The 144,179-nt window shown below is 39.1% G+C and overlaps 2 protein-coding genes across 2 annotated transcripts; both read left to right on the top strand.

The window, feature by feature from the left end:
- The first annotated feature begins 1,135 nt into the window (after window positions 1–1,135).
- Window positions 1,136–1,801, top strand: LOC309855143 (large ribosomal subunit protein uL6). The gene has a single exon (XM_082715132.1). It carries the CDS (start codon window positions 1,179–1,181, stop codon window positions 1,755–1,757), a length of 579 nt encoding a protein of 192 aa, XP_082571258.1. The 5' UTR covers window positions 1,136–1,178; the 3' UTR covers window positions 1,758–1,801.
- A 27,178-nt stretch (window positions 1,802–28,979) lies between these two features.
- Window positions 28,980–90,160, top strand: LOC309855167 (arylamine N-acetyltransferase 1). Its single transcript, XM_082715213.1, has 3 exons — window positions 28,980–29,052; window positions 87,500–89,698; window positions 89,742–90,160. Exon 2 carries the CDS (start codon window positions 87,506–87,508, stop codon window positions 88,376–88,378), a length of 873 nt encoding a protein of 290 aa, XP_082571339.1. The 5' UTR covers window positions 28,980–29,052; window positions 87,500–87,505; the 3' UTR covers window positions 88,379–89,698; window positions 89,742–90,160.
- Window positions 90,161–144,179: the final 54,019 nt, after the last annotated feature.

Below are 144,179 nucleotides of genomic sequence, written 5' to 3' on the forward strand. Positions count from 1 at the left end.
TCCATCAGAATCCTAGAGGAGAACATAGGCAGTAACCTCTTCGATATCAGCCACAACTTCTTTCATGATATGTCTCCAAAGGCAAAGGGAAAAAAAGCAAAAATGAATTTTGGGGACTTCATCAAGATCAAAAGCTTCTGCACAGCAAAGGAAACAGTCAACAAAACAAAGAGGCAACTCACGGAATGGGAGAAGATATTCGCAAATGGTAGTACAGACAAAAGGCTAATATCCAGGATCTATAAAGAACTTCTCAAACTCAACACACACAAAACAGACAATTATATCAAAAAATGGGCAGAAGACTTGAAGACACTTCTCCAATGAATACATACAAATGGCTATCAGGCACATGAAAAAATGTTCATCATCACTAGCCGTCAGAGAGATTCAAATTAAAACCACATTGAGATACCACCTTACACCAGTTAGAATGGCCAAAATTAGCAAGAAAGGAAACAACATGTGTTGGAGAGGATGTGGAGAAAGGGGAACCCTCTTACACTGTTGGTGGGAATGCAAGTTGGTGCAGCCACTTTGGAGAACAGTGTGGAGATTCCTTAAGAAATTAAAAATAGAGCCTCCTTATGACCATGCAATTGCACTACTGGGTACTTACCCCAAAGATACAGATGTAGGGAAAAGAAGGCCATCTGTACCCCAATGTTCATAGCAGCAATGGGCACGTTCACCAAACTGTGGAAAGATCAAGATGTCCTTCAACAGACAAATGGATAAGGAAGATGTGATCCATATACACTATGGAGAATTATGCCTCCATCAGAAACGATGAATACCCAACTTTGTAACAACATGGACATGACTGGAAGAGATCATACTGAGTGAAATAAGTCAATCAGAGAGAGTCAATTATCATATGTTTTCACTAATTTGTGGAACATAAGAAATAACACAGAGGACATGGGGAGATGGAGAGGAGAAGAGAGTTGGGGGAAATTGGAGGAGGAGATGAACCATGAGACACTATGGACTCTGAAAAGTAATCTGAGGGTTTTGAAGGAGTGGGGGATGGGAGGTTGGGTGAACCTGGTGGTGGGTATTTGGAAGGGCACGTATTGCATGGAACACTGGGTCTGGGACATAAACAATGAGTTCTGGTACACTGAAAAGAAATTTAAAAATTAAAAAATTAGCTCTTTGCCGCATCTACTGCGAGGATGAAGACCATTCTCAGCAATCAGACGGTCGACATCCCGGAGAATGTCGACATCACCCTGAAGGGACGCACGGTGATCGTGAAGGGCCCCAGAGGAACCCTGCGAAGGGACTTCAACCACATCAACGTAGAACTCAGTCTTCTTGGAAAGAAAAAGAAGAGGCTCCGAGTTGACAAATGGTGGGGGAACAGAAAAGAGCTGGCTACGGTTCGCACCATCTGTAGTCACGTGCAGAACATGATCAAGGGCGTTACACTGGGCTTCCGATACAAGATGAGGTCTGTGTATGCTCACTTCCCCATCAACGTTGTTATTCAGGAGAATGGTTCTCTTGTTGAAATCCGAAATTTCTTGGGTGAAAAATATATCCGCAGGGTTCGGATGAGGCCAGGTGTTGCTTGTTCTGTATCTCAAGCCCAAAAAGATGAGTTAATTCTTGAAGGAAATGACATTGAACTTGTATCGAACTCAGCTGCTTTGATTCAGCAAGCCACAACTGTTAAAAACAAGGATATCAGAAAATTTTTGGATGGTATCTATGTTTCTGAAAAAGGAACAGTTCAGCAGGCTGATGAATAAGATCTGAGTTGTCCATCTGCAGAAACAGCGAGAAGCCGGATGATTTTTCAGACTTATTTGTGATATTTTAAAGATGCAATAAAAGCTTTACTGATTAAAAAAAAAAAATTAAAAAATTGAAAAGTAAAATTTGGATTAAAAAAAAGAAACTATCGGCCTTTGTAATGGGGGAGTATTAGTTGGACATCAGGTGTTCCCAAGTATTCCTGATCCAGTAACTCCCCAGGCCTACCTACATATCCTGTAGGAAGTGGGCTATGCTAAGGTGTTCCGACTCCTGTGGAGCTCCCAGAGGTTTGGGACAGAGATCTCAGAACAGACTGTGATCTCACAAGAGTTGTCCACAAGATTATGTGTGATATGGCAAATGGAAAAATGGACTTGTATCTTGGAGGGTGCAAGACACAAGCACACTGACATCCTCAAGTGTCTGAACATTGGAAGCACCCATGTAGCCTGCTTGTGTTCAGATGAGTCAGGTCCTGTAAACATTGCTTTTTCCAGTCCTTCTGTTCTATCACCTCTAATTTAATGTGAATAATAAACCACGAGGACCAATCATCACTATTTTAGTTCCCTGTTATTATCTCACACCACTCAGGATACAGAAAGGCCAGATATAGCAGAGAGATACCTTGGGACTGTCTGCTGGTCGCATCTAAAGTCTTTGTGAAACAACAGATACTTCCAGCAGATCCCAAACAGGAACATTGCAGATCTGACCACTGGACAGTGTTGAATTTGGCCAGGCTCTGCATTTCCCCCAAATCAGGGTGCCATGAGATTTGGCTAGAAATCTCATGAGATTTGTCCATAGATCTCATGAATTTGGCCCCAAATCACCTGAACCATGGTCTGAGACATTGGGAGGTTAGACCATAGATCTCACAAGATTTGAGTCTAGATTTTGTGAGCCCTGGAAAAGGAAAGAGGTGGTTTATTGTTGGTAGAGGCAAGACACTAAAGACTGTCCTGAAGTGTCAAAAGTTTGGGAAGGCTCCCAAAGAGGCATATTGTGTGTTCAGGTGAGCCAGCTCCCCTGCACATTGCATCTTCCTGCACTTAGTGTCCTTCTATTCCATTATGTTCACTTTTTTTGTGAGAGAGGAACCGCAAGGTCAATTCAGCCCTATTTCAGTCCCTGTTGTTAGCTTCACATCATCCAGGACACGATAAGAGGTGTGACATGACTGAGACACTCTGTGTCTTTATGCTGGTGGTGTGTGAGGCCGTTTGTTTTATGACAGGTTCCCAGATGTCCCAAATCCAGGCATATCCCAGGCATATCCTTACTTAAATTATGCAAGGGAGGGGAGGCTCTGAAGTGCCTACTCCTGCTAAGTTTCCTTGACATTTGTCTTGATGTGATATCAGAATTGGCCATAGATTTCATGAGATTTGGCCCAGGTACTCATGAGACTTGTGGCTGAAATCTTGTGATGTTTGTAGTGAGATCCTGCAAGACTCGCAACAAGATTTCGTTAGCTCCCATGCACATTGTTTCTTCCTTCTCCTGCTCTCCTGTTTCTGCCACCTCAAATTTACTGTGAAAAAAAAAATCATTCATCCTGAATTCAGTGTTGTCTTGTTGCCCACACTTTACCCAGGATGCTGAAACACTAGGGATATAGGAGTGAGACTCCTTGTGCCTTTGTGCAAGTCATATCTGGAAGTGTTTGTGAGATCACAAATATTTGTGGCTGTGCCCACACTGCAATGTGCCATGCCTATCTAATTCAGCAGTACAAGAGAGGCTCTGGCAGGGAGTTCCAGGTCTTCCTGAGGGCCCAGGAGTTTTTATCTTGCTGACTATATCTTGCTGACTGGGTCAGAGATCTCATGAAATTTGGACTGATATCATACAAGACTATCCCACGATCATGTGAGATTTGTCAGAGGGAAGAGGTGGTTTGTTGCTGCCAGGGGTGAATCTCAAACAAACTGTCTCAATTTGTCAAAAGCCTGGGAAAGCACCCTGTGTGTTCAGATGAGTCTTCCTGTGTGTTCAGATGAGCCAGCTCCCAGGCGTGTTGCCTCTTCCTGCACCTATTGCTCTCCTGTGTCTATCATCTTTAACACAATGTCAATAAGAGACCTGGAGGCCCATTAATCTCATGTTTATGGGCCCATTTTGCCCCATATCACAATGGCATCTGGAGGCATCTGTGGAAAGCAAGGTGTTCCCAGGTATCCCCAATCCAGGAAAGTCTGAGCTCTACCTGCTGTGCTGCACAGGAGTCAAATTTAGAGAATTCTCTCCCCTGCCAGGTCCCTGTGATATTTCTCCCCAGATTTCAGGAGATTTGCACTGACCTCTCATGAGGTTTTTGGCAGTTTCAAGAATGGCCTTTGATCTCAAGAGATTTGTCCAGAGATATCAGGAGATGTGATCCAGGCTTTCAGGAGAGGTAGCCTGAAATTCACAAGATTTGCTCCAAGATTATTATTAGGGCACTTTTTTTTTTTTTTTTTTTTTTTTTTTTTTTTTTTGGTGGTGGTGGTGTGAGACACACATACTCTAAACATGTTAAAAGCTGGGGAAATCTCCCAAGGAACCTCCCTATGTATTCAGTTGGCCAGTTCCAGGACATGCTGCTTCTTTTCTTCTCCTCCTGCCCTCCTGTATCTATCACCTCCAATTTCATATGAAGAAGAGGCCATAGGGCCCATTCATCCTGAAAACAGATCTACCTTTTTATCTCCCAACCCCCTTCACACAGGATGCTGAAACATAAGGATATAGTGTCTTCATGCAGGTCGTATCTGGGAACATTTGTGAAACTGCAAATATTGGCAGTTGTGCCCAATCTTTGATGTGCCATTCTTATCCAGGTAAGCAGTACAAAGGAGACTTCTGGGGAGGGCCAAGTCCTCCTGAGGGTCCAGGAGCTTTGGCCAGAGATCTTGCAAGTTTTGGCCCTAGATCTCACTGACTGAGCCTGAGATCTCATGAGATTTGGGTGAGTTCTCCCAAGATTTGAACTGAGATCATGAGATATTTGTCCCAAGATCACAAAAGATATGGCAGAGGGAAGAGGTGACAAGTTTTCAGCAAACTGTCTTGGACTGTCAAAAGCCTCAGAAAGCACCCGAGGAGAGTTCCTGTGTGTTCAGATAAACCAGATCCCATACTTGTTGCTTCTTCCTGCACCTACCACCCTCCTGCATTTATCACCTCTAATGTAGTACAAATAAGGCACATGGAGGTCCATTCATTCCTTCTTCTGTTATTACTTCCACATCACATGAGATCTGGGGATATTTCTACAGTGTCGGGTGTTTCCAGGTATCCTCAACCCAGGAATGTCCCAAAATGACCTAATAGGCTGCACAGGAGTTGAGGCCAAGGAGTTCCCTCATCTATCAAGTTCTGTTGCGATTTCTTCCCAGGTGTCATATGATTTGGTCATAGATCTTGAGAGATCTGGCCTGAACTCTGGGGATTATGACATATTTCTGAAGAGTGGCCATTCATCTCATGGATTTTTCCAGAGATCGTGTAAGATTTGGTCCAAGGTCTCACCAGAGGTAGCCTGAAATTCACAAGATTTTCCCCCAAGATTACATGAGTTCTGGCTAAAGGTAAGAGGGGGATTCTCTCTCTCTCTCTCTCTCTCTCTCTCTCTCTGGTGGGACAAGGGGTGAGATGAGACCCACACAGAGAGCCTTAACATGTTGAAAGCCTAGGAAAACCCCCAGGGATGCTCCCTTTGTGCTCAGATGTCCAGCTCTGGGGCTTATTGCTTCTTCCTTATAATTCTTTCTATTTCTATCATCTCCAATTTAGTGTGAATAAGAGGGCACAGGGGCCATTCATCCTGTTTTAGTGCTATGCAGGTACCCCCCACTTCACCCAGGATGCTGAAACACCAGGGATATAGGGCTGAGACCTCTAGTGTCTTCATGCAGGTCGCTTCTGGGAGAATTTATGAAACCACAAATATTGGCAGTTGTGCCCAATCCTGGAATGTACCATCCCTACCCACTTCACTAGGACAAAGTAGGCTGGGCAAAGGAGTGTCAGGTCCTTCCAAGGGGCTGGGAGGTTTGGTCAGAGATCTCATGAGTTTTTGCCCTCTTGCTGGCTGGGCCCAAGATCTCATAAAGTTTGTATGGGATTTCCTGAGATATAGACTTAGATCATACAAGATTTCCCCCAAGATCATGAAAGATCTGGCAGCTTGTTTCTTTAGATGCTGAGTCTCAAACCAATGGTCCTGAATAGCCAAAAGCCTTGGAAAGCACACAGGGAGATATCTGTGTGTTCAGATGAGCCAGCTCACATTCTGTTGCCCTCCTGTGCCTATCACCTCTAATTACACCTCTAATATAGTTAATGTAGTGTCAGTAATGAACTTGGATGCCCATTTATCCCTCTTTCATGGGTCCATTTTTACCCCCACATCATATTGGCAGGAGCATTTGTGGAATGCCAGGTGTTCTCAGGTATCCTCAATCCAGTAATTTCCTAGTACTAGTTATTATCTGCACAGGAATTGTGGCTGGGTGTTCCCTCCCATGCTGAGTTCCCTGAGATTTCTTGCCATCTCTTGCAAGATAGCTCTCACAAGATTTTACCTGATTTCTCAGGAGATTTTTGCCAAGATCCAAAGAGTAGCCTCTGACCCTATGACATCTGTGAAGAGATCACATGAAATTTGGTCCATGTTTCCCCAGAGGTATTCTGAGAATTCACAACATTTGTTCCAAGATTACATGAAATCTGACAAAGGTGAGAGGTGGCTTATCTTTTTTTGGTGGGTGGTGAGCAAGACACACACAGAGAGCCTTATCATGTTGAAAGACTTGGAAAGCTCCCAGGAAGCCTATCTGTTTTCTCAGAGTCAAGCTCTGGGGCTCACTGCTTCTTTCCTTCTCTTGCCTTCCTGTTTTTATTACCTCCAGTTTAGTATTAATAAGACACTACAGAACACAATTATCCTGAATTTAGGGCTTCCTTGTTACCCCAACTAAACAGAGGATACGGAAACACCAGAGATATAGGAGTGAGACCTCTTGGATCTTTGTATAGATTGCATCTGGGAGAATTTGTGAAATAGCAAATATTGGTAGTTGTGCCCAATCCTGGGATGTGTGTCATCCCTGCCCACTTAATTAGCATAACTGAGGCTCAGCTAGGGAATGCCAGGTCCTCCTGGGGGCCCAGATGTTTATAGTCAAAAGCCTGGAACACCCAGGGAGCCTTTCTATGTGCTAAGATGAGTGAGTTCCTATCCTTTTGTCTCTTCCTGACCATTCTGCCCTCCTGTGTCTATCACCTTCAAGGTAGTATCCATAAGGGACCTGGAGGACCATTCATCCCTTTTTCAATGCTCCGTTTTGATCCCCAGTCACCCAGGATGATGAAGGTGGTGGAGATACAATGGAAACAACTTGTGTCTTTGTGATGCTGGCATCTATGGGCTATTGTGGCATTACAGGTGCTCCAGGGGTCCTCAATCAAGGCATGTTCCAGTGCTATGTATGATGCTTCACAGGAATCACGGCTAGGGAGCTCCCAGCTGTGTCACACTCCAGTGAGATTTCTCCCCAGGTCTCAAAGATAGCCAGAGATGTCTCAAGATGTGGCCTGACCTCTCAGTAGGTTTTGGCTAAGTTCCAAGGAGTGGCTTTTGAATTCCCAAGTTTTGTCCAGAGATCTTGTGAGATAAGGGTCAAAGTTTTGCAAGAGGTTGCCTGGGAATTCATTAAATTTGCCCCAAGATTACATGATATCTGACTATAGCAAGAGGTGACTTATTTGGGGGGTGGAGTGGAGACACACACAGTTAGTCTTAACCCTCAAAAGCCTGGGAAATGACCCAGGAGCCTACTGTGTGTTCAGATGTCCAGCTCTAGCCACCTTGCTTCTTTCTTTTCCTCCTGCCCCCAATTTCTAGCACATCTACAAAAATTTAGTGTGCTGTTGAAAGATGGATCATAAGCAGTCTTGCTTCACTGAGATAAGTAGATAAGTATATTGCACTGAGATAAGTATATTCATTATTCTTTCACATATACATTTGAAAAAACTGCTATTGAGGGGGAGAATGAACCATGAGACACTGTGGACACTGAGAAACAAACAGGATTTTGGAAGGGAGCAGGTGGGGGATGGGTGAGCTTGGTGGTTGGTATTAAGGAAGTAGGTGTTGCATGGAGCACTGGGTGTGGTGCATAAACAATGAATCTTGGAACACTGAAAAAATAAAATTAAATTAAAAAATAAAGAAGTTGCTGTACCAATGTTAAAGAGATTACTGTCTATGTTCTCCTCTAGGATTCTGACAGATTCCTACCTCACATTGAGGTCTTTTATCCATTTCAAGTTTATCTATGTGTATGGTGTAAGAGAATGGTCGAGTTTCATTTTTCTACACATAGCTATCCTATTTTCCTAGCACTTATTGAAGAAACTGTCTTTTTCCGACTGTATATTTTTTCCTGCTTTGTCGAAGATGATTTGACCATAGAGTTGAGGGTCCATATCTGGGCTCTCTACTCTGTTCCATTGGTCGATGTGTCTGTTTTTGTGTCAGTACCAGGCTATCTTGGTGATGACAGCTTTGTAGTAAAGCTTAAAATCAGGCAACATGATGACCCCAGTTTTGTTTTTATTTTTCAACATTTCCTTAGCAATCCAGGCTCTCTTCAGATTTCATACAAATTTTAGGATTGTTTCCTCCAGCTCTTTGAAAAATGCCAGTGGAATTTTGGTTGAAACGGCATTGAAAGTATAGATTGCTCTAGGCAGTATAGACATTTTAACAATGTTTATTTTTCTGATCCATGAGCATGGAATGGTCTTCCATCTTTTTGGGTCTTCTTTAATTTCCTTCATGAGTGATCTATAGTTCCTTGAATGCAGATCCTTTACCTCTTTGGTTAGGTTTATTCCCAGGTATCTATGGTTCTTAGTGCTATAGTAAATGGAATCAATTCTCTAATTTCTCTTTCTGTATTGTCATTGTTAGTGTATAATAAAGCAACTGATTTCTGTGCATTGATTTTTTTATCCTACCACATTACTGAATTGCTGTATGAATTCTAGTAGTTTGGGGGTGGAATCTTTTGGGTTTTCCATATAAAGTATCAGGTCATATGTGAAGAGAGAGAGTTTGATTTCTTCTTTACCAATTTGAATACATTTTATTTCTCTTTGTTGTCTGATTGCTGTTGCTAGGACTTCTAATACTATGTTGAACAAGAGTGGTGAGAGTGGACATCCTTGTCATGTTCTTGATCTCAAAGGGAAAGCTGTCAGCTTTTCCCCTTTGAGAATGATATTTGCTGTGGGTTTTTCATTGATAGATTTTATGAAGCTGAGGAATATTCCCTCTATCCCTATACTTTGAAGAGTTTTAATCAGGAATGGATGCTGTATCTTGTCAAATGTTTTTTCTGATGGAGGCATAATACTCCATAGTGTATATGGACCACATTTTCCTTATCCATTCATCCGTTGAAGAGCATCTTGGTTCTTTCTATAGTTTGGCGACCGTGGCCATTGCTGCTATAAACATTGGGGTACAGATGGCCCTTCTTTTCCCTACATCTGTATCTTCGGGGTAAATACCCAGGAGTACAATTGCAGGGTCATAGTTAAGTTCTATTTTTAATTTCTTGAGGAATCTCCACACTGTTCTCCAAAGTGGCTACACCAACTTGCATTCCCACCAACAGTGTTAGAGGGTTCCCCTTTCTCCACATCCCCTCCAACACATGTTGTTTCCTGTCTTGTTAATTTTGGTCATTCTAACTGCTGAGTGAAATAAATCAAGCAGAGAGAGTCTATTATCATATGGTTTCACTTATTTGTGGAGCATAACAAATAGCATGGAGGACATGGGGAGTTAGAGAGGAGAAGGGAGTTGGGGTAAATTGGAAGGGGAGGTGAATCATGAGAGACTATAGAATCTGAAAAACAATCTGAGGGGTTTGAAGTGGCTGGGGGGTGGGAGGTTAGGGGTACCAGGTGGTGGGTATTATAGAGGGCACGGATTGCATGGAGCACTGGGTGTGGTGAAAAAATAATGAATACTGTTATGCTGAAAATAAATTAATTAATTTTAAAAATGGTTTTTCTGTATCAGTTGAGAAGACCATGTGGTTCTTCTCTCTTCTCTTATTGATTTGTTCTATCACATTGATTGATTTGCGAATGTTGAACACCCTTGCAACCCAGGGATGAATCCCACCTGGTCATGGTGGATAACCTTTTTAATATACTGTTGGATCATATTAGATAGGATCTTATTGAGAATCTTAGCATCCATATTCATCAGGGATATTGATCTGAAATTCTCCTTTTTGGTGCGGTCATTGCCTGGTTTGGGGACCAGGGTAATGCTGGCTTCATAAAAAGAGTCTGGAAGTTTTCCTTCTGCTCAAATGTTTTGGAACAGCTTCCAGAGAATAGGTATTATTTCTTCTTTGAAAGTTTGGTAGAATCCCCCAGGGAATCCATCAGGTCCTGGGCTCTTGTTTTTTGGGAGGTTTTTGATCACTCCTTCACTCTTGTTACTAGATATTAGTCTCTTCAGGTTGTCAATTTCTTCCTGATGCAGTCTTGGAAGTTTCCAGAAATGCATCCAGGAATGCATAATTTCTGATGTTTTTTTTTCTATTTACTTGGTGTTATTCAGGATCTCTCCCTTTTGATTCATAATTTAATTAATTTGGGCCTTCTCTCTTTTCTTTTGCATTAGTTTGGCCAATGGCTTATCGATCTTATTGATTCTTTCAAAAAACCAGCTTCTAGTTTTGTTGATGTGTTCTACTAATGCTTTTGATCTTGATGAAGTCCCAAAGGTTCATTTTCGCTTTTGTTTTCTTTGCCTTTGGAGACATATCTTAAAAGAAGCTGTTGTGGCTGATGTCGAAGATGTTACTGCCTATGTTCTCCTCTAGGATTCTGATGGATTCCTGCCTCATGTTGAGGTCTTTTATCCATTTCAAGTTTATCTTTGTGTATGGTGTAAGAGAATGATCAAGTTTCATTCTTCTACACATAGCTGTCCAATTTTCCCAGCACCATTTATTGAAGAGACTATCTTTTTTCCACTGATTTTTTTTTCCTGCTTTGTTGAGGAATATTTGGCCATAGAGCTGCAGGTCCATATCTGGACTCTCTACTCTGTTCCATCTGTTTTTATGTCAGTATCATGCTCTCTTGGTGATCACAGCTTTGTAGTAAAGCTTGAAATCAGGCAACGTGATGCCTCCAGTTTAGTTTTTCTTTTTCAACATTTCCTTAGAAATTTGGGGTCTTTTCTGGTTCCATACAAATGAAATAAAATGATTTAAGACAAAACAAAACAAAACAAAACTTGAAATGAATTAAAAATTTAAACATAAGACCTGAAAGTATAAAACTCAGAAAAACTAACAGGAAAATGTTCACTAACATAGGTCTTGACAACTATTCTTTAGATATGACACCAAAAGCACAAACAGCAAAAGTAAAAATTTATAAGTAGGACTACATCAAACCAAAAAGTTTCTGCAAGGAAGAAACAATAAAGAAAATATAATCTAATAAGTGAGAGAAAATATTTATTCATGGAACAAGCTGTGAATACCTAAAATATGTAAACAACTCATATGACTTAACTTTCAAACAATATGATTGAGGAGGGTCAAGATGGAGGAGAAGAGACCCTGTTTCAACTGGTCACCTAAACTGAGCTAAATATCTGTTAGAACACTCTGAACCCCCAGGAACTAAGTCTGAAATGTAAGATTATAAACTTGTGGATCTCTACAGGGGCAGAAACATCAGTGGAAAGGTAAAGTAGAGTGGGAATGCTTGGACTGATATCAGAGGATAGATAGAAGGGAGAGGGAGCCACCAGAATTGGCCCATTGAAAATTAATACCCTAATTTGAAACAATATGATTGAAAATATGGGTAAAATAACTAAATAGACATTTTTCCAAAGAACATCTGAAAGGCTCACAGGTACATGGAGATACTCAATGTCATTAATCATCAGAAAAATGCAAATCTAAACCACAATGAGATATCAACTCACTTATTTAAGTTAGAATGACTATCAATAAGACAAGAAAGAAATAGTGTGAGGATACAGAGAAAAGGGAATGCTTGTGCAGCACTGCTGGGAGTAATAATTGGGTCAGCCACTATGGAAAGCAGTGTGAATATTTCTCAGTAAACTCAAAAGAGAACTACCATTTGATCCAACAATTCCTCTTCTGGGTGTATATTCAAAGGAAAGGAAAACAGGATATTAAATAGACATCTGCACTCTCATATTTATTGTAGCATTATTCACAATAGTCATGATATGGATACAACCTAAGTACCTATCAAAATATGATGGATAAAGAAGATGTGATTAGATATGTAATGACATGTTATTCAGCCACATAAAAAGACATTTTGTCACTTACAACAACATAGATGAACCTTGAGAACATTGTGTTAAATGAGATAAGTCATGCAGAGATAGTCAAATATTGTACAGTGTCACTTATAGGTGAAATCCAAGAAAGACTAAACAAACAAACAATACTGAGAGTAGAATGGTTGTTACCAGGGACTGGATGTGTGGTAATTGGGAGATGTTTGTCCAAAGTATATAGTTGAAGTTAGAAAATGAATAAATTCTGGGAATCTAATGTACAACATTGTGCTTACAGTCAATAATACTGAATTACATAATCAAAACTACTAAGAGAGTAGATCTTTAATGTTTTGATCACATAAAAGCTAATAATGTGATGTGATGAAGGTGTAAACTTAGTTATGATAGTAATAATATTGCAATATATAAATGTATCAAGTCAACAGATTGTATTCCTTAAACTTACACTATAGCTCTACACCGTTTATATATCAATTCTTTTTTAAAAGTTGGGTTAGTGCAATAGTATAGCATAGCACAGTGCAATGGTGACCTGCAGACTCCAGAGACAGACTGCCTTGGTTCAAATTTAACTCTTCCACTTAACAGATTTTATACAAGTTACTTATTCTCTGAGATTCCTTCGCATGCTTGAGAAGGAGCAAGTAATAGCATACCATGAGAATGATATGAGATTGAAATGAGTCAATATATGTTAAATTTTTCAAACACCAATTGAGAACATAGCAAGTACTTAATGAAATCTACTTGTTAGAGAACACCATCTATGTGGTACCTTTTAATACGCCATGGCTCCATTTACTTATTAAAATTTGGCTAACCTAACTAATAACAAAGAATTTTTTTTCTAAGGAGGAAATTAGGAAAAAATTAGATGGATGTGGCTCAGCAACTGGAAATCTCATCACCTTGATAAGCTGACATAGTGTGATGGCCTGGGCTTGAAGGCATTGGTTGGTTAGTGGAAGAGAAGGGAATAAGAACTCATAATACAAGACCCAAAGGGAGCTTTAGAATTCAGTATGGCCTTCTCTAAAACTTGTTTTCCTCAATAATCCAAAAGGACTGTGGTCTTTTTCTAGCAGGTGAACTGAAAAAAGAGACTGCTGGGAACTTAAAGAAATGTTCTAAAGAAAAATAACATTTAGGAATTTTAGACATATCTTGTCTCTAAAGAAAACCTCTTTTATATATAAAAAAAGTCTTTTTCCAAAGCATGATTTCCATTGAAATAGCATGAACATTAAAGAGAACATAATCTTCTGGGTAAAAATATGCCTTTTCCTAACATTTTTCTTTTTTGGAACAGAGTGGGAAGTTCTGTTCTGAAATAAAAACTAAAAAGGAGAACATATCTGTTTCCCTTCTCAAACACACAAACCTACCAAAACAGGTACAATTACAATATACCTTATTTTACTACAGTCTCTTGACTTGGTAGAAATATTAAAAAGTATTAGACCAAAAAAGAAAGGAATAAAACTGCATCCTATTACCTTAAAATTTGGCATGGTGATGTCAGATGTCACTTATAAAATTTATAGTGAAGGAATCAATGGCTTACTTTAATATTCCCCCTTTAAGTTATCATGTCTCTCAGCTATGTATTTAATATTTCCAACCATGAGGGGAGTATGTGCCTGTGCATCTGTGTGTATCATTTATTTTGTCTGCATCCACCAAGTCTGTTTAGAATTACAACCTACAATGCAAGGAGCAAATTCTGCTCTCAATAATTTGCAACAGTGTTATGGTAAGGTATAACTCACCATAATTTGGCTATTGCAATTACTGTGACTATACATAGAGCAGTACATGTATTCCTTTGAATTAATGTTTTTGTATTTTGGAGGTAAATACCCAGTAGTGTAGTTACTGGATTGTAGGACAGTTCTATTTTTAAGTTTTTGAGAAACCTCCACACTGTTATCCGGAGTGACTGGCCCAGTTTGCATTCCCACCAGCAGTGCATGAAGGTTTGTTTTTCTCCACAGATTCACCAACCCTTGTTTCTTCTGTTGTTGATTTAAGCCATTCTGACAAGTTTGGACAAGAATCTTATTATAGTTTTAATTTTCATTTTCTTGATGGTGAATGATATTGAACATCTTTTCATGTAGAAATATCTGTTCATTTCTCCTGCCCATCCTTAAAATTTTATTGTTTTTTTAGGTGTTGAATTGTATAAGTTCCTCATATAATTTGAACACTAGCCATTTATTGCATATATCAATTGCTAATATCCTCTTCCATTCAGTGGGTTGCCTTTTATATTTGTTGATTGCTTTCTTTACCATGCAGAGTTTTCTTATTTTGATGTGGTGTCAATACTTTATATTTGCTTTTATTTTCCCTGCCTCAGGAGGCATACCTAGAAAATATTGTTAAGACCAATGTCAGAGAAAATACTGCTTTTATGATCTTCTAGGTTTTTTATGATTTTAGATCTCACATCATATCTTTAATCAATTTTGAATTTGTTATTGTGTATGGTGTAAGAAAGTGGTCAAGTCTCATTCTTTTGAGGGTCACTGTCCAGTTTTCCCAATAACATTGGATTTACCCAGTGGGTATTCTTTTCTGTTTTGTTGAAGATTAATAAACATATAATTGTGGACTTAGTTCTGGGTTTCTTATTCTATTCCATTGGTCTACGTGTCTATTTCTGTTCCATTTCTACTCTATTTTGATAACTATAATCCGTAGTATAACTTGGAGTCTGGAATTGTGTTTTGCTTTTGTTTTGTTTTGTTTTCAAGATTTCTTTGGCTCTTTGGGGTTCTTCATGGTTCAGTACAAATTTAGAATGGTTTATTCCAGTTCTGTGAAAAATGCTTTTAGTATTTTGATAGGGATTACATTAAATGCATAGAGTGCTCTGAATAGAATGGATATTTTTAACAATATTTGTTATTCAAATCCATGAACATGGAATGTCTTTCCATTTCATTCTGTTGTGTTCAGTTTATTCTCTGTTTTTAATCCTATTTTACTTTTCCTTCCTTTCCCTTATGTCCATCAGTTTTGTTTCTTAAATTTCATGTATATGTGAAATAATATAGTTGTCTTTCTCTGACTGATTTATTTTGATTAGCATAATGCACTCTAGTTCTATCCACATTGTGGATAGATAGGCAAAACTTCATTTTTTTATGTCAGAGTAATATTTCATTGTATAGATATAGCACATCTTCTTTATCCACTCAGCTACTGTGGATAGTGTTGCCATAAACACTGGGGTCAGTGTGCCCCTTTGAATCACTTTTTTCTGTATCCTTTGGATAAATACTTAATAGTGCAATTGCTGAGACATATAAGAGACTCTTTTTTTTAAAAGATTTTTTAAAATTTATTTTCAGCACAACAGTATTCATTATTTTTTCACCACACCCAGTGCTCCATGCAGTCCGTGCGCTCTATAATACCCACCACCTGGTACGCCAACCTCCCACCTCCCGCCCCTTCAAACCCCTCAGATTGTTCTTCAGAATCCATAGTCTCTCATGATTCACCTCCCTTCCAAATTCCCCTGATTCCCTTCTCCTCTCTAACTCCCCATGTCCTCCATGTTATTTGTTATGCTCCACAAATAAGTAAAACCATATGATAATTGACTCTCTCTGCTTGACTTATTTCACTCAGCATAATCTCTCTTAACTACACAGAACAAACTGAGGGTTGCTGGAGGGGAGGGAAGAGAAGGGATGGGGTAATTGGGTAATGGACATTAAGGAGGTGACATGACATAATGAGCATTGGGTGTTACATGCAACTGATGAATCACTAAATTATACCCCACTTTATGTTAACAAACTTGAAATTAAATAAAACAAAAAATTTTTTAAAGAATATAGACATTTTAACAATGTTTATTCCTCTGATCCAAGAGCATGGAATGGTCTTCCATCTTGTGTCTTCTTCAATTTCTTTCATGAGTGTTCTGTAGTTCCTCGAGTACAGATTCTTAGCCTCTTTGGTTGGGTTTATCCCTAGGTATCTTATGGTTTGGGGTGCAATTGTAAATGGGATTGACTCCTTAATTTCTCTTTCTTCTGTCTTGTTGTTGGCGTAGAGAAATGCAACTGATTTCTGTGCATTGATTTTATATCCTGACACTTTACTGAATTCCTGCACAAGTTCTTGCAGTTTTGGAGTGGAGTCTTTTGAATTTTCCACATAGAGTATCATATCATATATGAAGAGTGATAGTTTGACTTCTTCTTTGCTGAGTTGGATGCCTTTAATTTCCTTTTGTTGTCTGATTGCTGAGGCTAGGACTTCTAGTACTATGTTGAATAGCAGTGGTGATAACAGACATCCCTGCCGTGTTCCTGACCGTAGTGGAAAAGCTTTCAGTTTTTCTCCATTGAGAATGATATTTGCAGTGGGTTTTTCATAAATGGCTTTGATAATATTGAGGTACGTGCCCTCTATCCCTACACTTTGAAGGGTTTTGATCAGGAAGGGATGCTGTACTTTGTCAAATGCTTTTTCAGCATCTATTGAGAGTATCATATGGTTCTTGTTCTTTCTTTTATTGATGTGATGTATCACATTGATTGATTTGCGGATGTTGAACCAACCTTGAAGCCCTGGAATAAATCCCACTTGGTCGTGGTAAATAATCCTTTTAATATACTGTTGAATCCTATTGGCTAGTATTTTGGTGAGAATTTTCGCATCTTTGTTCATCAAGGATATTGGTCTAGAGCTCTCTTTTTTGATGGGATCCTTGTCTGGTTTTGGGATCAAGGTGATGCTGGCCTCATAAAATGAGTTGGGAAGTTTTCCTTCCATTTCTATCTTTTGGAACAGTTTTAGGAGAATAGGAATTAGTTCTTCTTTAAATGTTTGGTAGAATTCCCCCGGGAAGCCGTCTGGCCCTGGGCTTTTGTTTTTTTTTTTTTGGAGATTTTTAATGACTGCTTCAATCTCCTTACTGGTTATGGGTCTGTTCAGGCTTTCTATTTCTTCCTGGTTCAGTTGTGGTAGTTTATATGTTTCTAGGAATGCATCCATTTCCTACAGATTGTCAAATTTGTTGGTGTAGAGTTGCTCATAGTATGTTCTTATAATAGTTTGTATTTCTTTGTTGTTAGTTGTGATCTCTCCTCTTTCATTCATGATTTTATTTATTTGGGTCCTTTCTCTTTTCTTTTTGATAAGTCGGGCCAGGGGTTTATCAATTTTATTAATTCTTTCAAAGAACCAGCTCCTAGTTTCGTTGATTTGTTCTATTGTTTTTTTGGTTTCTATTTCATTGATTTCTGCTCTGATCTTTATGATTTCTCTTCTCCTGCTGGGTTCAGGATTTCTTTCTTGTTCTTTCTCCAGCTCCTTTAGGTGTAGGGTTAGGTTGTGTACCTGTGACCTTTCTTGTTTCTTTTTTGTTTTTTTTTTTTTTTGAAGATTATTTATTTATTTATTTGACAGACACAGAATACAAGTAAGCAGAGAGGCTGGCAGAGAAAGAGGAGGAAGCAGGCTCCAAGCTGAGCAGAGAGCCCGATGTGGAGCTCGATCTCAAGATCTGGGATCATGACCTGAGCTGAAGGCAGGGGCTTTAACCCACTGAGCCACCCAGGTGCCCCCCTTTCTTGTTTCTTGAGAAAGGCTTGTACCGCTATATATTTTCCTCTCAGGACTGCCTATGTTGTGTCCCACAGATTTTAAACCGTTGGATTTTCATTATCATTTGTTTCCATGATTTTTTTCAATTCTTCTTTAATTTCCCGGTTGACCCATTTATTCTTTATAGGATGCTGTTTAGTCTCCATGTATTTGGGTTCTTTCCAAACTTCCTCTTGTGGTTGAGTTCTAGCTTCAGAGCATTGTGGCCTGAAAATATGCAGGGAATGATCCCAATCTTTTGATACCGGTTGAGTCCTGATTTAGGACCAAGGATGTGATCTATTCTGGAGAATATTCCATGTGCACTAGAGAAGAATGTGTATTCTGTTGCTTTGGGATGAAATGTTCTGAATCTATCTGTGATGTCCATCTGGTCCAGTGTGTTGTTTAAGGCCTTTATTTCCTTGTTGATCTTTTGCTTGGATGATCAGTAGGGGAGTGTTAAAGTCCCCTACTATTATTGTATTATTGTTGATGTGTTTCTTTGATTTTGTTATTAATTGGTTTATATACTTTGCGCTCCCACGTTGGGGGCATAGACATTTAAAATTGTTAGATCTTCTTGTTGGATAGACACTTTAAGTATGATATAGTGTCCTTCCTCATCTCTTATTATAGTCTTTGGCTTAAAATCTAATTGATCTGATATAAGGATTGCCACTCCTGCTTTCTTCTGATGTCCATTAGCATGGTAAATTCTTTTCCACCCCGTCACTTTAAATCTGGAGGTGTTTTCGGGATTAAAATGAGTTTCTTGCAGGCATAATATAGATGGGTTTTGTTTTTTTATCCATTCTGATACCCTGTGTCTTTTGATTGGGGGCATTTAGCCCATTAACATTCAGGGTAACTATTGAGAGATATGAATTTAGTGCCATTGTATTCCCTGTAAGGTGACTATTACTGTATATTGTCTCTGTTCCTTTCTGATCTACCACTTGTAGGCTTTCTCTTTGCTTAGAGGAGCCCTTTCAATATTTCCTGTAGAGCTGGTTTGGTATTTGCAAATTCTTTCAGTTTTTGTTTGTCCTGGAAGCTTTTAATCTCTCCTTCTATTTTCAATGATAGCTTAGCTGGATATAGTATTCTTGGCTGCATGTTTTTCTCGTTTAGTGCTCTGAATATATCATGCCAGCTCTTTCTGGCCTGCCAGGTCTCTGTGGATAAGTCAGCTGTCAATCTAATATTTTTACCATTGTATGTTGCAGACTTCTTTTCCCGGGCTGCTTTCAGGATTTTCTCTTTGTCACTAAGACTTGTAAATATTACTATTAGGTGACAGGGTGTGGACCTATTCTTATTGATTTTGAGGGGCATTCTCTGAACTTGTTCTCTTTGCCATATTGGGGAAATTCTCCCCAATAATTCTCTCCAGTATACCTTCTGCACCCTCTCTCTTTCTTCTTCTTCTGGAATCCCAATTATTCTAATGTTGTTTCATCTTATGGTGTTACTTATCTCTCGAATTCTCCCTTTGTGGTCCAGTAGCTGTTTGTCCCTCTTTGCTCAGGTTCTTTATTCTCTGTCATTTGGTCTTCTATATCACTAATTCTTTCTTCTGCCTCATTTATCCTAGCAGTGAGAGCCTCCATTTTTGATTGCACCTCATTAATAGCTTTTTTAATTTCAACTTGGTTAGATTTTAGTTCTTTTATTTCTTCAGAAAGGACTTTTATATTTCCCGAGAGGGTTTCTCTAATATCTTCCATGCTTTTTTCAAGCCCGGCTAGAACCTTGAGAATCGTTATTCTAAACTCTAGATCTGACATATTACCAATGTCTGTATTGATTAGGTCCCTGGCCTTTGGTACTGCCTCTTGTTCTTCTTTTTTTTTTTTTTTTTTTTTTGTGGTGTGTTTTCCTGCTTTGTCATTTTGTCTAGATAAGAGTATATGAAGGAGCAAGTAAAATACTAAAGGGATGGCAACAACCCCAGGAAAATATGCTTTAACCCAATCAGAAGAGATCCCAAATCATGAGTGTTGAGAAAGGGGATAAAAAGAGGTTTAAAAAGAGGTTTAGAAAGAAAGAAAAAGAAAAGAATTAAAAAAAGAAAATGAATAAAGAAAAGTATAAAAAAGAAAAAATATATATATTAGATAAACTAGTTAAACGTTAAAAAAGAAAAGGGTAAAAGCTTAAAAAAATTTAGCAGAAGAAGAGAAAAAAATGAAAAAGAAAAAAATATTAAATTAAAAAAACTGAAAAATCACAGGGAGAAAGCCATGAGTTCCATGCTTTGCTTTCTCCTCCTCTTGAATTCTGCTGCTCTCCTTGGTATTGAAACTGCACTCCTTGGTAGGTGAACTTGTTCTTGGCTGGATTTCTTGATGATCTTCTGGGGGAGGGGCCTGTTGTAGTGATTCTCAAGTGTCTTTGCCCCAGGTGGAATTGCACCGCCCTTACCAGGGGCCGGGCTGAGTAATCAGCTTGGGTTTGCTTTCAGGAGCTTTTGTTCCCTGAGTGCTTTCCGTAGAGTTCCGGAGGACAGGAATACAAATGGTGGCCTCCTGGTCTCTGGCCTGGAGGAGCCAAGAGCCTGGGGCCCCACTCCTCAGTGCGCCCTCAGAGAACAGATTCCAGTAGCGCCCATCTGCCTGACCTCCGCCAAGCTCCGAGCTCACCGAGCCTGCGACCAGTTTAAGGTAACCCCAAGATGTGAGCTTACTGTCGGCTCTGTCTCTGTAGCTGGCTTCCCCATTCCAATACCCACAAGCTCTGCCACACCTTCTGTGACCCTGCGGGACCTGAGGCCACACTGACCCCGCGTGCACTTCACCCCAGTTTAGCCTCTGGAGCGATGTCCCTCAGTGGAACAGACTTTTAGAAGTCCTGATTTTGTGTTCCATTGCTCCGCCGCTTGCCGGGACCCGGCCCCTCCCCCCGGAGTCTATCTTCCCTTCGCTTTGGATTCACTTCTCTGCCAGTCCTACCTTTCAGAATGTGCTTGTTTTTCTGTTTCTAGAATTGCTGTTCTTCTTCTCTTCGATCTGCCAATGGATTTGCAGGTGTTTGCAGTCTTTAGATAAGCTATCTAGCTGATTTCCTGCTAGCTGAAGTAGTCTCAGCCTGCTAATTCTCCACCATCTTGACCCCTTCCCTTTATGTATTTTCATTGTTAGTGTATAATAAAGCCACTGATTTCTGTACATTGACTTTGTATCCTGCCACGTTACTGAATTGCTGTATGAGTTCTAGTAGTTTGGGGGTGGAGTCTTTTGGGTTTTCCATATAAAGAATCATGTCATCTGTGAAGAGAGAGATTTTGACTTCTTCATTGCCAGTTTGGATACCTTTTATTTCTCTTTGTTGTCTGATTGTTGTTGCTGGGACTTCGTTGAACAAGAGTGGTGAGAGTGGACATTCTTGTCATGTTCTTGATCTCAAAGGGAAAGCTGTCAGCTTTTCCCCTTTGAGAATGATATTTGCTGTGGTTTTTTCATAGATAGATTTTATGAAGCTGAGGAATATTCCCTCTATCCCTATACTTTAAGGCATTTTAATCATGAACTAATAATTGATTTTGTTAAATGCTTTTTCTGCATCAATTGAGAGTACCATGTGGCTCTTCCCTCTTCTCTTATTGATTTGTTCTATCACATTGATTGATTTGTGAATGTTGAATTACCCTTGCAACCTAGGCATGAATCCCACCTGGTCATGGTAGATAACCTTTTAATATACTGTTGGATCATATTATATAGGATCTTATTGAGAATCTTAGCATCCATATTCATCAGGGATATTGGTCTGAAGTTCTCCTTTTTGGTGAGGTCATTGCCTGGTTTGGGGACCAGAGTAATTCTGGCTTTATAAAAAGAGTCTGGAAATTTTCCTTCTGCATCAATGTTTTGAAACAGCTTCAGGAGAATAGGTATTATTTCTTCTTTGAAAGTTTGGGAGAATTCCCCAGGGAATCCATCAGGTCCTGGGCTCTTGTTTTTTTAGGGGAGAGGTTTTTGATCACTGCTTCAATCTCATTACTAGATACTGGTCTAATCATGTTGTCAGTTTCTTCCTGATTCAGTTTTGGAAGTTTATAGGTTTCCAAGAATGCATCCATTTCTTCCAGGTTGCTTAACGTATTGGCGTATAGCTGTTGATAATTTCTGGTGACTTTTTCCATTTCTTTGGTGTTAGTCATGATCCCTCCCTGTTCGTTCATCATTTATTAATTGGGGTCCTCTCTCTTTTTTTTTTGGGTTAGTTTGGCCAGTGTTTTATAGATCTTAAAATTCTTTTGAAGAACCAGCTTCCAGTTTCATTGATGTGTTCTACAATATCTCTAGTTTCTATCTCATTGATCTATGCTCTAATCTTGATAATTTCCCTTCTTATGCACAAGGTTGACTTAATTTGTTGTTGATTCTCCAGTTCTTCAAAGTATAAAGAGAGTTGGTGTATTCTTGATTTTTCGAATTTTTTTAAAGATTTTATTTATTTGCCAGAGATAGAGAGAGAGTACACACAAGCAGGCAGAGAGGCAGGCAGAGGCAGTGATGAGAGAAGCAGGCTCCCCACTGAGCAAGGAGCCCGATGTGGGACTCGATCCCAGGACCCTGGAATCATGCTAGGATAGCTATGTATTTCCCTCTTAGGACCGCCTTTGCTGTATCCAATTGGTTTTGGACCAAAGTGTCTTCATTCTCATTGGTTTCCATGAATTGTTTAAGCTCTTCTTTGATTTCCTAGTTGATCCAAACATTCTTGAGCATTATGGTCTTTAGCTTCCAAGTGTTTGAATTCCTTCCAAACTTTTTCTTGTGGTTGAGTTCCACTTGCAAAGCACTGTAGTCTAATAATATGCAGGGAATAATCTCAATGTTTTGGTGTTGGTTGAGCCCTGATTTGTGACCCAGTATGTGATCTATTCTGGAGAAAGTTACATGCACGCTTGAGAAGAATGAGTATTCTGCTGTTTTACTGTGGAATGTTCTGTATATATCTAGGAAGTCCATGTGGTCAAGTGTATTATTCACTGCTCTTGTTTCTTTTTTGATTTTCTGCTTATATGACCAGTCTATGACCAGGCTGAAAGTGGCCTGTTAAGATCCCCTACAATTAATGCATTCATATCAATATGACTCTTTATTTTGATTAACAGTTGGCTTATGTAATTGGCTGCTACCATGTTGGGGGCATAAAAATTTAAAATTGTTAGATCTTCTTGGTGGATAGACCCTTTAAGAATGATGCAGTGTCCTTCTGTATCTCTCACTACAGTCTTTAGCTTAAAATCCAATTTGTCTTTTTTTTTAATATTTTATTTATTTATTTGACAGAGAGAAATTACAAGTACACTGAGAGGCAGGCAGAGAGAGAGAGAGAAGGAAGCAGGCTCCCTGCTGAGCAGAGAGCCCCATGCGGGACTCAATCCCAGGACCCTGAGATCCTGACCTGAGCCGAAGGCAGCTGCTTAATCCACTGAGCCACCCAGGCGCCCCCCAATTTATCTTGTATGAGAATCACTACCCAGCTTTCTTTTGAGGCCCATTGGTATGAAAGATGGTTCTCCATCACTTCACTCTATGTCTGGATGCATCTTTAGGTTCAAAATATGTCTCTTGTAGACATCATATGGATGAATCCTATCATTTTATTCAATCTACAACCCTGTGCCAGTTTATGGGAACATTTAAGCCATTCATGTTGAGTGATTATTGAAAGATAAGTTTTTATTGACATCATGTTGCTTGTGAAGTCCTTGTTTCTACACTAGATTGTCTCTCTTAATTTCCTTTATATGTCACTCTTGGATTCTTTCTTCTTTTATAGAACCTCCGACCTTAATGTTTCTTGTTGTGCAGGCCTGGTGGTTACATACTCTTTTAAACCTTGTCTTGGAAGCTCTTTATCTCTCCCTCCATTCTGAATGTTATCCTTGCTGGATAAAATATTATTGACTGCATGTTCTTCTCATTTGGTGCCCTGAATATGTCTTGCCAGCCCTTTCTGGCTTGTCATCTTTCTGTGTAGAGGTCTGATGCTATTCTTTTTTTTTTTTTAATAAGATTATTTATTTATTTATTTATTTGACAGAAAAAGATCACAAGTAGGCCAAGAGGCAGGCAGAGAGAGAGGAAGAAGCAGGCTCCTTGCCAAGCAGAGAGCCCAATGAGGGACTCAATCCCAGGACCCTGAGATCAGGACCTGAGCTGAAGGCAGAGGCTTAACTCACTGAGCCACCAGGCGCCCCTAAGTCTTATGTTATTCTGATGGCCCTCCCTTTGTACATAAGGATTCTCTTCTCCCTAGCTGCTCTTAAGACATCTCTGGATATATGACTTGTGAATTTCACAATTAAGTGTCTGGAGGTCTTTCTATCCTCATTGAGAAAGAGAATAAAAAGAAAAAAAAAACAGCCAAAATGAGCCTGACAGGTAAGGTTTATAAAGTACATAGACAAAAACGAACCAATAAAAAGACTGACAAAAGTATGGGCGCTTGGGTGCCTCAGTGGGTTCAGTCTTGGCCTTCAGCTCAGGTTATAGTCTCAGGGTCCTGGGATAGAGGCCTGCATAGAGCTCTCTGCTCAGTGGGGACCTGCTTCTCCCACTTTTTCCTGCCTCTCTGCTTACTTGTGATCTCTCTCTATGTCAAATAAATAAATAAAATATTTTTTTAAAGAAAGACTGACAAAAGCAAAAGAAGAGAAAAAGGGAAAAGAAAAGAAAAGCCCAGCCAAAGAATAAGATTTATATAGTACAAAAACAAAGACAAATACACAGAAACACTAACAGAAGAATAAGATGGGAAGGTAGTTAGAAACGCTCCATGTGGGTGAGGAAGTTTATTTCAGTTCTTCCTTTTTATATCTTGTTATCTCTGTCAAAGGACTCAACTTTCCAGAGAAATTAATACTGGTTTATATATAGGAGCAGTATTGAAAAGGGAAAAAGGATTACCTTGAAGCTTATATCTGTATCTATTAAAAAGAAAAAGAAACACAAGTATATGTATGAAAAAAAGTTCAAGTTAAAAAGTTATTATGTCATATGTTGTATTAAACATCTATTTGTAATGGGAAGTAGGATAAAAAAAGAAAAGAAGAATTATTGTGAGAACAATTTTTTTAAAAGTTGTATCTATGAAATATATAGGTTTGGGGGCAATACCGGGAGATTAATATATTGTTTTCCCCTGATGTTGGGGTTTTACAGTTTTATGGGGCTCTTGTGGTTATTGTACTCTTCTTCTTTTGGTTTGCCTCTGGGCAAGGGGCCTGCCACATTGTTTTTCAGTTAATCTTGCTTGGACTGCATTGCCCTGGCCCCTATTAAGGGGTTTGGCTCTGTAGAAACCGGTTTTTCAGGCTTTTGTTCTCTGGAGGTTTTTGTTCTTTGGTAGTTTTTGCAGCTTTTTGGAGGGTTAACGCAAAGTTAACTGTCTGCACCCGGAGCCCTGCCTCAGAGAGAAACCTCAGTCTGCTCCTCTCTGTATGGTCCAGAACACACAAACTCCCCCTCTACAAACTCCACTGAACACTGCAACCTCCCTCAGATGGTGTGCATTCCCAGTCACAGTCTCAATGGTCACCCATGGACTCCACTTTTCTCTGTAACCCTGTGCCACTAAAACCCTGAGTAACATTCATTGGGGCAAGACAATCCTGGTGGCTGCCATTGCCGGGACTGCTTTCTGGAGACCACACCCATGCCAGGTGCATTCGTTCAGTCCTGGCAGTGGCACAGGTTGTGGAAGGCTGCAAGTATAGGCACTGAAGGAGCAGGAGGCTGGCTGAGGACAAAGCAAAAGCTGGCGCCTTGCACCCCCCCCTTCACCCGCTCCCCACCATATGTGTAGCGTTCCTCAGGCACCCCTGACTGCCATAAAACGATAGTTAACTTGCAGAGATCACAGTCCTCAATCAATCAGCTCAGCCCCACCTGAAACTTGTTTGTATCTGTCTATAAAAATCCTGCACCGACCCAGCTCCGGACCTCTCGGCGTTATCGGCAACAAGCGCTGCAGAGGTCCAGGTTCGAACCTGCAATAAACGACCCTTGCTGATTGGCTTTGACTCACGTCTCTGGTGGTCTTTTAAGGTGGGGGTAATATTCAATTGGCATTTCAGGCACCTTGGGCAAGAGCCGGCACTGGGCACTCTCAGGTGCAGACAGGGGTGTGTGGCCCCAGTGGTGGTGCAAACAACAGAAAGCCATGATCTCAGGGACCACTGCCAGGAGCCCCCACCAGGCTCTCTCATGCATGGATGGGTGCTGAGTGTGACCACCATGGGACCGTGGGCTTAGGTCCGTGCTTGTGGCCACCCAATTCCACAACTTCCCCTTAAGATCCTATATTCTTTTTGAGAACTTTTTAAAATCTTTTTTTTTTTAGATTTTATTTATTTATTTGACAGACAGAGATCACAAGTAGGCAGAGAGGCAGGCAGAGAGGGAGGAGGAAGCAGGCTCCCCATGGAGCAGAGAGCCCAATGCGGGGATTGATCCCAGAACCCTGGGATCATGATCTGAGCAGAAGGCAGAGGCTTTAACCCACTGAGCCACCCAGGTGCTCCCCTTTTTGAGAACTTTTAACCAGACTCCAAGTTAATGCTGGTCCCCAAGCCCAGGACACTTTCATATTGGGGTACTACTTTCCAATGGGTTGCTTCTGGTGGCTCCCTCTGCCTTCTCTTTGTCCTCTGATATGGGTCTGAGTGCTCCCACTTCCCTTTACCTCTTCACTGATGATCTCCTGCCCCCCCCCAGAGATTCAGAAGTGTATAATCTAATATCTCAAACTTATTTCATGGGTGCTCGTGATGAGGGAGCACGAGGCTGGCTGAAGACAAAGCAAAAGCTGGCACCTTGTACCCCCCCCCCATCCGCTTCCCCTCTGTCATTTGTGTAGCATCCCTCAGGCAGCCCTGACTGCCACAAACAATAAGCAAATAGTTAACTTGCAGGGCTCACAATCCTGCTAGACAGGAGACTCCCTAGGCTTACAAACGGTCCTAAATCTCACTAACAAAGACGATTGATAGCAGAATTGTGACACCCCCACCAAAAAGTCTCCCAATGATCTTAATGTTAATGGCTGGTCTAAAGACAACATTGATCCAGCAGTAAGGGCAAGGCCTCCGGCAGGCCTGGAACATCCTGGCACCTTGTAGGCCCTCTTTAGCATATGAAAACTCCACTGAAACCTCCCTTCCCCTCACCTTCCCCCAACCGCAGGGTACCTAACCTGCTGTCCCTCACAACCCGGGGCAGCCGCAGCTCTTCCTGCCCACGGATCCTATCCCCGTGCTTTAATAAACCACCATTTTGCACCAAAGACATCTCAAGAATTCTTTCTTGGTCATCGGCTCCGGACCTCAGCCCACCGAACCTCACCTAGGTTCTAGAACTTCATCACTCAGAGTGTTCTGATAGATATTTAGCTCAATTCAGGGTGTAAAGTTTTGCAGGTGAGGTAAACACAACACCAGATGAGGCAGGCACAAGGCAAGATTTATTAAAGGCACTCTCTGGTGAAATTTCAGGGCTCAGAAGAAGGGGAGCCAGGAAAGTCTCACCAGGGGGGTGGGTACCCTCAGGTGAGGTTCCCCAACTCTGGAAAGCAGACTCAGGGAAGTAGCACTGGGAGGGAGTTGGCAGGGGTCTTTTTTTGGGCCAAGGTAGGGCATGGGCTCACATCCATATATGGTAGTGTGTTTGGTGATCAGAGGGTATGAGGTGGGGGGTCCTGATACTTCTGTTTCCTGCATAGGTACCAGGTTACCTATAGAGATGTGACCTGGGCCTTTTGGTGGGAGAGTCAAGGGTTAAGAAAAGGGGGGCGGAGGAGGCTGGAAGACAGCCCCCAGCGGTCATTTCTATTGTTCCTCCTGCACTCCTGGAGCCCGCTGACCCAACACAGGGGACTGGTTGAAACAGGGTTTCCTTCTTCTCCATCATCTTGCCTCTCCTTTCCCATTAATGTAAATTTAAAACACAAGCAGAAAAGAAACCACATTACATATATCACATTCATACACATATGTGGACACATTTCAGAAACACAATACAGTGCCTTGAGCTGCAGTTGAAATGCCAATAGAGTATTACCCCCACCTTAAAAGACCACCAGAGACGTGAGTCAAAGCCAGTCAGCAAGGGTCGTTTATTGCAGGTTCGAACCTGGACCTCTGCGCCGCTCGTTGCCGATAACGCCAAGAGGTCTGGAGCTGGGTCGGTGCAGGATTTTTATAGACAGATACAAACAAGTTTCGGGTGGGGCTGAGCTGATTGGTTGATAGTTTGAACAGGCATACTTGGCGTCAGTGGATTGGGTCAGGGGACCCGCGTGCGAAAGAAGACAAAGCAATCTTACAGAAGCAGAACTGGCCGGTTAGCCCACGCATGCAAAAAAAGCACTATCAGGATATTGAAGGCCTGGTTACTATCAAGTAAAGACAATTGGAGTCTCCTGGTGGAATGTTACATTCCTGCTATCAAGCATCCTTGTTAATGAGATTTAGGTTTAGAAGAAATTTAACTTTATTTACTTTTCCTTCTACCTCTGCCTCCTTCGGTTTTTCATGGAGGGGAGGGTGACATTAGGGCTATTGATAAGGTAACTTCTTTGTTGTAAATCTCAAGGACATTTGCAAACCAAGGGAGACTCCTACCTTGCAGGACTATGATCTCTGCAAGTTAACTATTTATCGTTTTATGGCAGTCAGGGGTGCCTGAGGAATGCTACACATATGGAGGGGAGCGGGTGAAGGTGGGGGTGCAAGGCACCAGCTTTTGCTTTGTCCTCAGCCAGCCTCCTGCTCCTTCACAGTGAGTAATGAGACTGAAAGATGGGGGATAAAGAAATATAGAAACTGAGGGGCCTCACAGAACTTGATGAAAAAAGGTGTCATAAACTGAGGAGAGTGGTTTAAAATTTTCATCTTCTGCCTCCTCTCGGTTAATAGATCAGTTTTTTCTGGACCCCATCAAAACTCTCACCTCCCACATTACACATAGGACATCTGGTTTTGGGCTTCATAAGAGCAGAAACTCTGTCAAGTACAACCTTACAGACTGTGGCTAAAGTTCATCAGATAATACAGCTCCCCACTCTTTTCCAATAAATGGATTTGAATAAGCGGCACACAAACACAATGTAAGGCCCCAAACTACATTTCCCAGAGATCTCTAGGGGACTTTAACTCAATTCTGGGGGCGGAGCATTTTAGAAAACCAGGAAGGGCTTTCCTGACTACTTCCTGTACTGGTGCTGGAAGTGGTAAGACTGCAGTCAGCCTGGTTCCTTGTTATTAGTCCTAGTGGAGATCGGTAAGTGACTTGTTTATGTTTTGAAATTGGGGTTTAATCCTGTCTTAAATGTGAGTCTAGAGGACTAGACATGATATTCTCCTGAATTTCAGGTCCTATGGTGGTTCAGAAAGTTTGGTTAACACATACTTTGAATCCTTATGCTATACCTACTATATAGCCTATAAAATAACAGACACTTGATTTAAACTGTCTTGGTTATAGGGGTTATAGTCACAGCCACATGACAAACTAGCTGTGAGGACGTGGGCAGGTCAGTTGGTACATGAGTAAAATGGAGATAACGAGAGTTTACTTAGGATTGTTGTGTGGATTAAAGAAGTGTATAAAAACGAATATGTATAGTGACTGCTCAGGGATTTCTCTCTTGGATAATTGAAAGAGTGATGTCCACCTCCTCTGTTTGCAACTTGCTCTGTCCCAAAGAGCTCAGCCCTAGTAAGCAGCAAATTCATATTTCCTGCTCCTCCTGCATTAGCTGGTCACAAATTCTCTAATAATCCCAAATGTCCAGGGAGGCTAGGTTGCATTGTCTGCAATGTTTAAGGGGATTCCTGAAGAAAGGTCCATCTTGTTGGAAAGATTGGAGGGGAGGTTCTCAGGAGCCATAATGACAGGAATAACCTTCACTGTTGGCACTGAGCACAGAGGTACAGAATTCCTTCAGAGAGAGGAACCTGATGAAGCAGACAGCCCCAGGAGGAAGGGGCCCATTGAGCTATCTACTCTGGACATTGCTTCCAGACTTTGGCATGATTTCCACAACATATCTGTTGGCTCTTTTTAAATAAACTTCTCTTTCCCTTCACAAGGCCCTCGTTTTAGTTTCTCAATCACAAAACAGCTGGCCTTCTCACACTCCAAAAGAAATTAACCGTCAACTATAGGCTGTATTCTATACAGAGACTTATTTTGTTTGCCCTTTGTAAGTTTAAAAAGTTCAGATCCAACTTTAAAAATAGGCAAATTTTACCTTCAAGTCTGAATTTCTCCTCCTGAGGAGGGCAAAACAAACAAACAAACCACCACCACAACAAAAAAAAACCTCTCAGAACTTCCTACTTCCTGGAGCTCATTCCAACTGTATTTGACTGTACCAATTGTTTTTCCTGTATGAGGATTTCCAGTGACAGATCAACGATGGTCTGTAGGAATGGCTTGCCTGGCAACTTCTTGTTTTCCATCTGGAACATTGCTGTGCTGGCCACTTGCCCATGGGAGTGGGCTGGGCTGTAGTGTTCTTGTAGTGGTCTTCAGAGCCAAAGCAGAATGGATAGGATGGGAAAAGAAAAGAAAAGCATATAGAAAGAAAAATCATTCAAGAGCACTCCCTAAAATTCTAGTATTCAACTCAGCAATTCTATTCCTGGGTACATATTCAAAAGAATTGAAAGCAGATACTGAAAAATGTACTTGAGCACAAATACATACAGGAATAATCTGAGGAACAGTGTGGCAAGAGTTGTTGTCTGAGATTATGTAGCTCATATGGGAAAGAGTGAGAATTCTGTCTCTGCACAATAATTTTCAAATTTTATTGTACTTTGAATTTACCTGGAGGCTTTTTATTTAATTTTTTAAATTTTCTCTTTTACTGAGTAAATTGACATACAATTTTATATTAGTTTCAGGTGTACAACACAGTGATTCAAAATTTATATGTACATTGTGAAATGATCACCAAGATAAACCCAGCTGCTATATGTCACCATACAAAATTGTTACATATATTATCTATATTCCCTGTCCTGTACATTGTAATATTCCACTGTATAAATTTAAATTTATTTGATCCATTTATCTACTAATGGAAAGTTAGATTGCTTCTATATTTTGGCTATTATAAATAACTCTGCAATTAACTTCAATAAATTTTGCATTAATGTTTTCATTTTCTTCACATAAATACCCAGAAATGGAATTGCTGGATTGCATTGCAATTCTATTATTAATTTTTTTGAAGAACTACTATACTGTACCAAAAGTGCACAAGGGTCTCTATGCTTCACATCTTAATCTATGCTTGCTTTCTTTTTTTTAAAGTAAGCTCTATGCCCAATGTGCAGCTTGAACACATGACTCCAAGATCAAGAGTCACATGTTCTACTGACTGAGACAGCCATGTGCCCCAACACTTGCTATTTCTTGCCCCCCCCCCATTTTTTTTTTTATACTAGCTATTCTGACAGGTGTGAGGTGATATCTCATTGTGGTTTTGATTTGTATTTCCCTGATGAATAGTGATGTTAAGCATCTTTTCATGTGTCTGTTGACCATCTGTGTGTCTTTGTAAACATATCTATTCAGAGCCTCTGCCTATTTTTTAATTGGGTTGTTTGTTCATTTGTATTTGATGGTGAGCTTGTGAGTTCTTTATGTATTATATATATTAACCCCTTAGTAGCTATATCATTTGCAAATATCTTCTCTTATTCAGTAGGTTGACTTAATTTTGTTGATAGCATTCTTTGCTGTTAAAAAATTTTGGCTGGGATGCCTGGGTGGCTCAGTTGGTTAAGCTGCTGCCTTCAGCTCAGGTCATGATCCCAGGGTGCTGAGATTGAGTCTCCCATCGAGCTCCTTGCTCAGCAGAGAGCCTGCTTCTCTTGCTGCCTCTACCTGCGACTCTGCCTGTTTGTGTGTACTCCCTGTCTCTCTGACAAATAAATAAAATCTAAGAAAAAAAATTTTTTTGGCTGATGTAGTCTCATTTGTTTATTTTTGCTTTTGTTGCCAATGCCTGAAGAAACAGATTAAAAAAAATATTGTGCAAACCAATGGCTAAGAACTGATTATGAATGTTTTCTTACAGTAGTTTTATGGTTTGGGGTCCCACATTTAAGTCCATTTTAAGATGATTTTTATGTATATTATAAGAAAGTGGTCCAGTATCATTCTTTTGCATGTGGCTATTATAAATAATTCTGCAGTAAACATAAACATGTATGTATCTTTTCTTTTTTTTTCTTTGCATATGACAATATGCTTTTTATTTTTTCAGCATAACAGTATTCATTATTTTTGCACCACACCCAGTGCTCCATGCAATCTGTGCCCTCTATAATACCCACCACCTGGTACCCCAACCTCCCATCCCCCGCCCATTCAAAACGCTGGTTGTTTCAATTAGTGTTTTTGTATTCTTTGGGTAAATACTGAGTAGTGGAATTACTGGATCCCATCATAATTCTATTTTAAATTTTTTGAGACACCTCGAATCCTCATTGTTTTCCACAGTGGCTATTCTAGCTTACTTTCTGACCAACAGTGCAAGAGGGTTCTTTTTCTCCACATCCTTGGTAACTCTCATTATTTCTTTTATTTTTTATTTTAGCCATTCTAACAGGTGTGAGGTAATATCTCATTGCTGTTTTGATCTACACTTCCCTGATACTAGTGATGTTGAGTGTTTTTCATGTGTCTGTTGGGCATCTTTATGTCTTCTTTGGAAACATGTCTATTTAGGTCCTATGTCTACTTTTTAACTGGATATTTTTTTATTTGTTTTTGATAATGAGCCTGTGAGTTCTTTACATATTTTGTACACTAACCCGTATCAGTTACTGATGTCCAAGAGCTGACTGAATTTCCATAGATTTATTATATTAATTTTGTATAGTACAACCCTACTTAATTCATTTATTAATTCTAATAGGGGTTTATTTGGTGGAGTCTGTAGAGTTTTGTGTATAAATATCATGTTTTCTGCAAATAGTAACATTTTATTCGTTATTTCCACTTAGATTCCTTTTTTCATTTATTTTTCTTCTCTGACACTATTGCTAGAACTTACAATGCTATGTTGAATTAAAGTGGCAACTGTGGGTCTTTCATAGATAGATTTTATGAAGTTCAGGAATGTTCCCTCCATCCCTATACTTTCTATGAAAGACCCACAGCAAATATCATCCTCAATGGGAAAAAGCTTGCAAACTTCCCGTTGAGATCAGGAACACGACAAGGATGCCCACTCTCACCACTCTTGTTCAACATAGTATTAGAAGTCCTAGCAACAGCAATCAGACAACAAAGAGAAATAAAATGTATCCAAAATTGGTAATGAAGAAGTCAAACTCTCCCTCTTCGCAAATGACATGATTCTTTATATGGAAAACCCAAAAGACTCCACCCCCAAACTACTAGAACTCATACAACAATTCAGCAATGTGGCAGGATACAAAGTCAATGTACAGAAATCAGTGGCTTTCTTATACACTAACAATGAAAATACAGAAATGGAAATTAGAAAATCGATTCCATTTACTATAGCACCAAGAACCATAAGATACCTGGGAATAAACCTAACCAAAGAGGTAAAGGATCTGTACTCGAGGAACTACAGAACACTCATGAAAGAAATTGAAGAAGACACAAGAAGATGGAAGACCATTCCATGCTCTTGGATCAGAGGAATAAACATTGTTAAAATGTCTATACTGCCTAGAGCAATCTATACTTCTAATGCTATTCCAATAAAATTTCACCGGTATTCTATTTGCTGGAGCAAATAATCCAAAAATTTGTATGGAATCAGAAGAGACCCCAAATCGCTAAGGAAATGTTGAAAAACAAAAATAAAATGGGGGGCATCACGTTACCTGATTTCAAGCTTTACTACAAAGCTGTGATAACCAAGACAGCATGGTACTGGCATAAAAACAGACACATAGACCGGTGGAACAGAGTAGAGAGCCCAGATATGAACCCTCAACTCTATGGTCAAATAATCTTCGACAAAACAGGAAAAAATATACAGCAGAAAAAAGACAGTCTCTTCAATAAATGGTGCTGGGAAAACTGGGCAGCTATATGTGGAAGAATGAAACTCGACCATTCTCTTACACCGCACACAAAGATAAACTCAAAATGGATAAAAGACCTCAATGTGAGACAGGAATCCATCAGAATCCTAGAGGAGAACATAGGCAGTAATCTCTTCGATATCAGCCACAGCAACTTCTTTCAAGATAGATCTCCAAAGGTAAAGGAAACAAAAGTGAAAATGAACTTTTGGGACTTCATCAAAATCAAAAGCTTCTGCACAGCAAAGGAAACAGTCAAGAAAACAAAAAGGCAACCCACAGAATTGGAGAAGATATTTGCAAATGACAGAACAGACAAAAGGTTGATATCCAGGATCTATAATGAACTCCTCAAACTCAACACACACAAAACTGACAATCATATCAAAAAATAGGCAGAAGATATGGACAGACACTTCTCCAATGAAGACAAACAAATGGCTATCAGGCATATGAAGAAATGTTCATCATCACTAGCCATCAGGGAGATTCAAATTAAAACCATATTGAGATATCACCTTACACCAGTCAGAGTGGCCAAAATTAGCAAGACAGGAAACAACATTTGTTGGAGGGGATGTGTAGAAAGGGGAACCCTCTTACACTGTTGGTGGGAATGCAAGTTGGTGCAGCCTCTTTGGAGAACAGTGTGGAGATTCCTCAAGAAATTAAAAATAGAACTTCCCTGTGACCCTGCAATTGCACTCCTGGGTATTTACCCCAAAGATACAGATGTAGTGAAAAGAAGGGCCATCTGTACCCCAGATGGCGACCAATGGCCACGGTCGCCAAACTGTGGAAAGAACCAAGATGCCCTTCAATGGACAAATGGATAAGAAAGATGTGGAGTATTGTGCCTCCATCAGATAGGACGAATACCTAACTTTTGTAGCAACATGGATGGGACTGGAAGAGATTATACTGAGTGAAATAAGTCAAGCAGAGTCAATTATCATATGGTTTCACTTTTTTGTGGAGCATAACAAATAGCACAGAGGACATGGGGAGATAGAGAGGAGAAAGGAGTTGGGGAAATTGAAAGGGGAGGTGAACCATGAGAGAATATGGACTCTGAAAAACAATCTGAGGGTTTTGAAGGGGCGGGGGTGGGAGGTTGGGGTACCAGGTGGTGGGTATTATAGAGGGCACGGATTCCATGGAGCACTGGGTGTGGTGCAAAAATAATGAGTACTGTTATGCTGAAAATAAAAAATAAATTTAAAAAAATGCTAAAAAAAAAAAATAAAGTGGCAACTGTGGGCATCCTTGTCTTACTCCTGATCTTAGAGGAAAAGCTTTCATCTTTTCCCCATGGAGTATGATGTTAGCTGTTGCTTGGTCATACATGTTCTATATTATGTTGAGATACGTTCCTTCTATACTCAGGTTGTTGAGAGTTTTTGTCATAAATGACAGTTGAATTTTATCAAATGCTTTTTTCTGTATCTATTAAGATGAAAATGTGGTTTTTATCCTTTTTGTTAATATGGTGCATTACTATGACTCATTTGTGAATGTTGAACAATCCTTTCATCTCTGGAATAAATCCCAGTCGATCATGGTTATGATCCTTTGAATGTATAATTGAGTTTGTTTTGCTGATAGTTTTTGAGGATTTTTGCATTTTCATTCATCAGGAATACTGGCCTATAGTTTTCTGTTTTTTGTGGTGTCTTTCTCTGGTTTTGGGATCAGGGTAATATTGGTGTTCTTTAATGATTTTGGAAGCATTCCTCTTCATTCTTTTGGAATATTTCCACCAGGATAGGTATTAACCTTTCTTTATTTTCTTATATATATTTTTGTAAGCATTGTCTATTATTGTGGGGAACAGAATCAATAAAAAAAGATATTATAAATTTCCCTTGACTAAAATAAAACAGACAAAAAAATTAATCATAATTTAGGATTAGAAGATCTCATTGTATTTCATAAAAAGAAAGAAAATCAGTAAAAATTAAGCTTTCTTAGATAAAACCAATTAAAGATTAATAAAATTGTTTTCAAGAGAAATATTTTTGTGAATGTTTTTACTCATAGGAAATTTAGGGTCTCACCTTCAATCCTACATCAAAACAAATTTCTTTTTTGACATTAATTTTTTTTATTAAGTTCAATTAGCCAACATATAACACATCATTAGTTTTTGATGTAATGTTCAGTGCTTCATCAGTTCTGCATAACACTCAGTGCTCACTCTATCACATGCCTTTTTTAATACCCATCACCCTGTTATCCCATCTACCCCCCTCCCGCTGAAACCCTCTTCTTTAAATATTTGGTAGCATTTATCTTTGAAGCCATCTGGTCCTGAACTCCTGTTTATTTGGAGTTTTTTTTTTTTTATTATTCAATTTTATTGATAGTAATATGTCTACTCAGATTTTCCATTTCAGCTGACTCAGTCCTGGAAGAGAGTGTGTTTCTAGGAATTCATCCATTTCTTCTAGCTTGTCCCACTGGTTGGCAGGCAATTGCTCAAAGTAGTCTCTTATTACCCTTTGTTTATTTATCCATTGTAACTTCTCTCCCATTTCTGATTTTACTTATTTGGGCTCTCTCTCTCTCTCTCTCTTTTTTTTTTTTTATTAAATCTGGATAAATGTTTGTAATTTTGTTTATCTTTTCAGTAAAACAACTCCTACTTTCACTGATTTTTAAAGGAATTTTTTAGTCTCTATTTTATTTATTTTCTTGCTAATTTTTATTTCCTTCCTTATACTAACTTTGGACTTTGTCCTTTTTCTAGTTCCTTCAGTTGTAAGGTTGATTGTTTATTTGAGGTTTTTTTTTTTTTTTTTTTTTTTTTTTTAAATCTCGGGATAGGCCTATATTGCAGTAAACTTCCCTAATAGAACTGTTTTTGTTGCATCTCAGAGGTTTTGCAATATTTTGTTTCCATTTTCATTTGTCTTGAGTTTTAATATGATTTCTTCTTTCTTTCTTTCTTTTTTTTTTTTTTTTGTGGACCCATATTGTTTAACCTCACGTTTGCATTTTTTTTTTCAAGGTTTCTTCTTGTAATTGATTTCAAGTTTCAAACTCTTGTGGTCAGGAAAGATAGTTGATATGACTTCAGTCTTCTTAAACTTACTGAGAGTTATTTGCAGCCTAAAATGCAATCTGTCCTTGTGAATGTTCTTTGTGCACTTGAAAAATATGTATTCTGCTGTTTTTGATGGAATATTCTATCTGTATCTAAGTGCTCCAGCTAATATGTCATTTAAGGCCGAAGTTTCCTTATTGATTTTCTCTCTAGATGGTTGATTCATTGATGTTAGTGAAATGTTTAAAATCTCCTGTTATTATTGCATGACTGTCAGTTCCTCACTTCATGTCTGTCAGTATTGTTTTATGTAGTTAGGTGCTTCTAAGTCCAGTGTGTAGATACTCATTTTATAGCCTCTTGTTGTATCGATCCCTTTATCATTATGTAATGCACTTTTTTGGTCTCATTACACTCTTTTAAGATCTACTTTTTCTGATACAATTATTGGTAGCCCAATTTCCTTTTTATTTCCCTTTACATGTAATATCATTTTATGTCCCATTACTTTTAGACTTTTTTGTTCTTTTTAAAGATTTATTTATTCATTTTAGAGAGAGGAAAAGAAAGCAGGGGGGAGGGACAAGGTGTGGGGAGAGTCTTAAGCTGATTCTATGGGGAGCCAGAGCCTAATGTGGGGCTAGATCTCACTGCCTTGAGAACGTGACATGAACTGGAACCAAGAGTTGGGTGCTTAACTGACTGTGCCCACCAAGGTGCCCCATAATTTTGTGTGTTTTTTTCTAAGAATTTTTTCTTTTTTTTTTTTTTTAATCATATTCAGTTAGCCAACATTAGCATCATTAGTTGTTTTTTTTTTAAGATTTTATTTATTTATTTGACAGAGAGATCACAAGTAGGCAGAGAGGCAGACAGAGAGAGGGAGAAGCAGCCTTCCCTGCTGAGCAGAGAGCCCGATGTGGGGCTCGATCCCAGGACCCTGGGATCATGACCTGAGCTGAAGGCAGAGTCTTTAACCCACTGAGCCACCCAGGCGCCCCAGCATCATTAGTTTTTGATGTAGTGTTCACTGGTTTATTAGTTCCATATAACACTCAGTGCTCATCACATGTCATCATGCGTTGACATGCCCTCCTTAATACCCATAACCTGGTTACCCAATCCTCCCATGCCCGTCCCCTCTGAAACCCTCAGTTTGTTTCCTGGAGTCCATAGTCTCTCACAGTTTGTCTCCCTCTCTGATTCACCCAGCCACCTTCTGTTTTCCCTCCCTTCCCCTATGGTCAATTGAAACCATATGATAAATGTCTTTCTCTGATTGACTTATTTCACTTGGCAGAATCCCCTCCAGTTACATCCATGTCGATGGAAATGGTGGGTACTTATCCTTTCTGGTGACTGAGAAATATTCCACTGTATATATGTAACACATCTTCTTTATCCATCCATCTGTTGAAGGGCATCTCGGCTCCTTCCACAGTTTGGCTATGGTGGAATTACTGCTGGTGGAATTACTTCCACAGTTTGGCTATGGTGGAATAATGCATATTGGGGCTCATCTGCCCCTTCTTTTTACTACATCTGTATCGGGGATAAATACCCAGTAGTGCAATTGCTAGGTCATAGGGAACTCTATTTTTAATTTTTTTGAGGAATCTCCATACTGTTTTCCACAGTGGCTGTATCAGCTTGGATTCCCACCTACAATGTAAGGAGGGTGTCCCTTTCTTCTCATCCTGGCCAACATTTGTTGATTCCTGCCTTATTGATTTTAGCCATTCTACCTGGCATAAGGTGATATTTCATTGTGGTTTTGATTTGTATTTCCCTGATGGCTAATGATGATGATCATTTTTTCATGTGTCTGTTAGTCATTTGTATGTCTTCTTTGGAGAAGTGTCTGTTCACATCTTCTGCCCATTTCTTAACTGGATTATTTGTTTTTTGGGGTGTTGAATATGAAAAGTTCTTTATAGATCTTGAATACCAACCCTTATCTGTAATGTTATTTGCAAATGTCTTCTCCCATTCCGTGGGTTGCCTCTTAGTTTTGTTCACTGCTTCCTTTGCTGTGCAGAAGCTTTTTTGCTTGTTGAAATCCCAAAAGTTCATTTTTGCTTTTACTTCCCTTGTCTTGAAAGAAGTTGCTGTGGCTGATATTGAAGAGGTTACTGTCTATGTTCTCCTCTAGGATTATGATGGAGTCCTGTCTCACTTTGAGGTCTTTAATCCATTTTGAGTTTATCTTTGTGTATGGTATAAGAGAGTAGTCTAGTTCTATTCTTCTGCATGTGGCCATCCAATTTTCCTATCACCATTTATGGAAGAGATTGTTTTTTCCATTGGATGTTCTTTTCTGCTTTGTTGACAGTTAGTTGACCAGACAGTTGAGGATCCATTTCTAGGTTCTCTACTCTGTTCCATTGGTCTATGTGTCTTTTTTCATGCCAGTACCATGCTGTCTTGGTGATCATAGCTTTGTAATAAAGCTTGAAATCAAGCAACGTGATTCCCCCAGCTTTGTTTTTCTTTTTCAACATTCCCCGGGCAATTAGGGTTCTTTCTGGTTCCATACACATTTTAGGATTGTTTCAGCTCATTGAAAAATATCAGTGGTATTTTAATAGGAATGGCATTGAAAGTGTAAATTGTCCTGGAGAGCATCGACATTTTAACAATGTTTATTCTTCTGATCCATGAGCATGGAATGTTTTTCCATCTTTTTGTGTCTTCCTCAATATCTTTCATAAGGGTTCTGTAGTTTCTAGATCCTTTAGCTGTTTTGTTAGGTTTATTCCTAGGGAATCTTATGGTTTCGGTGCTGTTGTAGATGTAATTGATCCTTAATTTCTCTTTCTACAGCTTAATTCTTGCTATAAAAAAAAAAAGCAATTGATTTCTGTGCATTGGTTCTGTATCCTGTCACATTACTGAATTGCTGAGTTCTAGTAGTTTGGGGGTGGAGTCCTTTGGGTTTTCCACATAAAGTATCATTTCATCTGAAGAGAGAGAGTTTGATTTCTTCTTTGCCAATTTGAATACATTTTATTTCTTTTTGTTGTCTGATATCTGTTTCTAGGACTTCCAATACTATGTTGAACAATAGTGCTGAGAGTGGGCCTCCCTGTCATGGTCTTGACCTTAAGGAAAAAGCTTTCAGCTTTTCTGCATTGAGAATGATATTCACTGTGGGCTTTTCTTAGATAGCTTTTATGATATTAAATAATGTTCCCTCTATCTCTATACTCTGAAGATGTTTACTCAGGAAGGGATGTGGTATTTTGTCAAATGTTTTTTCTGGATCAATTGAGAGGATCATATGGTTCTTGTCTTTTATTAATGTGATCTTTCATGTTGATTGATTTGTGAATGTTGAACTATGCTTGCTTGCCAAGAATAAATCCCACCTAGTCATGTTGGATAACCCTTTTAATGTACTATTGGATTTTATTGGCTAGGGTCTTGGTGAGTGTTTTGGCACCTGTTTTCATCAGGGTTATTTTTCTGCAATTCTCCTTTTTGATGGGTCTTTGTTTTGAGATCAGGGTAATGCTGGCCTCATAGATACTGGAAATTTCCCTTCTGTTTCTATTTTTTGAAGCAGCTTCAGTAGAATAGGTATTATTTCTTCTTTAAATGTTTGGTAGAATTCTACTGGGAAGCCATCTGGTCCCAGACTCGTTTTTTGAAGGCTTTTAATTACTGCTTCAATTTCATTACTGGTTATTGTTCTATATAGATTGTGTGTTTCTTCCCATTTCAATCTTCATAGTTTCCAAGAAGGTATCCATTTCTTCCAGGCTGCTTAATTTGTTGACATATAGTTGCTGGCAATAATTTCTAAGAATTGTTTCTATGTTCTTGGTGTTAGTTGAGATCTCAACCCTTTCATTCATGATTTTATTAATTTGGGGTTTAGTTTTCTTTTCTTTTGGGTAAGTCTGGCCAGAGGTTTATTATCTTATAAATTCTTTCAAAGAACCAGCTTCTAGTTTCTTTGAGCTGTTCTACTATTTTTCTGCTCTAATCTTTGTTATTTCTCCTCTCCTGCTTCGTTAAGGCTTTATTTGCTGTTCTTCCTCTAGGTCCTTTTTAAAAAAATTTTTTTTTAAGATTTTATTTATTTATTTGACAAACAGAGATCACAAGTAGGCAGAAAGGAAGGCAGAGAGAGAGAGAGAGAGGAGGAAGCAGGCTCCCCGCTGAGCACAGAGCCTGATGTGAGGCTTGATCCCAGGACCTGAGATCATGACCCGAGCAGAAGGAAGAGGCCTTAACCCACCGAGCCACCCAGGCGCCCCTGCTGTTCTTCCTCTAGGTCCTTTAAGTATAAGGTTAGGTTGTGCATTTCGGATTTTTCTAGTTCTAGCCTCTAGAGAGGCTTGGATGGCTAAATATTTCCCCCTTAGGACTGCCTTTGCAGTATCCTTGGGTTTTGGACTGATGTGTTTTCATTCTCATTGGTTTCCATTAGTTAAGTTCTTCTTTGATTTTCTGGTTGACCCAATCATTCTTTAGAAGGATGGTTTTTAATTTCCAATGTTTGAATTCCTTCCATTTTGTTATTCTTGTGACTGAGTTCCAGTTTATAACAATTTTGTCTGATAACATCCAGGGAATAGTCTCAATCTTTTGATATCAGTTGACACCTGATTTGTGACCCCTTATGTGATCTATTCTGGAGAAAGTACTTTATGCACTTGAGAAGAATGATTGTTCTGTTGTTTTAGGGTAGAATATTTTGTACATATTTGTGACGTCCATCTGGTCCAACGTATCATCAAAGCTCTTGTTTCTTTATTGATCTGCTTAGATGATCTGTCCATTTTTGTGAGTGGAGTGTTGAGGTCTTCTACTCTTAATATATTATTATTAATATGATCCTTTATTTTGGTTAACAGCTGGCTTATGTAGTTGGCTGTTCCCATGTTGGGGGTACAGATATTTAAAATTGTTAGATTTACTTGTGGGATAGGCCCTATAAATATGATCTCTCTTACTGCAGTCGTCGGTTTAAAATCTAATTTGTCTGATATGAGAATTGCTACCCCAGCTTTCTTTTGAGGTCTGTTGGCATTAAAAATTGTGCACCATCCCTTCACTTTCAGTTTGGATGTACTTTTAGGTTCAAAATGAGTCCCTAATAGACAGCATATGGGTGGATCCTGTCTTTTTATCCAATCTGCAACCTTGTGCCATTTCATGGGAGCTCTTAGGCCATTCATATTGACGGTAACTATTAAAGATATGAATTTAGCGCCATCATATTGCCTGTAAGGTCCCTGTTTCCATAGGTGATCTCTGTAAATTTCTGGTTTATGTCACTGTTGGGATCTTTCTTCTTTTATAGAATCCCTCTTAATATTTCTTGCAGGGTTGGCTTGGTGGTCATATATTCTTTCAGTTTCTGCCAGTCCTGGAAGCTCTTTGTCTCTCTGTCCATTCTGAAAGATAGCCTTGCTGAATAAAGTATTCTTGACTGCATGTTCTTCTCGTTTAGTACCCTGAAAATGTCTTGCCAGCCCTTTCTGGCTTGCTGTGTCTCTACGGACAGGTCTGAGGTTTCTCTGATGTTTCTCCTAGTGTATGTGAGAAACCTCTTTCCCATAGCTGCTCTCAGGACAGCTTTCTTGGTTCCAAGATTTGCAAGTTTTATTATTATATGCTGGGATGTTGGTCTATTTTTATTGATATTGGGAGGAGTCCTCTCTGCCTCATAGACAGGAATGCTGTTTCCTTTCCCAGATTAGGAAAGTTCTCAACTATGATTTGCTCAAATATACCCTCTAGTCCTCTCTCTCTCTCTCTCGTCACCCCCTTGAGATCCCAGTAATTCTGACATTGGAGTGTTTCATTGCATCATTGATCTCTCTAAGTCTGATCTCAAGGGCTTATAGCTGTTTATCCCTATCATCCTCAGCTTTCTTCTTTTCTATCAGCTTATCTTCTAAGTAAATTCATTCTTCTGCCTCATTTACCCTTGCTGTTAGCATATCCAGTTTAGACTGTATCTCATTCATAGCATTTTTAAGTTTGGCATGATTAGATCTCACTTATGCCCTTAGAGATTCTATATTGTCACTAATAGTTTTCTCAAGCCTAGCTGTTGATGTCATATTGCTACCCTGAAATCTATCTCTGACATCTTTCTTATATCCATATCATTAAGTCTGTGGCAGAGGCCACTGTCTCTGGTTCTTTTCTTTGTTGATAGTTCCTCCTAGTCATTCTTTTGAGGGATGTTTGAAGGAATTGTACAGCATCCAAAATATCAACCATGACCCAAGCAAGATGCAGCCTAGGAAAATTCGGAGTGGTCAGAAGCCATATCTGAAGAAACAAAGCCAAATGAAACAAAAGAACATAATTTATAAAATGTAAAACAATTTGAAAAAATTAAAATTTAAAAAAAGGGAGTGAGAGGAAGAGGAGCTATAATTTCTCAGTGTGGATAATGTGGGGTGTTTCAGTTGTTTTAGGTGTCTTTTATTCTGTTTGTTAGAGGACACTATTTCCCAAAGTTCCAGGGAAATGAAAACTTGTATATATATAAAGGTAATGTTGATTAGGAAAAAAAGGACTACATTGAAGCATATACCTATTAAAAATATAGGTGTAAAGTTATAAAAGTTAAAAAGTTACAAGTATAAGTTAAAAAGTTACTATGAAATATACATTAATATATTAAACTTCTAGTTGAAATGAGAGAAAGGTAAAAAGAAAAAACAGAGAAGAACCATAAGACAAAGAATAAAAAGAAAATGACAGTTGTAGCTGAAAAATAAACAAGCTGTGAGACCATGCGAGCTCAATATACTATTTTCTCCTGGTGTTGGGATTTTACAGTTTTATGGGGACCATAGGGTTGTCTTTCTTTTGTTCTTCCAAATTGTTTTCTGGAGGAGGGTCCTGCCACACTGTCGTACTGTGGTACTGTGACAATGCCCAAGCAGAGTTACCCTGCCCCCTGTGGGGGAGGGGATGGTCTCCATGGAAACCAGTTTTTTTGAGCTTTTGTTCTCTGATGGGTTTTTGTGCCTCTTTTGAGGATTAGAGCAAAAAATGGCTGGAACAAAATCTCTATCCCAGAAAAGAGAAATCTCAGTCTGTTCCCTTCAATAAACCCTCCAGGACACAGTCTCCTTTTCTGTAAAGGAGAAAACCACCATCTCCCAAAATGTGCACCCACAAGCCACAGAAACTCTCTCAGAGGTCATCCCAGACCCAGGTATGTCCCTGCCCTTTGTGCTTCTAAAACCACAAGAAGCCACAGATCCTGGATCCTGTCTGAGCAATGCTCTAAAGTTTTTCCCAGCTGCTACTGTTCTGTGAATTTTTGCCTGGTTCCCAGTGCAGGACGCTTTTGCTTTCCAGTGTTACATCACATTCCAGGAGCCAGCTTATGGAGGCTCACTCCTCCTTGTTTATCTTCAGATATCTCCCTGCAGATTCACAAATCTGCCCTTTCTACCTCATGACAGCTGGTGTTTTTCTGCTTGTAAAGATCCAGATGTATATTCTTACAACTCAGGCTGATTTCATGGGTGTTCAGAATGGTTTGATTTATCCAGCTAAATTGAGGGGAACAATTGAAATGGGGTCCCCTACTCCTCCACCATCTTCTTTTAAGTATGTTTTCACATTTTTATAGCAAAGAGAGTCTCTTCTATGAAGTATGTATATGTGTCTTGTTATTTTTATTCATATAGCCATCCTGAGTATTTTGAATTTTTTTTTAAAGATTTTATTTATTTATTTGACAGAGAGAAATCACAAGTAGATGGAGAGGCAGAGAGAGAGAGAGGGAAGCAGGCTCCCTGCTGAGCAAAGAGCCCGATACGGGACTCGATCCCAGGACCCTGAGATCATGACCCGAGCCGAAGGCAGCGGCTTAACCCACTGAGCCACCCAGGCGCCCCTGAGTATTTTGAATGAACATTTCCTTCACTTACATTTAAAATAGTTATTGATAAGTATGTACTTATTGCCATTTTATTGATTGTTTTCTGGTTGTTTTTATAGTACTTTGTTCTTTTTTTCTTCTCTTGGTCTCTTCTCTTCTAGTTGCTGGCTTTCCCCAGTACCATGTTTGCCTTTATTTCTCTATTGTGTATCTTATTTATTTATTTACTTATTTATTGTTTCAGCGTAACAGTATTCATTGTTTTTGCACCACACTCAGTGCTCCATGCAATCCGTGCCCTCTCCAATACCCACCACCTGGTTCCCCCAACCTTCCATTCCCTGCCCCTTCAAAACCCTCAGATTGTTTTTCAGAGTCCATAGTCTCTCATGGTTCACCTCCCCTTCCAATTTCCCTCAGCTCCCTTCTCTTCTCCATCTCCCCTTGTCCTCCATGTTATTTGTTATGCTCCACAAATAAGTGAAACCATGTGATAATTGACTCTCTCTGCTTGACTTATTTCACTCAGTATAATCTCTTTGAGTCCCGTCCATGTTGCTACAAAAGTTGGGTATTCATCATTTCTGATGGATGCATAATACTCCATAGTGTATATGGACGACATCTTCCTTATCCATTCGTCCATTGAAGGGCATCTTGGTTCTTTCCACAGTTTGGCGACCGTAGCCTTTGCTGCTATAAACATTGGGGTACAGATGGCCCTTCTTTTCACTACATCTGTATCTTCAGGGTAAATACCCAGTAGTACAATTGCAGAGTCATAGGGAAGCTCTATTTTTAATATCTTGAGGAATTGCCACACTGTTCTCCAAAGTGGCTACACCAACTTACATTCCCACCAACAGTGTAAGAGGATTCCCCTTTCTCCACAACCTCTACAACACATGTTATTTCCTGTCTTGCTAATTTTGGCCATCCTAACTGGTGTGAGGTGGTATCTCGATGCAGTTTTAAATTGAATCTCCCTGATAGCTAATGATGATGAACATTCTTCATGTGTCTGATAGCCATTTGTATGTCTTCATTGGAGAAGTGTCTGTTCATATCTTCTGTCCATTTTTTTTAGATGATTGTCAGTTTTGTGTGTGTCGTGTTTGAGGAGTTCATTATAGATCCTGGATATCAACCTTTTGTCTGTACTGTCATTTGCAAATATCTTCTCCTGTTCCGTGGGTTGCCTCTTTGTTTCCTTGACTGTTTCCTTTGCTGTGCAGAAGCTTTTGATCTTGATGAAGTCCCAAAAGTTAATTTTCGCTTTTTTTTTTTTTTTTTTTTGCCTTCAAAGACATATCTTGAAAGAAGTTGCTGTGGCTGATATCGAGGTTACTACCTATGTTCTCCTCTAGGATTCTGATGGATTCCTGTCTCACATTGAGGTCTTTTATCCATTTTGAGTTTATCTTGTGTATGGGGTAAGAGAATGGTCGAGTTTCATTCTTCTGCATATAACTGTCCAGTTTTCCCGGTACCATTTATTGAAGAGACTGTCTTTTTTCCGCTGTATATTTTTTCCTCTTTGTCGAAGATTATTTGACCATAGAGTTGAGGGTTCATATCTGGGCTCTCTACTCTGTTCCACTGGTCTATGTGTCTGTTTTTGTGCCAGTACCAGGCTCTCTTGGTGATCACAGCTTTGTAGTAAAGCTTGAAATCAGGTAACATATTTTTGGTTTTCAACGTTTCCTTAGCGATTCGGGGTCTCTTCTGATTCCATACAAATTTTTGGATTATTTGCTCCAGCTCTTTGAAGAATACTGGTGGAATTTTGATCGGAATGGCATTAAAAGTATAGATTGCTCTAGGCAGTATAGACATTTTAACAATGTTTATTCTTCCGATCCAAGAGCATGGTATGGTCTTCCATCTTTTTGTGTCTTTTCCTCAATTTCTTTCATGAGTGTTCTGTAGTTCCTCGAATACAGTTCCTTTACCTCTTTGGTTAGGTTTATTCCCAGGTATCTTATGGTTCTTGGTGCTATAGTAAATGGAATTGATTCTCTTTCTTTCTGTATTTTTTTCCTTTCTGTATTTTCATTGTTAGTGTATAAGAAAGCAACTGATTTCTGTATATTGACTTTGTATCCTGCCACATTACTGAATTGCTGTATGAGTTCTAGTAGTTTGGGGGTGGAGTCTTTTGGGTTTTCCATATAAAGAATCATGTCATCTGTGAAGAGAGAGAGTTTGACTTCTTCATTGCCAATTTGGATCCCTTTTATTTCTCTTTGTTGTCTGATTGCTGTTGCTAGGACTTCTAATACTATGTTGAACTAGAGGGTGAGAGTGGGCATCCTTGTCGTGTTCCTAATCTCAATGGGAAGTTTGCAAGCTTTTTCCCATTGAGGATGATATTTGCTGTGGGTCTTTCATCAATAGATTTGATGAAGTTCAGGAATATTCCCTCTATCCCTATACTTTAAAGCGTTTTAATCAGGAACGGATGCTGGATTTTGTTAAATGCTTTTTCTGCATCCATTGAGAAGACCATGTGGTTCTTCTCTCTTCTCTTATTGATTTGTTCTATCACACTGATTGATTTGCAAATGTTGAACCATCCTTGTAGCCTAGGGATAAATCCCACCTCGTCATGGTGGATAATCTTTTTAATGTGATGTTGGATCCTGTTTGCTACGATCTTGTTGAGAATATTAGCATCCATATTCATCAGTGATATTGGTCTGAAATTTTCCTATTTGGTAGGGTCTTTGCCTGGTTTGGAGATCAGGGTAATACTGACTTCATAGAAATTTCTGGAAGTTTTCCTTCTGCTTCAATTTTTTGAAACAACTTCAGGAGAATAGGTGTTATTTCTTCTTTGAAAGTTTGGTAGAATTCCCCAGGAAATCCGTCAGGTTCTGTGCCCCAGTATTTTGAGAGGTTTTTGATCACTGCTTTAATCTCATTACTAGATATCAGTCTATTCAGGTTGTCAATTTCTTTCTGGTTCAGTTTTGGGAGTTTATAGGTTTCCAGGAATGCGTCCATTTCATCTAGGTTGCTTAGCTTATTGGCATATAACTGTTGATAATAATTTCTGGTGATTGTTTCTACTTCCTTGGTGTTAGTTGTGATCTCTCCCTTTTCATTCATAATTTTATTAATTTGGGCTTTCTCTTTTCTTTTGGATAAGTGTGGCCAATTGTTTATAGATCTTATTGATTCTTTCAAAAAACCAACTTCTAGTTTCATTAATACGTTCTACTGTATCTCTGGTTTCTATGTCATTAATCTCTGTTCTAATCTCGATTATTTCCCTTCTTATTTGTGGAGTTGGTTTGATTTGTTTTTGATTCTCCAGTTCTTTAAGGTGTAGAGACAGCTGGTGTATTCTGGATTTTTCAGGTTTTTTGAGGGATGCTTGGATGGCTATGTATTTTCCCTTTAGGACGGCCTTTGCTGTATCCCATAGTTTTTGGACCGAAGTGTCTTTATTCTCATTGGTTTCCATGAATTGTTTCAGTTCTTCTTTGATCTCCTGGTTGATCCAAGCATTCTTAAGCAAGGTGGTCTTTAGCTTCCAGGTGTTTGAGTTCCTTCAGAACTTTTCCTTGTGATTGAGCTCGTTTCAAAGCACTGTGATCTGAGAATGTGCAGGGAATAATCTCAGTCTTTTGGTATCAGTTGAGTCCTGATTTGTGAACCCGTATGTGGTTTATTCTGGAGAAGGTTCCATGTGCACTTGAGAAGAATGAGTATTCTGTTGTTTCAGGGTGGAATGTTCTGCATATATTTTTGAGGTCCATCTGGTCCAATGTGTCATTCCATGCTCTTGTTTCTTTATTGGTTTTCTGCTTCGATGATCTGTCTATTTCTGAGAGAGGCGTGTTAAGTTCTCCTACTATTAATGTATTCATATCAATATGACTCTTTATCTTGATTAACAGTTTTCTTATGTAATTGGCTGCTCCCATATTGGGGGCATAGATATTTATAATTGTTAGATCATCTTGGTGGATAGTCCCTTTAAGAATGATGTAGTGTCCTTCTGGATCTCTGACCACAGTCTTTAGTTTAAAATCTAATTTATCTGATATGAGAATTGCTTCCCTGGCCTTCTTTTGAGGCCCATTGGCATGAAAGATGCTTCTCCATCCCTTCACTTTTGGTCTGGGTGTATCTTTAGGTTCAAAATGGGTCTGTTGCAGACAGCATATGGATGGGTCCTGTCGTTTTATCCAATCTGCAACCCTGTGTCATTTTATGGGCACATTTAGGCCATTCACATTGAAAGTGATTATTGATAGATATGTTTTTATTGACATTGTATTACCTTTGAAATCTTTCTTTCTGTAGGTTGTCTCTATATTTCTGTTCAATGCTATTCTTAGGATTTTTCCTCTTATATAGTACCCCCCTTAATATTTCCTACAGTGTTGGCTTGTTGGACTTGAGAAGAATGAGTGGCTTGGTGGTTGCATAGTCTTTTAAGCCTTGCTGGTCTTGGAAACTCTTTATCTCTCCATCCATTTTGAATGTCAGCCTTGCTGTATAAAGTATTCTTGACTCTATGTTCTTCTCATTTAGTGCCCTGAATATATCTTGCCAGCCCTTTCTGGCTTGCCAGGTCTCTGTGGACAGGTCTGATGTTATTCTGATGGGCTTTCTTCTGTAAGTAAGGAGCCTCTTTGTCCTAGTGGCTTTCAGCAAATTATATCTACAATTATGATTCCACAATTTGACTATCAGGTGCCTTGATGTTTTTCTGGAATCTATAATCTTGGGTGGAGAGCGTTCAGCCTCTAGTACTTGAACGCTGGTTCCATTCACGAGATTGGGAAAATTTTCATGAAGAACTTGTTCCACTATATCTTCTAGACTTCTTTCTTTCTCCTCCCCTTCAGGGATTCTAATAATTTGGACATTGGAATGTTTCATGGCATCATTTATTTCCCTGATTCTGTTTTTGTGGCTTCTAAGCTGTTTGTTCCAGGCTTCCTCCTGATCCTTTCTCTCTATCTGTTTGTCCTCCAGGTCACTAATTCTATCTTCTGTATCAGTTACCCTAGCTTTTAGAGAATTTAGATTAGATTAGAACTCATTGAGAGCATTGTGACGCTCATCCCTGGTAGCTTTCAGCTCTGTCCTATCATTGTGAACATCATCCCTGGTCGCTTTCAGTTTGGCCCTAATCAATTCCGTTTGGTCATCCATGGCTTTCTCCAACCTAGCTATTGCTTGGATAATTGTTAGCCTGAATTCTCTTTCCGACATGTTGTCTATGTTGATAGCCATTAGCTCTGTTGCAGAAGGTCCATCCTCTGTATTTTTCTTCTGTTGGGCATTCCTCCTCCTAGCCATTTTGGTGAGAGATGACTGAACAGATGTAGCTGGATGTGTCAACTGTGGTGCAGTCAATGTGCACCCTGGAATGCTTCTGAGCAATCAGGGTTCCCCACCCAAATGAGAGAAAAAAGAAAAGGAAAAAAAAAAAAAAAGAAAGAGAGAGAGAGAGACAGGAAAAAAAGGGAAGATAAAAGAGAAGGTTCAGCCCAAATGGGCCCCATGGTAAGATTGATGAAGTATACAAACAAAAACAGTCAAACAAAAAGACTGATGAAAGGGGCGCCTGGGTGTCTCAGTGGTTGGGCCGCTGCCTTCGGCTCAGGTCATGATCTCAGGGTCCTGGGATCGAGTCCCGCGTCGGGCTCTCTGCTCGGCAGGGAGCCTGCTTCCTCCTCTCTCTCTCTGCCTGCCTCTCTGCCTACTTGTGATTTCTCTCTGTCAAATAAATAAATAAAATCTTTAAAAAAAAAAAAAAGACTGATGAAAGTATATGAAAGTATATATGTATATATATACATATATATATATGTATATATATATATACAAATGAAGAACCTCATCAAAAAGAACCCCAAGTATGAGAGTTATATACTATCAGGACAAAAACAAAAATACAGAAACACTGGTGGAAGAAAAAGATGGGAGAGTGGTAATAAATTCTCAGTGTGGGCGAGGAAGTTTGTTTTGATTCTTCCTGGATGTATCTTGATATCTTTGTTAAAGGACTCAACTTTCCTAAGATAAAGGGGGATTAAAAATTGGTTTACCTATAGGGGTAGCATTGCCTGGGGAAAGGTGATTACCTTGAAGCTTAACTCTATATGAATATTAGAAAATAAAAATTAAAAAGGAATAAGCTAGACTAAACTAAACTAAAATTTAGAAAAAAAAATAGAAATGTAAAAGAAAACCACAGGTGTATGTATCAAAAAGTTCAGGTTAGAAGGTTATTATGGAATTCGATGTACTGGACATCTCACTGTTATGGTAAATAGGTTAAAAAATTTATCTATTTAAAAAAAAATATGAACCAGAATAGTGGGAACGAGTTAAAAATAAAAGTTGTCCTATGAAGTAGTGGTGGTTGTTCTCTTGTAGTTTTTTTTTCTTTTTCTTTTTCTTTCCTGGTTGGTTTTCTGGGGGAAGGGCCTGCCACGTAGGTTTTCAGTCAATGATGTTCCCTGAGTTACGTCATCCCGCCCCCCTCAAGGGGGTGGGCTCTGAGGAAACCGGTTTTTTCAGGCTTTTGTTCTCTGGAGGTTTTTATGTTTGTTCACTTTTTTTTTTTTCTCTCGCCTTGACTGCTTTTGATGGTTTCTGTAGGTTTAGAGAAAAGAAAACTGCACCCTGACCTCCCTCTCAGAAAGAAGCCTCAGTCTGGTCCCCTGTGGGAGTTGCAGAATCCATATAAATTCCCCCTTGGCCACTAGCAGTGCAAGTTCCAAGTCACGGTCACTGGGGGCGCAGGATCTTCTGCTTGTACCCAAAACCATGGCAGTGGCGGCTGTCTGGGCAGCTCCAGACCACCAGAGATGTTCCAAGCAGTAATTCGCACACTGAGATTTTCCCGCTGGCCTGGCCTGGGAGTGCCTGGTCTTTCCGGTCTAAGAGCACCGGGCTTGCACGCACCTCTCTCAGGGGAGGACTGTGAGTTGTGCGTGCATTTCAGGCTCTGAGAGCAGGGCGCAGGTCCAAGAGCACAAGGCCTGGCCTTCACGCACCTCTCTCAGGGGAGGGTGAACGGTGCACGCATCTCAGGCTCTGTAGCACAGCTCAGCATTCTGCCATCTGGCGAGGCTCCCAGCCCCTCACAGGAGCCGGACCCCATGTGTTCTCAGGCATGCTGGCGGCTCAGGGACCAACACCTGGTTTCTCCACCACACTCTCTCTGGCTCAGCGCCAGGGGAGGTTGTCCTGGGTCTGGGGACTTAAGCCCCTGTCCCTAGCTGCCCCGATTCCCAAAATTCCCCCCCCCCCCGCTGCAATCCTTTGCTCTTTCTGAGTTCTTTCAACCAGTCTCCAAGTTAATGCTGGTCCCCAGATGCAGGGCACTCTCCTATTAGGGGTATTACTTTCCAATCGGTCGCATCTGGTGGCTCCCTCCCCTTTTTGTTTATCTTCTGATATCAGTCCGACTCCGCTTTACCTGCCCACTGGCTTCTTCTGCCCCTGTAGTGATCCAGACATGTAAAATTCTGATCTTGGGCTGATTTCATGGGTGATCAGATTTCTTTGGTAGGTAATCAGCTCACTTTAGGGTACAGGTTGAAAAGGCGCCTCCTCCTACTTCCCCGCCATCCTGTCTCCCCCAATCATTTCAAGCGCTGGAGGAGGCACAGGAATTGCCAGCCAGAAGGAACTTCTGAGAGCCTTGGTCGGAGGACAAGGCTCTCTTTTGTGTATCTTTTATAGATATTTGGTTTTGTGGTTACCATGAGGTTTATATGTATTTATATAACAGACTATTTTAAATTTTAAATTGATGGTTGCTTAAGTTCAACTGCATCCTAAAAGTACATTTTACTACCACTGAAAGGGTCTGTGGACAAAAGGACAAGACTGATACAAAGCGAAGGTCAAGCAAAGCTTTATCTTGTGCCAAGCATCGAGAATCAAACTGACCGGACAGGGCCATCTCTTGCAAAGAGGCGACCCCTCCCAGCCTCACAGACTAACTTTTATAGAGCAAAGGCCATGTGGTTGAGCCTGGCCACACACAGGTGGCCAACTGAATTACAATTCACCCTATAGTAGTTATTTGAATTAGCCTATCACTCTGGTCAGAATTGGAGCCCAAAAGGCAGGGCCCACATTCTTGGGTGGTTAGAGAGGTGCTTTCCTGATTGGATGTCTCCACCTAGCTTGGCTCATCCTTGGTGGGTAGGGAGGTGATACGTGCACTTTCACTGATTGAACATTTCCACCTGGCCGGACACGTCCTTGTATCTAGGCTCCGTTATTTTTGCCCAGCCTGACATGTCCTGGTATCTGTGCTCCATTATTGGGGCTATTTGACTGTATTTCACCAGTTCTGTTTCTAAGTGCTTTCCTCTTGGGGGGAAGGGTCAATCTAAGTTTACTGCATAAAAAACAAAATGGCTCGCTCTGGCTAAGCAGGCCCTTACACCACCTACATTTTATGTTTTTAATATCATATTCTACATGTTATTATTTTGTTGTTATTATTATTAATTTTATTGTTTTGTTTTACTAATTATTACAGCTCTAGATTATTTTATTTTGTCTTTTAGATTACATGCTAGCAATGTACATGACTGGTCCATTAACTTTACTATATATTTATCTTTAGCAGGGAATTTTTTTTTCTTTCATGATTTTTTTTTTTAATTTATGTATGACATTTTCTTTTTTTCTTAACATTGCTCGTAAGGTTTGTTTGGTATTGAGCTCCTTTAGCTTTTGCTTGTCTGGGTAATCTTTCTTTCTTTTTCCTGGTTGGTAATTTCTTGTCTCTCCTTTAATTCAAAGTGATAACTTTGCCAAGCAGAGTATTATTGCTTGTAAGTTTTGCTGGTCAGCCCTTTGAATATATTGTATAGTTCCCTCTGGCCTGCATTTTCCACTGAAAAATCAGCTAATATTCTTATGGAGTTTTCCCTTGTACATAGCTAGTTATTTTTCTCTTCCTGCTTTTAAGATTCTCTCTTTAACTGTTGACATTTTGGTTATTAATGTATCTTGATAAATATCCCATTGTGTCATCTCACTTTGGACTCTACAATTCCTGGACCTGGAAGTCTGTTTCCTTTGCCATGTTAGGGAAGTTTATAGCCATTATTTTTTTCAAATATGATTTCTGTCCCTTTTTTTTTTTTTTCTATTCTCCTTTTGGAACATTTGTAATGTGTATATTCACATGCTTGATTTTGTTCTAGAGTATAAAATACCCTTGTTTTTTGTTCCTTTTTCTTTTTGCTATTCCAGTTGTGTGATTTCCACTAAACCACATTTTCTTTACCCATTCATCTGCCAATGGACATCTGGACTCTTTCCATAGTTTAACTACTATGGACATTGCTGTTATAAACATGGGGATGCATGTGCCCCTTTGAATCACTATGTTTGTATCCTTTGGAAAAATACCTATTAATGTAATTGCTGGATGGGGCAGATCTACTTTTAGTTTTTTGAGGAATCTCCATCTTGTTTTCCAGAGTGAGTACACAAGTTTGCATTCCCACCAACAGTGTAAGAGGGCTCCCCTTTCACAAAATCCTCACCAACATGTGTTGCTTCCTGACTTGTTTATTTTAGTCATTCTCATTGGTGCAAGGTGGTATTTCATTATGGTTTTTATTTATATTTCCTTATGCCAAATGATGTTGAGCAATTTTTCATGTGTCTGTATGTCTTATTTGTTCTAATATCTGTTTATGTCTTCTTCCCATTTCTTGACCAGATTATTTGTTTTTTTGGATGTTGAGTTAGAGGAGTTCTTTATATATTTTGGATACCAGCCCTTTATCTGTAATGTCATTTGCAAGTATCTTATTCCATTGTGTAGATTGCCTTTTAGTTTTGTTGATTGTTTCCTTTGCTGTGCAATACCTTTTTATCTCAATGAAGTCCCAATAGGTCATTTTTGCTTTTGTTTCCCTTGTCTTTGGAGAACTGTCTAGCAAGAAGTTGTTGTGGCCAAGGTCAAAGATGCTGTGTTCTCCTCTAAGTTTTGATGGTTTCCCATGTCACATTTAGGTCTCTAATCCATTTTGAGTTTATTTTTGTATATGGTGTAAGAAAGTGGTCTAGTTTCATTTTGTGCATGTGGCTTCCAATTTTCCCAACACCATTTGTTGAAGAAATTTCCCTTATTCCATTGGATAGTCTTTCTATACAATCTGTACCATACTAACACAGATTACAAGCAGTATGTTTGTAATCATACTGTTTTGATGATTACAGCTTTGTAATAGAGCTTGAAATCTGAAGTTGTGATGTCACCAGTTTTGGTTTTCTTTTTCAACATTCCTTTGGCTATTCAGGTTCTTTTCTGGTTCCATAAATATTTTAGGATTGTTTGTCCCACCTCTATAAAAAATGCTGACAGTTTTGATAGGAATTACATTGAGTGTGTAGATTGCTTTGGGTAACATAGATATTTTAACGATATTTTTTCCTCTTATCCATGAGCATGGAATGTTTTTCCACTCCTTTGTGTCTTCCTTAATTTCCTTCATAACTTTTATATAGTTTTCAGAACACAGATATCTTACCTCTTTGGCTGGGTATATTCCTAGATATCTTAAGTTTTTTGGAGCAACTGTAAATGGGATCAATTCCTTGACTTTTCTTTCTTCTACCTCATTTGTAATAAATAGAGGTACTACTGATTTCTGTGCATTGATTTTTTTTTTATCCTGCAAATTTGCTGATTTCCTTTATCAGTTCTAGAAATTTTTTGGTATTTTGGGAGGGGAGATTCTAAATAGAGTATTATGTCATCTAGCAAGAGTGAAAATATGACTTCTTCTTTGCCAGTTTGGATGTCTTTTATTTCTTTTTGTTTGATTGCTGAGGCTAGGACCTCTAGTACTACCTTTAACAACAATAGTGAGAGTGGACATCCCTGTCAGGTTCCTGAACTTAGGGGAAATCTTTCAGCTTTTCCCTGATTAAGATAATGTTCACTATGGGTTTTCATATACAGCTTTTATGATATTGAGGTATCTTCCTGCTATCCCTACCTTGCAGAGAGTTTTCATAAAGAAAGGATGGTGTATATTGTCAAATACTTTTTCTGCATCCATTGAGAAGACTGTAAGTTTCTTGTCCTTTCTTTTATTAATGTGGTGTATCACATTGATTGATTTGCACATGTTGAACCAGACTTGCACCATGACGAAATGAAATTTATTTTTGGTCATGGTGAATAATCCTTTTAATGCACTATTGGATACAATTAGCTAGTATCTTGGTGAGAATTTTTGCATCCATACTCATCAAAGATATTGGTCTGTGACTTTCCTTTTTAGTGGGGTCTTTGTCTGGCATTGAGAGCAAGACAGTACTGGCCACATTGAATTTGGAAGTTGTCCTTTATTAATGTTTTTTGAAGGAGGTTTAGAAGAAAAAGTATTAATTCTTCTTTAAATGTTTGGGAAAATTCCCCTAGGAAGCCATCTGGCACTGGACTTTTGTTTGTTGGGAGATTTTTGATTACTGCTTCAATTTCTTTGCAGGTTATAGGTCTTTCTACATTTCTGTTTCTTCTGGTTTCAGTTTCAGTAGTTTATATATTTCTAGGAAGGCATCCAGTTATTCCAATTGCCTAATAAGTTGGCATAAAATTGTTTATAATATACTCAAAATGGTTTGTATTTCTGTAGTATTTGGTTCTGATCTTTTCTCTTTCATTTATTTGGGTCCTTTCTCTTTTCTTTTGATCAGTCTGTTTAGAGGTTTATTGATTTTAATTGATAGTTTCAAAGAACTAGATCCTACTTTTGTTGATCTGGGTTACTGTTTTTTTTTTTTTTAATTTCTATATCATTGATTTCTACTCTAATCTTTATTAATCTCTCTTCTCCTGCTGAGTTTAAGCTTTATTTACTGTTCTTTTTCCAGCTCTTTAAGAGTAAGTTTAGGCTATATATTTGAGAATTTTATTGTTTTTGGAGAAAGCCCAGTATTGTATATACTTCCCTCTTAGGATCCTCTTTGCTGAATCCCAAAGGTTAAAAACTGTTGTGTTTTCATTTTCATTTGCTTCCATGAAAATTTTTAAATTCTTCTTTAATTTCCTGGTTGACCCATTCAATCTTTAGTTCCAGCTGCTCTTTTTTTGTTTTTATTTCTTTTCAGGGTTCCAGAATTCATTGTTTATGCACCACATTCAGTGCTCCATGCAATATGTGCCCTCCATAATACCCACCACCAGGCTCACAGAACCCCCCACTGCCTCCCCACCAAAACCCTCAGAGTCCAGTCTCTCATGGTTCATCTCCCCTTCCAATTTCTGCCAACTCACTTCTCTCCATCTCCCCATGTCCTCTGTGTTATTCCTTAGGCTCTGTAAGTAAGTGAAACCACATGATAATTGACTCTCTCCACTTGACTGATTTCACTCAGCACAATCTCCTCTAGTCCCATCCATGTTGATACAAAAGTTGGGAATTCAGCCTTTCTGATGGAGCATAATATTCCATTGTATATATGGACCATATCTTCTTTATCCATTCATCTGTTGAAGGGCATCTTGGCTCTCTCCACAGTTTAGCGATTTTAGCCATTGCTTCTATGAACATTGGGGTATAGTTGGCCCTTCTTTTCACTACATCGGTATCGTTGGGGTAAAAAACCAGTAGTGCAACTGCAGAGTCATAGGGTAGCCTATTTCTTAATTTTTTAAGGAATCTCCACACTGTATTCCAAAGAAGCTGCACCAACTCACATACATTCCCACCAACAGTGTTAGAGGGTTCCCCTTTCTCCACATCCTTTCCAACACATGTTGTTTACTGTCTTGTTAATTTTGGCCATCTCACATCTCAATCTCAAAGTGGTTTTGATTTGAATCTCCCTGATGGCTAATGATGATGAACATTTTTTCAGGTGTCTGTTAACCATTTGTATGTCTTCACTAGAGAATTGTCTGTTAATATCTTCTGCCCATTTTTTTGATGGGGTTATCTGTTTTGTGTGTGTTGAGTTTGAGAAGTTCTTTATAGATCTTGGATATCAGCCTTTTGTCTTTATTGTCATTTGCTAATATCTTCTCCCAATCCATGGGTTGCTTCTTTGTTTCATTGACTGCTTCCTTTGCTGTGCAGAAACTTTTGATCTTGATGAAGTCCCAAAAGTTCATTTTCACTTTTGTTTCATTTGCTTTTGGAGACATATCTTGAAAGAAGTTGCTGTGGCTGATGTTGAAGAGCTTACTGCCTATATGTTCCTCTCAGATTCTGATGGATTCCTGCCTCACCTTGAGGTCTTTCATTCATTTCGAGTTTATCTTTGTATATGGTGTAAGAGAGTGGGCAAGTTTCATTTTTCTACACATAGCTGTCCTATTTTCCCAGCATGATTTATTGAAAGACTGTCTTCTTTCCACTGTATATTTTATTCCTTCTTTGTCAAAGATTATTTGACCATAGAATTGAGGGTCCATATCTGGTCTCTCTACTTTGTTCCACTGGTCTATGTGTCTGTTTTTGTGCCAGTACCATGCTGTCTTGGTTATCACAGCTTTGTAGTAAAGCTTAAAATCAGACAATGTGATTCCCCCAGTTTTTTTTTCTTTTTCTATATTTCCTTAGCAACTTGGAGTCTTTTCTGGTTCCATATAAATTTTAGGATTGTTTGTTCCAGCACTTTGAAAAATGCTGGTGGAATTATGATCAGAATGGCATTGAAAGGATAGATTGCTCTAGGCAGTATAGACATTTTAACAATGTTCATTTTTCTGATCCATGAGTATGGAATGGTCTTCCATCTTTTTGTGTCTTCTTCAATTTCTTTCATGAGTGTTCTGTAGTCCCTCGAGTACAGATCCTTTTACCTCTTTGGTTAGGTTTAATCCCAGGTATATTATGGCTCTTGGAGCTATAGCAAATGGAATCAATTCTCTAATTTCCCTTTCTACTGTTCCATTGTTAGTGTATAAGAAAGCCACTGGTTTCTGTGCATTGATTTTGTATCCTGCCACATTATTGAATTGTGTATGATTTCTAGTAGTTTAGGGGTGGAGTCTTTTGGTTTTTCCACATAAAGTATCATGTCATCTGGGAAGAAGGAGAGTTTGACTTCTTCTTTGTGAATTTGATACCTTTTATTTCTCTTTGTTGTCTGATTGCTGTTGCTAGGACTTCTAGTACTATGTTGAACAACAGTGGTGAGAGTGGACACTGTTGTTGTGTTCCTAACCTCAAGGGGAAGGCTGTCAGCTATTCCCCATTGAGAAGGATATTCACTGTGGGTTTCTCATAGATTTTATGAAGTTGCGGCATGTTCCCTCTATCCCTATACTTTGAAGCATTTTAATGAGGAACAGATGCTGTATCCTGTCAGATGCTTTTTCTGCATCAATTGAGATGACTATTTGGTTCTTCTCTCTTCTCTTATTGATTTGTTTTGTCAGTTTGATGATTTGGGAATATTGAACAACACTTGCATCCCAGGGATAATTCCCACCTGGTCATGGTAGATAGACAGTTGGATCCTATTAGCTAGGATCTCTTTGAGTATCTTAACATTCATATTCATCATGGATATTATTCTGAAATTCTCCTTTTTGAGGGAGTCTTTGCCTGATTTGGGGATCAAGGTAATTCTGGCTTCATAGAAAGTGTCTGGAAGTTTTTCTTCTGTTTCTATTTTTTGACACAGCTTGAGGAGAATAGATATTATTTCTTCTTTAAATGTTCGGTCTAATTGCCAAGGAATCAGTCAGGTCCTGGACTCTTGTGTTTTGGGAGATTTTTGTCACTGCTTCAGTCTCGTTACTAGATATTGGTTTATTCAGGTTGTCAATTTCTTCCTCTTTGGAAGTTTATGGGTTTCCAGGAATGTATTCATTTCTTCCAGGTTTCTTAACTTAATGACATATAACTGTTGATAGTAATTTCTGATGATTGTTTCTATTTCCCTGGTGTTAGTCATGATCTCTCCCTTTTCATTTATAACTTTTAATTTGAGTCCCCTCTCTTTCCTTTTTGAATTAGTCTGGCCAGGGGTTTATCAATCTTATTGATTATTTCAAAATACCAGTTTCCAGTTTCTTTGATGTGTTCTACTGTGTCTCTACTTTCTAACTCAATGGTTTCTGCTCTAATCTTGATTATTTCCCTTCTTGTGCATGGGGTTGGTTTCATTTGTTGTTGATTTTCCAGTTTTTTTTCTTTTTTTTTTTTAAGATTTTATTTGACAGAAAGAGATCACGAGTAGGCAGAGAGGCAAGCAGAGAGAGAGAGAGGAGGAAGCAGGCTCCATGTCTAGCAGACAGCCCGATGTGGGACTCGATCCCAGGACCCTGAGATCATGACCTGAGCTGAAGGCAGAGGCTTAACCCACTGAGCCACCCAGGCAGCCCCGATTTTCCAGTTCTTTAAGGTGTAAAGAGAGTTGGTGTATTTGGGTTTTTTCAATTTTTTTTTTTTTTTTTTAGCAACGCTTGGATGGCTATGTATTTCCCCCTTAGTACTGCCATTGCTGTATCCCAAATATTTTGGACTGATGTGTCTTCATTCTCATTGGTTTCCATGAATTATTTAAGTTCTTCTTCGATTTCCTGGTTGGTCCAAACACTCTTGAGCAGAATAGTCTTTAGCTTCCAAGTGTTTGAATTTCTTCCAAACTTTTTCTTTCAGTTGAGTTTCAGTTGTAAAAGCATTGTGGTCTGGGAATACACAGAGAATAATCTGAAATTTTTGACATCAGTTGAGCCCTGATTTGTGACCCAGTGTGTGTTCTATTCTGGAGAAGGTCCATCTATGCTTGAGTAGAATGAATATTCTGTTGTTTTAGGGTGGAATGTTCTGTAGATATCTGTGAGGTCCATGTGGTTGAGTGTGTCACTCACTGCTCTTGTTTCTTTGTTGATTTTCTACTTGGACGATCTGTCTGTTACTGAGAGTGGCATGTTACGATCCCCTATGATTAATGTATTCATATCAATATGACTCTTTTGTTTAACAGTTGGGTTATGTAGTTGGCTGCTCTAGAAAAACCCAATATGGGAGTATAAATATTTCCAATTGTTAGATCTTCTTGGTGAATAGTTCCTTAATGAATGATATATTGTCCTTCTGTATCTGTGACCAGTCTTTAACTTAAAGTCCAATTTATCTGATATGAGAATTGCTACCCCAGCTTTTTTTTTTTTTTTTTTTTGAGGCCTTTTGGCATGAAAGATGCTTCTCCATCCTTCACTTTCAGTCTGGATATATCTTTAGGTTCCAAATATGTCTCTTGTAGACAGCATATGGATGGGTCCCATTGTTTTAATCAGTCTGCAACCCTGTCCTATTTTATGCATTTAGGTCATTCACACTCAGAGTGATTATTGAAAAATACATTTTTCTGGACATCATGTTGCCTGTGAAGTCCTTGTTTCTATAGTTTGTCTCTGTAAATTTCTGTCCTATGTCACTCTTGGGTTCTTTCTTCTTTTATAGAGCCCCCCCCCTTAGGATTTCTTGTAGTGCCAGCGTGGTGGTCACATACTCTTTTAAACCTTGCTGGTCTTGGAAGCTCTTTATCTCTCCATCCATTTTGAATGTCAACCTTGCTGGATAAAGTATTCTTGGATGCATGTTCTTCTCATTTAGTGCCCTGAATATGTCTTGCCAGCCCTTTCTGGCTTGCCAGGTTTTTGTGGACAGGTCTATATTATTCTTATGGGCCATCCTATGTACATAAGGAATCTCTTACCCCTAGCTGCCCTTAATACCTCCTGTGTGAAATCATGATTTTTGATTTCACAGTTAAGTGTCTGGAGGTCTTTCTAGACTCGTTGATCCTTTCTGTCTCTAGGACACAAACACTTGTTCCATTCCCCAGAATAGGGATATTTTCATCCAGGATAATAATCAACATTATCTTCTCGTCTTCTCTCTCTCTCCCCTCCCCCAGTGATCCCAATAATTCTGACATATGAATGTTTCATGGGGTCATTTATTTCCTTAATTCTGTTTTAATGAGTTCTAAGCTGTTTGTTCCAGGCCTCCTCCTGATCCTTCTTTTCTATTGGTTTGTGTTTCAAATCACTAATTCAATGTTCTGCCCCATTTACCCTAGCTGTTAGGGTACTTAGATTAGATTGGATCTCATTGATAGTATTTTTAACTTCTGCCAGATCAGCTCTCACTTCTGCCCTTAGAGACTCTATGTTGCCACTAATGATCTTCTCCAACCTAGCGATTGCATGGATAATTGTTACCCTGAATTCCCTTTCCAACATATTGTTTATGTCCATATCCAATAATTCTGTGGTAAAGGTCACAATATCTGACTTTTTATTCTGTTAAGTGTTCCTCCTCCTAGTCATTTTTAGTGTGAGGTGTTTGAGGGGATGCATAGCTGAATATATCAACCATGATCCAGTCAAGGTACACTTTGGAAAGTTTCAGAGCAATCATAAATCACCATGAAAAAGAAAGAATTTTTAAAAAAGAGAAAAAAAGAAAAAAAAAGAAATACCCAGCCAAAATGAGCCCCAAAGGTAAGATTTATAAAGTACATAGACAAAAATGAACAAACAAAAGGACTGACAAACTAAAAGAAAAGAAAAGAAAACCCTAGCCAAAATGAACCCCAAGAACAAGATTTATATAGTACAAAAACAAAAACAAAAAAAAATGCACATACACAGAAACACTGACCAAGAAGCAAGATGGGAAGGTGATTACAAACCCTTGATGTGGGCAAGGAAGTTTATTTCCGTTCTTCCTGGGTATCTTGTTATCTTTGCCAAAGAACTCAACTTTCCAGAGATACAAGGAAATTAAAACTGGTTTATATATAGGGGTAGTATTGAATAGGGAAAAAGGATTACTTTGAAGCTTATATCTATATATAATTTTTAAAAAGAAGAAGAAAAAGAAACAAGTATATGTATGAAAAAAGTTCAAGTTAGAAAATTATTATGGAATATGATGTATTAAACATCTAATTGTAAAGGTAAGTAGGTTAAAAAAATAAAAGAACAAGAATCTTGAGAACGAATTTTTTAAAAAAAGAAAAGAAAAGTTGTATCTATGATGTATATAGGTTTGGGGGAAATACCAGGAGATTAATATATTGTTTTTCTTGATGTCAGGGTTTTACAGTTTTGATATGGGGACCCTGTGGTTATTGTCCTCTTGTTCTTTTGGCTTGTCTTCTGGGGAGGGACCTGCCACATTGTTTTTCCATCAGTTTTGCTTGAGCTGATCCTTCTGCCCCCTATCAAGGGGCCGTGCTTTTGGGAAACTGGTTTTTCAGGCTTTTGTTCTCTGAGGTTTTTGTTCTTTGGTGCATTTTGCAGCTTTCCAGAGGGTTAGTGCAAAATAAACTATCCTCACCCAGACCTCCCCCTCAAAGAGAAGCCTCAGTCTGCTGCCCTCTGGGTGGTCCAGAACAGACAGACTCACCCTCTGCAAATTCCACTGAACACATCAAACTCCCACAGGTGGTGGGCACCCCCAGCCACCATCTCAGTGGTTGCCTGATGCCCCCACTTGGTTTTGCACCCCCATGCCCCTGGAACCATGAGGAATACTGGTATGGGTGAGCCTGATCCCCATGGCTGCTGTTGCCAGACTACTGTCTTCAGCCCACTCCCACACTGGGGATGTTCAGACCTGGTGGCTGTGCAGGTTGTAGAAGGCTGCAGGCCCAACCTCTGGTTGGAGCCCATGCTGGGGTCTCTCAGGAATGGGTGTGCACTGACTGTGACCTCCCTGCACCCTTGGGGTTAGGTCCATGCCTATTGTCATCTGATTCCACCAATTGTCACTTAAGATCCTTTGTTCTTCTTGAGTGCTTTTAACCAGATTCCAAGTTAATGCTGGTCCCTAAGCACAGGGCACTTACACATTGGGGTATTACTTTCCAATGGGTTGCTTCTGCTGACTCCCTCTTCTTTCTGTTTATTCTCTGATACAAGTCCAAGTGCATCCCCTCCATTGTACCTCTCCACTGATGTTCTGCCCCCACAGAGATCCAGAAGTGTATAATCTTACATCTCAGGCTGACTTCATGGCTGTTCAGAGTGTTCTGGTAGATATTTAGTTCAATTCAGGGGACTGGTAGAAAGAGGGACTCCTACTTCTCTGCCACCTTGCCCTTCCTCCCCTAGTGTTTTGATATAACATTCAATGCTTCATTAGTTGTGTATAACACCCAGTGCTCATTACACTGCTTGGTGATGGGCAATAAAGAGGACACATGATGCCTCCGGGATTTGTATGCCTGTTTCCTTCTCTAGTTTAAGGAGATTCTCAGCTATAATTTGTTCAAATAAACCTTCTATCCATCTCTTCCTCTCTTCATCTTCTGGGTCGCCTAATAATCGAACACTATTTTGCTTTAAGGAATCACTGAGTCCTATTAGTTTCCCTTAGTTATCTGGTATTTGTATTTCTCTCCTCTTATCAGCTTCCATGTCATCCATCATTTTTTTTTAATATTACTGACTCTTCTGCCTTGTTTATACTTGTTTTTAGAGCCTCCATTTGGGACTGCATCTTGATAATAACATTTTTAATTTTTGCCTAAGTAGATTTTAGTTCTTTTATTTCCATGGTAAAGGGTGTCCTAGGGACTTCTTATGCTCTTTTCAAGCCCAGATTTTATCCTTATAAACTGTGTGGCATTCCTTTGGAGTAAATTTCTCCATATCTTCATTTTTGTTTAGAAAATAGTAGAAGAAGGAGAAAAAAAGAATAACCACAATAATAACAGAAATAAAAACAAAGAAAAAATGTTTTTAAAAAAACAAGAAAATAACAAACAAGAAACAGAACAAAACAGAAAACTATATTCTGTGTGTGTGTTTGGTCTGCTTGTTTAAAGAAACTGAATCCCAAAATAAGAAAGAAAGGAAAACCCACGTATATACAATAATTAAAAAATATAATGAGTTTATCTTTGTATATGGATGAAAGACATCAGTGTGAGACCAGTATCTGTCAAAAGTTTAGAGGAGAACATAGGCAGTAACATCTTTGAAATCAGCCACAGCAAATTCTTTCAAGACACACCTCAAAAGGCAAGGGAAACAAAAGTAAAATGAACTTTTGGGACTTCATCAAGATCAAAAGCTTCTGCAAAGCAAAGGAAACAGTCAACAAAACAAAGAGGCAACCTACTGAGTTGGTTGATTCGTGAGGAGATACTCACGAATGACACTACAATGGGCTGATATTCAAGGTCTATAAAGAACTTCTCAAACTCAACAACCAAAAAACAAATAATCATGTCAAAAAATGGGTAGAAGACATGAACAGACATGTCTCCAAAGCAGACATACAAATGGCTAACAGACCCATGGAAATGTTATCCATCATTAGCCATCAGGGAAATTCAAATCAAAACCACATTGAGATACCATCTTACATCAGTTAGAATGGCAAAAATTGACAAGGCAAGAGACGACAAATGTTGCAGAAGATATGGAGAAAGGGGCACCCTCTTACACTGTTGATGAGAATGCAAGTTGGTACAGCCATTCTGGAAAACAGTATGGGGTTTCCCCCAAAAAATTAAAAATAGAGGTACCTTATGACCTAGCAATTGCACTTCCTGGGTATTTACCCCAAAGATACAGATGTAGTGAAAAGAATGGCTGCATGTGCCCCAATGTTCATAGCAGCAATGTTCACAATAACCAAACTGTGGAGAGAGTTTAATGGCATTAAATAGATGAATGGATAAAGATGTGGCACATATATACAATGGAATATAACACAGCCTTCAGAAAGGGTGAATACCCAGCTTTTGCATCGACATGGATGGGACAGGAGGAGATCATGTTAAGTGAAATAAGCCAAGCAGAGAAAGTCAGTTACCATATGGCTTCACTTCCTTGTGGAACATAAGGAATAGCATGGAGAACATTAGGAGAAGGAAGGGGAAAATGAATGGGGTGATTCAGAGGGGGAGACAAACCATGAGAAACTATGGACCTTGGGAATCAAACTGAGAGTTTTAGAATGGTGGGGGTGGGGGTATAGGTTAGCCTGGTAATGGGTATTAAGAAGGTCTTGTATTGCATGGAGCACTGGGTGTTATATGCAAACAATGAATCATGGAATATTACATCAAAAACTAAGGATGTACTACTGTATGGTGACTAACAACATAATGAAAAAATAAATAAATAAAAATAAAAACCCAAAAAATGAAAATAAAAATAAAACAAAACGAAAGGAAACAAAAAATTTTTAAAAATATGTGTACAACATATACATAAAATTTTTAAAAAGAATTGAAAATAAGAATAACAAAAAATAATACTAAAAGGCTTAAGAATTTAAAGGTTTTATTTATTTTTTTGACAGACAGAGATTACAAGTAGGCAAAGAGACAGGCAGGGAGAGAGAGGAGGAAGCGGGCTTCCCCCGGAGCAGAGAGCCGGATGCGGGGCTCGATCCCAGGACTCTGGGATCACAACCTGAGCCGAAAGCAGAGGCTTTAACCCACTGAGCCACCCAGGTGCCCCAAGGCTTAAGAATTAAAAAAAAAAAAAAAACACCCTCAGATGCTATATACTGTTTTTCCCAAGAGCTGAAGCTTTCAGCTGTCTATGACAGTAAAGTTGGTGTGAGCCAGATGTTCCTGCTGGTCTTCTGGGTGAAAAACCTATTGCAATGATTCTCAGGTGTCTTGCCCTTGTGGAAGTGCACCTCCCTTACCAGAGACCTGGGCTCAGTGTAAGCAGCTTCAATTCCACTATGTGGTTCTCTTTTGCTCCCTGAAAACTTCAGCATAGATGGGTGGGATGAAAATGTTAGCACCCCAATCTCTAGCCCTGGAGTTGAAAATTCACATCCTCTACTTTTCAGTGAGCTCTCATTGAGTAGCGGTCAATCAGTCTTGTCTCCCTGGTTTTTGTCTGATCTCTGTGTTCTCCCAGCCTATGACCAAGCATTTTTATCTTAGACATGTAACTGAGTTTTAAAACTCCAAATTTTGCAGATGCTTGTGGTGCAGATCCATGCTGTTCCTCCCAGGGAGAGGGCAGGGGGAGGTCTTGCCAGGCTTCTTCCTTTTCCTGTATCCCTGTCAGGAGAGGGGTCACATGACCATGCAGTGGTTTACAATTAATGGCAACAGAGAGCAGAAAGTCAGAGCCTATACTGCCTGTTCTCAGCTGGCTTCCTTGCTTCTATGCCTGGGATCTCTGCTGCACTTTAGGCACTCCATTCCTCCTGTGACCCTAGGGATCCTGATACAATACTGTGCCACCTGGGATTCTGCCCCACTTTGACATCTGACCACCTTGGACCAAGCACATTCTGTACTGTTGCAGATTTCTAAAAGTTCTAATTTTATATTCCATTGCTTATAATACTTTGTGGTAGCCTGCTTAAGCAGTGTCCCTCCCTTCCATCACATCCTCTGATATATCACCCCATATTCAAGTCTCCTCACCTCCACCATTTCAAAAAGGGATCACTTTTCTATTTGTAGAATTGCAGAATTCTATTTGTATAATTTTTTTTCTCAGACCTCTGACTGAATTCACAGGTGTTCAGAATGATTTGAATGGTTTTCAAATCATATATATATATATATATATATGGACTACAGAAACGTAGGGTCCCATACTCCTTTGCCATTTTAACTCTGATTTGGGTATGAGATTTTATTTCATGGCAATAATATATTTTCAAGCTAGACTGAGGTGATAGTTTCACAAAATTGTGAATGTATAAATGGCACTGAATTGCCATTTTAAAATAGTTAAATTTTGTTAAGTGAATGTTATATAACATTAAAAAAATCTATTTAGTAATGCCAGAAATCATGGCAGTAGGAGTTGGAGATTCCACCTCAGCCCAAAAGTTTACGTGTGCCACCTGTAGCCTTGAGTGTGATGGCAGCATTGTTTCCTTCCCCAGGACCCTCATTTTAACTCCTCAAGCATAAAGTGATGGACTTAACTCCTTCCCACAAAATAAAACTTTTAACTCTCAATTTCCTAGCTACATCTGTCTCAGAGACTTATATTGTTTGGCCTTTGCCATCTTTGGGTAAGCAGATGTTTCATTTTAGATGGACTTTCTGGTACTGCTCTATGGATGCCACGTACCTGCCTGATCTCTATAGGCATTAACTTAGGGCTGCAGCTGAGATACAGGCTTATTGACCAATGGTCTGTGAACATAGCTGGCTTAGCAACTTTTTCTTTTTTTTAATCCAGAAAGTCAAGTAGCTGTCATATACTTTTGGGAGAGAGGGCTGGATTACAATGTCAATCCAGCGAGGTACTATGACCTTCACTAGGACAAAGAAAAGAGAATTAAAGGGAGTGGGAGGCATACAAAGAAAGAAAAGTAATTCACTAGCACTCTTAAATTCTGTTCAGTAATGGCAGAAATATAAGCATTAGGTAAAGATTCCATTTTAGTCAAATAATGTATTTGTGCTGCTTGTAGTCTTGGGAGAATAGCACCCCATGTGGTCTATCTCCAAATCAATCTATTTAAAAGTTTTTAGGCTCTTGTTTATAACTTCATTTGGGGAGACAATAAGAATTTCTTTAGTCAAAAAAAATAAAAATGAATTGAAGTAACACGTTGTTTAAAGGTAAGTCCATTCAACTATTGAATATTGACCATTAAAGAAAACAACCATCCATTTGATCTGCAGAAAAAATAAATCTGTTTTATCTGATATTCAAAGCCTTCTAGAATTCACCTCATCCAATGTATCCTACCTTTCCTTCACACAGCTTGCCAAAATAAACATCAAAGTAACTTAAATCAGGTTCCCAGAATCAGAGAGAGACAAGGATCCATGTGCAAGTGACATATTAAGTAAGTACTCCTGGTAGAAACCAAATTTCAGCCTGGATGCAAACTATAAGTTTGTCCAGACACAAGACAGAGTGCTGGGCTTTCAAAACCTCCCACCAATAAGTCACTGACCCAGAGAAACCCTGGTAGGATACGAATTCCCTGGCACTTGCTGCTTTCTGGTGTCCTTAAGTGTAAGAGCACAAAAGCCAGACCAGGCATAGCAAAAGGTAAGAGATATGAAGTGATATGAATGGCTTACAGAGAGCTTTCCCCCACACCACCCTTACTTCTAACTCCTCATCAACCTCATGTACCCTCTCTAGGTACACTAAACATGCTTGTTCTGTTCTTTAACCCTTACATGTGCTGGAGTAATAGGTTTCATTTGAGTCACATTTTTAAAAATGTTTTTAAATTACTTCAGCCACAATTCTCATAATCTTTCTTCTCTTTGCTCTATTAAAAAAGGAGTTAATTCTGTCCAGCTTTCCTTGAATTGTGGTCTCTTACTTCTTTTTTTTTCTAAATTTTGATTTACATCTTCACTAACTGATGGAAAGTAACATTTATTCAGGGTAGCTCATCGTTGTTGCATTTCTCAATTTTTTCATGTTTGAGATTGTCTTTATTCATTTTCCCTTCATGATTCAGTGAAACACTAACAGAATCATGTTTGAGGGTCATACTTTTTTTCAAAACTTTGTAAGCATAATTCCATTACTGAACTAAGGTGAACTTGTGGACATTTCTGTGGAATATTCTGATGCCAGTGTAATGTTTCACAAATTATAAATTATTTGTTTTCTCTACCTGATGCTTGACTAGTTAATTTTTTTTTAATTTATTTTATTTTTTTCAGTGTACCAGAATTCATTGTTTATCCACCACACCCAGTGCTCCATGCAATACGTGCACTCCTCAGTACCACCACCAGGCTCACCTAACTTCCACCACCCTCCCCTCCAAAACCCTCAGTTTGTTTCTCAAAGTCCACAGTCTCTCATGGTTTGTCTCCCCCTCCAATTTCCCCCAGCTCACTTCTCCTCTCCGTTTCCCAATGTCCTCTGTGTTCTTCCTTATGCTCCACAAGTAAAGTGAAACCATATGATACTTGACTCTCTCTGCTTGACTTATTTCATTCAGCATAATCTCTTACAGTCCCATCCATGTTGATACAAAAGTTGGGTATTCATCCTTTCTAATGGAGGCCTAATACTCCATAGCATATATGGACCACATCTTCTTTATCCATTTGTCAGTTGAAGGACATTTTGGTTCTTTCCACAGTTTGAACACTGTGGCCATTGCTCCTATGAATATTGGGGTACAGATGGCCCTTCTTTTCACTACATCTGTATCTTTGGGGTAAATACCCAGTAGTGCAATTCCAGGGTCATAGGGTAGCTCTATTTTTTTAATTTCTTAAGAATCTCCACACTGGGGGCACCTGGGTGGCTCAGTGGGTTAAGCTGCTGCCTTCAGCTCAGGTCATGACCTCAGCGTCCTGGGATCGAGCCCCGCATTGGGCTCTCTGCTCCACAGGGAGCCTGCTTCCCTTTCTCTCTCTCTCTCTGCCTGCCTCTCTGCCTACTTGTGATCTCTGTCTGTCAAATAAATAAATAAAATCTTTAAAAAAAAAAAATCTCCACACTGCTTTCCAAAGTGGCTGCACCAACTTGCATTCCCACCAACAGTGTTAGAGGGTTCCCCTTTCTCCACATCCTCTCCAACACATGTTGTTTACTGTCTTGTTATGTTTGGCCATTCTAACTGGTGCCAGGTGGCATCTCAATGTGGTTTTGATTTGAATCTCCCTGATGGCTAATGATGATGAACATTTTTTCATGGTTCTGTTAGCCATTTGTATGACTTCTTTGGAGAAGTGTCTGTTCATATCTTCTGGCCATTTTTTTAACGGGATTATCTGTTTTGTGTCTGTTGAGTTTGAGGAGTTCTTTACAGATCTTGGATATCAGCCTTTGTCTGTATTGTCATTTGCAAATATCTTCCCATTCCGTGGGTTGCCTCTTTGTTTTGTTGACTATTTCCCTTACTGTGATCTTGATGAAGTCCCAAAAGTTCATTTTCACTTTTGTTTCCTTTAGCTTTGGAGACATATCTTGAAAGAAGTTGCTGTGGCCAATGTCGAAGAGGCTATTGCCTATGTTCTTTCTCATCTCAGATTCTGATAGATTCCTGCCTTGCGTTGAGGTCTTTCATGCATTTCAAGTTTATCTTTGTGTATGGTATAAGAAAATGGTTGAGTTTCATTCTTCTACACATAGCTGTCCAATTTTTCCAGCACCATTTATTGAAGAGACAGTCTTTTTTCTAATAGATATTTTTTTCCTGCTTTGTCGAAGATTATTTGACCATATAGTTGAGGGCCCATATCTGGTCTCTCTACTCTGTTCCACTGGTCTATGTGTCTGTTTTTATGCCAGTACCATGCTGTCTTGGTGATCACAGCTTTGTAGTAAAGCTTCAAATCAGACAAAGTGATGCCCTAGCTTTGTTTTTCATTTTCAACATTTCCTTAGCAATTTGGGGTCTCTTCTGCTTCCAAATTTTTGGATTCTTTGTTCTAGCGCTTTGAAAAATGCTGGTGGAATTATGATCAGAATGACACTGAAAGTATAGATTGCTCTAGGCAGTATAGACATTTTAACAATGTTTATTTTTCTGATCCATGGGCATGGAATAGTCTTCCATCTTTTTTTGTCTTATTTGATTTCTTTCATGAGTGTTCTGTAGTTCCTCAAGTACAGATCCTTTACCTCTTTGGTTAGGTTTATTCCCCGGTATCTTATGGTTCTTGGTGCTGTAGTAAAAGGAATCAATTCTCTAATTTCACGTTCTATATTTTCATTGTTATTGTATAAGAAAGCCACTGATTTCTGTATATTAATTTTGTATCCTGCTACATTACTGAATTGCTGTATGAGTTCTAGTAGTTTGGGGGTGGAGTCTTTTGGGTTTTCCATATTAAGTATCATGTCATCTGTGAAGAGAGTGCAACTTGTTTCTTGCCAATTTGAATACATTTTATTTCCTTTTGTTGTCAGATTGCTGTTGCTAAGACTTCTAATATTATGTTGAACAAGAGTGGTGAGAGTGGGCATCCTTGTCATGTTCTTGATCTCAAAGGGAAGGCTGTCAGCTTTTCCCCTTTGAAAATGATATTTGCTCTGGGTTTTTTGTAGATAGATTTTGTGAAGTTGAGGAATCTCCCCTCTATCTCTACACTTTGAAGCATTTTAATCAGGAATGGATGCTGTATCTTGTCAAATGCTTTTTCTGCATCAGTTGAGAGGACCATGTGGTTATTCTTCCTTCTCTTATTTATTTTTTCTATCACACTGACTGATTTGTGAATGCTGAACCACCCCTGCATCCCATGGATAAATCCCACCTGGTCATGGTGGATAATCTTTTTAATGTACTATTGGATCCTTTTAGCTAAGATCTTGTTGAGAATCTTAGCATTCATGGTCATCAGGGATTGCCACTTCCTGACCATGCATGGGAGATAAATGAGGCATAAACAAGTCAGCTACAAGAGAAATGGAGCAGGGGACAACAGTAGAAAAGACTGTTGCCCTGAAAAACTCTTCAGTCCCGCTTTTATTAGATATAGACAGTAATCAACAGAAGAGCCAAAGAAGGCCAAACATTAATCATATGCCCTGTTGATAAAAAAGTAGGAAGGCAAAATATGTCTGGTCAAGGAGTATAAAGTTTATAGTTGAGCAAACACATTCAAAGGACTTATCTAATTAGCCATAGGTGCTCTCAAAGGGGAAAGGGGGAGATAATGGAAAAATGAAGCAGGCAACGTTTCACCCTGAGCGGGCTGGACATTATCAGCTGCTCAGCTTCCATGAAGCAGGCAGTGTTCTGCTTTGAACTAGCCAGGCATAGCCAGCTTCTCGAATTCAAGGATGTATATCGTCCTCTCCCCCAGAGGCCTGTTGCCAGTATGTGTTTTTCTCAAGGCTATATTTAAACGTCCTTGATAACTAGTAAAATTTCCCATGACTTATATTTTAAGTAATACATTATTCTGAGGGACAGATACAAGGGATATTGGTCTGAATTCTCCTTTTTGGTGGGGTCCTTGCCTGGTTTGGGGATCAGGGTAATGTTGGCTTTATAAAAAGAGTCTGAAAGTTTTCCTTCTGTTTCTATTTTTTGAGACCGCTTCAGGAGGATGGGTATTATTTCTCCTTTGAAAGTTTGATAGAATTCCCCAGGGAATCTGTCAGGTCCTGGGCTCTTGTTTTTTGGGAGGTTTTTGATCACTGCTTCAATTTTGTTACTAGATATTGGTTTCTTCAGGTTGTCAGTTTCTTCCTGATTCAGTTTTGGAAGTTTATAGGTTTCTAAGAATGCATCCATTTCGTCTAGGTTGCTTAACTTATTGGTATATACCTATTGATAATAATTTCTGATGATTTTTTTCTATTCCCTTGGTGTTAGTTGTGGGCTCTCCCTTTTCATTCATAATTTTTATTTATTTGGGTCCTCTCTCTTTTCTTTTCAATTTGTTTGGCCAAGGGTTTATCGATCTTCTTGATTCTTTCAAAACCCCAGCTTCTGGTTTCATTGATGTATTCTACTGTAGCTCTAGTTTCTATCTCATTGATTTCTGCTCTAATCTTGATTATTTCCCTTCTTGTTTGTGGGGTTGGCTTAATTTGTTGTTGCTTCTCCAGCTCTTTAAAGTGTAAAGACAGTTTGTGTATTCTGTATTTTTTAATTTTTTTGAGGGAGGCTTGGATGGCTATGTATTTCCCCTTTAGGACTGCCTTTGCCGTATCCCATAGATTTTGGACTGAAGTGTCTTCATTCTAATTGTTCCCATGAATTATTTAAGTTATTCTTTGATTTCCTGGTTGATCCAAACATTCTTAAGTAAGGTGGTCTTTAGCTTTCAAGTGTTTGAATTCCCTCCAAGCTTTTTCTTGTGGTTGAGTTCTGGTTGTAAAGCATTGTGGTCTGAGAATATGCAGGGAATGATCTCAGTCTTTTGTTATCAGTTGAGCCCTGATTTGTGACCCAATATGTGGTCTATTCTGGAGAAGGTTCCATATGCCCTTGAGGAGAATGAGTATTCTGTTGTTTTAAGGTGTAATGTTCTATGAGTATCTATGAGGTCCATCTTGTCCAATGTGTCATTCAATGCTCATTTCTTTATTTATTTTCTACTTAGATGATTTATTACTGAGAGTGGCATGTTGTGACTCCCTACTGTTAATGTATTCATATCAATATGTCTCCTTCTCTTGATTAACAGTTGTCTTATGTATTGAATATGGGAGCATAAATATTTACAATTGTTAGATCTTCTTGGTGGATAGACCCTTTAAGTATGATGTAGTGTCCTTCTTTATCTCTGACTGCAGTGTTTAGTTTAAAATCTAGTTTATCTGATATGAGATTCTCTACCCCAGCCTTCTTTTGAGGCCCACTGGTATAAAAGATGCTTCTCCATCCCTTCACTTTCAGTCTGGATGTATCCTTAGGTTTAAAATGTGTCTCTTGTAGACAACATGTGGATGGGTCCTGTCGTTTTATCCAGTCTGCTACCATGTGCCATTTTATGGGAGCACTTAGGCTCTTCATGTTGAGAGCAATTACTGAGAGATATTTTTTTTTAAAGATTTTATTTATTTATCTAACAGACAGAGATGATAAGCAGGCAGAGAGGCAGGCAGAGAGAGAAGAGGAAGCAGGCTCCCCGCTGAGCAGAGAGCCCGATGCGGGGCTCGATCCCAGGACTCTGGGACCATGACCTGAGCTGAAGGCAGAGGCTTTAACCCACTGAGCCACCCTGGCGCCCCTGAGAGATATTTTTAAAGACACCGTGTTGCTTGTGAAGCCCTTGTTTCTATAGATTGTCTCCATTAATTTTTGTTCAATGACACCCTTGAGTTCTTTCTTCTTTTATAGAATCCCCCTTAATATTTCTTGTAGTGCCAGCTTGGTGGTCACATACTGTATTAAACCTTGCCAGTCTTGGAAGCTCTTTATCTCTCCATGCATTTTGAATGTCAGCCTTGCTAGATAATGTATTCTTGGCTTCATGTTCTTCTCATTTAGTGCCTTGAATATGTCTTGCCAGCCCCTTCTGGCTTGTCAGGTTTCTGTGGACAGGTCTGATGTTAATCTGATGAGCCTCCCTCTGTATATAAGGAATCTCATCCCCTAGCTTCTCTCAAGAACTCCTGTCTAAAATTATGATTCATTATTTTCACAACCAGGTGTCTCAAAGTCTTTCTAGACTCTGTGATTTTCAGGGGAGACCATTCTGCCTCTAGGATATGAATGCTGGTTCCATTACCCAGATTGGGAAAATTTTCATGGAGAATTTGTTCAACTATATCCATTAGTCTTCTTTCTTTCTCTCCCCCCCTGCCCCAGGGATTCCAATAATTCTGATGTTGGAATGTTTCATGGGGTCATTTATTTCCCTAATTCTGTGTTCATGGCTTCTAAGCTGTTTATTCCAGGCCTCCTTTTTATCTTTTTTCCCTATCAATTTGTCCTCTAGATCACTAATTCTATCTTCTGCCTCACTTACCCTAGTTTTTTGAGAATTTAGATTAGATTGGAACTCATCAATAGCTTTTTTAACATCTTCCCTGGTGGCTTTCACTTATGCCCTACTTGATTCCATTTTGTCATTGGATAGCATAGAGTATATGTCCATATCCAATAACTCTGATGGAGAGGGCACAGTCTCTGAATTTTTTTTCTGCTGGGCATTCCTCCTCCTAGTAATTTTGGTGAAAGATAGCTGAGGGGACGTGTAGCTAAATATATTAGCCATGATCCAGGCAAGGTGCACCCTAGAATGCTTCTGAGCAATCAGAAGTCCCCACCAAAAAGGAAAAAAAAGAGAGAAAGAGGGAGACGGGGAAAAAAAAGACCCAGCCTGAATGGGCCCCAATGGTACGATTTATAAACTATACAAACAAAAATGGACAAACAAAAAGACCGATAAAAACAAATGACAAGAAAAAAAGGAACCCAGCCAAAATGAATTCCAAATATAAGATTTATATACTACCAGAACAAAAACAAATACACAGAAACACTCACAGAAGAAAAAGATGGGTAGTGGTTATAAATCCTCAGTGTGGGTGAGGAAGCTGATTTTGATTCTTCCTGGGTTATCTTGATATCTTTGTTAAAGGATTCAACTTTCCCGAGATAAAAGGGGTTTAAAACTGGTTTATATATAGCGGTAGTATTAATTGGGGAAAGAGGGTTACCTTGAAGCTTATCTCTATATAAATATTAAAAAATATATAAAAGGAAAAGGAAAACACAGATATATATATATCAAAAAAGCTCAAGTTAAAAGGTTATTATGGAGTTTGTACTGAACCTCTTATTGTGATGGTAAATAAGCTACAAAAAAATTTTTAAAAATTAAAAAGAATAAGAATAGTGGGAACGAATTAAAAATAAAAGTTTTATCTATGAAATATACAGGTTTTAGAGCAATATCAACAGCTTAATATCTTCTTTTCCCCTGATATTGGGGTTTTACAGTTTTATGGAAACACTGTGATGGTTGTCCTCTCATTTTTTAGGTTGGCTCTCTGGGGGAGGGGCCTGATGCATTGTTTTTCAAGAAATCTTGCTTGGGTTGAGTCCTCCTTCTTCCTATCAATAGGCTCGGCTCTGAGGAAATAGGTTTTTCAGGCTTTTGTTCTCTGGAGGTATTTTTTTTCTTTTCTTTTCTTTTTTTTTTTTCTCCCTTGGCAGCTTTTGGTGGTTCTTTGGAGGTTTAGAGGAAAGCAAACTGCACCCAGACCTCCGTCTCAGAGAAGCCTCAGTTTGGCCCTCTCTGGGTGGTCCAGAGCATACAGACTCCCCCTCTGGCACTCCCCACTGGCAAAGCACGTCCCTAGCCATAGTTTGAGGGGTAGCATGAGCTCCCACCTGTCTCTGTACCCTGGTGCTACTAAAACCATGAGCAATATTGGTCCAGAGAGCCCGCTTCCAGTGGCTGCCTTTGCCTCGGCTCTCTGGGCAGGTCCAGACAACCAGAGAGATCCCAACCAGAGATAGCATACTGAGATTTCATGCCTGCCCAGGCTGGAAGTGTTCAGACTCTCGCTGGCCCTATATAGCACTAGCTAGCACCTGCATGGACCTATCTCAGGGGAGGGTGAGTGAAGGGTGTGGAGCGCAGCTCAGGTACCAGTCGTACAACATGCCTACAAAGTGCAAAAGGCTGTGATTCTAGAGAGCTCCCAGCTATCACCACCCAGACACTCTCATGACTGCCTGCATCTCAGGGACCACTGTCTGGAGGCTTCGCCACACTCTCTCTGGCATGGGTAGTTGCCAGCAGAGGCTGCCCTGGGTTGTGGGCTTGAGCCCATGCCCATGACTGCCTGATTCCACCAGTTTCCCCGTAAGATCATTTGCTCTTTTTGAGTGCTTTTAACCAGACTCCAAATTAATGGTGGTCCCCAATCATAGGGCACTCTCATATTGGGGTATTACTTTCCAGTGGGTCACTTCTGGTGGCTCTCTCCCCATTCTGTTTATCTTCTGATGTCAGTTCCATCATTCCCACTCTGCTTTACCTGTCCACTGGAGTCTTCTGCCCATGAAGAGATCCAGAAGTGTATAATCTTATATTTCAGGCTGATTTCATGAGTGTTCAGAGCATTCTGGTAGATAATCAGCTCAATTTAGGAGACCAGTTGAAACAGTGCCTCCTACTTCTCTGCCATCTTGCCCCCCTCACCACCATTACTAAATTCTAATTTAAAATTATGTCTTTTTTTAAAGATTTTATTTACTTGTTTATTTGTCAGAGAGAGAGAGGGAGAACACAAGCAGGCAGAGCAGCAGGCAGAGGCAGAGAGAGAAGCAGGCTCCCCAATGAGCAAGGAGCCTGATTTGGGACTCAATCCTAGGACCCTGGGATCATGAGCCAAGCCAAAGGCAGCAGCTTAACCAACTGAGCCACCCAGGCGTCCCTAAAATTATATCTTAAAAAAAAAGAAAAAAAAAACAGAGAAAAAAATGAAAAGGAAAACAAACACTTGAAAACAAATTATGACAATTCAAAATAAGTACAAAATAATTTTCAAGTAGAAGGAATAATGATTTAACCATGAATCAAATGGCCAAGCTAGAAACCAGTTGATTCCTTTTCCATTACCCTTCACTTCTGTTCTTTCCATACACATTTACAAATTCTGGATTAGTGTCAGAGAGGATATGGGGAGATCTGGCTAAATACCAGTTGTTCTCTCTGTGACTAAGGAGTAGAGTATTATAACTTCTCTAAATATTGGGAAATATGCTGGTGAGATGAAAGGAAGTGTAATGAATCTAATAGATTTAAAGTAAACAATACTTCAGACACCATGAACAGAGAAAGTTGGAAGCATTGGCAATATGGGAGTGATAGTTAGGTTAAAAAAGAGAAATAAGAACATCTGAAAGAAATTAAGGAGCCAGGCCCTTTGTATCATGCTATCTTAGGCTGCCCCACACTGTGAAGGGGTTAGCCTTGGTATGTAAAATGGTTGCAATTTGAGTCTCAGTAGATTAAGATTATTGACTAAAGGGGAGGAGCTAAGGTGGCAAAGCAGGAGGCCCCCAAGTTTGTCTTGCCCATCAAATACACCTAGATAGTTATTGAAAGACCCCTCCCCCAGAAGACAGATAGGATAACTGACCGCTTGTTTGCTTTTCTGTGAACCGCTGGCTTGTAGGCATAGGTTAGGTTATTGATTGGGTTATCCAGTACTTATTAATTGCTCTTTTGCCTTTCTGTAACTGCTTGGCTTATAAAAATTGAGACGCCATGATGGCACTCCTCCCTTCCCCTTTCTTGTTCCCCTTTTCCCGCCGCTCTCCCCCTTCGCGCCGCTCTCTTCGCGCGCGCGGGTCCCCAAAGCTAATCAGCAAACTCCACATATGCCTTTTTCAAAAGTTCTAACTGTCAACCAATCAGTTGCGCCCCACCCAAAACTTGTTTGTACCTTCCTATATAAGACCCTGCTTCTCTCCGGTTGGTGTGCTCGGTTAGCTGGAGCTGCCGACCACCCGCCGGTACCTGCGTAACAATAAACCTCTTGCTGTTTGCATCCAGTGGCAGTGTTGGATTCTTGGGTAAGGGGATCCGCGGGTCTTTCATTATCAATTCGTTCTGAACATGCAAGAAAAAAAATCAGAAATCTAAGAAAACAAATGCTGCAAGCCTACAGGTAGAAAAGAAGGTAGGAGGTTAAGGAGACTGCTCTATCCAGTGTGATAGAGCAGAGGATATGGCAGAGAGGAGGGATCCTACTTAAGGAAGCTACCACAGATTGTTTTTCAGAGTCCATAGTCTCTCATGGACAGCATGGAGAGGAAATAGTACATGGGTTTATGGAGGCTGGGCTGGGTGACAATGGCAAAGAGGATCAGGCTGTTTCCTGAGAGGGCGGTTGTGTAGAGAAAGCAGAAGGGAACGGAGATCCAGATGTGGAAGGCTTCCAGCCCAGGAACACCAGTTAGGAGGAAAATGATGGAAGTAGATGTGGTATTACAGAAGTTTGACATGCTAGATTAAAAACACAGAGTTCCAAGATGAAACTCTGGAACAACAATACTGTATTATTTGTATTAATACAATTACAAATAATTTTATTCAACCAAAAACTAACCAAAGATGAATATTTATATACTCTGTAAAAATGAATTGCTCATTGAAATTGATAAAGGAATATAAGATTAAAAAAAAAAAGGAGGCTACCACAAAGTATTATAAGCAGTGGAATGCAAAATCGGAACTTTGAGGAGTCTGCTACAGGAGATATGCCTGACTTAAAGGTGATCAAGGCTCAAGTGGTGAAGTGGGACCAAATCCCAGGTGTGACAGCATAGTCTGAGAATCCCCAGGGTCATAAGAAGAACAGGTGGTCCCTCAGTGTGACAGTTTCCAGGCATTGGAGCAGAGAAGCTGACTGAGAACAAGGAGTCTAGATGATAGCTTTTTCTACTCTGTGTTGTCATAAACTGTGAATCACTGCACAGTCATGCAATTGCTTTCCAGGAACAAGTCTAGCAAAAAAGCAAGTTGGTGGGACTCCACTTTCAACCCCCTTCCCTGGGAAGAACACTGTGGGTCTGGGCCATGGACCTAAAATTTAGTTTTGAAACTAAGAATGATTGTTCAAAGGCTGAGTGAACAGAGAGTTCTGATTGCTTTTCTGTGACAGCTCACTGAAAAGGGAGGGGTGGGTGGGGAGCATGTATTTTCAGCTCCAGGGCTAGAGAGCAGGGTGCAGTTATATTCATCCAGCCCATCAGTGCTGAAAGCCTTCAAAAAGCAAAAGAGTGCCACCTAAAGGGCTATGGAGCCACTTACTTTGAGCCCCGCCCTTCTGTGCACTGTGCATTTACCCTAGGACAAGTCCACCTAAGAATCAGCACAACAGACTCTTCCCACAGAAGTGTCACCAAGGATACTGTTCATAGAAAGCTGCAAACCTTCAGTTGTTGGGGAAAACAGTATTCTTTGTATTTTCATTCCTTAGAATTTTAGTATTATTTTTTCAGTAATTTTCTTTCTTCTTCAATTCTTTTTTACTCTTTCTTAATTTCTAATTTTATATACACTTTTTTTGCCATTTGAACAAAGTAGGATACATTTTTTATTAAATTCAGTTAGCCAAGGTATAGTACATCATTAGTTTTGGATATAATGTTCAATGACTCATTTTATTTTTTTGTTTCCTTTCATTGTATTTTATTTTATTTTAAATATATATATTTTTCTTTCTTCCTTATATTGGAACCTAGTTTCTTTTAACAAACAGACCAAAATACATGCAGGATCTAGTTTTTTTCATTTTGTTTTGTTTTTTTCTTGTTATTATTGTTGTTTTTGTTGTTGTTTTTCTCTTTTTCTTTTCTTTGCTGGACAAAAATAAGTGACTGAGGAAAACACCCCAGAAAAAAGAACAGAAGATAGTACTCCCAGGAATTTAATCACTACAGATATAAATAAGATTTCTGAACTAGATTTAAAACAAGGATTATAAAGATACTAGCTTGGCTTGAAAAAAGTATAGAACACCCTAGAGAATCCCTACTGTAGAGATAAAAGAACTAAAATCTAGTCAGGCTGAAATTAAAAATGCTATTACCGAGATGCAGTCACTAGTGCAGGCCATAAAAACAACAATGAACGATGCAGAAAAGCAAATCAGTGATATAGAAGATGAAATGATGGGTAAAAAGGAAGCTGAAAAGAAGAGGGAAAGAAAACTATTAAATTCCAAAGGTAGACTTAAGGAACTCAGTGATTTCATACAGCAAATTAATATCCATATTATAGGAATCCCAGAAGACAAAGAATGGGGAAAGAGAAGCAGAAGATTTATTTGAATGAATTATAGGAGAGAACTTCCCTAATTTGAGGAAGGAAACAGTTAAGTCTAAGAGGCACAGAGAATTCCCCTCAAAAGCAACAAAAATAGGTTAACACCATGACCTATAACTTCCAGATTGCAAATATAAAGAGAAAATCCTTAAAACAACTTTGAAGAAGAGGCCTTTAAGCTACAAATGTAGAAACATAAGGTTGGCAGCAGACCTGTCCATAGAGACCTGGAAAAGCCAGAAAGGACTGGCATGATATATTCAATATGCTAAGTGGGAAAAATACATAAACAAGAATACTTTATCCAGCAAAGCTATCATTCAGATTAGAAAAAGAGAGAGAGTTTCCAAGAGAACTAACATGAAAGGCATTCATGACCACTAAACCAGCCCTGCAAGAAACATTAAAGGGGACCCTATTAATGATGATGGGTCAAGGATAACAAAGATCAGAAAGGAACAGAGACAATCTACCAGAACAGTGAGTTTACATGTAATAAAATGGCACTAAATTCATGTCTTTCAGTTATTACTGTGAATGTAGATGGGCTAAATGTCCCAAAAAGAAAGAAAGAAAGAAAGAAAGAAAGAAAGAAAGAAAGAAAGAAAGAAAGAAAGAAAGAAAGAAAGGAAGAAAGAAAGAAAGAAAGAAAGAGTATAATGGATATATATTTAAAAAAAAAAAAAGAGGAACCATTTATATGCTACTTAAAATAAATTCATTTTAGACCCAAATAAGCCTCCAGATTGAAAGTGAAGGGGTGGAGAACCATATATCATGCTAACAGATATTTTAAAAAAGCGGAGTAGCCATCCTTATATTAGGCAAACTAGATTTTAAACCAAAGACTGTAGTAAGAGATGAAAAGGACACTACATCATAATAAAGGGGTGTATCCAACAAGAAGATCTAACAACTGTTAGAAAAGACACACAGCTAATATCTTCCATGGGGAAAAAGAGAAAATTTTCCTAAGGTCAGGAAAATGACAGGGATGTCCACTCTCATCACGGTTGTTCAACATAGTACTGGAAGTTCTGGCCTTAGCAATAAAACAACAAAAATAAATAAAAGGCTTCCAAATCAGCAAAAAGGAAGGCAAACTTTCACTCTTTACAATGACATGATACTCTCTGTTGGAAATCCAAAAGACTCCACCCAAAAATTGCTAGAAGTAATACAGAAATTCAACAAAGTCGCAGGATGTAAGATCAACACACAGAAGTCTGTTGCATTTCTATACTTTAACAATGAAACAGCAGAAAGAAATAAAAAAATCTATTCCATTTACAATTTTGCAAAAATCCATAAGATACCTAGGAATAAATCTAACCAAAGAGGTAAAATATCTGTACTCTGTAAAATACAGAACACTTATGAAAGAAATTGAGAAAGACACAAAGAAATGAAAAGACATTCCATGTTCATGGACTAGAGGAACAAATATTGTTAAATTGTCTATTCTTCCCAAAGCAATCTTTTCATTTAAAGCAATCCCTTTCAAAATATCACCAGCATTTTCAAAGATGGAACGAACAATCCTAAAATTTGTATGAAACAAGAAATGACCTTGAAAAACAGAAGGAATGTTAACCAAAAAAAAAAAAAAAAGAAGAAGAAGAAGAAGAACACCAGGGGTGCCGGGTGGCTCAGTTGGTTAAACATTTGCCTTCAGCTCAGGTTATGATCTCAGGGTCCTGGGATTGAGCCTCACATCAGGCTCCCTATCCCTCTGCTGCTCTCCCTGCTTATACTTTCTTTCTGTCAAATAAATAAAATCTTGAAAGGAAGAATGAAAGTGCAAAAGAAAAAGAAAAGAAAGAAAAAACTGAAAAGAAAAGAAGGAAGGAAAGGATAATGAAAAAAAAACGAAGCTGGTGACATCACAATTCTAGACTTCAATCTGTATTACAAATCTATAACCATCAAGACAATATGATACTGGCACAAAAACAGTCACCATGGACTGGAATAGTAAACCCAGAAATAGAACTTTAACTCTATAGGCAACTAATCTTCAACAAGTCAGGAAAGAATACCCAATGGGGAAAAACAAAAAACAAAACAGTCTCTTTAACAAATGGTGTTAGGACTGTACACAAAGATAAACTCAAAATGGATAAAAGACCTCAATGTGAGACAGGAATCCATCAGAATCCTTGAGGAGAACATAGGCAGTAACCTCTTCTAGATCAGCCACAGCAACTTATTTCAAGATATGTCTCCAAAGGCAAAGGAAACAAAAGCGAAAATAAACTTTTGGGACTTCATCAAGATCAAAAGCTTCTTCACAGCAAAGGAAACAGTCAACAAAACAAAGAGGCAACCCACGGAATGGGAGAAGATATTTGCAAATGACAGTAGAGACAAAAGTTTGATATCCAGGATCTATAATGAACACCTCAAACTCAACACACACATAACTGACAATCATATCAAAAAATGGGCAGAAGACTTGAAGACACTTCTCCAATGAATACATACAAATGGCTATCAGACACATGAAAAAATGTTCATTATCACTAGCCCTCAGGGAGATTCAAATTAAAACCACATTGAGATACCACCTTACACCAGTTAGAATGGCCAAAATTAACAAGACAGAAAACAACATATGTTAGAGGGGATGTGGAGAAAGGGGAACCCTCTTACACTGTTGGTGGGAATGCAAGTTGGTGCAGCCTCTTTGGAGAACAGTGTGGAGATTCCTCAAGAAATTAAAAATAGAACTTCCCTGTGACCCTGCAATTGCACTCCTGGGTATTTACCCCAAAGATACAGATGTAGTGAAAAGAAGGGCCATCTGTACCCCAATGTTTATAGCAGCAATGGCCACAGTCGCCAAACTATGGAAAGAACCAAGATGCCCTTCAACGGACGAATGGATAAGGAAAATGTGGTCCATATACACTATGGAGTATTGTGCGTCCATCAGAAAGGATGAATACCCAACTTTTGTAGCAACATGGAAGGGACTTGAAGAGATTATGCTGAGTGAAATAAGTCAAGCAGAGAGAGTCAATTATCATATGGTTTCACTTATGTGTGGAGCATAACAAAAAGCATGGAGGACATGGGGAGTTAGAGAGGAGAAGGGTGTTGGGGTAAATTGGAAGGAGAGGTGAATCATGAGAGACTATGGACTCTGAAAAACAGTCTGAGGGGTTTGAAGTGGCGGGGGGGTGGGAGGTTGGGGTACCAGGTGGTGGGTATTATTGAGGGCACGGATTGCATGGAGCACTGGGTGTGGTGAAAAAACAATGAATACTCTTATGCTGAAAATAAATTAATTAATTTTAAAAATGGTGTTAAGAAAACTGGACAGCCACATGTAGAAGGATGAAACTGGACCATTTTGTTGCCCCATACACAAAAATAAATTCAAAATGGATGAAATTCCTAAATGTGAGACAGTAAACTATCAAAATCCTAGAGAAGAACACAAGCGTCAACCTCTTTAACCTCATTGCCGGTAACTTCTGGCCACATACATCTTCAAAGGCAAGGGAAACAAAAGCAAAAATGAACTATCAGTACTTTGTCAAAATACAAAGCTTATGCACAGCAAAGGAAATAGTCAACAAAACTAAAAGACAACCTACAGAATGGAAGAAGATATTCACTAATGACATATCAGGTAAAAGGTTAATATCCAAAATCTATAAAGAATTTACCAAGCTCAACACCAAAAAAAAAAAAAAAATAGTAATAATCTGGTCAAGAAATGGATGGAAGACATGTACAGACATTTTTCTACAGGAAGACATGCAAATGGCCAAAAGACACATGAAAAAATGCTCAATGTCACTCAATATCAAAGAAATATAAGTCAAAAAATGATACACCACCTCACATCAGTCAGAATGGCTAAAATTGAAAACTCAGGAACAACAAATGTTGGCAACGATGTGGAGAAAGAGAAAACCTCTTACTCTGTTGGTTGAAATGTAAACTGGTGCAGCCACTCTGGAAAACTGTATGGAGTTTCTTCAAAAAGTTAAAAATAGACCTACCCTATGACCCAGTAATTACAGTAGACATTATCCAAAGGATACAAACATAGTGATTCAGAGAGGCACATGCCCTTCAATGTTTATGCAACAATGTCCACAAGAGCCAAAATATAGAAGAGTCCACATGTGTATGGAGGATGAATGGACAAAGATGTGATTGATATATATAATGGAATGTTACTCAGCCATCAAAAAAATGAGATCTTGCCATTTACAATGATGTGGATATAACCATATGGTATTATGCTAAGAGAAATAATGTCAAAGAAAGAGAAATATCATATAATTTTACTCATATGTGGAATTTAAGAAACAAAACAGATGAAAATAGAGGAAGGGAAGGATAAACAAAGTAAAATAAAAACAGAGAGGAAGGAAAACCGTAAGAGTCTTAGCTATAGGAAAGAAACTGAGGGTTGCTGGAAGGGAGGTAGGTAGGGGTGTAAGGTAATTGAGTGGGCACTTAATGTCATGAGCACTTGGTGTTTTATGTAAGTAATGAATCACTAAATTCTCCCTTGAAACTAATAATATAATTTATGTTAACTAAAATAAAAAGGGAAAATTCTGTTAACTAATTTTTTTTTAAAGCTCAAGCATGTCTAAACCACATTTCTTTTGTGCCATATCACTGTCCTCCTTACTTATTCAGCAGTGCTTCTGGATATAGAATCAGAGAGGGTTTTTTACAATAGTTTCTCCATATCTGAGTGGTAATTTTAGAGCCCGTGTACATGTTGATAAAGGACATCAATGCAAATAAGATGAGAAGAGATGAAATAAACAATAGATTTAGAGAAAATAATGTTGCAGACATTAAAAAAAAAAAAAGTTAAAAACCCTAGCAAAATAGGAAGAGCTGACTAAGAAAGAAAAACACAATACAAGAGAAATAAGAATAAAAGGGACAATAGAAACACATAGCTTATCACCACTAGCCTAGGGAACAGGGCCTTTTGTATCATGTCACCTCAGACTATGTCATACTAACAATGGTAATGCACTACTGTTAAAATTAGCGTCTACATGGGATTAGGACTCTTTACCAGCAGGGGCAGAACATTTTCTACATGGGATTTAACAAAAATAAGGAATTTTGTTTTCTGCTACCTCACCTTAACAGAAAGTCAAGAGATAATTTAAAATTTGGTTCAGGTCTTTTCTCATCTTTTTTTTCCTCCTATTTTCATTCCTCAACTCCATAAATTTTTATTGATATTATTTTTCAGCAAGTTCTCCTAGTAGCTTTGAGAAAATACCCTACCAGGTCTTAGCCCTGCAGCAGAATGTATCTGTTTAGGTTTCTGAAGTATCCCTTCAATATAGTCTTATTGACTTGATTTGGATAACATACCATTCATGAGGAGAGTACTGGTCCTAGAACATATATGTTTTTAATTGGCCTACCTGGGTCACCAGTCTATTTAGCTGAATGTATACAGCTCATTCTTCATGTAATAGCCAGAAACATCAAATTTATTTTGATACACTTTGCCTAAACTGCAACCTTCCTCCACTGACCTTCTCACTATGATTCTGATTCAAGCCAAAAGGCTGGTATTTTTTAGAGGGTATGTTAGTTGTCTTATCTCATCTCAGTTCACATTCTCTCCCACTCACTCTGCTTCAATCACTCTGGCCTCCTATAAGTTCTCTGAGCACTCTAGGCAGGTTCTACTTTGAGACTTTTTTTTTTTTTTGCTTTGTTTCTTCTGCCTGAATGGTATTCCCCACACATGTACACTTGATCTTAGCCAAAAGGCCGAGAAGCGATATATTCCCCATACATGTAGACATGGCTCATTCTTTCACATCCTTAAGGTCACAATGATGCTTTCTTTGATCACTTTATTAGAAATTAGTTTTCTCGGTGCATAACGTGTCTACTTTCTTTGCTTTAGTCTTCCACAAGATACTTATTAGAATCTAAGAAATTTAATGTTTTATTAGTTTATCCAATTTACAATCTATGTCATCCAACTATCACTAAGTGTAAGATTTCTGAGGGCAAGCAAGGAGATCAGTAGCAAATAAATACTTTGAATGGATTAATAAATCAATGCACAAATAAATATAATCTTTGAGTGGGAATGTTTGACCAGATAATTTTATCTTATCTAAAGGGGAAATTGAGTGGATCAGGTACCATGAAATCAATAGACTCCTTTATATAATTCTGTTTATATTAGAAACTATTTGTAAACCTTATTTTGATACCAATTTGAACCTTTGTTCATCATGAAGAAAACCACATGTAAACTGTTTTTATAGTTTCACTCCTCACTTATGATGGATTTCCAAATTCTCATGCTTAAAATATGAAAGAAGTGATAATAGTTTTCCTACAGGGTTACTAAGTCTACTAAGTGGGTTTATATGTACAAAAGTAATTTATACAATAAAAGCACTAAACAAAAGTCTTATAATTATGGATACTTATAACCACTGACTGCATTTATATATTTAAAATATATTAGTTATAATTAGGCTAATCAAAGAAATCCAGTGCAAAAGTAATGTATTATTTCTGTTTTTGTTGTACTTTCCTCAGGGGATCATGGACATTGAAGCATATTTTGAAAGAATTGGTTATAGGAATTCTAGGAAGAAACTGGACTTGGAAACATTAACTGACATTCTTCAGCACCAGATCCGAACCGTTCCTTTTGAGAACCTTAACATCCATTGTGGGGAAGCCATGGAACTGGGCTTGGAGGCCATATTTGATCAAATTGTGAGGAGGAACCGTGGTGGGTGGTGTCTCCAGGTCAATCATCTTCTGTATTGGGCTCTGACCACAATTGGTTTTGAGACCACAATGTTGGGAGGGTATGTTTACAGTACTCCAGCCAACAAATATAGCAATGCTATGATTCACCTTCTGCTGAAGGTGACTACTGATGGCAGGAATTACATAGTGGATGCTGGGTTTGGACGCTCTTACCAGATTTGGCAGCCTCTGGAGTTAATTTCTGGGAAGGATCAGCCTCAGGTGCCTTGCATCTTCCAGTTAAGAGAAGACAAAGGAATCTGGTACTTGGACCAAATCAGAAGAGAACAGTACATTTCAAATCAAGAATTTCTTGATTCTGATCTTCTGGAAAAGAACAAATACCGAAAAATATACTCCTTTACTCTTGAACCTCGAACAATTGAAGATTTTGAGTCTGTGAATACATACCTTCAGAAATCTCCAACATCTGTGTTTACAAGCAAGTCATTCTGTTCCTTGCAGACCTCTGAAGGGGTTCACTGTTTAGTGGGCTGCACCCTTTCCTATAGAAAATTCAATTTTAAAGACAATATGGATTTGGTAGAGTTTAAGATACTGAGTGAGGAAGAAGTAGAAAAAAAGCTTAAAAATATATTTAATATTTCCTTGGAGAGAAAGCTTGTGCCTAAACATGGTGATCAATTTTTTACCATTTAGTATAAGGAGTAAAAATGGCCTTTGGTATTACTTCATGTCCTGAAACTTTTTATTATAAAAAATTTTAAACATATACTAGAGAAAATAAAATACTAAATGTCTGTATCACCCAATTTATCAATTATTAACTACCATATTTCTTCAATGTTCACACATTATACCAAAGAAAATTTTACCCTTAAAAATATCAGCATTTAAAATTACAAAGTTGTAGTCATCAAAACAGTATGGTACTGGCACAAAAACGGACACAAAGCTCAATGGAACAGAATAGAGAACCCAGAAATGGATCCACAACTGTATGGTCAACTAATCTTCAATAGAGCTGGAAAGAATATCCAGTGGAAAAGACATCACCTTCAACAATAGTGTTGGGAAAACTGGACAGCTACATGCACAAAATGAAACTGGACCATTTTCTTAAACCATACACAAAAAATAAATTCAAAAGACTCAGTGTAAGACAGGAAACCACCAAAATCCTAGAGAAGAACACAGACATAAACCTCTTTGACCTGGGCTGCAGCAACTTCTTGCAAGACCCAACACCAGAGGCAAGGAAAACAAAAGCAAAAATGAACAACTGGGACTTAATCAAAATAAAAACCTTCTTCATAATGAAGGAGACAATCAATAAAACTAAAATGCAGCCCACGGAATGGGAGAAGATATTTGCAAATGACCTTACAGATACAGGGTTAGTATCAAGATCTATAAAGAATTTATGAAACTCAATATCCCCCAAAAACAAATAATCCAGTTAAGAAATACATGGAAGACATGAATAGACACTTCTCCAAAGAAAGACATACAAATGGCTAACAGACAAATAAAAAATGCTTAACATCACTCATCAGCAGGGAAATAAAAATCAAAACTACAGTGGGATATCACCTAACCAATCATAATGGTTAGTAAAAAAAAAAAAAAAAAAAAAAAAACAGGTGTCAGAGAGGGTATGGAGAAAGGGGAACCCTCTTGCACTGTTGGTGGGAATGAAAACTGATGTAGCCACTCTGGAGAACAGTTTAGAGGTTCCTCAAAAAGCTAAAAATAGAACTCCCTACAATCCAAAAATTGCATTCTTAGGTACTTAACAAAAAGATACAAAATATAGATTCAAGGGGGGTACATGCACCCTGATGTTACAGCAACATTATCAACAATAGCCAAACTATGGAGAGAGACCAAATGTCCATCAACTCATGAATGGATAAAGAGGTTTTATATACATATATGTGCCACCTCCATTGCATACAATATATATAATGGAATATTATTCAGCCATCAAAAAGAATGAAATCTTCCATTTGCAATGATGTCAACCCAACTAGATTGTATTATGCCACATGAAATAAATCAGAGAAAGACAAATACCATATGGTCTCACTCATGTGTGGAATTTAAGAAAGAAAATAGATGAACATATGGGACATGGGAAAAGAAGAAAAGGGGAGAGGGAAACAAGTCATAAGTGACTTTTAACAATAGAGAACAAACAGGGTTGATGGAGAGAGGTGGGTGGTGGATGGGCCAGATGGATGATCAGTATTAAAGAAGGCACCTTTGTTGAGGCACCTGTGTGGCTTACTCAGTTAAGTGTCTGCCTTCAGCTCAGATTATGATCCCAGGGTCCTGGGACCAAGTCCCACATTGGGCTCCCTGCTAAGTGGGGAGCCTCCTTCTCTCTCACCCTCTTCCCCTGCCCCTGCTCATGCTCTATCTCACAATCTATCATAATAAATAAATAAATAAATAAATAATCTTTAGAAGTAAAAATAAGACACTTGTGATGAGCACTGGGTGTTGTGTGTAAGTGATGAATTACTGAATTCTATTCCAGAAACCAATAATGCACAATATGTTAACCACCTAAATTAAGAAATAGAATAAATCAGAATGTAGGGGATAAAAAACGTGAAAGAGAGACAAGCTGGTGGAAGAGTAGGGAACCTCATTTCATCTGGTCCCCTGAATTTAGCTAGATAACTATCAAATCACTCTGATAACCTATGAATTCAACATGAGAATTTTTTTTTTAAATGCTGGAATTCTACAAATAGAAAGCAAACGATTTTTGCAAGGTAACATTGTGAAGTGAAATGGAGGGGATATATCAGAGGATGAAAGGTGGAGGGGAGGGACGCCTGGGTGGCTCAGTTGGTTAAGCAGCTGCCTTTGGCTCAGGTCATGATCCCAGCATCCTGGGATCGAGTCCCACATTGGGATCCTTGCTCCGCAGGGAGCCTGCTTCACCCTCTGACTCTGCCTTCCACTCTGTCTGCCTGTGCTCACTCTCGCTCGCTCTTTCTCTGACAAATAAATAGATAAAAAAAAAAAAAAAAAGGTGGAGGGGAGGGAACCTCTGTAAACCAGCTACCAGAAAGTGATAAAGCCCCAGAGCACGAAATCTGCTCCAGTGAGAGACATCCCTGCATGAAAGGTGTTGTTTGGTGAAGTGGGGCAGAATCCTAGGTGGAACAGTGTGGTCTCGGGTTCCCTGGTGTCACAGAGAGCATGGGGATCCCTGAGCCAACAGAGTTCCCCAGCATTGGAGTGGGTAAACTGGTTACCATCTGCAATCCCAAGAGGAGACTCTTAGCTTGGTTCACCATAAGCCATGAACCCTGCAGACTCTGGCAACACCTCTCATTGTGGGGGGGTGGGATTGCAAAATTCAATTAAAGCTGTGGCCTTCTGCCTTCCCCCAGGAGGGGCAATGGGGACATGTGCACCACTGGGTGAATGCTGTCCATGCAGGGCCCCTTCAAGGATAGAGGTGGGTGACCCCCACCTTACCCCAGTAGGGAAGGTGTGTGGGTGAACACACGACTAGGTGAATGAGTTCTGGTTGGGGGGGTTGCTGAAAAAGACAAAAATGTGCGACCCTCCCTCTTCCCCCAGGAGGATCAGTGCAGGCACATACCATAGGACTCTGTAGAGTGTGACACACACAAAGTGAAAACTGCTTATCCCTAAGGGTTTACTGAAGAAAGGGGCTAGGGTCTTTTGGCTTGGGGGCTATAGATCTGGGCACAGCCATTTTTAATTTCATCTAGAGATGCCTGGAAAGCCTTTAGGGAACAAAAGCCACATAGAAAAACCAGAAACACCTTACACTGAGCCCCTCCCCCACCCCACAAGTGTTGGTGCAACTCAACCAAGACAAACACAACTGAGAATCAATGCAGCAGGCCCCTGCCCCAGAGACCAGCTGGAAAAACAGGGAACACCAAACTTACAGAGCACACAGTGCTGCAAACTTGCAGCTCTAAGGGAAAAATAGTATGTAGAATTTGAGGTTGTTCCTCATGATTCCTTTATATTTCAGTTTAAAATTTTCTCTTTTTTTCCTTTTTCAATTAATTTCTTATTTTATCAAATCTTTGTTTTTAAGTCTTTTTAAACTTTCATTTTTTTAATATTTACATTTCTAGACATATTTTTCAACTTTGGCTTCCTTTCACTGTATTCAATTTTATTTTTGTGTATATATAAGTTTTGTTTTCTTTACGATTTTGGGATTTAGTGTCTTCTAACACAGAGACCAAAATATACCCAGGACCAAGTGGATCACCCTGTTTTGTTCACCTGGAGGATTTTATTCTCTCTTCCCCTTCCCCTATTTCTTTGGGGTTTGTGATACTTTAGATTTAGCTATGTGTATTTCCCTTGACCTGGGGTTGATATTTGTGGGTTTTTTTTTTTCCCATCCATTCATCCATACCTCTTTAGGCAAAATGACTAGAAGGAGGAATTCAAAACAAAAGAAAGATCCAGAGGTAATACTCTCTGCCACAGATTTAATGGATGTGGATATAAGTAAAATGTCAGAGATGGAATTCAGGATAGCAATTTATTAAGTTACTATCTGGGCTTGAAGAAAGCATGAAGACACTAAAGAATGTCTTATTGCAGAAATGAGATCTAATCAGGCCTCAATTTAAAATGCTCTAACTGAGATGCAGTCTAAATTGGATGCTCTAATAGCCAGAAGAGGCAGAAGAGATAGAGGCAGAAGAGATGGTAAGTGACATAGAAGACAAGTTAATGGAGACAAAGAAAGCTGAGGAAAAGAGAAAAACAACTAATAGACCATGAAGGGAGGCGTTGAAAAATCAGTAATGCCATTAAAAAAAATCAGTACTACTAGACTGCCTAAGGGAGAGAAAAAAAGAGGGCCAGAAAGTATATTTGAGGGACCTGAGAACATCCCTAATCTGGAGAAGGAAAAAGGCATTCATGGGGAAGACACGTCCCAAAATCAATGAAAATAGATCAATATCCTGACATATACTAAGGAAGCTTGCAAATTTCAGAGATAAAGAAAAAATCCTGAAAGCACCTGGAGACAAGACATTCTCAACCTCTGGGGTAGGAATATTAAACTGACATTAGACTTAATCCACAGAGACCTGACAGACTGGAAAAGGCTGTCATGATATACTTAGGGTATAAATGAGAAAAACATACAGCCAAAAATACTTTATCCAGCAAGGCTGTAATTAAGAATGGAAGGAGAGATAAAGAGCTTCCAGGACAGGCAGAAATTTAAAAATATGTGACCACCAGGAAAGCACCACAAGAAATATTAAGGGGATCCTGTAAGCAAAGAGAGACCAAGATTAACATAAAACAGAAAGAAATAGAGATGATCTACAGAAAAAAAGAACTTAAAGATATTACAATGGCACTAAATTCATATATTTTAATGGTTACTCTGAATGTAAGTTTGCTAAATGCTCCAATCAAAAGACACAGGGTATCAGATTGGATAAAAAAGCAAAACCCATCCATATGCTGTCTACAAGACACTCACTTTAGACCCAAAGATGCATCCAGATTGAAAGGGGGAGGTGGAGAATTATTTATAATGCTAATGGACATAAAAGAAAGCTGAGGTAGCAATCCTTGTATCAGACAAATTACATTTCAAGCCAAAGAGATAAAGAGGGACACTATATCATATACTTAAAGTGTCTATCCCCAAAAGATCTAATAATGGCAAATATGTATGCCTCAAACTTGGGAGCAACCAAATATATCAACCAAGTAATAACACAATTAAAAAAACACATTGATAACAATACGTTAATAGTAAAGAACTTCAGCACCCCACTCACAGCAATGTATAGGTCAGCTAAGCAAAAGATCAACAGGGAAATGAGGGCTTTGAATGACATAGTGGATCAGATGGATGAAAAACAATCTGAGGGTTTTGAAGGGGCAGGGTGTGGGAGGTTGGTGGTACCAGGTGCCCTCCAAACAGAGGGCACAGATTGCATGGAGCACGGGGTGCAGTGCAAAAATAATCAATACTGTTATGCTGAAAATAAAAAATAAGTTTAAAAACAAAACAAAACAAAAAAAAAAACAAATATACACAGAGTATTCCAACCTAAAGCAACAGAATAAATATTCTTCTCAAGTGTATATGGAACTATTGCCAGAATAAATCACATACAGGTCACAAAGCAGGTCTCCACTAGTACCAAAAGACTGAGGTTATTCCCTGCATGTTTTCAGACCACAAGGGTTTGAAACTTGAATCACAAGAGGAAATTTGGAAGGGACTCAAATACTTGGAGGTTAATGAGCATCCTGCTACAGAAAGAATGGGTAACCAGGAAAATAAAGATTTTTAAAAATTCATGGAAAGAAGCGAAAATGAAAAAACAGCTGTACAAAACCTTTGAGATACAGCAAAGGTGGTCCTAAGAGGGAAATACATTGCAATACAAGTCTTTCTCTAATAACTCCCAAAATATTGAATACATAAACTAACTTTATACCTAAAGGACCTGGAGAAAGAACAGCAAATAAAGCCTAAGCAAAGCAAGAGAAGGAAAATAATAAATATTAAGCAGAAATCAATGAAATAGAAGCCAAAAGAATAGGAGAACAGATCAATACTGATTCCTTAAAAGAATAAGAGCAATAAACCTCTGAAAGAATTATCAAAAAAAAAAAATGACCCAAATTAATAAAATCATGAATGAAACAAGAGAGATCATGACTAACACCAAGGAAATACAAATAATTTTTAGAACATATTTTGAGCAACCATATGTCTACAAATTAGGCAATCTGGAAGAAATGGATGCATTCTTAGAAGCTTGAAAATTAAAAAAAAAAAAAAAAAAAAAAAAAACCACACCTGAAAAACGAAGTAGTAGAAAATCTGAACAGGCCCATAACCAGAAAGGAAATTGAAGCAGTAATCCAAACTCTCACAAAAGACTAGAGTCCAGTGCTGGATGGTTACCCAGGGGAATTCTACCAAACATTTAAAGAAGAATTAATATCTATTCTACTGAAGCAGTTTCAAAAAATAAAAAAGGAAAGAAAACTTTCAAACTCATTCTATGATGCCAGCATTACCTTGATCCCAGACAAAGGAGATCCCATAAAAAGGAGAATTACAGACACATATCTCTGATGAACAGGGATGTCAAAATACTCACCAAGTACAAGCCACTGGATCCAACAGTACATTAAAAGGATTATTCACCATGACCAAGTGGTGCTGGGCTGCAAGTGTGGTTCAACATTCACAAACCAATCAACATGATAGATCACATTAATAAAAAGAAAGGACCAGAACTATATGATCCTATCAATTGCAGAAAAAGATTTTGATAAAATACAACATTATTTCTTGATTGAAAGTCTTGAGTGTAGGAATAGAAGGAACGTAGTACAGTATCATAAAAGCCACCCATGAAGAGGCCACAGTGAATATCATTTTCAATGGGGAAAAACAGAACTTTTCCCCTAAGGTCAGGAACACGATAGGGAGGCCCACTGTCAGCATTATTGTTCAAAGTAGTACTGGAAGTCTCAGCAATCAGACAACAAAAAGAAGCAAACTGCATTCAAATTGGCAAGAATTCAAACTTTCTCTGCAGATGACATGATACTTTGTGTGGAAAACCCAAAAGATTCTACCCCCAAATTGCTAGAACGAATACAAGAATTCAGCAACATAGCAGGATATAAAATCAGTGCAGAGAAACCATTTGTGTTTCTATACACTAAAAATGAGCCAGAAGAAAGAGAAATTAGAGAATCTATTCCATTTACAATTGCACCAAAAACCATAAGATCCTTAGGAATAAATCTAACCCAAGAGGTAAAGGACCTGTACTCTAAAAATGACAGAACACATATGAAAGAAATTGGGGAAGACATAAAGAAATGGAAAAACATTCGATACTCATAGATTGAAAGAATATTGTTAAATTGTCTATGCTACCCAGAGCTATCTACACATTTAATGCAAAATACCATTGACATTTTTCACAGAGCTGGAACAAGCAATCCTAAAATTTGTATGGAACCAGAAAATGCCCTGCATAGCCAAGAGGAGACAAGATAGTAGCACAATAGGAGACCTCATTTCATCTGATCCCTTGAATTTAACCACATGAAGTCAACCTGAGATGTAAAAGAAGTATATTTGGACCTCTAAAAGCAGAGAAAAAACTCCTTTTTGCACAGTAGGAGGTGCAGAATTGTGAACTGTGGGGAAATATCAGAAGACAAATGGAGAGGGATGGGAACTTCCATAAGCCAGCTGCAGGAAAGTAATATAACACTGGAGGACACAATCAGAACCCTTAGAAATCTGCCCCAGTGAGAGACATCCCACCAAATTACACAAATTACACAAAGAATCCACACTTATGACCAGCTCACTTTAAGCCCATCTCCCTACAGGAGTAGGGGCAACTCCACCCAGGAAAACACACTTGAGAAGCCAAGCTACACAGCCCCTGCCCTAGAAAACAGGAAGAACAAGTGGATGACAAGCTCATGGATCCCAAAGGGCAAGAAAACTCCAGCACCAGGGGAAAATAATATAATGAGCTCCAGATGTTTCCTCATGACTTGTTTATCCTTCAGGCTAAATTTTACATTTTTTTTTCTTTTTTCTTTCCTTTCTTTCTATCTTTCCTTCTTTCTTTCCTTTCTTTCTTTCATTAACTTTTTCCCATTTCAAATAGATTCTTATTTTGAAACATGTTTTTAAGTTGCTTTTTAATTTTTTTTCACATCAATATTTTATAGATTTATGCCCCCATTCTACTCCTTTTTTCACTCTATTCAATTTTATTTTGAAATATATATAAGTTCTTGTTTCCTTGCATTTTGGGGATATGCCATCTTTTTAAAAAATTTTTATTTGTTTATTTATTTATTTATTTATTTGTCAGAGAGAGAGAGAGGGCAAGAGAGGGAACACAAGCAGGGGGAGAGGGAAAGGGAGAAGTAGACTTCCCAACAGATCAGGGAGACTGACGTGAGACTTGATTGCAGGACCTGAGCAGAAGGCAGCAGTTTAACAACTTAGCCACCCAGGTGTCCCAATATACTAGCTTCTAACATAGAGATCAAATTTCAATCAGGAACAAACAGATCACCCTGCTTTGTCCACACTGAGAAATTATACTCCCTGCCCCCCCCCAATTTTTTTTGTTTTGTTTTTTTAATTGTTTAGGATCTTTTTGGCTTTACATGTCTATGTTAGCTTCTGACCACTTCAGATTTATTCTAGAGTGTATTTTGCTTTGGCTGTCCTTTATATTTTGGACTCTGTTGATTTGCTCACCCACCCTTCACTGGACAGAATTATTAGGAGGAGGAACTCACAACAAAGAAAAGAACCAGAGGCAATGTCCTCTGCCACAGAGCTAATGGTTATGGATATAAGCATGTTGTCAGAGATAGAATTCAGGGTAGCAATTATAGGGATAAAAGCTAGACTTGAAAAAAAGATACATGACAACACAGAACCTCTAGCAGTGGGAATGAGATCAAATCCAGACAAACTCAAAAATGTTATGAATGAGATGCAATCTAAATTTGATACTATAACAGCTACAGTCAATGAGCAGAAGAAAGAATAAATGATATATAGGACAGGGAAATGGAAAGGAAGGAAGTTGAAGAAAAGAAAGATGAACAAATAACAGAGAATGAGGAGAGGCTGAGAGAATAAGAAAGACAGGGCTAGAAAGTATATTTGAGCAAATCATGGCTGAGAACTTCCTTAATCTTGGGAAAGAAACAAGCATTCATATCCCAAGAGATGGAGAAGACCCCTCCCAAAATCAATAAAAATACATCAACACTCTAACATGTAACAGTGATGTTTGTAATCTTACAGCCAAAGAAAATATCCTGACAACAGCTAGGGAGGGAATGTTCCTTAGATATGGAGGGAGGAGCATCAGAATAACATCAGACCTAACCACAGAAATATGGCAAGCCAGGTTTGGGGTGACAAGACATATTCATGGTACTAAGTGAGAAGAAAATGCAACTAAAAATACTTTATCTGAACCATGAGAGACTGTGGACTCTGAGAAACAAACTGAGGGTTTTGGAGGGGAGGGGTGTGGAATGTTGGGTGAGCCTGGTGGTGGATATTAATGGACGGCATGTACACGTGGAGCACTGGGTGTGGTGCATAAACAATAAATTCTGGAACACTTAAAAGATATTTTAAAAATATATTTTTTAATTTTTATTTTTTTCACATCAACATTTTACAGATTTATGCCCCCATTCTACTCCTTATAATATAAAAAATATATATTTTTTAAATTTCTTTTCAGTGTTCCTGAATTCATTGTCCATATACACTATGGAGTATTATGCCTCCATCAGAAAGGATGAATACCCAACTTTTGTAGCAACATGGACAGGACTGGAAGAGATTATGCTGAGTGAAATAAGTCAAGCAGAGAGAGTCAATTATCATATGGTTTTACTTATTTGTGGAGCATAACAAATAGCACGGAGGACAAGGGGAGATGGAGAGGAGAAGGGAGCTGAGGGAAATTGGAAGGTGAGATGAACCATGAGAGACTATGGACTCTGAAAAACAATCTGAGGGGTTTGAAGAGGCAGGGGGTGGGAGGTTGGGGAAACCAGTTGGTGGGTATTAGAGAGGGCACGTATTGCATGGAGCACTGGGTGTGGTGAAAAAACAATGAATACTGTTATGCTGAAAAGAAATAATATATTATATATATATTAAGTCAATAAAAAATACATTATCTGGCAAGACTCTCATTCATAATGGATGGAGAGACACAGACAAAACAGGACAGACAGAAACTGAAAGAATATGTGATCATCAAACCAACCCTGCAAGAATTATTAAGGGGGATTCTTGTTCAACATTCAGAAATCAATCAATATGATAGAAAACATTAACAAAAGAAAAGGCAAGAACCACATGATCCTCTGAGTTGATGCAGAAAAATATTTTGATGAAATACAGAGTCCTTTCTTGATAAAACTCTTCAGAATATAAGGATAGAGGAAACATACCTCAAGACATTAAAAACCATCCATGAAAGCCCACAGCAAATATTCTGAATGGGGAAAACCTGAGAACCTTTCCCTTAAGGTCAAGAACATGACTGGGATATCCACTATCAATACTATTATTCAACACAGTACTAGAAATTCTAACCTCAGAATCATATAACAAAAAGAAATAAAAGGCATTCAAATTAGCAAAGAAGAAGTCAAACTCTCTCTCTTCAGAGATGACATGATACTTTATGGAAAACCCAGAAGAAACTGTAGAAAGAGAAATTAGAGAATTGATTCCTTTACAGCACCAAAAATCATAGGAATAAACCTAACCAAAGAGATAAAGGATCAAGGAACTACAGAACACTCATGAAAGAAATTGAAGAAGACACAAAAGATGGAAAAATATTCCATGCTCATGGATTGGAAGAATAAATGTTAAAATGTCTATGCTAAATAATGACTCTTGGAACACTGAAAAAATAAAATAAAGTTAAATTTTAAAATCTCTCTGCTTCCCAAAGTAATCTACATATTCAATGCACTCATGATCAAAATACCATCAACATTATTCACAGGGTTAAAACAAACAATCCTAAAATGTGTATGGAAATAGAAAAGACCCCTAATTGCCAGGGGAATGTTGAAAAAGAAATACAAAGTTTGGGCATCACAATGCCTAACTTCAAGGTGTATTACACAGTGGTGATCATCAAAACAGCATGGTTCTGGTACAAAAACTGACACATAGACCAATGGAACTCAATAGAGAGTCCAGAAGCAGAACCCCAACTCTCTGGTTAGCTGTTAACAAAGCAAGAAAGAATATCCAGTGGAAAAGTACAGTCCCTTCAATAAATGGTGCTAGAAAAATTGGACAGCCACGTGCAAAAGAATAAACCTGGACCATTGTCTTACATCATACACAAAGATAAACTCAAAATGGATGAAAGACCTCGAAGTGAGACAGAAATCCATCAAAATCCTAGAGGAAGGCATAGGTAGTAACCTCTTCAACATAAGCCATACAACTTCTTGATAGACATGTATCCAAAGGCAGGGGAAACAAAAGCAAAAATGAACTATTAGGACTTCATCAAGATAAAAAGCTTTTGTACAACAAAAGAAAACAGTTGAGAAAACCAAGACAACCTATGGAATGGGAGAAGATATTTGCAAATGTCTAATCAGAGAAAGCACTAGTATTCCAGATCTATAAAGAACTTATCATGGAGGTTCCAAGATGACAGGGGGATCTTGAACTTGCCTCACCCTTCAAATGCAGATGGGTCAACTTTCAGTTATTTTTTTTTAATTTAATTTTTTTTCAAGTATTCCAAGATTTGACGTTTATGCACCACACCCAGTGCTTCATGCAATATGTGCCTTCCTTAATAACCACCACCAGGCTCACCCAAACCCCCAACCCCCTCCCCTCCCAAATCTTCAGATTGTTTCTCAGAGTTGACAGTATCTCATGTTTTGTCTCCCCTCTGATTTCCCCTAACTTACTTCTTCTCTCCAACTCCCAATGCCCTCTATGTTAGTCTTTATGCACTGTAAGTAAGTGAAACTACATAATAATTGACTCTCTCTGCTTGACTAATTTCACTCAGCACAGTCTCCTCTAGTCCCATTCATGTTGATACAAAAGTTGGGAATTCAGCCTTTCTGATGGAGGCATAATATTCCATTGTATATATGGACCACTTCTTCTTTATTCATTCATCTGTTGAAGGGCATCTTGGCTCTCTCCACAGTTTGGCGATTTTAGCCATTGCTTCTATGAACATTGGGGTACAGCTGGCCCTTCTTTTCACTACATCATTATCTTTGGGGTAAATACACAGTAGTGCAATTGGAGGGTTATAGGGTAGTTCTATTTCCTAATTTCTTAAGGAGTCTCCACACTGTATTCCAAAGTGGCTGCACCAACTCACATTTGCACCAACAGTGTTAGAGGGTTCCCCTTTCTCCACATCCTCTCCAACATTTTCTTTCCTGTCTTGTTACCTTTGGCCATTCTAACTGGTGTAAGCCGGTATCTCAGTATGGTTTTGATTTGAATCTCCACGATGACTGATGATGATGAACATTTTTTCAGTTGTCTGTTAGCCATTTGTATGTCTTCTTTGGAGAATTGTCTGTTCATGTCTTCTACCCATTTTTTGACATGATTTTCTGTGTTGTGTGTACTGAATTTGAGGAGTTCTTTATAAAGCTCAGATAGCAGCCTTTTGTCTGTATTGTCATTTGCTAATATCTTCTCCCATTCCATGAGCTGCCTCTTTGTTTGGTTCACTGTTTCCTTTGCTGTGCAGAAGTTTTTGATCTTGATGAAGTCCCAAAAGTTTATTTTCATTTTTGTTTCCTTTGGCTTTGGAGACATGTCTTAAAAGAAGTTGCTGTGGCCAATGTTGAAGAGCTTACTGCCTATGTTCTCCTACAGGATTTTGATAGATTTTTGCCTCACATTGAGGTCTTTTATCCATTTTGAGTTTACCTTTGTGTATAAGAGAGTGTATGTATAAGACAGTGGTCTAGTTTCATTCTTCTATACATAGCTATCCAATTTTTCCAGCACCATTTATTGAAGAGACTATCTTTTTTCCACTGTATATTTTTTTCCTGCTTTCTCAAAGATTATTTGACCATAGAGTTGTGGGTCCATATCTGGACTCTCTACTCTATTCCACTGGTCTGTGTCTGTTCTGGGGCCAGTACCATGCTGTCTTGGGGATCACAGCTTTGTAGTAAAGCTTAAAATCAGGCAAAGTGATGTCCCCAGTTTTGTTTTTCTTTTTTAACATTTTCTTAGCAATTTGGGATCTCATCTGGTTCCATACAAATTTTAGAATAGTTTGCTCCAGCTCTTTGAAAAGTGCCAGTGGAAATTTGGTTGAAATAGCATTGAAAGTAGAGATTGCTCTAGGCAGTATAGACATTTTAACAATGTTTATTCTTCTAATCCATAAGCATGGGATGGTTTTCCATATTTTTGTGTCTTCTTCAATTTCTTTCATGAGTTTTTTGTAGTTCCAGGAGTACAGATCCTTTACCTCTTTGGTTAGGTTTAATCCCAGATGTCTTATGGTATTTGGAGCTATGGTAAATGGAATTGATTCTCTCATTTCCCTTCATATATTTTCACTGTTAATGTATAAAAAAGCAACTGATTTCTGTGCATTGATTTTGTACCCTGCCAATTTTGTACCTTGCTGTATGAGTTCTACTAGTTTAGGGTGGAGTCTTTTGGATTCTCCATGTAAAATATCATGTAGTCTACAAAGAGAGAGAGTTTGACTTCTTCATTGACAATTTGAATACGTTTTATTTCTCTTTGTTGTCTGATTGCTGTTGCTAGGATGTCTAATACTATGTTGAACAAGAGTGCTGAGAGTGGGCATCCTTGTCATGTTCCTGATCTCAAAGGGAAGGCTATCAGCTTTTCCTTCTTGAGAATGATATTTGCTGTGGGTTTTTCATAAATAGATTTTATGAAGTTGAGGAGTGTTCCCTCTATCCCTATACTCTGAAGCATTTTAATCAGAAACAGATGCTGAATCTTATCAAATGCTTTTTCTGCATCAATTGAATGGACCATGTGGTTCTTCTTTCTTCTCTTATTGATTTGTTCTATCACATTGATTGATTTATGAATGTTGAACCATGCTTGCAACCCAGGGATAAATTCCACCTGGTTATATGGATAATCACTTTAATGTACTGTTGGATCCTACTAGCTAGGATCTGGTTGAGATTCTTGGCATCCATATTTATCAGGTATATTGGTCCGAAATTCTCCTTTTTGGTGGATTCAGGTTGTCAGTTTCTTCCTGATTCAGTTATGGAAGTTTACAGGTTTCCAGGAATGCATCAATTTCTTCTAGGTTGCTTAACTTATTGGCATATAGCTGTTGATAATAATTTTTGATGATTGCTTCTATTTCCTTAATGTTAGTCGTGTTCTCTCCCCTTCCATTCATAATTTTATTAATTGAGATCCTCTCTCTTTTCTTTTGGATAAGTTTGGCCGTGGTTTATCGATCTTATTGATTCCTTCAAAATACCAGCTTCTAGTTTCGTTGATGTGTTCTACTGTATCTCTAGTTTCTAGCTCATTAATCTCTGTTCTAATCTTGATTATTTCCTTTCTTGTGCATGGGGTTGGCCAACTTTGTTGTTGATTTTCCAGTTCTTTAAGGTATAAAGAGAGCTGGTGTATTGGGGATTTTTTTTTTTTTAAGTGAGGCTTGGATGCCTATGTATTTCCCCCTAAGACAGCCTTTGCCTTATCCCATAGGTTTTTGACCAAAGTGTCTTCATTCTCATTGGTTTCCATAAATTGTTTAAGTTCTTTGATTTGCTGATTGATCCAAACATTCTTAAGCAGGGTAGTCTTTAGCTTCCAGGTGTTTGAATTCTTTCCAAACTTTTTCTTGTGGTTGAATTCCAGTTGTAAATTACTGTCATCTAAGAATATGCAGGTAATAATCTTCATCTTTTGGTATCGGTTGAGCCCTGATATGTGACCCAGTATGTGGTCTATTCTGAAGAAAGCTCCATGGGCATTTGAGAAGAATGAGTACTCTGTTGTTTTAGAGTGGAATGTTCTGTATATATCTATGAGGTCTTTCTGGTCCAATGTGTCATTCAAAGCTCTTGTTTCTTTATTGAATTGCTGCTTGATCTGTCTATTACTGAGAGTAGCACATATCCTACTATTAATTTATTCATATCAATATGACTATTTTGATTAACAGTTTTCTTATGTAGTTGGCTGCTCCCATGTTGGCAGCATAAATATTTGCAATTGTTATATATTCTTGGTGGATAGTCCCTTAATGAATGATGTATTGTCCTGTATCTCTGACCACAGTCTTTAGCTTAAAATCTAATTTATCTGATATGAGAATTGCTGCTGCAGCTTTTTTTTTTTTTTTTTTTGAGGCCTGTGGGCGTGAAAGATGCTTTTCCTTCCCTTCACTTCTTTCAGTCTGGAACTATCTTTAGGTTCCAAGTGTGTCTCTTGTAGACAGCATATGGACAGGTCCCATTGTTTTAGCCAGTCTGCAACCCTGTGCCATTTTATGAGAGCATTTAGGTCATTCACATGAAGAGTGATTATTGAAAGACACGTTTTTATTGACATCATGTTGCCTGTGAAGTCCTTGTTTCTATAGATTGTCTCTGTAAGTTTCTGTTCTATTTTGTTCTTGGGTTCTTTTTTCTTTTATAGAACCCCCCTCAGTATTTCTTGTAGTGCCGGCTTGGTGGTCACATACTCTTTTAAACCTTGCTAGTCTTGGAAGCTATCTCTCCATCCATTTTGAATGTCAGCCTTGTTAGATAAAGTATTCTTGGCTGCATGTTCTTTTCATTTAGTGTCCTGAATACATCTTGCCATCCCTTTCTGGCTTGCCAGATTTCTGTGGACAGTTCTGACATTATTCTGATGGACATTCCTCTGTATGTAAGGAAACTCTTCACCATAGCTGCCCTCAGAAGTTTTGTCTAAAATTATGATTCGTCAATTTCACAATGAAGTGCCTCGAAGTCTTTCTAGATTTGTTGATATTGGGGGTGCTCTTTCTGCCTCTAGGACATGAACGCTCATTCCAGTCCCCAGACTGGGAAAATTTTCATCCAGAATTTGTTCAACTATATCTTTTAATTTTCTGTCTTTTTCCACCCCCTCAAGGATCCCAATAATTCTGATGTTGGAACACTTCATGGCATCATTTATTTTCCTAATTCTGTTTTCATGGCTTCTAAGTTGTTTGTTCCATGCCTCCTCCTGATCCTTTTTTCTATCAGCTTATCCTCTAAATCACTGTTTCTATCTTCTGCCTGTCTTACCCTGGTTGTTAGAGTATTTAGATTAGATTGGATTTCATTGAAAACATTTTAATTTATGCCCTGTTGGCTCTCACTTTATGCCCTGTTGGCTCTCACTTTTGCCCATTCTATGTTGTCACTAATGGTTTTCTCCAACCTAGTCATTGCCTAGATAATTGTTACTCTGAATTCCCTTTCCAACATACTGTTAATGTCTATATCCAATCGTTCTGATGGAGAGGTCTCAGTCTCTGAATTTTTCCTCTGTTGTGTGTTCCTTCTCCCGGTGTTTTGGTGAGAGATGAGTGAGGGGATTTATAGCTGAATATATCAATCATGATCCAGGCAAGGTGCACCCTGGAACACTTCAGAGCAATCATAAGTCACCACCAAAAAGAGAGAAAATAGAAAAAGAGAGAGAGAGGGGAAGAGAGAGAGGAGGGAAAAAAAAGAAAACCCAGGCAGAGTGAGCCCCAAAAGTAAGATTTAAAAGATATTAAAAAAAATGGACAAAAAGACCAACAAAAAGGAACACTTTGAAGTTCATATCTGTATGTATTTTTAAAAAAGAAAAAAGAAAAGAGAAAGGAAAATACAGGTATATGTACGAAAAAAGTTCAAGTTAAAAGGTTATTATGGAGTATGTTGTATTGAACCTCTAGTTGTAATGGTAGGTAGGTAAGTTAAAGAAATTAAAAGAACATGAATCATGATAATGAATTAAAAGAATGTATCAATAAAAAATATAGGTTTAAGGACAATACTGGGAGCTTAATATATTGTTTTCTCCTGATGTTGGGATTTTACTGTTTTATGGGGACCCTGTGGTGGTTGTGCTCTCATTCTTTTGGCTTGCCTTCTGGGGGAAGGATCTGCTCTATTGTTTCTCAGTCAGTCTTGCTTGGAGTTATCCTGCCCCCTATCAAGGGGCTGGGCTCTGTGAAAACCATTTTTTCAGGCTTTTGTTCTCTGGAGGTTTTTATTTTTGCTTTGTTTTTGGTGGCTTTTTGTGGCTTTTCGGAAGTTTAGTGGAAAGCAAACTGCACACAGACCTCTGCCTCAGAGAGAAGCCTCATCCTGTTCCCCTCTGGGTGGTCCAGAACACACAGACTCTCCCTCTGCCAACTCTGCTGAACACCACAACATCCCACAGGCTGTGCGTTCACCCCCACCACTGTCTTAGGGGTCACCCAAAGTGCCTGCTTTTCTTTTTTTTTTTTTTTAACTTTTTATTTTTTATAAACATATATTTTTATCCCCAGGGGTACAGGTCTGTGAATCACCAGGTTTACACACTTCACAGCACTCACCAAAGCACATACCCTCCCCAATGTCCATAATCCCACCCCCTTCTCCCAACCCCCCTCCCCCCAGCAACCCTCAGTTTGTTTTGTGAGATTAAGAGTCACTTATGGTTTGTCTCCCACCCAATCCCATCTTGTTTCATTTATTCTTCTCCTACCCACTTAAGCCTCCATGTTGCATCACCACTTCCTCATATCAGGGAGATCATATGATAGTTGTCTTTCTCTGCTTGACTTATTTCGCTAAGCATGATACGCTCTAGTTCCATCCACGTTGTCGCAAATGGCAAGATTTCATTTCTTTTGATGGCTGCATAGTATTCCATTGTGTATATATACCACATCTTCTTGATCCATTCATCTGTGGATGGACATCTAGGTTCTTTCCATAGTTTGGCTATTGTGGACATTGCTGCTATAAACATTCGGGTGCATGTGCCCCTTTGGATCACTACATTTGTATCTTTAGGGTAAATACCCAATAGTGCAATTGCTGGGTCATAGGGCAGTTCTATTTTCAACATTCTGAGGAACCTCCATGCTGTTCTCCAGAGTGGCTGCACCAGCTTGCATTCCCACCAACAGTGTAGGAGGGTTCCCCTTTTTCCACATCCTCGCCAGCATCTGTCATTTCCTGACTTGTTGATTCTAGCCATTCTGACTGGTGTGAGGTGACATCCCACTGTGGTCTTGACTTGTATTTCCCTGATGCCGAGTGATATGGAGCACTTTCTCATGTGTCTGCTGGCCATCTGGATGTCTTCCTTGCAGAAATGTCTGTTCATGTCCTCTGCCCACCTCCTGACTGGATCATTTGTTCTTTGGGTGTTGAGTTTGCCAAGTTCTTTATAGATTCTGGACACTAGTCCTTTATCTGATATGTCGTTTGCAAATATCTTCTCCCATTCTGTCAGTTGTCTTTTGATTTTGTTAACTGTTTCCTTTGCTGTGCAAAAGCTTTTGATCTTGATGAAATCCCAATAGTTCATTTTTTCCCTTGCTTCCCTTGCCTTTTGCGTTGTTCCTAGGAAGATGTTGCTGCGGCAGAGGTCGAAGAGGTTGCTGCCTGTGTTCTCCTCAAGGATTTTGATGGATTCCTTTCGCACATTGAGGTCCTTCATCCATTTTGAGTCTATTTTTGTGTGTGGTGTAAGGAAATGGTCCAATTTCATTTTTCTACATGTGGCTGTCCAATTTTCCCAGCACCATTTATTGAAGAGGCTGTCTTTTTTCCATTGGACATTCTTTCCTGCTTTGTCGAAGATGAGTTGACCATAGATTTGAGGGTCTATTTCTGGGCTCTCTATTCTGTTCCATTGATCTATGTGTCTGTTTTTGTGCCAGTACCATGCTGTCTTGATGATGACAGCTTTGTAATAGAGCTTGAAGTCCGGAATTGTGATGCCACCAACGTTGGCTTTCTTTTTCAATATCCCTTTGGCTATTCGAGGTCTTTTATGGTTCCATATAAATTTTAGGATTATTTGTTCCATTTCTTTGAAAAAGATGGATGGTACTTTGATAGGAATTGCATTAAATGTGTAGATTGCTTTAGGTAGCATAGACATTTTCATAATATTTATTCTTCCAATCCAGGAGCATGGAACATTTTTCCATTTCTTTGTGTCTTCCTCAATTTCTTTCATGAGTACTTTATAGTTTTCTGAGTATAGATTCTGTGTCTCTTTGGTTAGGTTTATTCCTAGGTATCTTATGGTTTTGGATGCAATTGTAAATGGGATTGACTCCTTAATTTCTCTTTCTTCTGTCTTGCTGTTGGTGTAGAGAAATGCAACTGATTTCTGTGCATTGATTTTATATCCTGACACTTTACTGAATTCCTGTATAAGTTCTAGCAGTTTTGGAGTGGAGTCTTTTGGGTTTTCCACATATAGTATCATATCATCTGCGAAGAGTGATAATTTGACTTCTTCTTTGCCGATTTGGATGCCTTTAATTTCCTTTTGTTGTCTGATTGCTGAGGCTAGGACTTCTAGTACTATGTTGAATAGCAGTGGTGATAATGGACATCCCTGCCGTGTTCCTGACCTTAGCGGAAAAGCTTTCAGTTTTTCTCCATTGAGAATGATATTTGCGGTGGGTTTTTCATAGATGGCTTTGATGATATTGAGGTATGTGCCCTCTATCCCTACACTTTGAAGAGTTTTGATCAGGAAGGGATGCTGTACTTTGTCAAATGCTTTTTCAGCATCTATTGAAAGTATCATATGGTTCTTGTTCTTTCTTTTATTGATGTGTTGTATCACATTGACTGATTTGCGGATGTTGAACCAACCTTGCAGCCCTGGAATAAATCCCACTTGGTCGTGGTGAATAATCTTTTTAATGTACTGTTGAATCCTATTGGCTAGTATTTTGTTGAGTATTTTCGCATCTGTGTTCATCAAGGATATCGGTCTATAGCTCTCTTTTTTGGTGGGATCCTTGTCTGGTTTTGGGATCAAGGTGATGCTGGCCTCATAAAATGAGTTTGGAAGTTTTCCTTCCATTTCTATTTTTTGGAACAGTTTCAGGAGAATAGGAATTAGTTCTTCTTTAAATGTTTGGTAGAATTCCCCCGGGAAGCCATCTGGCCCTGGGCTTTTGTTTGTTTGGAGATTTTTAATGACTGTTTCAATCTCCTTACTGGTTATGGGTCTGTTCAGGCTTTCTATTTCTTCCTGGTTCAGTTGTGGTAGTTTATATGTTTCTAGGAATGCATCCATTTCTTCCAGATTGTCAAATTTATTGCCGTAGAGTTGCTCATAGTATGTTCTTATAATAGTTTGTATTTCTTTGGTGTTAGTTGTGATCTCTCCTCTTTCATTCATGATTTTATTTATTTGGGTCCTTTCTCTTTTCTTTTTGATAAGTCGGGCCAGGGGTTTATCAATTTTATTAATTCTTTCAAAGAACCAGCTCCTACTTTCGTTAATTTTTTCTATTGTTTTTTTGGTTTCTATTTCATTGATTTCTGCTCTGATCTTTATGATTTCTCTTCTCCTGCTGGGCTTAGGGTTTCTTTCTTGTTCTTTCTCCAGCTCCTTTATGTGTAGAGTTAGGTTGTGTACCTGAGACTTTTCTTGTTTCTTGAGAAAGGCTTGTACCGCTATATATTTTCCTCTCAGGACTGCCTTTATTGTGTCCCACAGATTTTGAACTGTTGTATTTTCATTATCATTTGTTTCCATGATTTTTTTCAATTCTTCTTTAATTTCCCGGTTGACCCATTCATTCTTTAGAAGGATACTGTTTAGTCTCCATGTATTTGGGTTCTTTCCAAACTTCCTTTTGTGGTTGAGTTCTAGCTTTAGAGCATTGTGGTCTGAAAATATGCAGGGAATGATCCCAATCTTTTGATACCGGTTGAGTCCTGATTTAGGACCGAGGATGTGATCTATTCTGGAGAATGTTCCATGTGCACTAGAGAAGAATGTGTATGCTGTTGCTTTGGGATGAAATGTTCTGAATATATCTGTGATGTCCATCTGGTCCAGTGTGTCGTTTAAGGCCTTTATTTCCTTGCTGATCTTTTGCTTGGATGATCTGTCCATTTCAGTGAGGGGAGTGTTAAAGTCCCCTACTATTATTGTATTATTGTTGATGTGTTTCTTTGATTTTGTTATTAATTGGTTTATATAGTTGGCTGCTCCCACGTTGGGGGCATAGATATTTAAAATTGTTAAATCTTCTTGTTGGACAGACCCTTTGAGTATGATATAGTGTCCTTCCTCATCTCTTATTATAGTCTTTGGCTTAAAATCTAATTGATCTGATATAAGGATTGCCACTCCTGCTTTCTTCTGATGTCCATTAGCATGGTAAATTCTTTTCCACCCCCTCACTTTAAATCTGGAGGTGTCTTCGGGCTTAAAATGAGTTTCTTGGAGGCAACATATAGATGGGTTTTGTTTTTTTATCCATTCTGATACCCTGTGTCTTTTGACAGGGGCATTTAGCCCATTCACATTCAGGGTAACTATTGAGAGATATGAATTTAGTGCCATTGTATTGCCTGTAAGGTGACTGTTATTGTATATGGTCTCTGTTCCTTTCTGATCTACCACTTGTAGGCTCTCTCTTTGCTTAGAGGACCCCTTTCAATATTTCCTGTAGAGCTGGTTTGGTATTTGCAAATTCTTTCAGTTGCTGTTTGTCCTGGAAGCTTTTAATCTCTCCTTCTATTTTCAATGATAGCCTAGCTGGATATAGTATTCTGGGCTGCATGTTTTTCTCGTTTAGTGCTCTAAAAATATCATGCCAGCTCTTTCTGGCCTGCCAGGTCTCTGTGGATAAGTCAGCTGCCAATCTAATATTTTTACCATTGTATGTTACAGACTTCTTTTCCCAGGCTGCTTTCAGGATTTTCTCTTTGTCACTGAGACTTGTAAATTTTACTATTAGGTGATGGGGTGTGGGCCTATTCTTATTGATGTTGAGGGGCGTTCTCTGAACCTCCTGAATTTTGATGCTCGTTCCCTTTGCCATATTGGGGAAATTCTCCCCAATAATTCTCTCCAGTATACCTTCTGCTCCCCTCTCTCTTTCTTCTTCTTCTGGAATCCCAATTATTCTAATGTTGTTTCGTCTTATGGTGTCACTTAATTCTCGAATTCTCCCCTCATGGTCCAGTAGCTGTTTGTCCCTCTTTTGCTCAGCTTCTTTGTTCTCTGTCATTTGGTCTTCTATATCACTAATTCTTTCTTCTGCCTCATTTATCCTAGCAGTTAGAGCCTCCATTTTTGATTGCACCTCATTAATAGCTTTTTTGATTTCAACTTGGTTAGATTTTAGTTCTTTTATTTCTCCAGAAAGGGCTTTTATATCTCTCGAGAGGGTTTCTCTAATATCTTCCATGCCTTTTTCGAGCCCGGCTAGAACCTTGAGAATTGTCATTCTGAACTCTAGATCTGACATATTACCGATGTCTGTATTGATTAGGTCCCTAGCCTTCGGTACTGCCTCTTGTTCTTTTTTTTGCGTTGAATTTTTACGTCTTGTCATTTTGGCCAGATAAGAGTAAATGAAGGGGCAAGTAAAATACTAAAAGGGTGGCAACAACCCCAGAAAAATATGCTTTAACTAAATTAGAAGAGATCCAAAATCGTGAGTGGGGAGAAAGGGGATAAAAAGAGGTTCAAAAAGAAAGAAAGAAAAAAAAAAAAAGAAGAGAAAAAAAAATTTTTTTAAAAAAAGAAAACACCTGAGAAAAATGTAAAAAAGAAAAAATATATATATTAGATAAACTAGTAAAAAATCGTTAAAAAAGAAAAAGGTAACAGTTAAAAAAAAAAATTTTACCCGAAGGCGAGAAGAAAAAGAAAAAAAAAAAATGAAAAAGAAAAAATTAAATTAACTGCAAGACTAAAAAAAAAATCACAGGAAAAAAGCCATGAGTTCCGTGCTTGGCTTTCTCCTCCTCTGGAATTCTGCTGCTCTCCTTGGTATTGAAACCGCACTCCTTGGTAGGTGAACTTGGTCTCGGCTGGATTTCTTGTTGATCTTCTGGGGGAGGGGCCTGTTGTAGTGATTCTCAAGTGTCTTTGCCCCAGGCGGAATTACACCTCCCTTACCCGGGGCCGGGGTGAGTAATCCGCTCGGGTTTGCTTTCAGGAGCTTTTGTTCCCTGAGCGCTTTCCGTAGAGTTCCGGAGGACGGGAACACAAATGGCGGCCTCCTGGTCTCCGGCCCGGAGGAGCCGAGAGCCCAGGGCCCCACTCCTCAGTGCGCCCTCAGAGAACAGCACCCAGTTATTCCCGTCTGCCTGACCTCCGGCCGCGCTCCGAGCTCACCGAGCCTGCGATCGGTTCAAGGTAACACCGAGCTGTGAGCTTACTGTCGGCTCTGTTTCTGTAGCCCGCTTTCCCGTTCCAATACCCGCAAGCTCTGCGACACTCAGACACCCCCGATCCTTCTGTGACCCTGGCGGGACCTGAGGCCACGCTGACCCCGCGTGGGCTTCGCCCCGGTTTAGCCTCTGGAGCGATGTCCCTCAGCGGAACAGACTTTTAAAAGTCCTGATTTTGTGCGCGCGGTTGCTCCGCGGCTTGCCGGGAGCCGGCCCCTCCCCCCGGGGTCTATCTTCCCGTCGCTTTGGATTCACTTCTCCGCCGGTCCTACCTTTCAGAAAGCGGTTGTTTTTCTGTTTCCAGAATTGCTGTTCTTCTTCTCTTCGGTCTGCCGATGGATTTTCAGGTGTTTGCAATCTTTAGATAAGCTATCTAGCTGATCTCCGGCTAGCTGAAGCAGTCTCAGCTTGCTACTTCTCCGCCATCTTGACTCCTCCCCCCAGTGCCTGCTTTTCTATGCATCCCCATGCCACTAAAATCATGAGAGATACTTGTCCAGCAAACCCTCTTCCGGTGGCAATCTTTGACAGGATTGCTGTCTGGGAAGCAGGCCCATGCTGCCAGGTGTGCTCAGTGGTACGGCTGCCACCGCTGAGGGATCCAAACCAGAGATCATGCCAAGTTCCTTCAGGTGCAGGCTGGGAGCGTCCAGACCCTCAACAAGTCCTAGAGACTGCCAGCTCATGCCCACAGATATGGGCGGGGAATGCGGTTAGACCCTGGTTGTGCAGTGCATGCAGAGTGAAAAATAGTATGGTTCTAGAGACCACCCACCAGACACCCTCTTGCATGGGAGTGAGTGCACCCAACCAAGCAGTGATACAAGCAGTGCACAACTGAGTGCTCAGGGACCAGGAACTGGAGGCTCCAATGTACGCTTTCCAGCACTGGTGGTCACCAGTGGTGGCCATCTTGGGTCTGGGGGATTAGGCCCGTGCCTATGACCACCCAATTCCACCAGTTGACCCTTAAGATCTTTTGCTCTTTCTGAGTGCTTTTAAACAGACTCCAAGTTAATGCTGGTCCCCAAGCACAGGGCACTTTCATACTGGGATAGTATTTTCCAATGGGTTGCTTCTGGTGGTTTCTTCCACCCTTCTTCTTATCCTCCAGTATCATTTCAAGCATTCCCACTCCGCTTTACCTCTCCACTGGTGTATTCTACCTCTGTAGAGATCCAGCAATGTATAATCTTGCATCTCAGGCTGACTTCGTGGGTATTCAAAGTGTTCTGGTAGATACTTATCTCACTTTAGGGGACCAGTTGAAACAGGGTCTCCTACTTCTCTGCCATCATCTTTCCCCTCTACTCCAACCTTCAGCTGTTTTGAACAACTATGAAACAGTCAGAGAATCATACACACACAAAAAATGTGCACATTGGAGCGAGTGAATTTGGCAGAAGCAAGGTTTGAAGCCTTGAATATGTGGACTGAGAAGTCATGGGGCAGGGAAGGGTAGGAAGTCTGGTTGACAGAACAAATCCAGGAAGAGGTAGAAAAGCAGAAAGATTGCAGCTCTTTGTGACCCACACACACACGCACAATAAGGTGTGGCAATACGATCCCTGGGTTGCTCAAGGAAAGTTTGCTCCCCTTTCTGGAGGGCATTTGAGGAAAATATTTGTCCTCTCTGGAGACAGAGGTACAGCTATGGACCCACTAATAGAAGCTCCAAAGCGGGGTTGGAGGGGCACACAGAGGGAATAAAACCCCTTGACTTTTTAGTGTGAGCCACAGTGGACTTGAACCTCTGTGTGCATACCTTACATATGCTTTTCTGGGACCGAGCGAGTAGAGGGCAGAGACTGGAGAATATCTCAGATAACCTGGCTGCCACTGTTTGTTCTGAGCTACAACAGGCTTGAACTTCTGTGCGTGCCTTCACAGCAGCTTTTCTGGGACTGGCTGAGCACAGTGCAGAGATGGAGGAGATCGGGGATAACCTGACTACTGCTTTTTGCTCTGAACCACAATAGGGTTGAACCTGTGGGTGCATGCCAATTGTTGCTTTTCTAGAACTGATTGAGTGCAGTGCAAATACTAGGAGCAGATCATTGATAATATGCCCCCTGCTTTTTGTTGTCTATCACAATAGATTCAAGCTTCTGCCATGACTTTTTGGGGACAAAGAGGAGTGGGGAACTAAGTCAAGTGTAGATAGCTGATAGCCTGGCTTTAGCTTTTTACTAAGCATTACAATAAAGTCTAGCTTCTGTGTGTACTGTGCAAAAGCTTTTGGAGATGGAACAGTACTGGGCATGTCCTGAACCTCCCTGCCTGGGGATGGGAGTGGGTACACACATTACCAGGTTCTTTAAAACTTGGAGTTTTGAATCCAAGTCACTGGTCAGAGATAAAATACAGGAGATCTGTGCTACTGGGCATATTATTGACCAAAAATGGACAGGTTAGGCCAGGAAATTGATAAGGTCCTGGGCCTCAGAAGATTGATCACTTTTCTGAGAGGGCCTCCTGAGAAGTGGCTGCTAGGAGTTCCACCACCCAGGGATAAAGGGAAGAGATTATGTCATATTCTATCTCTTCTACCACCACTCCTCTGCCCACCAACAAAGCCAGCTCCAGAGAGAAGCACAGGGCCTCTCGTGGAGGTCCCTACACTAAACTCAACACCCTGACCTGGCAGGAGCATATTTCTGAAGGTAAGTCAGCTTGTGAGCCACACCAGCAGGCCTCTCCCTTAGAAGACAGACACAACCCCACACATACACCAAATCTACTGATTATAGAAACCTCTAAAACATCAGCTTTGGGTTAAACTTCATAAACAAATCAAAGCATACCTACTTAAATGAACAAACACTCCTCACTACAAGCAAGGAGTAACTCTGTAGAGGAAGGACCGGTGGGAAAGAGTAGTCAAAACACAATAGCAGAGAGTACACAGCATACACAAGGATTCCTTCCTGAAGATATTGTTGTTCTTGTTTTTATTATTGCTGCTGTTTTTACTCACACTTATTCATTTCTTTTCCTTTCTTTTTATTTGTCTTTCATTTCTCCTTTCTTTTCTGTAAAAATCGGTGGAAGGAGAAATTCATAACGAAAGAAACAACAAAAGGTAATACTTTCTACTATAGTAATACTAATGATTTCTACTATAGATTTAATCGACATGGATATAAGTAAGATGTTGGAACTAGAATTCAAAATAATGATTACGAAGATACTAGCTGGAGTCAAAGGAAAGTGCTAGCAAATTCCTTAGTGAAGAAATAAAAGAACTAAAATATAATTGGGCTGAAATTAAAAATGTTATTATGGAGATGAAGTAAAAAATGGAGGATCTAACTGCTAAGGTAAATGAGGCAGAAGAGAGGGTCAGTGATATAGAAGACAAAATGATGTAAAGTAAGGAGGTTAAGAAAAAGAGAAAAGCAGCCACTGAATTATGAGAGGAGTATTTAAGAAATCAGTAACACCATAAACACAATAATATTTGCATAATAGGTGTCCCAGGAGATGAGGAAAGAGAAAGAGAGAAGGATTATTTGAAAAAATTATAGCTGAAAACTTCCCTAATCTGGGGGAAGGAAACAAGAATTCAAGTCCAGGAGGCACAGAGAACCCCCCTCAAAATCAATAAAAATAGATCAACACCCCAACATATAATAGTAAAGCTTGAAAATTTCAGAGATAAAGAAAAAATAGAAAGAAAATAAAAAACAAAGAAAAACAAAACTGGGAGGATCATTTTGTCTGACTGCAAGCTATATCAGCATGATATTGGCACAAAAGCAGATACATAGATCAATGGAACAGAATAGAGACCCCAGAAATGGACCCTCAACTCTATGGTCAAATCATCTTCGATAAAGCAGGAAAAAATATCCCAGGGGGCGAAACAGTCTCTTCAATAAATGTTGCTGGTAAAGTTGGACAGTTATATACATAAGAATGAAACTCAACCATTCCTTAACACCAAACATAAAGATAAACTCAAAATGGATGAAAGACCTCAATGTCAGACAGGAATCTATCAAAATCCTAGAGAAGAACATAGGCAGTTCCCTCTTCAGCATTAGCCACAATAATTTCTTTGAAGACACATCTCCAAAGGCAAGTGAAACAAAAGCAAAAATGAACTGTTGGGACTTCATCAAGATCAAAAGCTTTTGCACAGCAAAGGAAGCAGTCAACAAAACTAAGAGCCAACCGATGGAATGGAAGAAGATATTTGGAAATGACATTACAATTAAAGGGTTGATATCCAAGATCTATAAAGAACTCCTCAAACTCAACACCCAAAACACTAAGAATCCTGTAAAAGGGAGGGGGGCGGCAAGAGGACATAAACAGACACTTATCTGAAAAAGACATACAAATGATGAACAGTCACAAAAAAATATGTTCAACATACCTGGCCATCAGGGAACTACAAATCAAAGCCACAAATGAGCAAGTCACCTTACACCACGTTAGAACAGCAAAAATTAACAAAACAAGAAAAGACAAATATTGGTGAGTAGGTGGAGAAAGAGGAACCCTCTTACATTGTTGGTGGGAATGCAAGTTGGTATGGCCATTCTGAAAAACAGTATGGAGGTTCCTCAAGATATTAAAGAATAGAGCTAACCTATGACACAGCAATTGCACTACTGGATAGTTACCTTAAAGATACAGATGTAGAGGAGGAGTCAAGATGGCAGAGAAGTAGCAGGCTGAGACTACTTCAGGTAGCAGGAGATCAGCTAGATAGCTTATCTAAAGATTGCAAACACCTACAAATCCAACAGCAGATAGAAGAGAAGAAGAACAGCAATTCTAGAAACAGAAAATCAACCACTTTCTAAAAGGTAGGACTGGCAGAGAAGTGAATCCAAAGTGATGGGAAGATAGACCACGGGGTGAGGGGCTGCCTCCTGGCAAGTGGCGGAACAATGGAGCACAAAATCAGGACTTTTAAAAGTCTGTTCTGCTGAGGGACATTGCTCCAGAGGCGAAACCGGGGTGAAGCCCACGCAGGGTCAGCGTGGCCTCAGGGCCCGCAGGGTCACAGAAGGATCAGGGGTATCTGAGTGTTGCAAATCTTACAGGTATTAGAACAGGGAAGCCTGCTACAGAAATAGAGCCGAGGCGCGAGCTCCCAGCTTGGGGTTACCTTGAACCGGTCACAACCTGGGTGAGCTTGGAGCACTGCTGGAGGCCAGGGAAAAGGGAGTAATTGGGTGCTGTTCTCTGAGAGCTCACTGAGGAGTGGGGCCCCGGACTCTCAGCTCCTCTGGGCTGGAGACCAGAAGGCTGCCATTTTCATTCCTGTCCTCCGGAACTCTACAAAAAGCGCTCAGGGAACAAAAACTCCCGAAAGCAAACCCGAGTGGATTACTCAGCCCAGCCCCTGGTAAGGGCAGTGCAATTCTGCCTTCGGCAAAGACACTTGAGAATCACTACAAAAGGCCCCTCCCCCAGAAGATCAACAAGAAATCCAGCCAGGACCAAATTCACCTACCAAGGAGTGCAGTTTCAATACCAAGGAGAGCAGCGGACTTCCACAGGAGGAGCAAGCAAAGCACGGAACTCATAGCTTTCTCCCCATGATTCTTTAGTTTTGCACTTAATTTAAATATTTTTTCTTTTTCAATTGTTTTCTCTTCTTCTGCTAAAATTTTTTTAACTTTTACCCTTTTCTTTTTCAACGTTTTTTAACTAGTTTATCTAATATATATGTTTTTATACTTTTTCTTTTTTTCGTTTTATTTTTTTAATTGTTTCTTTTCTTTCTTTCTTAACCTTTTTTTATCCCCTTTCTCCCTTCAAAATTTGGAATCTCTTCTTACTTGGTTAAAGCATATTTCCCTGGGGTTGTTGCCACCGTTTTAGTATTTTACTTGCTCCTTCATATACTCTTATCTGGACAAAATGACAAGGCGGAAAAATTCACCACAAAAAAAAGAACAAGAGGCAGTACTGAAGGCTAGGGACCTAATCAATACAGACATTGGTAATATGTCAGATCTAGAGTTCAGAATGACGATTCTCAAGGTTCTAGAGGGGCTCGAAAAAGTCATGGAAGATATTAGAGGAATCCTCTTGAATGATATAAAAGCCCTTTCTGGAGAAATAAAAGAACTAAAATCTAACCAAGTTGAAATCAAAAAAGCTATTAATGAGGTGCAATAAAAATGGAGTCTCTTACTGCTAGGATAAATGAGGCAGAAGAAAGAATTAGCAATATAGAAGACCAAATGACAGAGAATAAAGAAGCTGAGCAAAAGAGGGACAAACAGCTACTGGACCACGAGAGGAGAATTCGAGAGATAAGTGACACCATAAAACAATAATTGGGATGCCAGAAGATGAAGAAAGAGAAAGGGGAGCAGAAGGTATACTGGAGAGAATTATTGGAGAGAATTTCCCTAATATGGCAAAGGGAACAAACATCAAAATCCAGGAGGTGCAGAGAACCCCCCTCAAAATCAATAAGAATAGGTCCACACCCCGTCACCTAATAGTAAAATTTACAAGTCTTCGTGACAAAGAAAAAATCCTGAAAGCAGCCAGGAAAAGAAGTCTATAACATATAATGGTAAAAATATTATATTGGCAGCAGACTTATCTACAGAGACCTAGCAGGCCAGAAAGAACTGGCATGATATATCCAGAGCACTAAATGAGAAAAATATGTAGTCAAGAATACTATATCCAGCTAGGCTATCACTGAGAATAGAAGGAGAGATTAAAACCTTCCAGGACAGGGGCGCCTGGGTGGCTCAGTGGATTAAGCCACTGCCTTCGGCTCAGGTCATGATCTCAGTGTCCTGGGATTGAGCCCCGCATCAGGCTCTTTGCTCAGCGGGAGCCTGCTTCCTCCTCTCTCTCTGCCTGACTCTCCACCTACTTGTGATCTTTCTCTCTGTCAAATAAATTAATAAAATCTTTAAAAAAAAAAAAAAACCTTCCAGGACAAACAAAAACTGAAAGAATTTGCAAACACCAAACCAGCTCTACAGGAAATATTGAAAGGGGTCCTCTAAGCAAAGAGAGACCCTAAAAGTAGTAGATCAGAAAGGAACAGAGACAATATACAGTAACAGTCAACTTACAGGCAATACAATGGCACTAAATTCATATCTCTCAATAGTTACCCTGAATGGTAATGGGCTAAATGCCCCCAATCAAAAGACACAGGGTATCATAATGGATAAAAAAACAAAACCCAGGGACGCCTGGGTGGCTCAGAGGGTTAAAGCCTCTGCTTTTGGATCAGGTCATGATCCCAGGGTCCTGTGATCGAGCCCCACATTCAGTTCTCTGCTCAGCAGGGAGCCTCCTTTCCTTCCTCTCTCTCTGCCTGCCTCTCTGTCTACCTGTGATCTCTGTCAAATAAATTTAAAAAAAAACCACCTACATGTTGCCTACAAGAAACTAATTTTAAACCCGAAGACACCGCCAGATTTAAAGTGAGGGGGTGGAAAAGAATTTACCATGCTAATGGACATCAGAAGAAAGCAGGAGTGGCAACCCTTATATCAGATCAATTAGATTTTAAGCCAAAGGCTATAATAAGAGATGAGAAAGGACACTATATCATACTCAAAGGATCTGTCCAACAAGAAGATCTAACACTTTTAAACATCTATGCCCCCAATGTGGGAGCAGCCAACTATATAAACCAATTAATAACAAAATCAAAGAAACACATCAACAATAATACAATAATAGTAGGGGACTTTAACACTCCCCTACTGAAATGGACAGATCACCCAAGGAAAAGATCAACAGTAAAATAAAGGCCTTAAATGATACACTGGACCAGATGGACATCACAGATATATTCAGAACATTTCATCCCAAAGCAACAGAATACACATTCTTCTCTAGTGCACATGGAACATTCTCCAGAATAGATCACATCCTCGGTCCTAAATCAGGACTCAACTGGTATCAAAAGATTGGGATCATTCCCTGCATATTTTCAGACCACAATGCTCTGAAGCTAGAACTCAATCACAAGAGGAAATTTGGAAAGAACCCAAATACATGGAGACTAAACAGCATCCTTCTAAAGAAAGAATGGGCAAAGCAGGAAATTAAAGAAGAATTGAAAAAATTCATGGAAACAAATGATAATGAAAACACAATGGTTCAAAATCTGTGGGACACAAAAAGGCAGTCCTGAGAGGAAAATATATAGCAGTACAAGGCTTTCTCAGGAAACAAGAAAGGTCTCAGTTACACAACCTAACCTTACACCTAAAGGAGCTGGAGAAAGAACAAGAAAGAAACCCTAAACCCAGCAAGAGAAGAAAAATCACAAAGATCAGAGCAGAAATCAATGAAATAAAAACCAAAAATAACAATAGAACAAATCAATGAAATTAGGAGCTGGTTCTTTGAAAGAATTAATAAGATTGATAAATCCCTGGCCAGACTTATCAAAAAGAAAAGAGAAAGGACCCAAATAAATAAAATCATAAGTGAAAGAGGAGGAATCACAACTAACAACAAAGAAATACAGACAATTATAAGAACATACTATGAGAAACTCTACACCAACAAATTTGACAATCTGGAAGAAATGGATGCATTCCTAGAGACATATAAACTACCACAACTGAACCAGGAAGAAATAGAAAGCCTGAACAGACCCATAATCAGTAAGGAGATTTAAACAGTCATCAAAAAATCTCCAAACAAACAAAAGCCCAGGGCCAGATGCCTTCCCGGGGGAATTCTACCAAACATTTAAAGAAGAACTAATTCCTATACTCCTGAAACTGTTCCAAAAAATAGAAATGGAAGGAAAACTTCCAAACTCATTTTATGAGGCCAGCATCACCTTGATCCCAAAACCAGACAAGGATCCCATCAAAAAAGAGAACTACAGACCAATATCCTTGATGAACAAAGATTCGAAAATTCTCACCAAAATACTAGCCAATAGGATTCAACAGCACATTAAAAGGATTATTCACCACGACCAAGTGGGATTTATTCCAGGGCTGCAAGGTTGGTTCAACTTTCGCAAATCAATCAATGTGATACAACACATCAATAAAAGAAAGAACAAGAACCATATGATACTCTCAATAGATGCTGAAAAAGCATTTGACAAAGTACAGCATCCCTTCCTGATCAAAATTCTTCAACGTGTAGGGATAGAGGGCACATACCTCAATATTATCAAAGCCATCTATGAAAAACCCACTGCAAATATCATTCTCAATGGAGAAAAACTGAAAGCTTTTCCGCTAAGGTCAGGAACATGGCAGGGATGTCCGTTATCACCACTGCTATTCAACATAGTACTAGAGGTCCTAGCCTCAGCAATCAGACAACAAAAGGAAATTAAAGGCATCCAACTCAGCAAAGAAGAAGTCAAACTATCACTCTTCGCAGATCATATGATACTACATGTGGAAAACCCAAAAGACTCCACTCCAAAACTACTATAACTTGTACAGGAATTTAGTAAAGTGTCTAGATATAAAATCAATACACAGAAATCAGTTGCATTTCTCTACACCAACAGCAAGACAGAAGAAAGAGAAATTAGGGAGTCAATCCCATTTACAATTGCACCCCAAACCATAAGATACCTAGGTATTAACCTAACCAAAGAGGCTAAGAATCTATACTCAGAAAACTATAAAGTACTCATGAAAGAAATTGAGGATGACACAAAAAAATGGAAAAATATTTCATGCTCTTGGATTGGAAGCACAAGTATTGTGAAAATGTCTATGCTACCTAAAGCAATCTACACATTTAATGCAATTCCTATCAAAGTATCATCCATCTTTTTCAAAGAAATGGAACAAATAATCCTAAAATTTATATGGAACCAGAAAAGACCTCGAATAGCCAAAGGAATATTGAAAAAGAAAGTCAAAGTTGGTGGCATCACAATTCTGGACTTCAAGCTCTATTACAAAGCTGTCATCGTCAAGACAGCATGGTACTGGCACAAGAACAGACACATAGATCAATGGAACAGAATAGAGAGCCCAGAAATAGACCCTCAACTCTATGGTCAACTAATCTTTGACAAAGCAGTAAAGAATGTCCAATGGAAAAAAGACTGCCTCTTCAATAAATGGTATTGGGAAAATTGGACAGCCACATGCAGAAAAATGAAATTGGACCATTTCCTTACACCCCACACAAAAATAGACTCAAAATGGATGAAGGACCTCAATGTGCGAAAGGAATCCATCAAAATCCTTGAGGAGAGCACAGGCAGCAACCTCTTCGACCTCAGCCGCAGCAACATCTTCCTAGGATCATCGCCAAAGGCAAGGGAAGCAAGGGCAAAAATGAACTACTGGGATTTTATCAAGATCAAAAGCTTTTGCACAGCAAAGGAAACAGTTAACAAAACCAAAAGACAACTGACAGAATGGGAGAAGATATTTGCAAATGACATATCAGATAAAGGGCTAGTGTCCAAAATCTATAAAGAACTTAGCAAACTCAACACCCAAAGAACAAATAATCCAATCAAGAAATGGGCAGAAGACATGAACAAACATTTCTGCAAAGAACACATCCAGATGGCCAAGAGCCACATGAAAAAGTCCTCCGTATCACTTGGCATCAGGGAAATACAATTCAAAACCACAATGAGATATCACCTCACACCAGTCTGAATGGCTAAAATCAACAAGTCAGGAAATGACAGATGCTGGCGAGCATGCGGAGAAAGGGGAACCCTCCTACACTGTTGGTGGGAATGCAAGCTGGTGCAGCCACTCTGGAAAACAACATGGAGGTTCCTCAAAATGTTGAAAATAGAACTACCCTATGACCCAGCAATTGCACTACTGGGTATTTACCCTAAAGATAAAAATGTAGTGATCCGAAGGGGCACGTGCACCCGAATGTTTATAGCAGCAATGTCCACAATAGCCAGACTATGGAAAGAACCTAGATGTCCATCAACAGATGAATGGATCAAGATGTGGTATATATACACAATGGAATACTATGCAGCCATCAAAAGAAATGAAATCTTGCCATTTGTGATAACTTGTATGGACCTAGAGGGTATCATGCTTAGCGAAATAAGTCACGCAGAGAAAGACAACTATCATATGATCTCCTTGATATGAGGAAGTGAAGATGCAACATGGGGGGGTTAAGGGGGTAGGAGAGGAATAAATGAAGCAAGGTGGGATTGGGAGGGAGACAAACCATAAGTGACTCTTAATCTCACAAAACAAACTAAGCATTGCTGGGGGGAGGGGGTTAGGAGAAGTGGGGTAGGGTTATGGACATTGGGGAGGGTATGTGCTATGGTGAGTGCTGTGAAGTGTGTAAACCTGGCGATTCACAGACCTGTACCCCTGGGGATAAAAATATATGTTTACAAAAAATAAAAAATGTTAAAAAAAAAAAAAGATACAGAAGTAGTGAAAAGAAGGAGCACATGCATCCCAATGCTCACAGTGGCAATGACCATTATAGCCAACCTGTGAAAGGAGCCGAGATGCCTTTCAGCAGATGAATGGATAAAGACGATGTGGTACATATACACAAAGGAATATTATTCAGCCATCAATAACAATGAATACCCAACTTTTGCATCAACATGGATGGAACTGGAGATGATTATATTAAATGACTCAAATGAAACAGAGAAAGACAATTTCATATGGTTTCACTAATATATGGAACATATACAATAGCATGGAGGACTATGGAGAAGGAGGGAGCTTGGAGAAGGGAGGGAAATTCAAAGGGGGTAGAAATCAGAAAGGGAGAGGACCATGAGAAACTATGGAGCTGGAAAACGAATCTGGGGGTTTTAGAGGGGATAACAGAGGGGGAGAGGGTAACAGGGAGAAGGGTGTTGAGGGCACATGCTGTGATGAGCACTGGGTGTTATATTTAACTAATAAATCACTGAACACTATATCAAGGATAAATTATGTACTATACAGTGGCTAACTGAACATAATTTTTTTAAAAAGGAAAAAAATTAGAAAAAGCAAAAGATAAAGGAGTTTCAGACAAGAGGTCCTTCCCTATGAAGGTAGAAACAATAGGCAAGATGGTGGAAGAGTAAGGGACCTCTTTTTATCTGGTTCCTTCAATTTATCAGGTACCTATCAAACCATTCTGAACACTCATGAATTCATCCTGAGATGTAAGAAAATACATCTGCAACTCTACAAGTAGAAAAGTGACTGCTTTTTGCAAGGTAGTAGGTGTGGAGAATTGAATCTGAGGGGAGATATTAGATGAAAAAGAGAGGGGGGATAAATCCTCCATAAGCCAGCTACTGGAAAGTGATACATTGCCAGAGAGCTAAATCAGAACCTTTAGAAATATGCTCCTGTGAGAGACATCCCTGTCTGAAAGGGGCTCAGGGGATGAAAAGAGAAGAATTCTACATGAGTCAGCATGGCCTCAGGATTCCAGGAATCACAGAATGAATGGGGCAATACCTGACCCAGTATGGCACTCAAGCAGTTTCCCCACCCAAGTTTTCCCCACCCAAGAGTGGGGAAACTGGTTACAGTCAATGAGCCCAGGAGGAGGCTCTAAGCTTGGGTCACCATAAATTGCAAGCCAAATGGTTAGGGGACCACTCTCTGTCAAAGCACCCTGAAAAGGACTGGAACACATGGGCCATTTGCCATCCCCAGTAAGGGAGAAATGGGTGCACCCATGACAGGCAACAATTCTCAGGGCAGTGGCTTTGGAAAGGACAATAAGGCGACACTCAGCCATCCCCTGGAAGCAGGGGAGTGGGTAGGTGCATGATCTGACTACCACTCTCAGCCCTGGGGACAACAGTGGGCAGTAATGCCAGATCCTAGGAAGATCTCCCCAGGAGGATTGCAGAGGCACACACCACAGGACTATGCAAAGTTTGGCAGGCACAAAAGTAAAGACTGTCCCTAAGGGTTTATTGAAGAGGGGGAACTGAGATCTTTCAACTTTGTGGCCAGAGATTGGGGCATGGATATTTTTATTTTGACTATCCAAGGAACAAAAGCCACACAGAAGACCAGCCTACACTGAGCCCAGGTCCCTAGCAAGGGGCAGTGAAACTCCATCCAGGCAAAGCCACCTGAAAAGCAGCACAGCAAGCCCGTCCTGCAGAAGAACAGGTGGACAACTAGTTTATGGGTACCACAAGAATATGACTCCAGTGCCAGAGGAAAATAACTTATTGAGCTTGAGGGGGTTTTTTCTCTGATTTGTTTAACTCTTAGTGTACAATTTTCCATTTCTGGGAGGTGGGAAAAGAGGAGTAGGGGAACCTGTTTCAACTGGTCCCTTGAATTGCACTGGATATCTACAAGAACCCTCTAAACACCCATGAAATCAACCTGAGATGGAAGAAGATATATCCTGAACTCTACAGACAGAATACCTCCAGTGGTTGTTTTTGACATATGGAATGCAGAGCTGTAATTCTGTGGGTAGATATCAGAAGATAAATGGAAGGGGGAGGGACTCTTTGGGCTCCTGCATGGCCAGAGCAAAAAAGCCTCCTGCACTAGAGACTGGGGACAGACTCTCAGACCAGTAGTGGAGGGGAAAAGAATTTAGGACAGCCCCCAGACTGAAACCTGGAGTTGCAGGGGCACGAGTGTGAATGGGGGCAGCTGGCAATTTTAGAAGCAAAAAGATCAAAGACATGCCTGAACCTGAAAATGAGTGCTAGGAGTGCTGCTGTTGGATGCACAAGCTTGGACACTGTCATTATTAGCAGCACAGATAAAAATGGACTGACTGTGGCCTGGAGGACAGACTGCAGACTCTATTCTGAGACAGATGTTTGTATATGATCACTTGTACTGTGACTCTTAGAAGAGACATAGAAAGCCATCAGGGAAAACCGCCAGAGAATAAAAGCCCCCCAAAAGCTGGTTTTAACTGAGCCCATACCCCCCCACAGGGGGGCAGCGCAACTCTCCCCAAACAGAGTAGCCTGAGTAACAGCACAGCAAGACCTTTCCAAGAAGACAAACTGAAAGAGCAAGAGGTTAACAAGGCTTTTACTTGGGTTGTGGTCAATAGTTTGGACTCTGTACTTTCCCTCAACCACCTCTTAGCAGAATGACTAGGATGAGGAACCCCCAAAAGAGGAAAAATTCAGAAACTATGACCTCTGCCACAGAACTAATGAATATGGATATAAGCAAGATGTCAGAAATAGACTTCAGGGTAACAGTTATGCAGACAATAGCTAGATTGGAGAAAACCATTAATGGCAACATAGATTCCTTAAGAGCAGAAGTGAGAACTGATCTGGAAGAACTTAAAAAGGCTATCAATGGGGGTGCCTGGGTGGCTCAGTGGGTTAAAGCCCCTGCCTTCAGCTCAGGTCATGATCCCAGGGTCCTGGGATCAAGTCCCTCATTGGGCTCTCTGCTTGGCAGGGAGCCTGCTTCCCCTTCTCTCTCTCTGCCTGCCTTTCTGCCTACTTGTGATCTCTCTCTCTGTGTCAAATAAATAAATAAAATCTTTTTAAAAATGGTATCAATGAGATTCAATCTAATCTAAATACTCTAACTAGGGTAAATGAGGCAGAGCAAATTCGTGATCTAGAAAACAAACTGATAGAAAAGAAGGATCAGCAGGAGGCCTGGAGCAAACAGCTTAGAAGCCATGAAAACAAAATTAGAGAAATAAATGACTCCATGAAACATTCCAATGTCAGAATTATTGGGACTGCTAAGGTGGTGGAGAGAGAGAGGACTAGAAGATATAGCTGAGCAAATCACAGCTAAAATTTTCTCTAATATGGGGAATGGAATAATTGTTTATGTCCTAGAGGCATAGAAGACACCCCCCAAGATCAAGGAAGAGAGAGTTACCCCAAGGCATGTAAGAGAGAAACTCATGAACCTTAAAAGCAGGGAAAGCATCTTAAGGACAACTAGGGGGAAGAGATTCCTTACTTACAGATATAGGAACATCATAATAAAGGGAGACCAGTCGACAGAGACTTGGCAAGCCAGAAAGAGCTGGCAAGATGTATTAAGGACAATAAGTGAGAAGAAAATAAAGCCAAGAATACTTTATCCAGCAAGGTTGACATTCAAAATGGATGGAGAGATAAAGAGCTTCCAAGTCTGGCAAAGACTAAAAGAATATGTGACCACTAAGCTGGCTCTTCAAGAAATATTAAGGGGGATACTATAAAAGAAGAAAGACCCCAAGTGTAATATAGAACAGAAATTTACAGAAACAAGGTATAGAAACAAGGACATCCCAGGCTAAATGATGACAATAAAAAATCTCTTTCAATAACCAATGTGAACTGCCTAAATATTCCCATAAAACAGCAGACGGTTGCAGATTGGATAACAAGACAGCACCCATCCATATGTTGTCTACAAGAGACTAATTTTGAACCTAAAGATACATCCAAACTGAAAGTGAATTGATGTAGAACCATAATTCATGCCAACAAACCTCAAAAGAAAGCTGGGGCAGTGATTCTCACATCAGACAAATTAGATTTTAAGTGAAAGACTGTAGGAGGAGATACAGAAGGACATCATTCTTAAAGAGTCTATCCAACAAGAAGATACAACAATTGTAAATATCTATTCCCCAACGTGGGAGCAGCTAACTACATAGACCAACAGTTAACCAAAACAAAGAGACATATGGGTAATAATATGTTAATTGTAGGAGACCTTAACACTCCACTCTCAGAAACAGACAGACCATCTAAGCAGAAAATCAACAAAGAAACAAGAGTTGTAAATGACACATTGGACCAGATGGACCTCATAGATACATAAAGAACATTCCACCCTAAATCAACAGAATACACATTCTTCTCAAGCACACATGGAACGTTCTCTAGAATAGACCACCTACTGGGTTACAAATCAGAGCCCAACTGATACCAATAGACTGAGATTATTCCCTGAATATTCTCAAACCACAATGCTTTGAAACTGGAACTCGACCACAAAAAAAGTTTGGAAGGAATTCAAACACCTGGAAGCTAAAGGCCATCCTGCATAAGAAAGTTTGCATCATGAGGAAATCAAAGAACTTAAGCAATTCATGAGAATTGTTTAATGAGAATGAAGATACATCAGTCCAAAACCTATGGATTATGGCAAAGGCAGTCCTAAGGAGGAAATACATAGCCATCCAAGGCTTGCTCACAAAAATACAAAAATCCTAAACACAAACTCTCTTTTTACCTTAAAGAACTGGAGAATCAACAATAAATTAAGCCTACCCCATGCACAGGAAGGGAAATAATTAGATTAGAGCAGAAATCAATGAATTAGAAACTAGAAATAGAGTACTTTCATTGATATAAAAAACTGGAAACTGGTTCATTGAAAGAATTAATAAGATCAATAAACTACTGGCCAGACTAATCCAAAACAAAAGAGAAAAGACCACAACTAATAAAATTAAAAATGAAAGGGGAGAGATCATGACTAACACCAAGGAAATAGAAATAATCATCAGAAGGTATTATCAGGAGCTATATGCCAGTACCTTAAACAACCTTGAAGAAATGGATGCATTCCTGGAAACCTATAAACTTCCAAGACTGAAACAGGAAGAAACTGACAAGCTGCATAGACCAATCCCTAATAATGAGATTGAAGCAGTGATCAAAAACCTCCCTAAAAACAAGAGTCCAGGACCTGATGGATTCCTCAGGCAATTCAGCCAAACATTCAAAGAAGATATACTACTTATTCTTCTGAAGCTGTTTCAAAAAAGAGAAACAGAAGGAAAACTTCCAGACTCTTTCTATGATGCCAGCATCACCTTGATCCCTAAACCAGGCAAAGACCCCATCAAAACAAGATCCTAGTTAATAGGATTCAACAGCACACTAAAAAGATTATTCACCAGGGCTCCTGGGTGGCTCAGTGGGTTAAGCCACTGCCTTCGGCTCAGGTCATGATCTCGGGGTCCTGGGATCGAGTCACGCGTCGGGCTCTCTGCTTAGCAGGGAGTCTGCTTCTCTCTCTCTCTCTCTCTGCCTGCCTCTCTGTCTACTTGTGATCTCTCTGTCAAATAAATAAATAAATAAATAAATCTTTTTTTTTTTAATTTTTTTATTTTTTATAAACATATATTTTTATCCCCAGGGGTACAGGTCTGTGAATCACCAGGTTTACACACTTCACAGCACTCACCAAAGCACATACCCTCCCCAATGTCCATAATCCCACCCCCTTCTCCCAACCCCCCTCCCCCCAGCAACCCTCAGTTTGTTTTGTGAGATTAAGAGTCACTTATGGTTTGTCTCCCTCCCAATCCCATCTTGTTTCTTTTATTCTTCTCCTACCCACTTAAGCCTCCATGTTGCATCACCACTTCCTCATATCAGGGAGATCATATGATAGTTGTCTTTCTCTGCTTGACTTATTTCGCTAAGCATGATTCACTCTAGTTCCATCCATGTTGTCGCAAATGGCAAGATTTCATTTCTTTTGATGGCTGCATAGTATTCCATTGTGTATAAAAACCACATCTTCGTGATCCATTCATCTGTTGATGGACATCTAGGTTCTTTCCATAGTTTGGCTATTGTGGACATTGCTGCTATAAACATTCGGGTGCATGTGCCCCTTTGGATCACTACGTTTGTATCTTTAGGGTAAATACCCAATAGTGCAATTGCTGGGTCATAGGGCAGTTCTATTTTCAACATTCTGAGGAACCTCCATGCTGTTTTCCAGAGTGGCTGCACCAGCTTGCATTCCCACCAACAATGTAGGAGGGTTCCCCTTTCTCCACATCCTCGCCAGCATCTGTCATTTCCTGACTTGTTGATTTTAGCCATTCTGACTGGTGTGAGGTGATATCTCATTGTGGTTTTGATTTGTATTTCCCTGATGCCGAGTGATATGGAGCACTTTTTCATGTGTCTGTTGGCCATCTGGATGTCTTCTTTGCAGAAATGTCTGTTCATGTCCTCTGCCCATTTCTTGATTGGATTATTTGTTCTTTGGGTGTTGAGTTTGCTAAGTTCTTTATAGATTCTGGACACTAGTCCTTTATCTGATATGTCGTTTGCAAATATCTTCTCCCATTCTGTCAGTTGTCTTTTGATTTTGTTGACTGTTTCCTTTGCTGTGCAAAAGCTTTTGATCTTGATGAAATCCCAATAGTTCATTTTTTCCCTTGCTTCCCTTGCCTTTTGCGTTGTTCCTAGGAAGATGTTGCTGCGGCAGAGGTCGAAGAGGTTGCTGCCTGTGTTCTCCTCAAGGATTTTGATGGATTCCTTTCGCACATTGAGGTCCTTCATCCATTTTGAGTCTATTTTTGTGTGTGGTGTAAGGAAATGGTCCAATTTCATTTTTCTGCATGTGGCTGTCCAATTTTCCCAGCACCATTTATTGAAGAGGCTGTCTTTTTTCCATTGGACATTCTTTCCTGCTTTGTCGAAGATTAGTTGACCATAGATTAGAGGGTCTATTTCTGGGCTCTCTATTCTGTTCCATTGATCTATGTGTCTGTTTTTGTGCCAGTACCATGCTGTCTTGATGATGACAGCTTTGTAATAGAGCTTGAAGTCCGGAATTGTGATGCCACCAACGTTGGCTTTCTTTTTCAATATCCCTTTGGCTATTCGAGGTCTTTTCTGGTTCCATATAAATTTTAGGATTATTTGTTCCATTTCTTTGAAAAAGATGGATGGTACTTTGATAGGAATTGCATTAAATGTGTAGATTGCTTTAGGTAGCATAGACATTTTCACAATATTTATTCTTCCAATCCAGGAGCATGGAACATTTTTCCATTTCTTTGTGTCTTCCTCAATTTCTTTCATGAGTACTTTATAGTTTTCTGAGTATAGATTCTGTGTCTCTTTGGTTAGGTTTATTCCTAGGTATCTTATGGTTTTGGATGCAATTGTAAATGGGATTGACTCCTTAATATCTCTTTCTTCTGTCTTGCTGTTGGTGTAGAGAAATGCAACTGATTTCTGTGCATTGATTTTATATCCTGACACTTTACTGAATTCCTGTATAAGTTCTAGCAGTTTTGGAGTGGAGTCTTTTGGGTTTTCCACATATAGTATCATATCAAATAAATAAATAAATAAATAAATCTTTTTTTAAAAAAAAAAGATTATTCACCATTATGAGGTGGAATTTATCCCTGGGATGCAAGCATGGTTCAACATTCGCAAATCATCAAAGTGATAGAAAAAAATCAATAAAAGAAGAGAGGAGAACCACATGGTCCTCTGAATTGATGGAGAGAAAGCATTTGACAAGTACAGGATCCTTTCCTGATTAAAACTCTGCAGATTATAGGAATAGAGGGAACATTCCTCAACTTTCCAAAATCCATCTATGAAAAACCCACAGGGAATATCATTCTCAATGGGGAAAAGCTGAGAGCCTTTCCCTCAAGATCATCAACATGACAAGGATGACCACTCTCACCACTGTTGCTCAACATAGTATTAGAAATCCTAGCAACAGCAATCAGACAACAAATAAAAATAAAATGTATTCAAATTGGCAATGAAGAAGTCAAACTCTCTCTCTTCACAGATGACATGATACTTTATATGGAAAACCCAAAAGACTTCACCCCCAAACCACTAGAACTCATTCAGCAATTCAGTGGCAGGATACAAAATCAATGTACAGAAATCAGTTACTTTCTTATACAGCATCCTTTCTTGATTAAAAAAAAACAACAACAACAACTCTCAACAAAGTAGGGATAGATGGAACATACCCCAACACCATAAAGGCCACATACAAAAGACGCATAGCTAATATCATCCTCGATAGGGAACACTGAAACCTTTTCTCTGTAGTCAGGATCCTAACATGTATATCCACTCTCACCATTGTTATTTAAGATTGTAGTGGAAATCCTAGTTTTATCAACTATACATGAAAATAAAAAGCATAAATATCAGCATAAATATAAATAGTCAAACTTTCACAATTTGCACATGACATGATAGAAAACCCGAAAGACTCCTCTCAAAATTATTAGAACAGAGACACAAATTCTACAAATTGTAGGATATCAACCCAAGGTACAATAGTTTGTTCCAACCCTATAAACCCAAAATGAAGCTGCTGAAAGAGAAACCAAGGAATCAATCCCATTTACAATTACACCAAAACCTTAAGAACATAGCAAAAACCTAACCACAGGTAAAAGATCTGTACTCTGAAAACTATAAAACACTTATGAAAGAAATTGAAGAGTATGCAAAGAAATGGAAAAGCTTTCCATGCTCAGGGACTGAAGAATATTGTTAAAATGTCTGTAACTACCCAAAGCTACCTACACATTTAATGTAACCCCTATCAAAATACCACCAGCATTCTTCACAGAACTATAACTAATGATCATAAAATTTATATGGAACCAGAAAATACCTGGAATAGCCAGAGGACTCTTGAAAAACAAAATCAAAGCTGGGTGCATCACAATTCTGAACTTCAAGCTGTATTACAAAGTTGTAGTCATGAAGATAATATTATATTGGCAGAAACAGACACATAGATCAAAGAAACAGAACAGAAAACCCAGAAATGTACCCACAACTATATAGTCAACTAATGTTTGACAAAGCAGGAAACAATATTCAATGGTAAAAAGAAAATTGCTTTCACAAATGCTGTTGGGAAAATTAGAGAGTAATATGCAAAAAATGAAACTGAACCATTTTCTTGTACCATACATAAACATAGATTCAAAATGGATTAAATAGACCTAAATGTGAGAAAGGAACACATCAAAATCCTAGAGGAGATTACAGGCAGCAATCTTTTGACCTTGGCTGCAGGAACTTTTGCAGGAAGTTTTTATTCAAAACATCTCCAGAGGCAAGGGGGAAAAAAGCAAGAATGAACTCTTGGGATTTTATCAAGATAAAAAGCTTCTAAAAGTCAGTCTATAAAATAAGAAAAGATATTTGCAAATAAGATATCTGATAAAGGGTTAGTTTTCAAAATCTATAAAAAACTTATCAAACTTAACAGTCAAAATGAAATAATCCAATTAAGAAATGGATTGGAGACATGAATAGACATTTTCCCAAAGAAGGCATACTGATTGCTAACAAACACATTTTAAAAATTGCTCAATATCACTCAGAATTAACAACACAAGGGACAACAAATGTTGGTGTGGATGTGTAGAAAGGGGTAATCTCTAACACTCTTGTTGGCAATGCAAACTGGTGCAACCACTCTGGAAAATAGTATGGTGTTTCCTCAAAAAGTTAAAGTTGGAACTATTAATTAATATTAGAACGATTGCACTACTAGGTATTTACCCAAAGGATACAGAAATACTGGTTCAAAGTGGCACATGCTCCTCACTATTTATAAGCAACATTATCAGCAATAGCCAAACGTTAGAGAGCTCAGATGTCCATCAACAGATAATTTATCTGTTGAAGTGATACTACTCAGCCATCAGAAAAGAATGAAATCTTGTCATTTACAATGGTGTGGATGGAGCTAGAGTGTATTATGCCACATGAAATAAATCAGACAAAAACAAATATATGATATCACTCATGTGGAATTTAAGAAACGAATAAATGAACATAAGGGAAGGAGAAAAAAATAGAGGGAAGCAAACCATAATAGACTGTCAACTATAGAGAACAAACTGAGACTGAATGAATGGAGGGAGGTCTGGGTTGGGCCAAATGTGGGATGGGTGTTAAACAGGGCATTGTAGCAATGTAGCAATGAGCACTGGGTGTTAAGTAAGTGATGAATCACTAAATTCTACACCTGAAACCAATTTTACCATATGTATTAACTAACTAGAATTTAAATAAAGACTTGAAATTAAAAAAACACGAGAAAAAAAAGAATGATATTCTATGATTCTATTCATATGCAACTGAAATGTAATTGTTGATGCCAGGGTAGTAATTAATGGAGAGTGTAGTAATTGGGAGATTGCTTGATGGGGAAGGTTGGAAGGACTTCCAAAATGCTACTATTCTATTCCTTAGTCTCAGTGATAGATACACGGTTGTGTTCATTGAGTTGTACACTTAGGGTTTGTGTACTTTTATTTATATTTGTAAGACTCCATTTAAAAGTTATGTATGTATATATAATTATATATAATTCATATATATATATTAATATATATATATGAATTACCCATTTCTTCTCTTTTAAGGTTTTTTGTTTTGTTTTGTTTTTTTGAGAGAGAGATAAAAAAGGAGCGGGGTGGGGAGGGGCAGAGAGAGAGAGGGAAAAGCAGGTTTCCTGCTTAGCAGGGAGCCCACTGCTGGGCTTGAGCTCAGGACCTAAGATAATGACTTGAGCTGAAGGCAGACACTTAACTGACTGAGCCACCAATGCACACACCCATTTTCTTCTTCATTTCTTACTCAGACATAATTGCTTCCCAATTAGCATTCCTACACATATACTCTTTGAAAGACATAATTCTTTTTTTTTTTTTTTTTTTTTTTATAAATTTATTTTTTATTTTCAGCATAACAGTATTCATTATTTTTCACCACACCCAGTGCTCCATGCAATTCGTGCCCTTTATAATACCCACCACCTAGTACCCCAACCCCCCACCCCCCACCCCTTCAAAACCCTCAGATTGTTTTTCAGAGTCCATAGTCTCTCATGGTTCACCTCCCCTTCCAATTTCCCCCAACTCCCTTCTCCTCTCTAACTCCCCATGTCCTCCATGCTATTTGTTATGCTCCACAAATAAGTGAAACCATATGATAATTGACTCTCTCTGCTTGACTTATTTCACTCAGCATAATAATCTCTTCCAGTCCTGTCCATGTTGCTACAAAAGTTGGGTATTGGTCCTTTCTCTCTTTTTTTTTTTTTTTATAAACATATATTTTTATCCCCAGGGGTACAGGTCTGTGAATCACCAGGTTTACACACTTCACAGCACTCACCAAAGCACATACCCTCCCCAATGTCCATAATCCCACCCCTCCCCCCAGCAACCCTCAGTTTGTTTTGTGAGATTAAGAGTCACCTATGGTTTGTCTCCCTCCCAATCCCATCTTGTTTCATTTATTCTTCTCCTACCCACTTAAGCCTCCATGTTGCATCACCACTTCCTCATATCAGGGAGATCATATGATAGTTGTCTTTCTCTGCTTGACTTATTTCGCTAAGCATGATACGCTCTAGTTCCATCCATGTTGTCGCAAATGGCAAGATTTCATTTCTTTTGATGGCTGCATAGTATTCCATTGTGTATATATACCACATCTTCTTGATCCATTCATCTGTGGATGGACATCTAGGTTCTTTCCATAGTTTGGCTATTGTGGACATTGCTGCTATAAACATTCGGGTGCATGTGCCCCTTTGGATCACTACATTTGTATCTTTAGGGTAAATACCCAATAGTGCAATTGCTGGGTCATAGGGCAGTTCTATTTTCAACATTCTGAGGAACCTCCATGCTGTTTTCCAGAGTGGCTGCACCAGCTTGCATTCACACCAACAGTGTAGGAGGGTTCCCCTTTCTCCACATCCTCGCCAGCATCTGTCATTTCCTGACTTGTTGATTTTAGCCATTCTGACTGGTGTGAGGTGATATCTCATTGTGGTTTTGATTTGTATTTCCCTGATGCCGAGTGATATGGAGCACTTTTTCATGTGTCTGTTGGCCATCTGGATGTCTTCTTTGCAGAAATGTCTGTTCATGTCCTCTGCCCATTTCTTGATTGGATTATTTGTTCTTTGGGTGTTGAGTTTGCTAAGTTCTTTATAGATTCTGGACACTAGTCCTTTATCTGATATGTCGTTTGCAAATATCTTCTCCCATTCTGTCAGTTGTCTTTTGATTTTGTTGACTGTTTCCTTTGCTGTGCAAAAGCTTTTGATCTTGATGAAATCCCAATAGTTCATTTTTTCCCTTGCTTCCCTTGCCTTTTGCGTTGTTCCTAGGAAGATGTTGCTGCGGCAGAGGTCGAAGAGGTTGCTGCCTGTGTTCTCCTCAAGGATTTTGATGGATTCCTTTCGCACATTGAGGTCCTTCATCCATTTTGAGTCTATTTTTGTGTGTGGTGTAAGGAAATGGTCCAATTTCATTTTTCTGCATGTGGCTGTCCAATTTTCCCAGCACCATTTATTGAAGAGGCTGTCTTTTTTCCATTGGACATTCTTTCCTGCTTTGTCGAAGATTAGTTGACCATAGATTAGAGGGTCTATTTCTGGGCTCTCTATTCTGTTCCATTGATCTATGTGTCTGTTTTTGTGCCAGTACCATGCTGTCTTGATGATGACAGCTTTGTAATAGAGCTTGAAGTCCGGAATTGTGATGCCACCAACGTTGGCTTTCTTTTTCAATATCCCTTTGGCTATTCGAGGTCTTTTCTGGTTCCATATAAATTTTAGGATTATTTGTTCCATTTCTTTGAAAAAGATGGATGGTACTTTGATAGGAATTGCATTAAATGTGTAGATTGCTTTAGGTAGCATAGACATTTTCACAATATTTATTCTTCCAATCCAGGAGCATGGAACATTTTTCCATTTCTTTGTGTCTTCCTCAATTTCTTTCATGAGTACTTTATAGTTTTCTGAGTATAGATTCTGTGTCTCTTTGGTTAGGTTTATTCCTAGGTATCTTATGGTTTTGGATGCAATTGTAAATGGGATTGACTCCTTAATTTCTCTTTCTTCTGTCTTGCTGTTGGTGTAGAGAAATGCAACTGATTTCTGTGCATTGATTTTATATCCTGACACTTTACTGAATTCCTGTATAAGTTCTAGCAGTTTTGGAGTGGAGTCTTTTGGGTTTTCCACATATAGTATCATATCATCTGCGAAGAGTGATAATTTGACTTCTTCTTTGCCGATTTGGATGCCTTTAATTTCCTTTTGTTGTCTGATTGCTGAGGCTAGGACCTCTAGTACTATGTTGAATAGCAGTGGTGATAATGGACATCCCTGCCGTGTTCCTGACCTTAGTGGAAAAGCTTTCAGTTTTTCTCCATTGAGAATGATACTTGCGGTGGGTTTTTCATAGATGGCTTTGATGATATTGAGGTATGTGCCCTCTATCCCTACACTTTGAAGAGTTTTGATCAGGAAGGGATGCTGTACTTTGTCAAATGCTTTTTCAGCATCTATTGAAAGTATCATATGGTTCTTGTTCTTTCTTTTATTGATGTGTTGTATCACATTGACTGATTTGCGGATGTTGAACCAACCTTGCAGCCCTGGAATAAATCCCACTTGGTCGTGGTGAATAATCTTTTTAATGTACTGTTGAATCCTATTGGCTAGTATTTTGTTGAGTATTTTCGCATCTGTGTTCATCAAGGATATCGGTCTATAGCTCTCTTTTTTGGTGGGATCCTTGTCTGGTTTTGGGATCAAGGTGATGCTGGCCTCATAAAATGAGTTTGGAAGTTTTCCTTCCATTTCTATTTTTTGGAACAGTTTCAGGAGAATAGGAATTAGTTCTTCTTTAAATGTTTGGTAGAATTCCCCTGGGAAGCCATCTGGCCCTGGGCTTTTGTTTGTTTGGAGATTTTTAATGACTGTTTCAATCTCCTTACTGGTTATGGGTCTGTTCAGGCTTTCTATTTCTTCCTGGTTCAGTTGTGGTAGTTTATATGTTTCTAGGAATGCATCCATTTCTTCCAGATTGTCAAATTTATTGCCGTAGAGTTGCTCATAGTATGTTCTTATAATAGTTTGTATTTCTTTGGTGTTAGTTGTGATCTCTCCTCTTTCATTCATGATTTTATTTATTTGGGTCCTTTCTCTTTTCTTTTTGATAAGTCGGGCCAGGGGTTTATCAATTTTATTAATTCTTTCAAAGAACCAGCTCCTACTTTCGTTGATTTGTTCTATTGTTTTTTTGGTTTCTATTTCATTGATTTCTGCTCTGATCTTTATGATTTCTCTTCTCCTGCTGGGCTTAGGGTTTCTTTCTTGTTCTTTCTCCAGCTCCTTTAGGTGTAGGGTTAGGTTGTGTACCTGAGACCTTTCTTGTTTCTTGAGAAAGGCTTGTACCGCTATATATTTTCCTCTCAGGACTGCCTTTATTGTGTCCCACAGATTTTGAACTGTTGTATTTTCATTATCATTTGTTTCCATGATTTTTTTCAATTCTTCTTTAATTTCCCGGTTGACCCATTCATTCTTTAGAAGGATACTGTTTAGTCTCCATGTATTTGGGTTCTTTCCAAACTTCCTTTTGTGGTTGAGTTCTAGCTTTAGAGCATTGTGGTCTGAAAATATGCAGGGAATGATCCCAATCTTTTGATACCGGTTGAGTCCTGATTTAGGACCAAGGATGTGATCTATTCTGGAGAATGTTCCATGTGCACTAGAGAAGAATGTGTATTCTGTTGCTTTGGCATGAAATATTCTGAATATGTCTGTGATGTCCATCTGGTCCAGTGTGTCGTTTAAGGCCTTTATTTCCTTGCTGATCTTTTGCTTGGATGATCTGTCCATTTCAGTGAGGGGAGTGTTAAAGTCCCCTACTATTATTGCATTGTTGTTGATGTGTTTCTTTGATTTTGTTATTAATTGGTTTATATAGTTGGCTGCTCCCACGTTGGGGGCATAGATATTTAAAATTGTTAAATCTTCTTGTTGGACAGACCCTTTGAGTATGATATAGTGTCCTTCCTCATCTCTTATTATAGTCTTTGGCTTAAAATCTAATTGATCTGATATAAGGATTGCCACTCCTGCTTTCTTCTGATGTCCATTAGCATGGTAAATTCTTTTCCACCCCCTCACTTTAAATCTGGAGGTGTCTTCGGGCTTAAAATGAGTTTCTTGGAGGCAACATATAGATGGGTTTTGTTTTTTTATCCATTCTGATACCCTGTGTCTTTTGACAGGGGCATTTAGCCCATTCACATTCAGGGTAACTATTGAGAGATATGAATTTAGTGCCATTGTATTGCCTGTAAGGTGACTGTTATTGTATATGGTCTCTGTTCCTTTCTGATCTACCACTTGTAGGCTCTCTCTTTGCTTAGAGGACCCCTTTCAATATTTCCTGTAGAGCTGGTTTGGTATTTGCAAATTCTTTCAGTTGTTGTTTGTCCTGGAAGCTTTTAATCTCTCCTTCTATTTTCAATGATAGCCTAGCTGGATATAGTATTCTTGGCTGCATGTTTTTCTCGTTTAGTGCTCTGAAAATATCATGCCAGCTCTTTCTGGCCTGCCAGGTCTCTGTGGATAAGTCTGCTGCCAATCTAATATTTTTACCATTGTATGTTACAGACTTCTTTTCCCGGGCTGCTTTCAGGATTTTCTCTTTGTCACTGAGACTTGTAAATTTTACTATTAGGTGACGGGGTGTGGGCCTATTCTTATTGATGTTGAGGGGCGTTCTCTGAACCTCCTGAATTTTGATGCTCATTCCCTTTGCCATATTGGGGAAATTCTCCCCAATAATTCTCTCCAGTATACCTTCTGCTCCCCTCTCTCTTTCTTCTTCTTCTGGAATCCCAATTATTCTAATGTTGTTTCGTCTTATGGTGTCACTTAATTCTCGAATTCTCCCCTCGTGGTCCAGTAGCTGTTTGTCCCTCTTTTGCTCAGCTTCTTTATTCTCTGTCATTTGGTCTTCTATATCACTAATTCTTTCTTCTGCCTCATTTATCCTAGCAGTCAGAGCCTCCATTTTTGATTGCACCTCATTAATAGCTTTTTTGATTTCAACTTGGTTTGATTTTAGTTCTTTTATTTCTCCAGAAAGGGCTTTTATATCTCTCGAGAGGGTTTCTCTAATATCTTCCATGCCTTTTTCGAGCCCGGCTAGAACCTTGAGAATTGTCATTCTGAACTCTAGATCTGACATATTACCGATGTCTGTATTGATTAGGTCCCTAGCCTTTGGTACTGCCTCTTGTTCTTTTTTTTGCGTTGAATTTTTACGTCTTGTCATTTTGGCCAGATAAGAGTAAATGAAGGGGCAAGTAAAATACTAAAAGGGTGGCAACAACCCCAGGAAAATATGCTTTAACTAAATTAGAAGAGATCCAAAATCGTGAGAGGGGAGAAAGGGGATAGAAAGAGGTTCAAAAAGGAAGAAAGAAAAAAAAAAAGAAAAGAAAAAAAAATTTTTTTTTAAAAAAAAGAAAACACCTGAGAAAAATGTAAAAAAGAAAAAATATATATATTAGATAAACTAGTAAAAAATCGTTAAAAAAGAAAAAGGTAACAGTTAAAAAAAAAATTTTACCCTAAGGCGAGAAGAAAAAGAAAAAATGAAAAAGAAAAAATTAAATTAACTGCAAGACTAAAAAAAATTCACAGGAAAAAAGCCATGAGTTCCGTGCTTGGCTTTCTCCTCCTCTGGAATTCTGCTGCTCTCCTTGGTATTGAAACCGCACTCCTTGGTAGGTGAACTTGGTCTCGGCTGGATTTCTTGTTGATCTTCTGGGGGAGGGGCCTGTTGTAGTGATTCTCAAGTGTCTTTGCCCCAGGCGGAATTACACCTCCCTTACCCGGGGCCGGGGTGAGTAATCCGCTCGGGTTTGCTTTCAGGAGCTTTTGTTCCCTGAGCGCTTTCCGTAGAGTTCCGGAGGACGGGAACACAAATGGCGGCCTCCTGGTCTCCGGCCCGGAGGAGCCGAGAGCCCAGGGCCCCACTCCTCAGTGCGCCCTCAGAGAACAGCGCCCAGTTACTCCCGTCTGCCTGACCTCTGGCCGCGCTCCGAGCTCACCGAGCCTGCGACCGGTTCAAGGTAATACCGAGCTGTGAGCTTACTGTCGGCTCTGTCTCTGCAGCCGGCTTTCCCGTTCCAATACCCGCAAGCTCTGCGACACTCAGACACCCCCGATCCTTCTGTGACCCTGCGGGACCTGAGGCCACGCTGACCCCGCGTGGGCTTCGCCCCGGTTTAGCCTCTGGACTGATGTCCCTCAGCGGAACAGACTTTTAAAAGTCCTGATTTTGTGCGCGGTTGCTCCGCCGCTTGCCGGGAGCCGGCCCCTCCCCCCGGGGTCTATCTTCCCGTCGCTTTGGATTCACTTCTCCGCCGGTCCTACCTTTCAGAAAGTGGTTGTTTTTCTGTTTCCAGAATTGCTGTTCTTCTTCTCTTCGGTCTGCCGATGGATTTTCAGGTGTTTGCAATCTTTAGATAAGCTATCTAGCTGATCTCCGGCTAGCTGAAGCAGTCTCAGCTTGCTACTTCTCCGCCATCTTGACTCCTCCCCCCGAAAGACATAATTCTAACATCAGGACTTCACTATTCATCTGTCTTTGGTGACTTCATTGCTCAGAGTCCTTGACATGGCTTTCTAGATGCTCCTTAAATTAATTCCCCTTTCACATACTTTGTATCCATAGCTCCCTCTTCTTCCTCCCTTCACACTCCACATATCCACTAGCATTTGTTTATGGATGCTTACCCATATTTCAAGGCTGAGGTAAATTTTCATCATTCATGTGAAACTGTCTCTAATAAACTGGTTATTTCAGTTGTTTGTTTTCATGGTTTCATAGCACTTTGTACCTGTTTTATGGCTTTTCTTATGTTCTAGGTATATTTTAAAGCCTCTACTGAGTTAAACACTTTTTATGGTCAAGTGCTATAGCTTCTTCTCATCTTCCTTTTCTTAAGTTGCAATCATTTTTTAGTTGAACTTATAAATTTGTTTTTCCTTGGAGCCTGGGCAAATTAATAAATATTTTTTGCGCCCATACATCCTTCATCCTTAAATCTCTTCATAAACATGAAAAGAAGTCTATTAAAGCCTTCCTTCTCATAACAATGTAACATAAATGTAATTTCATCTTCTGATCTCCTTTAAAGAAACTAGTATTATATTTAAATCACCACTTGATCACACATTAGTGTTCCTACTGTTTAATCCTTACAGCTAGTGGTACCTTCTGTAAGATTTACATCCCAAAGTTGATTTAACAATTTTATTTTCCTTATTTTTGCAAACTTGATGAGTTATTGAATTGATTTCCAGTTGCAGTAGCTCTATTTCATTTTGACACTATTCATTACATGGCCTAATTTCACATAAGCAGGAGCACTATGGAGACATTTATTTCCTTAGACATTTATTTTTAACTCGATGGCTGTTCTAAATATTTTTTTTCTTTTCCTTCTTTTTTTTTTTCCAAGACAGCCATTATCCCACTTGTTTTTAACAGATGACCTTGTTTTCTTCTTCATTGAAGAGATCAATGCCATCTGTCTTGAAATCTCCCTGTTGCTAAATTTCTCAAACTTTATCCATTCCTACTGATCCAGGGACCAAAGTATTTGTCTAAAGCAGTGGTTCCAAGCCCAATTCACATGAAAATATCCCAATGCCTTTTTCACATCCCACAGAGAATCTGATTACATTGACTGGAATGAGACTTAGACACTGATATTTTTAATGACCTCCCTGGGTGTTTCTATTACAATCAGGTTGAGAACACCAGTTTGGGGAGGGCTTTCCACTTTTCCCCTGGACATCAGTTCATTAAAGATTTTGTTCCTTCTGACATTCTAGCTGCCTCTCCTATCCTCCCAGGAAAAAATATTTTCATCTAGCAGGCTTCTCTTTGAGCTAGCATTCTCTGATGTTCCTCTCTTTGCCAAAGCAAAAAGCAAAGTGAAGCAAAACATACACTTGCTACTATTCATTGACTCCTTTATTCTTGCTAAATTCTCCATGACATTCTTTTGAAAAATACTCCCTCAAAGTTGCCAAACATCCTCTTAATCATCATTGATGAAGTGATTTCATTTCCACTCTTATGCTGTTTGAAGCACTTCACACTGTACAGCATACTTTTTTTTTTTTAACTTCATGGTTTTGCAATCATTTCCTACCTAATTGAATTTTTTGTCCATTTTTTTTAACTTACAGATGCTTTTCAGGCAAGGGATAATACCTGGCACCAATAACTGTAGTAATAAGCTCCTAGAAAAATATCACCTAGCCAGCCACTTAGGTTTCACCCTAAATAGACAAAATGTGGTTCAGACTACAATAAGCAAAGAAAATAGTGAGAAATGAGCATTATCTCCGTGTCCCCTGGAATCTCCATTTTATCTGAAGAAAGGTATCTCTTCCCTATATCAGTGGCAAATGATAGAAACCTAAATTAAATTAGCTCAAGCAAAGTGGCAGTGGGTTTGTTAGTTTATGAAATTTATAAGGCTGGTTGTGCACTAAGTTCAGATGCAGATGGAACCAGATATTAAAATGATGTTATTAGGAGTACTCCTCTTTCCACCTCTAGCTCTTTTTTACTCCCTCACACAACTGGTATGATGGATAGTTGCTAGCAGGACTACTCTTTTATTCTACCAACTCGACTATCCCAGAGAACTGAGAGAATCTTTCACAGGAATACCTATAAAGTTGCACACCTCTTTCTGATGATCTAGGTTTAGGGTACATGCCCATTACCAAACTTTTACTATAGCTCTAGTTGGGTAGTCTTGGGTTGTGGGTTGAGGTCTTTTCAATTTGAATTATATGGATTGAGAATAGGTAAGGATTATCTGTAAAAAAAAAAAAAAATTAGGGAGACATTAACCAAAGATGAAATGGACAGGACAGGCAAAAACAACAGGCAAATATGGTATATTACCCAACCCAATCTCTTAAATGATCCTGATTGCTCTCCACTATCTCAGTTCTCTCCTAGACATAATTATCTTGAAAGATGCCCAGTGAAAGAAGATATAGGAACTGGTTATCACATCCTACTTTATTATGCAATACATTCCTGGAGTTTTCTTAAAGGACATGGTCTTAAATGTAAACATTAATACCTTGGTTTATATGAAAACAAAAGAGAAGTCATTTGTTTAGGTTGCTTTAAAAATTGGCTTCCTATAATCCCCTCCTCATTCATTCCCTGGTGTAGTCTCCTCACCTTGAATGTGGATGTGACTTCTGACTTGCTTCTAATCAATAGAATATAGTAAAAGGTGGAAAGGAGTTAAAGTGAAGTAGGGGACCATAATTTCATCTGCTCGCTGGAATTCAGTTAGACAGTTATCAAATCATTCTGAACACCAGCTAAATCAATCAACGTTCTGAGAAAAGAATTGTTACACTTCTACAGAAAGAAGAGAGACTACTTTTTGGAAGATAGGAAGTGCAGAGATGTGAACCTGGGGTGATATATTCAGAAGATATGGAGTAGGTTAGGAGTTTGCTTAAGGAGTTTACCACAAAGTATTATAAGCAGTTGAGTGCAAAATCAAACTTTAGAAGTCTGCCACATGAAAAAAATGCTTCAAATACAAATCAAAACCACAATGAGATACCACTTTACACTAGTTAGAATGGCTAAAATTAGCAAGACAGTGAAAAACAAAGTTGGTGAGGCTGTAGAGAAAAGAGAACCCTCTTACATTGTTGGTGACAATGTAAGCTGGTACAGACACTCTGGAAAACAGTGTGAAGGTTTCTCAAGTCATCAAAAATAGAGCTACCAGCAATATCACTATCAAAAATAGAGCTACACAGCAATATCACAATCAACCCAGCAATTGCACTGCTAGGTATTTACCCAAAGATACAGATGTAGTAAAAAGAAGGAGCCCCTGTACCCCAATGTTCAGAAC

This window comes from Mustela nivalis (genome assembly GCF_964662115.1).
Source record: "Mustela nivalis genome assembly, chromosome: 20".
Lineage (NCBI taxonomy): Eukaryota > Metazoa > Chordata > Mammalia > Carnivora > Mustelidae > Mustela > Mustela nivalis.

Coding starts and splice junctions, on each gene's coding strand:
- LOC309855143 (XM_082715132.1), top strand. CDS start 1,179: ATGAAGACCATTCTCAGCAATCAGACGGTCGACATCCCGGAGAATGTC.
- LOC309855167 (XM_082715213.1), top strand. CDS start 87,506: ATGGACATTGAAGCATATTTTGAAAGAATTGGTTATAGGAATTCTAGG.